Source organism: Silene latifolia, chromosome 1 (genome assembly GCF_048544455.1).
Source record: "Silene latifolia isolate original U9 population chromosome 1, ASM4854445v1, whole genome shotgun sequence".
Classification (NCBI taxonomy): domain Eukaryota; kingdom Viridiplantae; phylum Streptophyta; class Magnoliopsida; order Caryophyllales; family Caryophyllaceae; genus Silene; species Silene latifolia.
Window position 1 is genome coordinate 1,004,896 of NC_133526.1, and position 129,953 is coordinate 1,134,848.

Here is a 129,953-nt window from a genome sequence, read left to right on the forward strand (position 1 = left end):
GGGTGCAGTTGGGCCACGGCGACGTTCATGGCTTTAATTATGGCCATAATGTATTCTTTCAGAGGAAACCGGAGCCCATACTCCAGGTGTCTGATGTATACGCCGATGCAGCCCTTGGGAGGGCAACAGACCGCCTGACCTTCCCCAGGAATAACAATACTATACTCCCTGCCGAAGGAGAAGTGACGTTCGAAGAAGTCGGGACCCAAAAACCGCAAACTTGTTGGTCCAAGCACGGTCAGGGCAGGCCTTACAGGCGTCGCCGTGGTCCATGATATACGGCCTCTCCTCATTAGGAAGAGTCCTTTCAACATCGTCACCGTCATCATCAACATCATCATCCTCATCCTCCCATTCCTCCAAAACTTTTGGATCAACGTCAGGAGAAGGAGACCTAGGACCCCCGGACCTCAGCGGGATGGCGGCTAGTGCTTCCTCTTCACCAAAACGCGACGGGGATCCCCCCGGCGCAGGGTTACTAGGTCCGGCATCAGCAGAAGACATGTTCACAACAAAAACTTAATAATATAAAGTTGGAAAATTTGTTTGTTTACCTTGAAGAAAAAGTGCTACGCCGAAGTAACGATTCTGAAAACTAGAGAGAAGTTTCGTCAAAGAGGGCTAGAAAGAAGAAATTTTTTGAGAAAATGAATTTGGAAGGCCAAATTCAGGGGCTAACTCTCCTATTTATAGGGCAAAGCCCACTCAATCCGACCAATCAGGGCAAAGCCCATGAAGCGTCAACCAATCAGCAACGAGACACATGTCAAGCATGCAGCCATGGAATGTCAATCGACAAATAGTTACAAAGCTTCTTCAACACGCTCCTTGACAGAATGCCAAACGACGTATCTTCTTCAAACACGCCCCTTGGTATCTACTTGCCAAAACGACCCGCTGATTCAACCAAGCTTGGCAGCACCGGCTGGGGGCAATTAAAAGCACACGGCACTCACAACCTCGGTCTCGGCCAGCGCCACTTTCTTTTCCACATCTGATGTCCAGTACACATCCATGTGGAGGGGGGATATGATACGGTACGGCCTAAGCAGAACCAAGCCGAGGAAGAAGAAGCCGAGACAGAAATTTGATCAAAACTTGCGCAGAATACGCTCAACACTCATCGAAGGTCCATACCACGGCATAGACTACGCTGGGGGCAAATTGATGGGGCATATTCTGCACCCGCTGACCGAGTCAACATATTGAGCAAGGTCAAAGATATCCACAACAAGTCAACGACTTAGACAGCCCAACCGACGCGGCCGTCGGCTGTCTCTTGGGTCTCGGGCCGGGACAACTAGCCAGCCGGGGCACATATCCGCGTACTCATATCCAAGACCCCTCGGCGGCGAGTCAACAGGGCCCGCCGGCCTGCCATGGGTCCCTCGGCCGAGGGTAGATCAGTCTTTCCACCTGCTAGCCACTTGGCCACTTGGCCACTACGTGACAAAAGGTGAAAGTCTATAAATACTCCTCAACCCTCATTGAGGAAAGGATCCACAATCTAACCTAAAATTTACTATTCATCTGGTAATATCTTCCTTATCTCTCTACAACCTATACTTCGCCAAGTAACATACGACTTAATCCCTTTAAGTTCACTGACTTGAGCGTCGGAGTGAGTACGCTCGGTGCAAAGCCGAGCCCTCAGTTTGTTCATCGTTTCAGGAGAGACCGAGAGGAAGAGTCAAAGCAAGGAAAGACATCCATTCACCAAGCTTGCGTGGTAAACAACACTGCTCTGGAATTACACCCGGAACAATTATAAATACAGTCTTATGTATTCATATCATATAACAAGATTATCAATAACAAAGTACGTTTATGAAATACTCTCCCTTATAAAATCTATCATATATCATGTTGTTTACTGAAAATACATATAACACACATTTTATAAGAGCGAATCACAATTGGTAAGGACGAATTCATAGCTTCATAGCGAATTCGGTAACCATGATTAGAATGCTTATTTGGAGGCTGGTGAGGTCCTGGCTGATGCAGTAGGAGGAAAGGTGCGTAGTGATTGAAAGTGACTAGGAAAAAAAAAGTAACTTAATGAAAATTGATCTGAAGAGGAAGAAGAAAAAGCGAGGTACACCACTCTATATATAGGACTAGGAAAAAAGTAACTTAAAAGACAAATTGCTAAAAAAATGACAAATTGATAAAAAAAAATGAAAAACTGTGATAAATTGATCGAAAAACTAAAACCTTATTTAATTTACTATTTTTACATTTAAATTTGATCAAAATACCCTTGCGTAAATTAAATTAATGATCCAATTAAAACACAAATCGAAAACTTGGTAATAAGGTAATACGAGTAGTCTCAGTAGTCAGTCCCTCCGTACCGGTCAATCGAAAACGGGTAAATAAGGTTTACATAATATGCAAGTGTATCGTGTATGTATGTAAACCTAGTTAGATCAATAACTAAGGCCATCGTATACACTAATAGTCCTATGTCCGGTTAATTGTTTATTAATTACCTATTTCATTTTAAATTATCTTAGTTAATTATTTACCTTTTTATTCTAGGATTGCACACTCGATTTGATTCACTTGTCATCTAATAACTGGTCGATTATTCTTCTTTTTTTAATTTTGTGTCAAAAACAAAAATAAATAAATGACCGGGACATGAGGAGTCCTCAAGAAATCCTTATACATAAAAATCCAAAAAATAATTTCAAAAATCTATACGGTTAATTTTGAACATTAATAATACAAATTCGAACTGCATGTGACTTTATTTTCGAGCCGAGGAGCCAATGTTAACTCGGCTTGACAGGGTTAAGTTCTCGAGTTGAGCTCGGTCGCACGAGCTATCTCGTTTCGTTCACTGTCTATTTCACAAATGCGTAAAAACTCGCCTATAAAAACGAGAATTTGTTTCAATTATTACCAAATTAGTGTAGATCCCGCGCAAATGCGCGGTAAATATAAGTCTTTTAATTTTTAGTGTATTAGTTATAGATTTTAGATTTATATCTCATAAATTTTTATAAAAAATAACTAATAATAAAATTAATCAAAATAATTGAATAATTTCATGAATTGTGTTTTTTTTATGAAAATATTTTAGTTACATCAAATTATTTTAAAAAAAATCTTTTTTCGTCACGAAATTAATAATAAGAGATACGGTTTTTATGTATAGGTTATTTTAAATGGAAAATTAGTTTAATAAATGAAAATATAATTTGTTTCCATACATAAGTTTGAGCACTTTGTAAGGAAAATTTTAAAGAAGTTGTATTATCTTAGTATATAGGAGGATTTATATACTTTTTAAATTTGCACCTCATTAATATTTATAAGTTCACTCAATTGTGAATTGTAAATTTTTATTTAAATCGTGAACTTAAATTGTGAATTTTTAAATTTGCACCTCATGAAACAAAAAAATGAAACGGAAAACTAATAAAAAAAATTATTTAAATTGTGAATTTTTTTTTTAGTGAATGTTTTTTGTTACGAAGTTAATAGTAAGTATGTGTCAAGTTATTCTTTACAGTAATAATTATTGCATTACTGAAAAATTTAGCAACTTATACTTTATAGTTTAATATTAATTTTATTTTATTTTAATGAAAAAATCTTAATTATGAATTTATTTAAAAAATTAGAGTTTATTTACAAGAATGTATTCATTGAAAAGATAATAGTTTAATGGAAGAAAATTTTATTTATTACCTTATTTAGCTAGATGCTTTTTAAAGGGAAGACTAAGAAAATTTTTATTCTCTTAGTAATAAGAGGGATTGAATAAATTTCATTGTAAATTAATTAAATAATAATACGACTCTATTATGCGAATAAAACAAGCCAACTACCCCGCCTATCTCACTTATCTTATCTCCCTTTTATAACTAAGCTCAATACACTACCCTACCCGATCTACCTAACTTCTCATATCTTCTTCTCATTTAATTTCTGTTAATTATCGAGTTAAACTCAACCAAATTATCTATCTCCAATGTGTTGGATGGATAGCAATGGGTTGTTTTATTAAGAAATACTTACCCCTCTGTCCTAGTGAATACATTTGACCATTTTGGATTTCATTATTTTTCCGGGTCAAATCATTAAGATTTAACAATTATTCGGTTTTGATCGAGTTTGGGTAAGGTGTTATTATTTAGAAATCGGGATCATAGTTCAGTTGCTCAGGACAAGTACGTCGCAGATGAAGTTTTTCAAATCGGATTCCTTGCAAAGGATAGTTTTGTCAAATTTATTTAGAATAATGGAAAATTAAGCTATATGTAACATTTTTGGCCTATTTGTCATAATTCTTCACTTTTTTTTTTTACCAATTTATTAGTACACTCTATAATTTTTAATCAATTTGGCAAACCACCTCCACTTTTTTACCAATTTAATAGTTTGGCCCATTATTATGTAAAGACGTCTAAATCGTCTAAGTCATGCCTTATCGATTCATAAGATATACTCTGCATATATACAAGTAGTATACAACAAGTGTACATATATGTAAACCTAGTTAGATCAATAACTAAGGCCATCTTACACACGTACTAATAATCTCTCTATTCGAGTCAATTGTTTACTTATATCATTTTAAATTCTCTCAATCAATTATTTATCTTTTTTATTTTAGGAATATCTTTGATTGATAACTTGATACTCCATATTACACACTCCATTTGATCAACTTGTCACCTAATAATTGGTCAATTGTTCTTCTTTTCTTGGTCGTTGTGCCAAAAATAAAGATAAACAAATGGAACATAGAAAATTGTATTTAAGAAACCTATATACATAAAAATCTAAAAATAATTTCAAAAATTTATACTATCTAATTTCAAACATTAATTTAAACATTTTAAGAGGACTACCTAAATCCCTAAAAAGTAATAATTATGAAAGATAATTTGGTTAAACTGATTAACCAAATTATCTATCTTCAACTTGTTGGATGCAGCAATTGGTTGATTATTGAAGAAATACTTACCCCCTCTGTCCCAGTGAATAGTTGACGGAGGGAGTACATACAAGATTGCCCGTCAAAGCTGAACAAGTAGTGCTCCAAATGTGTATGTACGTATCTAGAGCGTATGTTTTCAATTAGCCGCTGCCTATTACAAAGCTTATGGATTTGGGTATATATGTATCCTCTGTTGACGACTACAAATTAGTGATAAAATACTTATTAGTTTTTGATTTAGCGGTTGAGAGGTTTGATGTGATTAAAGTCGATTGCAAAATTATGTACTAGACCTACGTAACACATAATGCATGGTTTTAACGTTCAATGATGTGTTCACGATTGCAAAATATGTTGGTTCCAAGCTAATTAGTTTCTTCTCCGTTTCTTATTGAGGACTCAGAGGTCAGAGCCATTGTTGTTTGCTCCTTGCCTTCTAGTTCAAGACCATCCATCAAGATCGGAAACGCCTTAATTTAATTTAATATAATGCTTAGAATATCAATTGCCTTAATGTTCATCCTAAATTACAAGTTAGTTATACTAGGCAAATAAATAAGCTGGTTGATAATATGGAGTAACAACTGAAACGCCTTAATTTAATGCTTAGAATATCAATTGCCTTAATGTTCAACATTTCAGAATGCTGCAAACTCTTTCTCATTTCGTACATGATGTTCAACATTTCCTAACATACCTTATAGTCTTATACCTACTACCTAAAGTTTGAAAGTGCGGTATGTAGTTAGATTCAGCAAGTTAGTTTTCTTACCGAGTTCGATCTGTTTGCTCAATATTTTCAAGGGCGTCTAACACCCCGTGCAACCACGGACAGAGGAACCGGGCCTTCGCTTTTGAACACCTAATTTATAAGCCTTATTGATTAAATTCAATACAAAAATTGAAGTATAATACCCTTGTGCATTCATATTTAGGACCTCATTTTTTCTCGGTGCACCGGGCCTCCATTTGTACTTTCAAAATAAAATAATAAAGTTAATCTATACTTTCAAAATTTTGAAATATAGAAGGCTCATATAATTTTAGAAACTTAAATAAGTATACTTTTAATATGAAATTGTTTAACTAGAAGAGAGGAGAGTTTATTACTTTGATTCAAAACTTCATTTTTAAAGATAATTAAATTTAAAACTAGATAATTAATTAACATGAAAATAGTCTTTTTTTTAAAAAAAAAACCATAAAGGTTATATCATATCATGCAAATAAGAAGAAATAACGCCCACAAATTCATACGGAAAATTTCCCGTCCAGACACGCCTACCAATGCTCCATGGAGTAGCATGAGCCACCACATGCGCAAGCTTATTAAAGTTCTACTAGAAGTCTAGAATACGTAAATAAAACCAAATCGAATAAATTACAAAAATTCCAAATATCGTCATAGAGTAGGAAAAGCTCGCTTCTCCCTTTCTTTCGCTTCTTCATATCATTAACTACCCCGAGACAATCGCTTAACATGAAAATAGTCTTAATTGTCAATAATAACAAATTTAAAAGAACATACCCGTGTAATTTGCACGAGTTTAAGACTAGTAACTAATTATAATAAAAACCGACAAGAAAAGAGAAGAAGAAGAACGGAATTTTTGCACCCTCAACATGTAATTTGGGACATCTCCCGAGTAGTTAGATGTAGATTTGAACAAGAGTATGTTATCAACGGTTTTCGCAATTTGAAAAAGTTTCCATCTTTAAAAAACAAACACGTTTTTTATCGCTTCGCGAAGGGTAGTTTTGAAAACAAGATTGTGACTTTGTTTCTTAACGAAATTTTGGTTTAAAAGATGTTCTGGATTTTTGGGAGTGTGAGTTTGTGACTTAAAGCAAAGAATTGGTACAAAAATGATGATTTATGGATTAAAATGGAGGGAAAACAGTTCTGGTTCAAAACTGGAGCGAACTTGTGCTCGAATTCTCACCTAAGCTCGTGTATGAACAAAGGAAGGGAGGTCTCGAGGGAGAGGCGAGAGTTCGGGTTCGCAAAACAGGGGAGAGAAACTCGGGTTTAAAACGCATCAAGAATCGAGTCCAAACAAGCTAGAAACAAGCTTGAAATCGGATTTAATCAAATTGAATATCAAGTCGAAATTTTGAGGTAAAAATCAAGTCTTTGAATTTTGAACTTAAAATCGAGTTAAAATATTATATTTAAAACAATAATTAAAATAATTTAAAATCAACTAAGAATCTCAAAATGAAATTTATTTTGAAACACACTACCCAATTATACAATTAAATTTGGAACACACAAATAACTATCAGAAATAAAAATAGGGAATGTTTAAGCAGCAAATTATCCAACCTTTACAAAATCTTTAAAATTTGATGTAATGTAAAAAATGTGTAATCAAAATCCAATTTGTTTTTATTTTTGTATATCTTTTAAAAGAAAGAGAAAAAAGGGGCTCACTCTGGTTCATTTTGTTAATGTGATCTTTACATGGTACCGTCCATGTGGATGAACAACCATTCCTTTTTTTTTTCAATAGGTCTTGGTATAGACGGGTGGGGCGAACAGACGGGTAAAGACCTCTAATAAAATGGGTAGGGGGGTAAGGTGGGACACCCCCCATGTGCTTCCCACTTTATGATAAATGAATATTTTGTGAGGGAAAATAGTATCCGTCTATACGTATAGACGGATAGTGTCCGTCTATAATGAGAATTTGTGTTTTTTTTTAGAGTTGAGTTAATTAAAATTATTATTAAAATTTTGATTTTGATTAAATTTTTCTTTTACATAATAAATTTTAACGATTTGCGAAAACATTTTGCAGATGATCATTCCTTAAACTCCTAAAATGCAATTTAGTTGATTAATGAGATATTTTTATGACGAAAATGCAAAGTTCGTACTATTAATGTCTAAGTTGAAAAATTGGATTATTTTTAGAAGACTTAACAAAGATCGAGTTATTTTCGTTAATTTGCCTATTTTGTATTAAAGGTCTTAGATTAACTCCGAGTCATAAAATAACACGTCTATCAAAATTAACCGTAACTCAATCCAAAATCTTTTCCGAAACCCCGAAATAAAAATAAACAAGGGCCGTCAAAAATCAAAATGGAATGAGCAGTCATTATCAAATTCGAAATACATTTGAACCTTGATTTTCCCAAATTCGAAATGATGGAACCCGTCGAAGATGTTTAACATGCATATATGGAGATTCTTTTTAACTTCAACGAGGACCATTCTTTTAAAGAAAGGACAAAATTCATTGTTCCAAATCATATTCTTTTTCTAACTTAAATTACTTTATTGTTTTTGTTCTCTCGCTAGTATCCAATTCTCATCGAATGTCGTCATCATCCAAAATCTTTTCCGAAACCCCCAAATAAAAATCAAAATGGAATCAGCAGTCATTATCAATCTTCTTTATCATCATCTTATCAACGTTGTTATCGTCTTCATCAATCCATCATCCTCATTTTCTCAACCTTAGATTCTGATAAAAAGAAGAATAATAAAAGCAAAAGGCATGTTCATTAGATGAGGATGAGGATGAGGATCCGTGGAAATAGTTAGGTGATTGATTTTAGTTTGTTAGATGAGGATCACGTGGAAATAGGTAGGTGATCATGTGGGATTGTATGTAGTTAGATGCCTATTATTCAACACAAAATCTCATTGAACACGGCACGTATCCGTCACTTTGGAGTGACGGATACCATTTTCTCTCACAAATGACCCAAATAGAGGAGAGAGGGAAACACATGGGGGTGACCCCACCTTGTCCCCCCCTATTCGTTTTGTGAGTGGCATTACCCTGCTCATTTGCTTCGAGTTCGAGGTTTGGTCTCATTCCCAACCAATAACCCGACTTTACGGTGTAGTCCCCATTCCTGCTAGGCCACCAATAGAGTTGGTCTTCGGGTAAATCTCTGCTTAACGGGATTTCATGTATCCTCCTGACCTCCTCTTCCAAAAACAGAGCACTCAAAATATCTTCTCGCCAAGAACCCCTATTCGCATCAATGAGCTCGGCCACATACATAGACGGGTTCCCTTATCATATACACATCTTTGTTCGAGTTATTAGTTCCGTGGTTTGTGCAAAAAACGACCCGCAATATCGCCGTTCGCTAAGAATTTCGGTTTCACAAAAATCCATTTATATTGATAGTGACTGATATACAGCAGGAATTATGGTAATAGTGTAATACAATACGGTAGGAATTATGGTAATAGTGTAAGCAAAAAGTTCATTAATTCCATCTAGCATCAATATGAGCGGCAACGGCTTAAAGAAGAAAAAGAAGAACAGTTACAACACGTCTTCGTTATTATCCTCACCTTCCAATTATTCTCTCAACACTTAAGTTACATCGCAGGATATAGTAGAACGAATCGTTGGTTTGATTGTTAGATGAGGCGTGGAAATAGGTGGTAGGTGATCATGTGTGTATAAATACCCCCACAGATTCTTCAAAATTTTCATAACCAAAACATCTCCAACATCAACTGCATCCACTGCATATATAACAGTTGACTGTTAGTTGACTAATATAACAGAATCTCTATATATACACTTGTACTCCTTACAATTGTAAACATAAGTTTCATAATACAATTTACTCAGATTACTCATTATCATATTCTCTCATCTATATTCTCTCTACAATACAATTCATACATTTCTATACATCTTCATTACAATCATAAATCTTCATCTTCAACCTATGTTACTAGATTAATACTAATCTTCTTCACCTACTTTCTTTCTTCCTAAGTTGCAGGAAATCAAAAAAAAAAACAAAAAAATGAGACTATTAGCGGAATTCCTAAGTGAAGGTAACCAATTCCCATTAGATTATAAATTGCTCGACCGTGAATTACCTATTCCTTTATATGAGGAACCAATCCACGACCTGCGAGTAGCTGACCTGGTGTGTTTGAGTTGGGGTACGAATCCTCGGCCACCAATAGTCCTCGACTCCGTCTATCAAGCAGCCATATCTGATGGCATATTTCAAGTATGCTCAAATATTCTCATTTCCCTTCTCTTATCTTATCTTCAAAATTTGAACTAGTTAATAACAAATTAATTTCGATCCATTTACTAATCACGGTAATTTTTATTGGATTTTTTTTTTTGTTGATAAATGCAATCATTTTGTCGTAGGAAAGACTAAAGAGGACAGAGGCCGTTTGTTAATGGAGTATATATTTTTATATATGAACTTATTAAGGCCATGTAGAGTTTGTTACGTGTGGTTTATGAGGCCACTCTAATTTATAAGTTCGCTTTTTTTATCGACTTTATTTAAACGACTTGCTTAATATTAATTTTGATCCATTTACTAATCATTGGTAATTTTTATTTTGATGGGTTAAATTATTTTAAAAACGTAAAGATATGATTGTGATTTGAGACGGAGGGAGTATAAATTTGGGTTGGATATATTAATTTATTAATTATTTTAATTGCGTGTTAATTAAAAATGTAGAGTGAATTAACTGGATATGAGTGATTGTTTATATAATCTTTTAAGCACATAATGTTGTTCTTGATAATTTAACACTTAGTTTTACGTAATTACAAGGTCACCAATCATGGAATCACCCCAAGAGTGATGGAAAGGGCCATGCAGGGTGCAACAAACTTTTTTGAATTACCCATTTATCAACTCAAGAGCAAGGCTGCAGAATTAAAAAGTGAATATTCCGACAGTTATTCCAGCAGTTATGTCCATTTTTCAGGAATTCATGATAGAGCAAAATATTGGAGGGACACTGTGTTCTTCTACTGGCCCTCACAAACCTCACAAACCGTAAATATCCCTGATCATGCATCCAAATTCAAGTAAGTTTTGTTAATAATTTAACAATTACTTTTACTTTGGACGGGTATATCTGTCTAAAGTGTAGACGGATCAAATATATGACCACTTTACATAATAAGACAAGGTGGTAACATCCAACTTATTATTTGTCTTATTATAAAATTAGTGTAATATTTGACCACAACGACTTTTGCACGGATAGAAGTGAGAATTCGTGATAATTTAAACGAGTCTTACTTAACTTATTTAAGTGGGCTTGGTCATAAAAGTGTAGTAATATGGATAATAGATGACAAATTAGATGCCCATAGGCCGACCGGCTATGAGCCTATGACCACAAACAAAAATATTTTCCCTGTGAGCTTGGCGAAAGCTATTATACACTAATTATTTCTCAGCAAATTTTAAGAGAAAATTTAACTAATATACACCAATTGTTTTCCATATGTAGCTCTTCTGTTGGATACTATGCTTCAAAAGTCAGACCACTTGCTGAAAAATTAATAAGTTTCATCAGTGAACGTCTTGAACTTGGCGAAAGCTATTTTGATGAGCAAGGACTCACGTCGGTGAGAAGGCTAAATATAAACTCGTATCCGCGCTGTCCACAACCTGCATTAACTTGCGGAATACCTCAGCATATAAATCCCGATCTGCTAACGATCACATTTGAAAGTAGTGGTGCGCACGGGATACAAGTGTTTAAAAACAATCAATGGCAGAGCGTAAAGGCTCAACCAAATGCATTGATTGTGACACTAGGAAGTCAAATGCAGGTTGTGAGTAACAATGTGCTCAAAGCACCCGTTCATAGAGTGCTTGTGAACGCTGAAAGGGGACGTACATCAATCAGTTATGCCATAGCCCCAAGTAATGACACCGACGTGAAACCTGCTGCCATTGGCCGCCCAGGAGCAGAACCCCAGCGCTACAGTAGCTACAAATATTCTGATTATCTTGTGGATCACATGACGAATTATAGAGACGCAACCTCAGTTGTATCGCATTTTGAAGTGTAATTTGTTGAAAGTTGATTTCGGAAAGTAAAAGAACTTGGATTTTAGACATTTAGTGATGGTTATTGTCTTATTCGTTTTAGTTGAATGTGGATTCATATTGTGGGACCTAAAGGCTTTTAGTTTGAGACTTTTAAGTACAAGCAGGGTCAAATACTTGGGTGCACTTTCATTGGAAAAAGATCATTATATGACAGTTTGAAATTCATCTCAAAACTTGTTTTGTGCTTTTTAAAATTAAGATTTTCAACATATTGAAACGAACAAGTATAAGCTTTGTTTCTCTTGTTCATGATTGAGACTAACGCAGAAAAAGTAGGCTTACGAAGACAAAGATGAAGAAGAGAGTAAATTTAGAGGGAATGATTGAATTGCAGAGAAATGTTAAAGCTGATTTTATAACTTGGAGATGAGATTGAGAAATTAGGAAATTAGGGATTTGTAGTTTGGATTTTGGAAAGTGTTCGAGTTATGGCGGTGTTTTGTGTGTTCGTCTAACGGCAAACTCCTACTGCTTTACTTTTGTGCGCGTTTTAGCTGCAATAGTAAACGCATCTTCTTTTAATTGTTTCTTAGTTCGGAAAAAAATGGAATTTCCATTACCATTGTATAGACCTCTCAAACGGGTCGGGTCCTGGGTCGGGTCAGAATACGGGTCATGGGTGGTCGAGGGTCGAAATACGGGTCAAGAAATAATTTTTAACGTCTTTTTAAAACGATTTTTTTAATTTACAAAATTATTTTTTAAAAAGTAAAATATATTTAAAATTATTATTTTAATCATATTCATCATATACAATAATTATATTGATATAATTATTAAAATAAAGTTTTTTAATAATTATTTTATTATTAAATATTATAAAAGTTATATAAAATTGACTTTTTGGTTGAATTTTTAATTTTAAGTAATAAAAAATAATTTTTTAACTATATTTTCAAATATTAATATTTTTACTAAAATTCATGATTTACCCTTGACCCAACGGGTCGGGTCTCGATCCTAAAATAACGGGTCATTTCGGGTACGGATCAAACGAGCCGCGGGTCTAAAAAACCGGGTATGTAACCCAAAAAACGGGTCGGGCAGGTCGGGTTTTCGAGTCGGGTCGAATTTTGACAGGTCACAGATCAATGCAGTTAGTGTAACCGATATAGCAGCACTACTTTCTGGCTGTTCAGAAGGTCATCAATGCTGTGATTATGTGATTGATGAGGGTCTCATCCCCGAAGGCAATTGAATTTTTTTTTCCCGATTTTTTGCGTAACCCAGGTTCCAGACTAACACGACATCCTTTAGGATGAAAATGTTGTCTTTTAGGACATCACAATGCAAGACTAACACATTGTTACTACGCAAGACTAACACAACATCACAACGCACTTTGCAGGTTATCTCATTTAATTGAAGATTTCTTCTTTGGCTATTTTACATATTTTAAAGGGCGGGAACGACTATAAACATGTTTCTGCTGTTATGAGCTTTTTTAAAAATTAAAGAGGAACTTACTATGCTCATAATCACTTCTATTTGTGTGGAAACATTAATTCATCGTGCTGAAATTGAGAATATGCCGAGAGTTTGAGCCATTTCGTATGCAGTAGTGAGTAGTCTTCTTGAGCCATTTCACAAGCTTGTGACGGAATAGTGTCGTCACAAATGAGAATTTGTGAAATATCAGATCACATGGCATATTTGTAATTACCGGGGTATAAGTTGTCTCGTAATGTACTTGCAATTTGGTCGAGAATAAGAAAGGTCAATTTCGAGTTGTGTTTGCAAGATAGAAAAAAGATAAATGTATTAAACCTTTTAACTTTTTTTGGACCACACAAACCACTCTACCCACGTGTAAATGAAATTGGAGCACACAAAACCTTCCAAAAAAAGAATGAGAGAAGAAAATCCGACTATCATAAAACAAAAAAAAAGATGAAAAAAATAAACGACTAAAAAGAAGTCTGTAGAAAAAAATATTTATCTTACTCGTATTTTGAGCATAACCCGATTCGTCAATGATAAATTGGGCTTCACATAAAGCCACAAGTTAAATAAATTAAATCGGGCTGCTTCACATGAGTCCATCATCTCTACTTGCATCCATACACTTCTCGTTCTACGAGTTGAGCATCGGGTTAATCCAAAATCCGTAGCTCTTAAACTCATTGTTTTCAGTTTGCAGGAGAAGTGGATGGAGGAGCATCTTATGCTCTTACAAGAGGTTATTGACCTATTTTTATTCTTTCTTGTGTTAAATGAACCTCAAGAACAATACCGAGTACACAATCTCTGGGAAGGGGTATACGATACCTTATTTATGGAGTATAACTCCAGTAACTTGGTCACATCACATGAAAAAGAATCATGAACTAATAATCCATGACATCTGTGGCCAACATTGTATGGAAAATCAGATGCACTATTTAATTCTGACAGTTTTATTCTGTTTGGCAAAAGACTGTAAACAATCAGAACAATATATGCATCACTACAAAAATGCAAGTAAACGGAGGACAAAAAACACCATAGCTTTTAATAAACACGAGATGGGTCTGGCCTTACCCGCGGTGGAGGAGAGAAGTCTAACTCACAAGCCCAAGAATGCTCTTATCTCCCAAAACCAATTGGCAATGGGAGAAACACCCCTAGGCCTTATAAGATAGACAATCTCTCTCTTTTTCACCGATGTGGGACTCACAAGTGGATTTATACTCCAACAGCTTTGCTGGTACCTTTCCTTCCGAACTGAGATCGTCCCATTTTTGTGTCCCATCTCTTATCCCACTAATTTTATTTTATGACACATCGTCCCTTGAACAATTAGTAAATATGGTAATAATTTATGTCATAGTAGATACGACGTAAATGTAGAATGATTATAATTGTATTGATTGATAGATGAACCATCTCAACCAAAACCTTAAGGTGATGGTTGAGGCCCAACTATTATAAATATTCCTATTACGCTCCCTCACTCAAATGCCCGTTGGGCTTGAAGAGTGGTTAGTTGTGGGCTTGAAGAGTGGTTAGTTGTGCATCGGCTCCCCCGTACCGTGTGCTGGGTTTCCACTTCGAGTTTTTGAGGAGTTTTGAGGTTGCCAGGATTCGAACCCGTGACATATGGTCACACTGGCTCTGATACCATGATAGATGAACGAGAGGAAAGTAGCATGAGTGTCGGATTTTTTCTTTAGCGGGAAAAGCCACGTAAATTTGGTGTAATGATCAACAAAGATTACATAATATTTAAAGTTATTAATGGAGTGAATCGGAGAGGACCATAAATCGCTAAATATAATATCGAGGGGTGCATTGGATTTAATTGACGATGAAGTAAAGGGCAATTTGTGACTTTTGTAAATATGGCAGGAAGAACAAGCATTATTATTAATAATAGTCTTAGAATCAAAACAAGAGACAATATTTTTTAAAATGGAAAAATGAGGATGGCCAAAACGATGGTGCAAGTCGGCTGTGGTGAGGGTAGCGGAACAGGCTTGCGGCGTAGACGACATTGGCCAGTAGTAGACTCCGTCCTTGGCTGGTCCCGTGTATAAGGTGGCTCCACTTTTAGTGTCCTTCACAATAAAACAAGTAGAACAAAAATCAATATTCACATTGTTGTCAAGACAGAATTTGGATACTGAAATTATGTTCTTATGCATATTAGGAACATGAAAGACATTGTGAAGCATAAAGGATGAAAGAGAGGTTGAACCAGTATGAAGGATTGGGAGGCCGGTACCATCGCCTATCACTATTTCATCAGTGCCATCATATGGTTGGTGGAGAGCAAGGTTATCAAGGTCCGCGGTTACATGATGCGAAGCACCGCTATCAAGTAACCAGGGAGAGGGGGTGTGGTTGGCAAGAGCCGTGGGATTGGCTTGCGCCTGGGTTTGGGTTGGTGTGGCGGTGGTGCGAACATATGGTGGCACCTGGATATTTGGGTAAAGGTTTTTGAAGATGGTGCAATAAGCAAGAGTGTGACCTTGAGTATGACACCATTGACATTTGCCTTTAAAGGGGTTACGAGGGTTTTGATTCGAGGTGGGAGGTGGTTGGGACGGGGTAGGGGACTGGTTGGGACGGTGGTAGGTTGTGGTGTGGCGAGTGTATGTGGGGTGAGCGATGGCAGGGAAGTCAGTGGAGGGAGTAGGACGAGTGGTGGATTGAGCGAGAGTTAACTCGCGGTTGATGAGTTTTTCAAGGAGGTCAGTGAAGGGTATGGGATCGTCACGAGCGTTAATAGCATCGATAACGGGTTGATAGGTAGCATCTAGGCCTTCAAGAACTTGGTCCGTGACATCTTCAGCGGGTATGATGGTTCCTAAAAGGGCTAAGTCATCAACGGTGGATTTGATTTGGGTCATATAGTCGGATATGGAAAGGGAGCCTTTGGTGATGTGTTTCAATTTGTGGCGAAGTTGTTTGATATGACCACGAGACGGGCGAGCGTAGGCAGCAGCAAGAGCATTCCACACTTCGCACGTCGTGGTCAGACGGTTAAGGAGGGGAGATATGGGAGATGTTATCGTACTCGAAACAGCGGAGAAAAGAAGCTTGTCTTGCCTATACCAAGAGTCGAATGCGGGGTTAGGGGCTGACGATTTGTCAGACGAAGCAGGGAGCATTTGCGAGGGTGGTGCAGTTCCATCGATGTATGACTTTAAACCATAACCGTCAAATAGCGATTCAAGTTGAATACGCCATTGACGATAGTTGGTGCCATCGAGTTTGACGATGGAGTGCACATTCAGTAGAATTAGGGGATTTTTGGGATCATTGGGGTTGGGTATTGTGGCGCCCGACATTGACGATCGAGGCGAGGAGGAGATTGGAAAAAAAAATAGGGTTTTAGGTGAGAGAGGATAGAACCTTTTCTGATACCATGTAGAATGATTATAATTGTATTGATTGATTTCAATAGGGTGAAATACAAGAGTTTATATAATACAGTACAAGGAGAAAGGGTAAGCTAGGGTTAGATAATTAAGGAGATAATAACTAAAATATATACAGTATAATTTGTTAGCAAAAATAAGGGAGAATAATTAGGTAACTAATTATTCTCTACAGTAAATAAGACTGATGATCGCTCCATTTCTTTCCTACTAGTCTACACCCTAAAGCAAAACCCACCTCTCATTATATTTCGTATACCCTCCACCTCCATCCAATTTGATTCGCAACATAATTCATTATATATATAGAAAACACCCTTGTCTTTTTTTTCCTTACACGAAATATTATCTTAAATATTTGGGTATTTTGTTAAACACAACCTTTAAAAAACTTTTTTTTCCAAACACCACCTTCAAAAAAAAAGTTTGTAAAACACAACCTTTAATAATCTTTTTTTTTTGTAAAACACGACATTTTGGCAAGAGTTTAACCACTTTGCAATAGAGTGACTTTAAGTCGATATTTGAGTTAGCAAACGAGATCGATTTGAGGTGTTCTTAGACTTTTTGGAAAGGTGGTAGTACAAGCTTTCCAGGAGTTACCAATACGGTGGTGATAGGTGGCCTTATGTGGGTTTATTGGTGTGTAAAGTAAGGCTGATCAATGAGTGAATTGGAGATAAAAACAAATCAGAAAAACACCAATTCATGTTACGCAAAACATATGTTTTTATAATTTCTTTTGATAGCTATTCCGAAACGTAGAAAGGATATACATAAAATTACTGAATAGTTTTAACATAATTCAATGGCAAACTATTCTACATGAAACTTATAGAACTTCATATACCCTCTTGATACACATTTTAGTCCAACTGATTCCCAAATGAACAACACTTCAGTCACTCAAACTCACACCTTTCTTCGATCCTTACCGGAAACCCACCATGCATCTTAGCCGTAAGATAGGGTACATAAACCGGCTCAAACCCTTCCTCAGCCACAGGAACAACCTTAAACCTACTCAAAACACCTGCAACCACCCTCTTCATTTGCAAAAACGCCATTTCCTTTCCAAGACAAACCCTTGGCCCACCATGAAACACCGGGTATGAATATGGGTCACGGGGCATGAACCTCCATTTCTTCTCCACTACATTTTCCGTTTTCTGGAGCCACCGCTCTGGCCTGTACTTTGCCCAATCTGGACCCCACAACTTCTCTAGTCTTCCCATTGCATAAGGGTGGTACGTCACCCATGTACCTAGTGGCAGAGCCAGAATTTAAAGTCAAATATTAAAACATAATGTATATCGAAAAATTTTAGGGAGCCGGTTTAGAAATACAATAGAGTAACTAACAAGTTAGCAAAAAAATTCAGATTTTTCATTGCATAGCGGCCATGTTAGGCCCCCTTGTCGGCCATTGTACGTACCTTTTTTGACCCGCATCCCGTCTGGCAAGACATCGTCAGAGGTCGCTTCCTTAATGTCCACCGGCACCGGAGGAAATAGACGCATGCTCTCACATAACGCCGCATGGGTATAAACCATATCTTTTACTTCTTCATATGCAGTGGAATTTAAATGCTCTGTTTTATTCCCCTGTTTTCCTCTGTTTTGTAATACCTCTTCTAGTATCTGCTGTTCAGCTTGTTTGTTCTTATGTACAAGCCAAAAAAACCATGTTAATGCAGCCGATGTCGTATCTCGGCCGGCAAGGAGGAAGCTTATAACGATATCAGTCACGAATTTCTCGTCCGAGTGTCCTGATTTGAGAAACCTTGATAGTAAATCCTCCGAATTTTCCGAGTTTTTCAAAATAGTTTCTTTCTTTTCCTTGACAATTGCCATGGCAAATTGCCTTACTTTAGAAACAGCTTCTTTCAGTCTTTTCTCAGACCCAATATTAAGAAACTTTGAAGTTTTCCAAACAATCGGAAAAAAGGAACGAAATCTCGCTGTGCTGATCATTGTAGCTTCTTCATATGCTACAGCAAATTCCTGATTTGGTAAGGATGGATCCAAGTATTCTGGGTCATACCCAAAAGAAATCTTGCAAATATTATCGAAAGTAAACCTTTGTAATATGTCTTGAAGATCGAGGACTCTCCGATTCTTGGCTGCTTCTAATAGAAGCGGTACAAGTCGATTAGAGAGCTCGAAATCAACGACATTCTCGACAAATTTTCGCAACGACTTATTCGTAAATTCGTGGCTAGCAACTTGCCTTTGGAATTTCCAAGCCTCTCCCTCAACATTGAAGATCCCATCCCCTAGGAAGTCCCTAAGGACACTCCTATGGTAAAGGCCCTTTTGGTAAATATGGAACTTGGTCTTAAGGATGTGTTCTACGACAATGGGATCAGCGGTTTGGATGCTCTTGAAACCGAATGGACGGTGGAGAACGAATGTGGAAGACGGGGAAGATATGAGGAGATTTGTAAGCCATTAGAATTTATCCTGTTAGAACACACTTGGTTGATGATGCCAAGTTTCATTGTTATTTAATTGTTTGCTTCTTAGTTAAAATGTTTAGCATTTGAAGCACTCAATGAATTTCCAAAGATGATTCAAGAATGATCAAGATAAAGTTATGATAAGAAATCCCTTAGCCTTAGTCAAATGTTGTAAACGACTACAAATGCTTAGTGATTGAAGCAATCAAATTGACTCTCAAAGACGGCTTAACATGATCAAGATGAAGTCAACAAGAAGTCAAGACAATGATATGATCCTAGCATTAAGTTGAAAAATGTAAGAGTAAGTGTAACATTCTCATTTACGTCAAGTGGCTGCAAAACCATGCAACAAAGTGATTAATCGTGATGCTGTGGTTTACGATACTACCGTATGGAGGGACTTTTATTCGAAATGTTTAAGTGTCAAAATCTTTACAAATTTCATATTCTCAAAGATTTTACATTTGAATTTTCCCATTTGAAAACAAATCTGAAAAAATCAATTTGCAAAACTCACATGTGACTCCTCTAAAGTTGTGCATCTACTTTTACATAAATGGAAAGTTGATTTAGTCAAGTACTAAAGCACTCTTCCATTTGTGGTAAGTTGTCACTTGTCAAATGTGTTGAAGTTTTAAATCTGAAATTTTAAGTCATAAATCCACATTGATTAATCCTCTAGATTTGTGCATTTACCTTTTACTAAAATGGTAAGTTGAACTTGTCAAAGTTTTAAAGCTAGAAATGCTTTTTGCCATTTTGGTAAAATGTCACATGTTGAGTGTTTTGGGAAGAGTTTTCTGATTTTGATCAATGACTTGTGCTCCAAGCCTATAGCCTAACATTTACAATCACTCAAAGGCTATCTATTTAATATTGGATTTAATTAACCTAAGTTGTACTACTTAGATGATCAAATCCACTATAAATAGGGTGCCTTTGCATCATTTATTACCTAAGACTTTTATGAGCATTAATTGTTAAAACACTTTGCAAAACATCAGCTCTTGTTCTTCAACTTATTTGCAAAATTGTTTTCTATTTTAAAAGTCTTCAAACGTTTTTCAAAAAGGGTCAGAAATCTCCATGTATCGATTCACCAGTTGACTTGGCATATGAGTTTGTTCCATGATTCTCGTGTTTAGGTCTTAATTGTGATCTCCATGTTCATTAAGTGAACGATTGAGATTCAAAGACTCGTAAACTGTGAGATAGAACTTAAGTCTTGAAGCGGAGTAGCTTTGAGCGAGTGAAAGTCTTGAAGCGGAGTAGCTTCAAGCAAATGCAACCGGAGTAGGTTGGCGAGTTATTTTCATTGTAAGGGGTTTAGTTGTTTGAGTAAATTTCTAAACAAGCAATAAAATAACGGTTGGACGTAGGCCTCGGAGTAGAGGCTGAACCAATTTTTAAACATCGTCTTGTTTGTTCATTTACTTTTACGTTTGTTCTCCTTATTTATATATTGTTTATCTCGCAATCTGCCTCGTGTCACGTTGTTCAATCTGTGTCTCGGACTTCTTGATTGATTCAATCTTGTGAACTTAAAACGACTAAGTATTTCAAGTTTTCAACTTAAAAGAGATTCACTTAAGATTTTCATTGCTAAGAGTATTCAACTTAAAAAGTATTCACTTAATATCTTCATTGTTAAGTTGAAGAAAAAAATACTCTTTCATTCATACTTTTCTCAATTCGTCAGGCAACATCGACTTTCTTGTGACATATCTTGAAATTTGAATTCGTGTGTATATACTTCTAACTCAAATAGTTCTAAGTATAAACACCTCTATCATTTAAAGTATTGTCCATATCAGTTTAGTCTATTGTCCTAGATTTCAAAGAAGCTTAATTCAAGCTTAAAAATTTTAAATTGGACACCTAATTCACCCCCTCCCCCTCTTAGGTGTTCTCGTCCTTGACTCTTCAATTGGTATCAGAGCCTTGTGCTCTTGATATTGGTTAATTACCAAAGAGTTGATCCTATAGTTATGGACGGGAAACATACTAAGCATCCTATCTTCATTGGGGATAACTATTCATGGTGGAAAAATCGCATGGAACACTATGTTAAGAGTACGGATTATGAGTGTTGGTTGATAATCCAAAAGGGGCCCCTTGCTATCACGGTTACTAGTGCTAATGGTACTAGTGCCCCAAAAAGTGAGGATAAGTATGTCGAGGCTGATTATAGAAAGGTCGAGAAAAACTCAAAAGCCATGTCCATTCTTCAATATGGCATTGGTGAGCAAGAAGTAAACCGGATTTCCGGATGTACCTCGGCCAAAGAAATTTGGGACACCTTAAGCCTTGCTTATGAGGGGACGTCTCAAGTGAAAAATCATCGTATTGACCTTCTCATGCAACAATATGAGATGTTCAATATGATGAAAGATGAGTCAATTAATAGTCTTTCCTCTCGCTTTTCTAGTATTGTTAATGACCTTAAGAGTCTTGGTAGAAATTTTGAATCCGAGGATATGGTCCGTAAAATCCTTCGAAGTTTAACAGAAATATGGCAACCGAAGGTTACGGCTATTGAGGAGGCCAAAGACTTATCCACTTTAACCCTCAATGAACTAATGGGCTCACTTATGGCTCATGAGTTAACTCTCATGAAGCGTTTTGGTGAAAGCTCTAAAGTAAGAGGGCTTGCTTTCAAATCAACCTCAATTAATGAGGAAGATGATGGAAACGATGAGTTTGCAATGTTCACTAGAAATATTGTGGATATTGTTAATGGTCATAACCCTAAGAGGTTTAACAACAATTCTAGTAAGAAACATTTTTCAAAGAAGAGATCTACTTCCATTGTTGGTTGCATTAAATGTGACGAAAAAGGTCACCAAATGAATGAATGTCCAAAGTGGGGTAACATCAAATCTAAAGAAAAATGTGACTTGGCTAAGAAGGAATACAAGAATAAAGTAATGTGTGTTGTTTGGGGAATGTCCGATTCCGATGAGGACGAGATCCTTGAGGAAGAATTGGATGCCAAGTTGTGTCTTACTACTCGTCTTAATAATGATGCCCTTAGGTCTCCAAAAAGAGAAACATTCAAATGTCTTATGGCTCATCCCGATGATTCTGATTCTAACTTCGAAGATGAGGTAAATAATCTCAAGACAAAGGTTCGATCCTTCTCCAAAAGCAAAGTATGTTTACTCTTAGATAAATTCATTGATAAATGTCGTGTCCAAAACAATAAACTTGAAGCTATGCAAATTGAAATTGAAAACATAGCCGAGGAAAATGTTGGTCTAAGAGAGTGTCTAAATGAGCTTGATAACATTTCACCTTGTCTTGAGAAAGAAGTAAAGAAACTGAAAAGGCAAAATCTGATTCTTGTAAATAAGGTCAAACTGCTGAATGTCACAGAGACACCCACTGTGACATATGATGCTGAAAAGGAAAATGAGTCTTTAACCAAACATGTTTCTATGTTAACACAAGAACGAGACTCACTTTTAATTGACCTAACCTCTTGTAAAAGTCATCTTAAAGAACTTGAAAAATTAACAGAAATGCTACACAATGAAACAAGTCATGCTAAGAGCGCCTTTGAAAATGTGCAAACATTAAATCTTGACTATCTTGCCAAAATTGAGATTTTAAACAAAGAGTTAAATGATGCAAAAGAGTTTTACAAGAAAAAGGAAGGAAGTCAAACTGTTTTAAAGTTTTCTACGAGTCAGTCACAACAAAGTGAAAAGAATGCTGGACTCGTTTTCAAATGCAACAGTAACATGCACTGTTGCATTCGAAACCAAGAACCAAGCAAAACATATTTCCGAAGAAGAAAACATGTTGGATTTCCTGAATATGTTATTTGCAATTATTGTGGCAAGACTGGTCATGTATTTAATGGTTGTACAAAGAGAATGTATGGCATTAAAAGAAACATTAAGGTTGTTAAGCAAGTGTGGATCCGAAAAGTCTTGGTAAAGGACATGATTCAGAAGAAGGGACCCAAATTAATTTGGGTTCCTAAACTAAATGTTTGATTTGTTAAAGGCATTAGTGAGAGGCAGCAACAATTGGTACTTTGATTGTGGACAGAAGTGAAAGCCAATCTCTCCCACTAGAAGCCTACAAAGGTGGCACCATGACGTTTGACCATAACAAAAAGAGGTGAAATTGTTGGTATTGAAAAGTTGGTAAGTCATCGTCACAACGTGTCGACAAAGTGTTGCTTGTCAAAGGTTTGAAGCACAATCTTCTTAGTGTCTCTTTTTTTGTGTGATCATGATAATGCTGTTGAATTTCTTGTTAGTGAATGTAGAATTCTTGATGCAAAAACAAGGGAACTTGTTCTTGAAGGAAAACATGCTAATGATGTTTACTTGACTAATTTTTGTTCATTGTCCGATCCAATCATGTTTTGTATGTGTGTCTTAAAGAATGACTCGTGGCTTTGGCATAAACAATTAGATCATGTAAATGTTACAACATTGAACACCCTTAGAAAGCTTGACCTTATTGATGACATTCCTAACATTAAAATTCAATTTTAAAGAGATGTATGATGATTGTGCTAGAGTAAAACAAGTAAGATGCTCCTTAAATCCAAAAATTATTTTCTTGTACTTCTAAAACCTCTAAAACTCTTTTGTATAGACTTGTGTGGAGCAATGTATATTAAAAGTAGAGGTAGAAGTCGGTTCTTGTGCATGTGTGTTGATGAAATTTTATGATATGTTTGGCTACTTACTTGATCTTTAAAGATGAAACATTTGATGAATTTCTTATTTGGTTGAAAAGTGTGTAAAATAAATTTGATTTTTTTTTACCCGACCATGGAACGAAATTTAAGAATTCATCATTTGAAACCCATTGTGATGAACATGGTGTTAGTCATAACTTTTCCAACGTAAAACACCTCAACAAAATGAGTTTGTTAAACGTATGAACCGTATCTTGAGAATATGGTTAGGACCATGCTTCTAAGTAGTAAGTTGCCAAAGAAGTTATTTTTTAGCCATCAACACTTTTATGCTTAATTTATAACCATGTTATGATACGTAAAATTCTTAATAAAACTCCCTACGATTTGTTGAAAAGAAGAAATCCCAATATTCCCTCTTAAGATGTTTTGGCTGCAAATACTTTGTTCAAAAATTGGGAAAGACAACTTGGATAAGTTCGATGTTCATAGTGACGAGGTTGTCTTTATTGGATATTCGGATCATAACATGGCCTATAAAGTGCACAATAAAAGAACCATTAAAATGGAAGAAAGCATTCATTTCATATTTGATGAAGCTAGTCCTTTTTGTGTCTAATGAACAGGTTGAAGAAGATTAGGATGTTGATTTCGAGATTGGGATGATTTGTTAAGATATGGATCAAGTGGTGGAAGAGGTGAGCAACAACAGTGGAGCTACTCTTGTTGCTGAGGATGATATCCAAAATTCAGGGGGAACTAATCGTCCTCCAACACAAGAAGATGCTAGCTCATCCAGGGGGAATTTGAATGGTGAAGAACAGCCCAACCAAATAATGAACGAATCACAATCATCCCCTTCAAATAATCCCCATGCAACAGTCCCCTCGACTGTTACACAAGAACAAACCGATTCCTCAAACCCACTTATTCCAAAAAGGAAAAATGAAAACACCAAAGCTCACCCTCTCTCAAATCTAACCAGTAATCTAAATTTTGGAATGAAAACCAAATCCTCACTCCAAAACTTTTGTGCCTTCAATGCATTCCTCTCTCAAAATGAACTTGTCAATGTCACAAAGAGCACTCACTTTGTTACATCTTTGGGTGACAACCATAAAAGAGGAATTAAATCAATTCGAAATGAATGAGGTATGACATCTTACCCTAGGCCAATGTACTGTAATTGGTACAACATTGGTCTTTCGCAATAAGCTTGATGATTTTAGCGAAATCGTAAGGAACAAAGCTAAACTAGTGGTGCAAAGTTTTAACCAATAAGAGGGATTCGATTATGATAAGACCTTTGCACCGGTAGCTTGGCTTGAAGCCATACGTATGCTTATAGCTTTTGCATCTCATGTTGACAAAAACTTTTTCAAATGAATGTAAAAACTGCTTTCCTAAATGGATATCTTGAAGAAGAGGTTTTTGTCGAACAATCACTGGGCTTTATAAATAATGAGTTCCCTAACCACGTTTTAAAACTTAATAAAACACTTTATGGTTTAAAACAGGCTCATGAGCCTGATATGATAAGCTTTCAAAGTTTCTATTGGGAAAATGTTGTTTACGTGGTTTGGTTGATAAGACATTATTTATCAAGTCACGGTGCGAGGAACTGTTGCTTGTGCAAGGATATGTCAATGACATTATTTTTAGTGCAACAAATGGCGTCCTTTTTAAATACTTTTTTGGATCTAATAACTTCTGATTTTGATGACCATGATGAGAGAACTTGGATTTTTCCTTGGTCTTCAAATCAAACAAAGTGAGAAAGGTACAATGATTCATCAACAAAAGTGTTTGAAGGAAATGCTAAGTATGTTTGGGTTGACTAATGTTAAACCTCTTGCTACACCAATGATTTCTAACATCAATCCTGACAAAGATGAAAATGGTAAGAGTGTTAGTGAAATCATGTATAGAGGTATGATTGGTTCATTACTTTATTTAACCGCTAGTCGACCCGACATACAATTTAGTGTATGCTTGTGTGCCCGCTTCCAATCAAGTTCTACGGAATCACATTTCAAAGCCGTCAAAAGGATTTTTGAGTACTTGATTGGAACATAAACCTATATATTTGATATCCATCTCATTACGATCTTGATCTTGTAGGTTTTTGCGGGTAGCACGGTGAATACAAAGAACACATTGAGTATTGACACTTTCTTGGGTCCTTGCCTCATTTCATGGGCCTTCAAGAAGCAAGAAGTTGTTGCACTATACACGGCTGAAAATGAATACAACAGTGCAGTACTCTGTGGCGCACAGATTCTTTGGGTATGACAACAACTGCATAACTATGGTATTATCTTCGACACAACTTCTATCTTTTGTGATAATACTAGTGCAATTAACACCTCAAAGAATCCAATACAACATTCTAACACTTAACATATCGACATAAGACATGATGTTTACGTGATCAAGTTGTAAAAAAGGAATATTTGTCTTAGTTTTTTGTAGAACGGAAAATCAATTAGCGGACATTTTTACAAAACCGTTTGAAAGAGAACAATTCGTAAAACTTCGGTTGGAAATTGGTTTACTGGGTGATATGTGATTCATATTATTTTATTTTCCTTAATGATTGACTAAAGATGAGGACATACATGTGATGACTCTAATTGTTAATAAGTTTACTTCATGCAAAAATATGGTTCGAAAAATATGAATAATTATGCTTGTACTTGAATTGTTGTTGCATTGAGCCACTCAACCCACATTCAAAAATCAAACCTTTCCACCCTCCGCATGTCACTAAAACCATCCGAATCAACACTTTAAAAAAATGCCTCCAAAACCCTCATACGACCGAGACTTCAAAATCTTCAAGATTCTTATGACCCAAAGAAAAGAGAAAATTCAAAGAAACAAATGACTTCTCCCATTAAATCCGCTGCCACAAATGAAATGTTGAGAAGCTCATATGTCGAATTACTCATTTCCTCTAAGAAACCCAAGGATATTTCTCCTCCCAAAGCTGATGCCACAGCATGTGTCACTGTGACACGAAAGAAAACCACAACTCTAATGGAGGAAAATGACCAGAATATTTGGGATGAAAATGAAGATGAAATTTATGAAGATGTCGGTAATTTGAATGACAATGGTATGTTTAATAATAGTCTTGCCCCATTGCCCTCACCACATGCTACAAATGAGAAAATCATTGAAATCCTTAATGATGACTTGGAAGAAAACTAACATGATAAGCTCATTGTCACCAAGCTTTTTCCAAACAAAAGAAAAAGGGGTTCAAGTTCAAAGATTCAAAAAAAAAAAATAAAAAAAAAAAAAATAAAATAAAATAAAATAAAATAAAATTGGAAGAAGAAGATTTATGCCACTGTCAAGGTGAATGTTGCATCTGGTACCCAATCCGTAATCATTAATCACCAACTCTTTTCCTAATTCTTGAAACTTGGGTAAGATTCTTGTAGCCATTACTCAATTGGTTAGTGAGAAAATTCGAACTTGAAATGAAGAATTTTTGGAACTTATGCAAACTTTGAGGGGGAAAGCTTCAAGAAAATTGATGATGCCTTGATTAACCCCATTTCTAGCCTGTTATCCATTACCATAACCCATTTTGGCTTAATGTTTTTCAAATTCTTTTGCAAACAGTACTTATTTTATTTGTTGAACCTTGTCGTGTTTGTTGTTAAACTATGTCAAACTGTGTTCGTCACTATGTTTTGTCCTCCCTTGATGATGTCAAGAGGGGGAAGTAGTTTAATTATGTCTTATGTGTGACCCCTTAACTCTTAGACTTGCGTTCACCGTAATATGTCTTGCGACCTTGGTTAGATGTTCTCCTTAGACTAAGTATATTGACTCTTTCATGCCTTGATCATGTCTTGTATGTTTTATGTTGAATGCTTAAAGACCGGCTAACCATAGGTTAAGGGGGAACTTCACACATTATTAAAACTTGCCATCATCAAAGGGGGAATTTGTTAGAACACACTTGGTTGATGATGCCAAGTTTCATTGTTATTTAATTGTTTGCTTCTTAGTTAAAATGTTTAGCATTTGAAGCACTCAATGAATTTCCAAAGATGATTCAAGAATGATCAAGATAAAGTTATGATAAGAAATCCCTTAGCCTTAGTCAAATGTTGTAAACGACTACAAATGCTTAGTGATTGAAGCAATCAAATTGACTCTCAAAGACGGCTTAACATGATCAAGATGAAGTCAACAAGAAGTCAAGACAATGATATGATCCTAGCATTAAGTTGAAAAATGTAAGAGTAAGTGTAACATTCTCATTTACGTCAAGTGGCTGCAAAACCATGCAACAGTGCACTGCACTGTGGTTTCTGATACTACCGTATGGAGGGACTTTTATTCGAAATGTTTAAGTGTCAAAATCTTTACAAATTTCATATTCTCAAAGATTTTACATTTGAATTTTCCCAGTTTGAAAACAAATCTGAAAAAATCAATTTGCAAAACTCACATGTGACTCCTCTAAAGTTGTGCATCTACTTTTACATAAATGGAAAGTTGATTTAGTCAAGTACTAAAGCACTCTTCCATTTGTGGTAAGTTGTCACTTGTCAAATGTGTTGAAGTTTTAAATCTGAAATTTTAAGTCATAAATCCACATTGATTAATCCTCTAGATTTGTGCATTTACCTTTTACTAAAATGGTAAGTTGAACTTGTCAAAGTTTTAAAGCTAGAAATGCTTTTTGCCATTTTGGTAAAATGTCACATGTTGAGTGTTTTGGGAAGAGTTTTCTGATTTTGATCAATGACTTGTGCTCCAAGCCTATAGCCTAACACTTACAATCACTCAAAGGCTATCTATTTAATATTGGATTTAATTAACCTAAGTTGTACTACTTAGATGATCAAATCCACTATAAATAGGGTGCCTTTGCATCATTTATTACCTAAGACTTTTATGAGCATTAATTGTTAAAACACTTTGCAAAACATCAGCTCTTGTTCTTCAACTTATTTGCAAAATTGTTTTCTATTTTAAAAGTCTTCAAACGTTTTTCAAAAAGGGCTGTAAATCTCCATGTATCAGTTCGTTGCACTGTGGCATATGAGTTTGTTCCATGATTCTCGTGTTTAGGTCTTAATTGTGATCTCCATGTTCATTAAGTGAACGATTGAGATTCAAAGACTCTGTAAACCTGTGAGATAGAACTTAAGTCTTGAAGCGGAGTAGCTTTGAGCGAGTGAAAGTCTTGAAGCGGAGTAGCTTCAAGCAAATGCAACCGGAGTAGGTTGGCGAGTTATTTTCATTGTAAGGGGTTTAGTTGTTTGAGTAAATTTCTAAACAAGCAATAAAATAACGGTTGGACGTAGGCCTCGGAGTAGAGGCTGAACCAATTTTTTAAACATCGTCTTGTTTGTTCATTTACTTTTACGTTTGTTCTCCTTATTTATATATTGTTTATCTCGCAATCTGTCTGTGTCACAGTGTTCAATACTGTGTCTCAGACCTGCTGATTGATTCAATCTTGTGAACTTAAAACGACTAAGTATTTCAAGTTTTCAACTTAAAAGAGATTCACTTAAGATTTTCATTGCTAAGAGTATTCAACTTAAAAAGTATTCACTTAATATCTTCATTGTTAAGTTGAAGAAAAAAATACTCTTTCATTCATACTTTTCTGGTCTGTGCAACAATCGACTTTCTTGTGACATATCTTTTGAGTTTGAATTCGTGTGTATATACTTCTAACTCAAATAGTTCTAAGTATAAACACCTCTATCATTTAAAGTATTGTCCATATCAGTTTAGTCTATTGTCCTAGATTTCAAAGAAGCTTAATTCAAGCTTAAAAATTTTAAATTGGACACCTAATTCACCCCCTCCCCCTCTTAGGTGTTCTCGTCCTTGACTCTTCATATCCTTTTGTTGGTTGGCCGCGATCAAATGACCAATAATTGGGTATGATTTGGGAAGATCTCCTTGGGTTGGAGTAGGGTTTTGTGTCGATTTGGACGACTTGTTTTTTGTGATGATAAATAGGAGAAGAAATGAAGGGCAGACGAGTAGTAATGGCAGCAAGAACTGGCCAAGTTCAACCATGGCTTCTGCAAAAGTTTTCCAACATGATTAGTAGTATAGGTGGTGTTTGGCCTTGCTTATTGAAAATGACTTTTCCTTTCTAAAAGGAGTTTATTCACAAGTTACTTTTCGGAAAAATTTTAGCTGTTTGGCCATACTTTTGTAAAAGCGGTTTCTCACAAAACTTATATGTTTGGCATAACTACTTTAATACAACTTTCGTTTGCTTATTTGGTTCTTTATGTAAAAAGTAGAAGTAGAAGTAGTAAATATCTACTTCTCCTTTTGGGGATGAATAATCAGTTTTTGACTTCTCAAAAGCACTTTTAAAACTCTCTAATTTACCATGTTTGGCTAAGCTACTACTTTTTCAATTACAAAAGCACTTTTTAAGCTTGGCCAAACAGCACCATAATTAATTAACTTTATATTAGAACAATATTGTAATTTAGGTTTCTTTGTATCACAAATCATCCTTGATCCAAAGAACCATCCATATCTGACTTTCTCTCTCTAAATTTCCTCTCTAAATAAACACCCCCCCCCCCCCCCAAAAAAAAACCATCTTTCCGCTCTTGCTCCACCACTAGCTACCTACCCCTCTACTTTCCCCTATATTTATACTGCCTCTCCGGAGATGTGGCCTTTCTTTGGCCCATCTCCGGAGGTCAGACCATCGCCTCTTGGTTAAACCAATTACTTTTTGATTTCCGATCGTCTTTCTTTGGATGGGGTTTTTCCTCTGTCGCCGTCAACGATTCAATCAGTTTTTCCGGTCTTTTTCGTCTTCCCTTGTCCGATCATTCGACGTTTTGGCTTTTGTCGTTGCACGGTCTTCCTCTTAGCCAGTTTCGGTCCTCTTCTCGGGTCTTTTTTATCTTTTTGTCCTTCCCCGGTTTTTGGTGGTCTTGCATGCCCCCTCCCCCGTCTCCTTGTCCTGTCTCCGTTTCTTTGGTCTTCCTCCCAGGGGTGATCCCCCCATTCCCCCCACCTCTGGGTTGGTTTTTTGGTCTTGTTTTGCTTGTGTCGATGAGTACGACTCATCTTTCTGTTGCATTGTTGTCTTATGTCGTTGCGATTTGGGTCAGATATGGTGATCCCCCCATTCCCCCCACCTATCGGTCCCATTTCCTTTTCCGTTGTGTCCGTCAGTGTCTCTTCGATCTTTGTTTGGTCGGTTTGCATGGTGTGGCGGTGGTCGTGGGAGGAGTCGGTTGGTGTAAAGGGTGGCTTTGTAGTGTGTTTCCCATCTTTCGGGTTTTGCATGTCCTTTTGTGTCGGTCTTTTTAAGGTTCGTTTGGGGCTTTGCGGTTTTCCGGGCTTGTGTTAGGTTTTGACTGTCGGCTTGGGTCTGTTGTGGGAGTTATTGATCTGAATTTGTTGACTTTGAGGAGACTCTTTCTTCTGTTTTGACACGGGTTCATCTGTGTTTTTGGTCTTAACCATTCTTTTTGCTTTGGTTTGACTGGGCAGTCTTAATATGGGGCGTTTTGTAGTGTTGGGTCTGGTGGTTGTGGTGGTTTTTTCCTCTTATTTTCCATGTTTTTGGTTATAAGTGTCATGTTTGTTTTTATCTGTTTATTTTCTTTATCTTGTTCCTCAATAAAGATCTCCTTGAGAATGCCTCACTTTCAATGGTCTTGGGTGTCCTGTCCCGCTACCATTTGGGGTTTGCTGCAGTCTTGGAATCAATGTCGGTGCCTTTTGGACCCTGTGGAGTGGAGTGTGGCTGCGGGGTTGTCCTTGTTCTCATCTACCATGCTGGTTTTCTTGGTTTGTTGGTGTTATGATCACTGGGTTCGATTTCTCAGGTGTAGGAGAGTTATCTCCACTGATGGCAGACTTCGTCGTCTTGCTTTTCACCTTTTTTATCTACGTTCTTTTCGCAAGAGCGTAAGTACACCTTGTTATTGTCACCCGGCGGCTCGTATTTATCAGCGGACTCTGAAAGTTAGTTGTGACGGTGAAGCTTGTGCAATCGCTCATTATCAATATTCCGTTTTACTCCATTCTATCTTAGGTTTATTAGTTTGTATTCCTCATACTGTTTTAGCTACTAGTAATGGATGTATTAAGGGCTCCGAGAGTCCGAACCTTATGTAATACATCTTTTCACTTCTGACAAAAAAAAAATATTGTAATTTAGTATACAGGCAACTTCAATTTTTGGGAGAGTATGCAAATATGAACTTAGTGAGTTGCGGGAATTTGCTTTTGTCTTTAGCTTCCTCGAGCCTGTATTTTATCCCGGTTTAGTTCAGAAGTTAAATCTCTCCATATCCTCGGCTAGATTCAATCCTTCGCGTGGTTGGGGCGAGGAAGAATAATTGAAGTGATATAAAGAGTCTTAGCAAAGCTCTTTAAATACTAAGGGCTCGATCGATGTCATTATGTTAATAAAAGATGGCTTGGGGGTTATGTTTTAGATAAAATAAAAGGGTATAACAAAGACCCAGGAATATGTACATAGAAAATAATTATGACATCTGAATAATAATTTGAGGCTCTAGGTAAGTTTGAAAGGATGCTAGGTTAATTTGGTTGTCAAATGAAAAGATGACATATTGATCGAAGATGAAGAAGGGGAGGGAAGGAGAGGGTGTGAGGGGAGGTTAGTGCATGGTTTTAAATCTTGGTATCGGTCGTAGTCGCAGTATCGGTATAATCGGTCCTTAATCGGTCGTCACGGACGGATCGCGGAGAATTATTATGCCACAATTTTGATGTAATTTGATTCAAATAAAAACTTACCCCGATCCCAACCGACCTAAAGTCAAACAATTTTGAACCACTTTGACCCAAATTAGAATTATACCCGAACCCTAGTTGCTTGTTTACTTTGTTCAGAGGCTCAGTCTTATTGGTGTCATTAATTGGTGTCATTAATCGTATGCCTACTCCCGATGAAAATTTGTTTTTAAAACCTCTCAACAATTCATTCACGCGTGTTTTTTATTATTTATTTATGGTGTTTACGATTGCATGTATTCATGCAGCTACGAGCGAGCTTCCGACATTTGCGCATTACGATAAGAATCGAAAATATTATGGAAGTTACGAATACAATTTATTTATCCGAGTAAATTACTAGATGATCGATTGATCTTCATTATATTAATAATTAATAATTTGGTTTACAAGAAAAAGAGATTGTTCACTAGGAAATGATATGAAATTAGTCTAGAGGTGATCAAATGGCCCAAGCCCATTGGCCTGACCCGGTCCAGCCCACTTTTTTGAAGGGCTTGGGCCTGTTATTTTGGCCCAAAAAAGCCCGTGGGTCGGCCCAAAAAAGCCCAATGTACTTTTGGGCCGGGTTTGGGCCAAGCATTTGGCCCAAATTTTGGCCCGACCCGACCCATATTTATTAATTAAGGAATATTTTTCTTATAAAATTTGTTTAAGTAGCGTAAATTTTATATATAATTCCTTATAAACTCATGTATATAGTTATTGAGATTTAAAAGCGATGTTCACGTAACATAAATCATATCTACTAGATATGATTAAACATTATAATGTGTCGATGATTGTCTTTTATTCTATTTTTGGAGATTAATTCATTTGTATTTCATCATACTTTGTACGATTTTTTATACTAAGTGCACATTTAAAGTACAAGCTGAAGGTATTATACTACTTATCTCGTTCGGTAAGTCGTATATTTTAGGGCCCGAAAAGCCCATTTAGGCCCAAAAGCCCGATTTAGCCCATAAGGGCCAGGCTTGGGCTCGCTAAATAGGCCCTCTCATTTGGCCCGGTCCGGCCCAACCCGCACATGTGGGCCATTTTTATCATCCCGGCCCGGCCCAAGCCTGCATAGGCCCGGCCCATGATCAGCTCTAGAAATTACTAGCAGCCAGGTACAGGACAACCTGACGATAAACTATACTACTGTTTTATTCCAATATAGATCGACAATGAGCCTCGCCTTGCCTCATTGATCGTCGTCCTGCAACATTAATAAATAAATTAATATTAATTTATTAAGGTGGAGAAATCATGATTAAGAGAAGTAGAGCTTATTTTATTAAATTGGGAAGAGATGATTAGTAATAATAATATTAAGGGGGAGAATTATTCATATTATGCCACATGCAAGTGATACCGTAAAATCCTCTTTAAAATAACTTTTAATTTGGTTAAATTAATTGTAATACTTGAATTGCCTTAATTACCCTTTTTATCATTTTACTTTTAAAATTTCAAAATACTTGAGTAATTTCTTTTCACCAAATTAAATATGTACGTACAATATCTCAACATGCATGCATGGGAATGGGAGTAGTACGTAATAATTAATTTCCTAAATACGAGTAACTTTTAATTTGGTTAAATTAATTGTAATACTTGAATTGCCTTAATTACCCTTTATCATTTCACTTTTAAAATTTGAAAATACTTTGAGTAATTTCTTTTCACCAAATTAAACACGTACAATATCTCAACATGCATGCATGGGAATGGGAGTAGTACGTATTAATTAATTTCCTAAATTATTGAATTACTCCGTATAATAATAAGGCCAGTTCGAGAGCCTCGTTTTCTCGTTTGTGAAGAGAGCAGTTAACATTGTTGCGCATCTTATGACACACTTCATGCCTTTAGATTTTTCGACCCACTCGATTAATGATTTATTAAAAAAAAAAAAAAAAAAATTGTGTGAACCTTATATTTTGGCAATAGCACAAAAAAAAAAAAAAAAAAAAAAAACCTTATATTTTGGCAATGGAATTTTACCACTGTCAATGTCTTGAACATCCTGAACGAGGATTTCATAATGCCGCTTCACTTGTTCAACGGCCTTGGCAATGTTAGACCAGCGATCAGGGGTATCGCGGTCATAAATTGCCAAGGCCATTTCAAAGGCCTTGTTTTCCTTTGCTGTCCAGTGTGTACCACCGTTAGACGACGACATTATTGGGCACTGCAAAATGTAACTACGGGGGATCAGAATAGCAATGAGAAAAAACAAGTTTATTATATACATTGACAATAAAGATGTTTATATACGAGTAGTTGATTACTTTCCAGAGTACTTGTTGATAGATGAACCATCTCAACCAAAACCTTAAGGTGATGGTTGAGGCCCAACTATTATAAATATTCCTATTACGCTCCCTCACTCAAATGCCCATTGGGCTTGAAGAGTGGTTAGTTGTGCACCGGCTCCCTCGTACCGTGTACTGGGTTTCCACTTCGAGTTTTTGAGGAGTTTTGAGGTTGCCAGGATTTGAGCCCGTGACCTTCGGTCACACTAGCTCTGATACCATGATAGATGAACCAACTCAACCAAAACCTTAAGGTGATGTTTGAGGCCCAACTATTATAAATATTCCTATTACTTGTTACACTTTGTGTATAATTAGAATCATGGTTACCGAATTCGCTCGGTGCCCTACGAATCGTGAATTGTTAAAAGCGAATTATATCATGTTGTTTACTGAAAATACATATAACACACATTTTATAAGAGCGAATCGCAATTGGTAAGGACGAATTCATAGCGAATTCGGTAACCATGATTAGAATGCTTATTTGGAGGCTGGTGAGGTCCTGGCTGAGTGTGACGATCCGCACACTTGAACCCTTAGATTTATTTTGCTTATGTAATTTCATTTCCTTTGTACATTTGTAGTAAGTATTTTCTTAGTAGTTTTAGAATAGGTTTCCATAAATAGGTATATCGTTATTCTGAACTAAACTTGTAAATTCAATGTTTCCTGCTACCAGGATGTAATAATCAAATTTCCCTCTTTAGGGAGTACTAGTGAATGAAAATCTACTTCCTACCTTGTGCCTTCGTATTGCTTGTTGTTGCTTTGTTGTGAACGACTTTTAGCCTTCACTTTTCTAACAAGCCGTGTTTGTGGGATCGACACTAGGATCCCGACTCACACCCCCGAGACCGATTACGAATGCCTAGTGCTTGACAAACACTAGTGCTTGACGCTCTCGTTGCAATCCTGTCGAGTGTTGCCGAGACCCGAGTATCGTGCTAGTGAGTGATCCTTCATTAGTTCGAAGATCCTTGTCGCTTGCATCTTGCCTTGAGACGGGCAAGGGTGCGCGCCACGGTCCGGCAAAAGTAGCGGACCGTGACATTTGGTATCAGAGCCCGGTCTTCGGACGGGCGTCTGCAAGCCGCATTTGTTCATCGAGATCGAGAAAATGGGCGAAACAATCGAGGACCGAGTGGATGCCTTAGAGGACGCAATCGACGTCAAGCTTCCCAAACTCGAGGGCATCGTTATGCGGATGGCTGCGAGCCTCGAGGAGTTGCAAAAGACGGTTTGGGAACTCGAGACGAAGGTGGACGGGTTGGACACCCGCATCCAAGCGATCAGTGGTGCGATCCCCGATGATCGGGAGGAAGAGATCAATCATCTGCATCGAAAGGTCGAGATGTTAGAGAACACTTGCGCCACGCTCGTGAAAGCGGTGGCCAATGACGGGAAATCTGTGGGGAGCCATAAGGTGAAGGCACCTCCACCTCGTGCCTACGATGGGGCGAGGGATTCGAAAGCGGTCGATAACTTTATCTTCGATATGGAGCAATACTTCCGAGTAAGTGGGCTCGACGAAGACGCGGAAGTTGTCACGACAAGCATGTATCTAGTCGACGATGCCAAGATGTGGTGGAGGGCTAGGTACAAGGAAATCGATGCGGGCACGATTACGGTGACATCGTGGGCCGACTTCAAGAAGATCTTGAAGGATCACTTCTACCCCGAGAACACGGAGTTTGTTGCTCGGAAGAAGTTGAAGGAAATCAAGCACACCAAATCAATCCGGGAATATGTGAGGGAATTCTCAGCGTGCATGCTCGAGATTACCGAAATGTACGAGACCGATAGGACATTCGAATTCATTGATGGGTTGAAGAGGTGGGCACAACAGGAGGTCATGAGGCAGAATCCCAAAACTCTGTCTTCGGCCATATCTGCCGCGGAGCGCCTGCTCGACTTTCACGGGGAGCGAGAGGCACCAAGAGTTGTGACACCAACGGGGAATAATGGTGCGTCACAGAATGGGTACAATGGACAAAGGCCACAAAACAGCGCCATTTCAGTTGGGAACAGTCGGTTCCGCTCACAAGGAAGTCAAGCCCAATCGGCGAGCACTACAAACTCGCCCTCAAGCTCGTCTTCGAAAGCGGGAAACTCTACTGCTTCCACAACGAAGAGACCGTTCGCGTGTTTTGTGTGCAAGGGTCCTCACAAGATGGCCGATTGTCCGAACAAAGCGGAGTTCAATGCCATGTTCAAGAAGATGCCGAAAGGGGCTCAAGAACGTCTTGATGGAGCGTTGGCCGACTATCACCAAGAGTGTAACGAAGACTCGAGTGATGGTGAAGACCAACCACGGATGGGCTCACTTCAAAGGATCAGCGCGATGGGGAAGTACGAAGATTCCTCCGCCAAGAAATACAACGGGCTCATGTACGTGGACTTGATGGCGAATGGGAAGCAAGCACGAGCCTTGATCGACTCGGGCGCCTCCCACAACTTTGTTACGAAAGAGGAAGCTGATCGGTTGGGGCTAGTTCTGCGGATGCTAACAGCTGCCTAAAGCCGGTCAATGGGAAGTTGAGACGCGTCCAAGGAGTGGCTAAGAAGGTCGCAGTCCAAGTGGGTGAGTGGGCAGGGGAGCTCGACTTCACCACCGTTCCTCTGGATGACTTCAAGTTAGTACTCGGGATGCAGTTCTTTCAGAAAGCATTGGTAGTATTGAAACCGAGTGACAGATCGATGCTACTAATGGGGTCTATCGTAGTGAAGACGGTAGACAGCGACGAAGACAAGGGGCAGCATCGAATTTCGGCTATGAGGGTGATACCGACGCCGAAACAAGGGATGCGACCTTGGAGAATGCCTAAAGGTTCGGTGGAGCCGAGGGCGAACAAGACCCAGGCTAACTACAATGCTAAGTGGCCTGGGGGACGAAAGAAGAGTCTACCCCCTCACCGAGGAGTAGACAATGAGGGCAGAGATGCCCAAAGAAGTAGGCCTCGTACCATCAGGGGGTCGCGTCGATGTGCTGAATCGACGTCCTGGTTTGCGGGTCAGTCGACCCAAGAGATAAGGCCTCGTACCATCAGGGGGCCGCGCCGAAATGCTGATTCGGCGTCCTGGAGATCTCACATTCCCTTGAATGCAGGTGCTGAAGTGACGAGAGACAAGATAAAGGTCCGATGGGACCAGTACTTGAAGGAATCCCGAGAGAGGCCTTTTCAAGCAGCGGCAAAGTGGACTTTCCCGAGAGACAAGGAGCACTTGGTGGACTTGGAGAACATGATGTTCGGCAGCTTCTATGTCAAGGACCTCCAACCTATCCTTGAAGGGACGAAGAGGCCAGTCATTGTTTGGGACGAAGCGCAGATTCAAGCCGAGTTGTACAAGACAATCCCCAACACTGCATGGTGTAGACACCTCGTTTCTGCACCCCTCGCAAACCACCCAGTGATGATTGGGCCGCATGTTTGATTCGCGGAACGATTAGTGACAGTTCGTAAGATTATCGTCAAGTGATTGCTCAAATATAAATGTCAACCTCTTAGTTGTCATCTACGTGCCGATACGGTCGTTTTGGCGATAATTAGAGTACATTCGAGTCCGGGTCAAAAACCGTCTCCATTTTCTCGATAGTTTAAAATCCCGAGTCGGAATGTTCCGGAATGTTCCGGATATTTCTATTCCATATTCATCAAATTTTATCTTTTGGCAAATAATATCCCGTAATATTTAAAAGATAATCGAATAAATCCGTCCTACCATAACTTAAACGCGGAGATTCTTTCTTAGCGGGAGGAAACCTCACGGGAACAGACGCGGCCCAGTGCTGCGCCTCTTCCAAGAGACGCAGTGGCTGCTGCGCCTCTTCCCAGGCCCTTCTTTGCATGATTTACGTATCTTTTTTATATCTTTCCGAGATTCACTTCCAAAGAGTCTCCGAAACCCTATTCCTTCACGTGATTAGTATAAATAGGAGCCTTCGTTCCTCATATTTCTCACGCGAGTGTCCGCCCTTCTCTTCTCCCTTTGCATTCTAGACTTCGTTCTTACTAATTGGCGCCTACGTGCTTGGACTTCCGACCACGTAAGCTCGGATCTTTCCGGGTACCAGCCTCTCCGTTGCATGACCGACCAATTTGACCAACTACACTTAATCAACTTTAATTAATCAATCGTTTTCCTCTTACGAGGGCACTCTTTCCTTGCATTCGCGTCGAGCATTCACTAATCGATCTTCTTAGTTCTTCTCGTTCCGTCAACATGTAAGTCTGAGGGTGTATAATTCCTTTTGTTTATTGCATTTAATTACTGTATAACAATTGTAAGGTTTATGTCGAAAGCACCTCATTAAAACCGATTTCTAAAAACCGTCTTTAAAACCTGTTTTGCGGATTTCCAGTAGACAGACAGTCGAGAAAAGACGCAGCAACTGCTGCGCCTCTTCAAAGGAGCGCAGCACCTGCTGCGCCTCTTTGTGAGGCTGCCGCAGTTCCTGCTTCTTTTCTTCTTCCTCCGTCCTCTGCAATTCGTATCAAATTTATTTGTTTTGTTTGTTCGTCTGTTAATTCTCCGTCATAAAATCATAATAATTAGCATGTATATTGTATCATATATTTCATCATTCATTCACATGTTTAATTCATCTAATCCGACTTAAATCCCAAGTAATTCATATTTGCGGGTTTTCGTCACTAATATTCAATTCGAGTTCTAGGGATTCAATTCGTTCATGTTGAGTTTCTGGGATTCATTGTTGATATATTTTTCATCATGTTCATTGTTAATCCGCCATCAATTCATCATGTTTAGTTAATTATTCGCTTGTTTGGTTCGTTCATTAACATCGACCCTTCACATGTTTAATCTGTCTTTGTCTCCGTTTCATCCATGTTTATTGTTTTTATGACTCAATCATATGTTAAATAATCTGTAAATCACTTTCATCCGAATAAATAATTAAATCAATCCATTAAATTCACCAATTAACGTTAACAATTGCAGTTCCGGCTTCACAGTCAGAGTTCGTCCTTGGAACAGACGCAGAATCGGCTAACGCGCCTCTTCCAAAGGGCGCGATTGCTCTCTTCTTTGTTCGGGGCGACTTCGTCCCTGAACTCCTTTTCTGCCTTGACCTAGATTAATTAGTTTACGTATCAATTAACTAATATTCGTAATATCGCTAATTCCTGTTCGTTAATTTGTTATTTTATTCTTTTGTTCCTTTTTATCAAATTATCCGTTTTAAAGGTATTTTCGACATAAACCGCCTAATCCAATGTAATTAATGTAACTTCCATTATTGTAATTTATTTATTTCATTGTTTTGTATGCTTCCACATGTAATTCAATATTAAATCCTATTTCGACCCTAATTGTTTGCTAATTAATTGTTAACCGACTTAGCTAATTTCACATGTTAGGGTTAATCTATTGGATGTTGCATTGCATGCATATAGCCGACGATATATCGAGTACGAATAAACTCCCTAATCATTAGTAGAGGCCGCTATCGAGGCGGGCGGGATTAGGTGTTCGATCAAAAGAGCTTCCTAATACGTACCCTCACCCCTTACTCCAGATCTCCGTGAGCACCCGTGTTCATTGGCATCCGCGAGAGTCATTCTAGACATAGAATGCTAAGGGTAACGATTGCTTAGTGTTCATGTCACTACTTTGTGTCTTGACATGACACGAGGTATTCGAACGGTTCCAATTTCCCACAAAAATTGGTGGCGACTCCATACAAAATGCAAACGCTTGTTTTCGAGCCCCTTCACTCCCAAGCGCCCCGTGGGGCGGCCCGCTCCACGGTTTGGCGACTCCGCTGGGGATATACACTTACGTGTAGCTAGGGTGAAACTTGAACAAGGTTAGGGAATAAATTTGTGCAAGACAATTGTCGGTTCTCATAACTCGGTCTTCCTAGACCGTTTAATTCGGCCTTCCTAGGCCCAACCCAACCTATTCGACCAATCGTCCCGTCTAAACGGTCCTAATTCTTATTTGGGCCTAAGGATGGATAGCGGTTGACGTCATCCATACCATGGTGCTTACTCTTGTTTGTATCAAGGGCCTTCACTACTTGAGGAAATGGACTAGGAATCGGCCTTACTCTTGTTTGGCACGAGCCTCTCCACAGACTTCGGGTTTGATGGTTCGGTATGGCAACCCACCCTTTAAACCAAAACCCTTCTAAAAGCACTCAGCATCCCGTTATAATGCTTGTATAAATGTGTAAAACTCTACATGATCACCATCTCTAAACAAAACTATGACAAATTTTCAAAAATCAAAACCCAATTTCAAATCAAGAATTTCGAAATAAAGGCCTTCAATTAGCGCAAAATCCGGTCAAAACTCTGTCCGTTTGTCGTGTCAAAATTCGGGCCACAAGCCCATTTCAAAACCTCACTTCGAGTCCACTCCTACAACTACACTACAGTTGGCTAGGACACACATTTTCAAAGACCTTGTCTTTCTTCAAAACTCACTCAACACAAGTGGCACACACCCACTTCACGAGTCAAAACTTTTCCTCTTTTAGCAAGTGTGATAGAATGGTCGATTGTGTTTTGATTCGTCGCCGATCTCTTACTCAGTTTTCAAGATGCCTGGGTCAAGTGATGATACGAACCTCCAGCAAATTCAAGAAAGTAATGATCGAATCCTAGCCGCGCTAGCCCAAATGCAAGTTACCCAAAACCAAACCTATGACCGCCTCGAGCTCATCGAAGGCCGTATCTTTGACGTAGAGGGAAGGTTGCCTCCCATTAAAGGTGAAGTACTACAATTTTCCGATGACGAGTCTAAGGATGAGAATCCTCTCATGGGGACGACCGCAGCTGAGAAAAGGCTCCAATACCTAGAGGAGCAATTGATGTACCTTAAAGGAGATGACATTTACAGGGAGAACAATCGTAAGTATGAAGCCGTCAATTCCAAATTGCCCACTAACTTTAGCATGACGGATATCCCTAAATTCAAGGGACATGAGAACCCTTTGAACCATATCCGTGCCTTCAAGGATTACATGTCTATCAAAGGCATCAAACCCGAGATGTTCTTAAGGATCTTTCCTTCATCTCTCGACACCATCCCAAAGCAATGGTTCTACACTTTAGATCACAAAAAGGTCGCTACTTGGGAGGACGCCGCGATCGAATTCTCAAAACAATACGCGGATAATGCCGAGATCCAAGTCAATATGCGCACTCTAGAGGTTCTTACCCAGAATGACAAAGAAGGATTCACCGACTTTCTAAGTAGGTGGAGGAAGACTAGTACTCAACTAGTAGAACGCCCGGATGAGGCCACTCTTGTGGAGAAATTCGTGGACAATCTCAAGCCCATATATGCCAACCATTTGAGATATCAAAACATCAAGACTTTCAAAGACTTAACCGTGTTAGGGACACGAATTGAAGATGACATCCGCAAAGGACTCTTGTCCAAAACGGTAGGTCGAGGATATCAAGGGTCCACAAGTCGTTCATACGGCTCTACTAGCAAGACCGACGAAGTTAACCTTCTCGAACCATCCAAGAAAACTAGCCCACCAAGGAAGTTCACAAACCTTGGGGATACATACTCCAATGCTCTAAAAAGGCTAGTGAAGCAAGGCAAACTCCAACCCATTGGACCTACTCCCGAGCCCGAAAGGAAGTCCAAATTCTGGGACGAAAATTCCTACTGTGAATACCATAGGGGTAAGGGGCACGACACCGAAAAATGCTACAAGTTGAAACACGTGCTTCAAGATATGATCGAAGATGGTCGACTTCCAATTCCACCAGGAGGTAAGCCTAATAACACTCGAGAATCCTCTTGGAGTTCTAGTAATTACAAGTGATGAATCTACCTTAGATTGCTCACATCTCATTTCTCCCGCCGAGGATGAAATCCATGCAATTGAGAAAGAAAGACCCTACTCTACCATCTCCCCTACCATTTCCGACTTCATCGCCTGGGCAAGGAGTGTAGATAGACAAGTGTGGGAATTAGAAAGCATGGTAATGATCTTGCGCGATCCCAATGCAACACCTAAAGAACGCGTACCATTGATCTTCTCTCAAAATGCTACTATGCAAGAAGTCATCACCGTGGTCGATAAACTAGTCGATCAAATCATACAACTAGAAAGTGACATTATGAGGATGAAGGAACTAGCCGCGATCAATGGAGTTTGGGCCGATGACGATGAAGACGAATATCTCATTGAAAACTCTTTAGTCAAAGAAATAGTCCAAAATGGCGAAGACCAAGATGTGTATCACCTAACTCGCTCGGGTCGTCCATACCAAAGCACTACTCAAAACGGTCCCACCAATGTCATCACACCAAATGACAACGAAGATGACCCCACTGATCATTTGCTCAAGCAATTACAAAAAACCAAGGCTGATCTTTCGGTCTGGCAACTAGTGGCAAGCTCATTTCCACACCGCCAAGCTTTACTGCAAGCTTTGGCCAAATTGAATGTGGCACATAACTCTACTCCTGAAGATGTAGTCAACTTGGTCTTCCAAGAATCCCCGAAACTAAGTAATCCCATTACTTTTTCGGATGAAGACTTGCCACCTTTTGGCGCCAGTCACAACCTTGCTCTATACATCACCGTCATCTGTCTAAAGAAGAATGTGCCAATGACCTTGGTAGATGATGGCTCATGGTCAACGTCATACCCCTCAAAACGGCACACAAACTAGGCATGAGAGAGTCGGACTGGACTCCTACAAATCAAGGTGTACGTGCATATGACGGTACACGACGAAAAGTGGTAGGACTTGCTAACCTGACCATAGCAACAGGACCAATCGAACGAAAGGTTAACTTCCAAATAGTGGACATCGAAGCTTCATTCAACATACTTCTGGGAAGGCCTTGGATTCATGCTTCTAAAGCGAAGAACATCCACCCTTCATCAAAAGATCAAGATCCCACTAAATGGCAAAGTTGTGACAATCACTTCGTCACCCATTAAGGCCATAATCGAGAAGCAATCAAATAATCAAGTCCTTGCGGATCCCATATACGAACTTGGGGGCTTCCAAAGTGTAAATGTCATAGAAAGTGAGTTGGCACCCTTATACTATAATCCCTACTCCAACTTGGTGGTCAACCACATTCTCAAAAACCAGGGATACTTCCCTGGAATACCTTTGAACCCAGTTCGGAAAAACACCTTCGCGCCATACAAGAAAGGCAACTCATCGAGAATACCACTTGGACTAGGATACAAACCCACAACAGAAGAAGTTCTCGAAATGCTCGCCCAAGTCCAAAACCGCAAGTATGTAGGAGTCCAAATGAGGCCATATCTCCCTACCTTGAATGGATACTTCGTTCAAGAAGGAAGTTCGGAACTCTTTCATGGATTTCCCGAACCTTGGCATTACCTCGAGAAGAAGTTAGCCGAATCGAGATCTTTCACGATTGCTACTTCATCCCTCCGAAACGGTTCCTACCGTCAAAACCCGTCAAGCACCTTGCTTAGACGAACAAGCTGTTAGCCTCCTGTTTGGAGAGGACCGATTTGTTAGGGCCGCGCAGGATGAGATCATTACTACGATACTTCAAGACGATCGCTTCAACCCCACCGCATTGATCACGAAATCGACACCAAGCGGCGAAAAAGGGTGGAGAAAATCAATCAAATGGACCAACAGTCAAGGAAGACTCTTCAAGCTCACCACTGGAGAAGGAGAGATGTTCAAAGAAGAACCAGAAGACGACGAATTCGAATCAGAGTCGGAGTCGGAGTCAGAGTCTAGAGGAGTCATTAGAGAGTCTACTCCTGTCGTCATCCCCACTCCCCTCGTTTCTCCTAGCTTATTTTCGAGTAGTCACGGTAGTTCGGGAAATGCCCCAATTATCGTCCTTTGCCGCCACTATCCTTGGATCAGTTGGCTTCTTTGTTTCAACTTTACTCAAATCTTAATATGAATAAATCAGGTTCTGCTTACTCTTTGCGTTATCTTGAGTGCAATTCTGTTTATGATGATACTGAGGATGACCAAGACCCAGACTTGACCGAAATACCTCCCTACAAAGAAATACTACAGGAAGGGGAAGGGGGACCTGTAATTGAGGACACCGAACCCATCAACGTGGGAACTGAACTAGAACCCAAAGAACTTAGGATAGGGACTACCTTGAGCTCAACCGAAAGAACCGATTTCATAGACCTCCTAAATGAATTCAAAGACGTTTTCGCTTGGTCCTACAAAGACATGCCAGGGATCGACAGGGATATCGCCGAACATAGAATTCCGATTAAGCCAGGTTTCAAACCCGTGAAATGGAAAGCTTCGACGAATGAGAACAGAGTGGGCTCTAAAGATTAAGGAAGAAGTTGACAAACAATTCAAAGCCGGGTTCATCAAAGTTTCCGAGTATTCTGACTGGGTAGCTAACATAGTACCCGTGCCCAAAAAGGATGGGAGAATCCGAGTTTGTGTTGACTTTAGGGATTTGAACAAAGCAAGCCCAAAAGACGACTTCCCTCTACCTCACATCGACATATTGGTAGACAATACTGCAGACCATGCATTACTATCCTTCATGGATGGATATGCGGGTTACAACCAAATCAAAATGGCCATGGAAGACATGCATAAAACCGCGTTCGTCACCCAATGGGGAACCTATTGCTATACAGTAATGCCGTTCGGATTGATCAACGCCGGAGCTACATACCAACGCACCGCGACTACGCTTCTACATGACATGATGCATAAAGAAGTCGAGGTATATGTAGACGACATGATTGTCAAATCCAAGGAAAGAGAGGGACATATTGCGAACCTTCGCAAGTTTTTCGCAAGGCTACGGAAGTACAATATGAGACTCAACCCTCAAAAGTGCACATTCGGGGTGACATCTGGCAAACTCCTAGGGTACGTCGTTAGCCAACGAGGCATAGAAATAGATCCTTCCAAAATCAAAGCTTTGATCGAAATGCCACAACCTCAAACAGAAAAAAAAGAAGTCGAGGGATTCCTGGGAAAAGTGCAATACATAAGTCGATTCATATCGAAACTTACGATGATTTGCGAGCCTATCTTCAAGAAGCTCAAGAAAACAGATCACACCATGTGGGACGACGACTGTCAAAAGGCATTCGACAGAATCAAGGAGATATTGGCTAAACCACCAGTGCTCATGCCACCACAACGAGATCAACCTCTTGGTTTATATCTCACAGTAACTGAAACTGCCATGGGTGCTATGCTAGCTCAAACTGTAGGAAGTGAAGAAAGAGCTATTTACTATCTAAGTAAGAAGTTCTTGGAATATGAGTGCAAATATTCACAACTCGAAAAGACATGCCTCGCTCTTGTGTGGGCAACAAAGAAGCTACGTCATTACATGCTTAGCTACTCTGTCAAGATATTCTCCAAAATGGATCCAGTCAAATACCTCTTCGAGAAACCCGTTCTCAACGGACGTCTGGCAAGATGGACCATGATGCTCTCCGAATTTGACCTCAAATACGTGCCACTGAAAGTAATAAAGGGTCGCGCCGTCGCCGAATTCTTCGCAGAAAATCCCATCAACGACGCACAAACCATAGATACTTGGTCATTTCCCGACGAGGATATACTTCAAACTGATGTAGACTCTTGGGATCTATACTTTGATGGAGCATCAAACCTAAGAGGATTTGGGATAGGAGTGTTGCTCATTTCTCCCGAAGGTGAGCATACACCAATCTTTGTCAAACTCGACTTCGAGGTGACAAACAACGCTGCAGAGTATGAAGCTTGTCTCATTGGACTACAAGCGGCAGTTAGCTTAGGTATCAAAAACCTACGAGTGCATGGGGATTCGTCACTGATCATCAACCAAATTACGGGATCCTGGAAAATCCGAAGTGAAAGCCTTGCACCCTATCAGGCCAGGATAGACCAAGTGGCTCAATTCTTTGATCATGTAACCTACTTACACCTACCTCGAGAGGAAAATCAATTTGCAGACGCTCTTGCGAAACTTGCATCTTTGATAAACATGCCAGATTACATGATGGAAATGCCTTTGTGTATTGAACGACGGTCGGAGCCGGCATATGTCCATCGAGTTACCGATGAAGAAGAAATCGCACAAGAACCCTGGTTCCAAGCAATCCTAAACTTCAAGCTTAACGGTACCTATCCGCCAGAAATGGACAAAAGGGGACAACGACCTATACGCCTACTAGCTTCCCAATACATCCTAATGCAAGGAGAATTGTACAAAAGAACACCTCTTGGTGTAGTCCTACGTTGCCTTGATCATTCACAGGCACGAAAAGTAATGGAAGAAGTCCACGACGGAGAATGCGGTCCTCACATGAGTGGACCTATGATGGCAAAGAAAATCACACGTCTAGGGTACTATTGGACCACAATGGAATCCGATTGCATCAAATATGTGAGGCATTGCCACAACTGTCAAATCTTCGGGAACGTACAACACGTCCCTCCTTCGTTGCTCTATACAATGACATCTCCTTGGCCATTCTCCGCATGGGGAATTGATATAATTGGGAAAATAACCCCAGCCGGAACAGGAGGTCACTGTTTTATCCTAGTAGCGATTGACTACTTCACCAAGTGGGTAGAAGCGGCTTCTTACACCGCTCTTACAGCTAAAAATGTGGCAAAGTTCATACAAAACAACATCATCTGTCGGTATGGTTGCCCGCATGAGATCATCAGCGATAATGGGTCCCACTTCCAAGCCGAAACCGAACAATTGCTAGCCAAATACAAGATCAAGCATCATCACTCCTCGCCCTATCGACCGCAGACTAACGGCGCGGTAGAGGCGGCTAACAAAAATGTCGTCACGATCCTCAAGAAAATGACTGACAATTATAGAGATTGGCCAAGCAAAATACCCTTCGCTTTGTGGGGGTATCGTACATCAGTCAGGACGCCCACCGGGCTACTCCTTTCTATTTGACCTACGGCATGGAAGCCGTACAACCAGTTGAGCTAGAAATACCATCCTTGCGTATTCTACTAGAAAGTCAAATCCCGGAAGCCGATTGGAAAAGGGATAGATACGAAGAACTCATCCTCTTGGATGAACGTAGGCTACGTGCCTTACATAATGTCCAAACATATCAAGCACGTATCAAACGAGCTTTCAACAAAAGAGTTAGGCCAAGAAACATCAAAGAAGGAGATTTAGTTCTCAAATCGGTTAGAGCTCTTTTACCTGTCGACCCGAGAGGGAAATTCAAACCTAATTGGGCCGGACCATATCTAGTCAAATCCATACTCCCAGGGGGTGCGGTTAGAATCACAGACCTGGATGGAAATGAGTTTTCAAACCCCACAAATCTCGACCAACTGAAACGGTACTATGCCTAGATAGAACAAAACGCGCCTCGCGTAAACCCACGTGTCGCTCTTGTGGCACTAAATAAACGGCCCCTGGCCTATTTGAATGTCACTACGCTCTTGCATCTTGGCAAACTTGTCATCCTCATATCATCAAACAAACTGAATTCGCACCTCCAGAGTAAGCAAAGCTCATGCTTGTTTTCTATGTTCATTACAAGCTCTTGCTTCGAACAATTATTCTTTTACATTTACTCGAACTACGCGCAAGGGTTTGATTTCGCTTTCTTTAAGTGAATACGTAGGCAATCCTTCACCGGATTCAACCCGCCATTATATATAAAATAAATGTAAATAGAAGGACATTTGCATCGCATCTGAAATTCGACAAGAATAATTAAAGAAAATGCCAACGGTTTCATAACCATTTAACCTCTTTTATTTCATTCAATTTCTAATAATAATAGTACGACAAATAATAAAAATAGATAGGCTAGGATTCTAAAAATCCCTCCTTTTTATTACAACAATAATAATAATAATCAAATAATAATAACTAAGACTTGGGCTATTCCTCCATCTTTCCCTTGCCCTTGTCGTTCTTGTCATATTTCTTGTCACGACCTCGAGCCGGGCGCTCTTGCACCACTTCAGACCTAATCACCAACGGTCTTTCTCGAGGCCTGACTCTCCCGTTCTTGTCAACCACCATCTCTGCGGCAGGAGTAGTCTTTGATTTCTTCGAAGGATGAATGACTTGAAAGCGCTTCTTCTTCTTCTCCTTCGGTCAGATGTTTCTCTTTCTCTTTCTCTCCCTCGCGCACCTTGTAATCAACGGGCTCGCGCTTCCTCGCCTTTCGCTCTTCCGGGTTGCAGCCTTCCTCCACCTCAGATAAGAGTCCGACACCCACAAAGCATTGGAGGAGAAGCTCAAGAACCACATGTTTCTCTGGGCCCATTTCATAGCCCACTCTCTTCGGCTCTCGGTAGTCAACGCCATAGCAGATCTGCATGGGACGGTGTCAAGCCTAGGGATCATCTCGCTTCAACCCAACTTGCCTCATCAATCTCTCGGGAAGATGCACACCATAAACTCCAATCCGGGGATGCGCACGGACCTAGTGGGATCTAAAGAAGACACCCCGTGTGATGACTTGAGGTGCCACCACGGTACAACCCACCGATCAAAGGGCCGTCATCGATCTTTAGCTTGTTCTTCCAATAGTCGCAGACCGGTGAAGTCCACCATGTACAAAGTGTCCTCATCGAAATCATACGGGCATGATAGGAAAGTGCATGAACTGGGGGCTCAAGCAATCGGAGCCGTTCCATGAGCCAAACCTACCAAGACAGGTATTAGACACCAAAAAAAAAAAAAAAAAAAAAAAAAAACAAAAACAAAAAAAAAAAAAAAAAAAAAAAAAAAAAAAAAAAAAAAAAAAAAAAAAAAAAAAAAAAAAAAAAGGTGTCTTTTACCTGTAGGATAACGGGACTTCCCAAGAGCGGCAAATCGCGGTTGGATTTCCTATTATCCAAACCCAAAATGATCTCCCTAAGCACGATAAGCCGGGCTCCCGCGCGCCTCCATTTGCTCAATAAGGCTCAAAAGGCGAGGATCACCTCTCAAGTCCTCATCAACATGTCCCCGAAAGACATACACATGCAACAAACGAAGCCAAATGCTCTCCTCCTAGCAACATAAGAGACAGTAGGGTCGGCCCCGTTGATGAATCGGTCTATAAAATCCAACATCCGCACGCCTTTCGGGGTAACAAGACGATCTACCTCGAGTCTAGTCAGTCCAAGCAAATCTCTGAACTTACTCTTATACCCTTGAGCAGTAGAAGGGATGGCAGGTAAGTGTTCGGGGTCCCACCCGCCAATAGCGACAATTTCCTCCCGGAAAAGGACAAATATCACCTCCTGGAAAGGCGAATACATGATAATTTGGATCCCAATAATCAAGGCAAGCATCTAAGAACGGTTTCACTACCTTGATGAGTTTCAAACTCAATAAAGACCCAAGATTATAAGCACCCATGTCGTGCTTTTCCGTGTTCGAAAACTCATTAGTCCATTCCTTCAAGCGAACCTCCAAAGTATTCATGATGATAATTTTCTCTTGAAAATTTATTTTAGGAGTTTTAGGAGAAGCGACGAAGAAAAGACGGAAGAATTATATGATTCAAAGCTTCGGCGACGCTTCTATTTATACTAATTTGTCGTTTCCAAAATCCGTCGAAACAAACCCATCGGGAACAGCAGGCGCGGCGCTGCTGCGCCTCTTCAAAGGGACGCAGCTCATGCCGCGCTCTTCCCCATGCTCACTAATGTGATTTCCGCGTTTGGATCTTTCCTAATTCTATAACACGCGTGATTTCCTATTCCTATGGGATTTTATTTTGGTAAACTACGGAAGTTTACCATGTTTTGGAATTTCCTAATTTCGCGGGCACGCATTTCGAGGCGACATTGACATTTTCGCCATTTTATCACATTTGTGTATTTAATTGTCCATTTAATTCTTTTTATTATTCAAACATTTATATATTTATTTCATTTTCTTAATTTCTTTTCCTACATTTTCTAACTTATAAATTTCTTTTTTCTTTTTTTTTTTTTTTTTTTTTTCGGGGTAACCCTCCCTACCGTCCGGTCATTTCCGGTCATTTCCAAAAAATTTTTGCATTTTTGCGTTTCTTTTGAGTCTCATTGTGCGCTAATTAAAGGCCTTATGTGTATATAAAATGTATGAATCGCGTGATTTTCCATGTAAATTTCGGCAACGTAACGGCATAAACCGTTATCCACCAAAACCTGTTCAAAGAACTAACCCGCAGTACAAACAAACAACCCAACAAAGAAAGGCACTCGGGCCATCATATGTACAACAAAAAGCAAATATACAAGAAAGCGGGGGCTCGCGCCCGAACAAGTCCAGATGCACAAGCAAACTGGGGGCTTGCGCCCCGACCAAATCAAAAATCCAAGAAAGCTGGGGGCTCGCGCCCCGAACCAAGTCCGAAAATGTTTCAAAATCAAAATGTACAAATCTACAAAACTACACAAGCTACTGCTGGACACCCTCCAACTCAAAGAACTCTCGCCATCGAGCGGCGATCTCGGCATCCCGAAACTCGAGCTCCCTCGACAAGCGAGCCGTCTCCTCCCGAGCCCGGGCCAACTCTCGTCCGACTCATTGTCACCACCTGCAAACAAGAACGAATTGTCTCATGTCAATCAACTCAATTGGAAAACCAAAAAAATCAAAAGAAGAAGATCGAAAAATGGGTATAAAGGTTCATACCTGACGACCTCGACCGCCGACGAGTGCCTCAATGGCCGTAGCTCGTAGCCGGTTGGCCACCCTCCATAGTGCCACGAACCGAGATGGCGCGACTCGCATTTCAAAAAAGAAACTCTCAAAGAAATTAAACAAATTCAGTCAAACGTGTTCTTACACGAAAACCATGCAAAATGGGAGCTCACCCTCCGAATCGATCTTGCCATCATCTAGGCCAAGATCCGTCACAGCTACGTCAAAGTCACGCAGCTCGGAGATCGTCGTCCTCCCAGTAGCGTCAGTGTACTCGAGGGTCTCGGGGTACTCTGGGGGCTCGATGCCCGCCGCCTCAACCTCCTGAAAAGACAAATAGCTCTCATCAATCGACGATCTTTCGTCGCAAGTCTCGAAAATCAAATCAACAAGAAAATAAACGATACTCACCACTACCGGCCAATAGGCCAACCTCCCGTAAAGGAACGCTGAGTAATCCTCCTCAGGGAGAAGAAGGTCGTCGCCACCGACACCGGCCAAGTCCGCCTCCTCTCGGCCTCGGAGGGCTCCCCGAACATCGTCCTAGGAGGATCGACGGAACCGTCAACGCACCCCGAAAGCACCGACGAGCTAACCGCTCGCCCGGATACCATACAGACCCATCGACGTCCACAACAAAGAGCCGACTCGAGCTCCTAGGACGAAGGGTCTCGGAACAAAGGGAGGCGCTCCAGCGTACTCCGCCCAAGGTCGGGGCACCCACTGTGACAATATGAAGGCAAAGGTCATTCCTATGATCAATTGAAAACAAAATATGAGAAGATGTGAATGAATACAAATGGGATACTCACGCTGCTCAGCTGAAGGGCGTTCACGTCCCGCCGGTAGACGTTGTGAGAAGAACGCTTGCTCTTCGTCCGGCACATGACCCAATCCCTCACCACGGGATAGGCCCTCTCCAACGGCTCCGTCCTCTTGGGCGCGAGGCCCGGAAAGTAGGAGTACACCCACGCCTGTAAAGCAAAATGGTCAATGACGATCTTTGATAAAAGAAAGGAATTTACGTTGATCCAAAGGAAGGTTCATACCTCCAACAGTAGCCCAGGTCCGACAGCGCCAGGAGAAGTCCCCTTCTCCATCAACTCCGGACGAACCATGGCCCTCATAAAGCGGAGGAGGACCGCAAAACCAACCCGGGACCCCCCCAACGCCCTAAGGAACTCGGGTCGAAAAAGAAAGGGGAGAAGCTTCGTCGACAGCCTCTCACCCTTGTCTCCGAGGTAAATCGAAGACAAGAACCACCAAAGCCACGTACGGCCCTCTCTCGGCTACCCAGACAAGGAGGAGGGGCCGTCTCCCTCCCATCGATCACCACCGATCTGGGGTCTTCCCCGCAAAGTAATCTCGAACATAGGTACTGGGTACCAAACCCGCACACGCAACAGCCTTCGGCGACAAGTTCCGGCCGATCAACCTCCTCGCCTCGGCCGAGTCCGCCCTCGTGCCGCCTCTCGGCCACACCATCTCCTCGATCCCGCACGGCAGACCAGAAATCATGCCGTAGTCCTCCAAGGTGACTCCCACCTCACCAAAAGGCAGGTGAAATGTGGAAGTCGTATCCCAGAATCGATCCAAGAAAGCGCGGACCAGGCTAAGGTTGGCCCGCAACTTCCTCTCACGATATCCCTCCAAACTCGAACCGAGGGACCAAACGCTCCACGCTCGATCATGGCCCTCTCCTCCTCCGACAGCCGCTCGTAATGCTCCATCGCCGTCGTATACCCCGAGAACGACCGGATGTTCCCGGCCTCCTATTAAAATTTGAAACAAAGCTATCTTTAGTTTTGGAATAAGTTTGGAAGAGATTTGAACAAAAATGGAAAAGGATAGGTAATGAGTTAGGGAATTCCTATTTACCAAGCTCTTCACCGTCCTGTAGGACAAGTGACCCTCTGCAGCCCACACAAGGTGCCTACTCTCCCAGGTCTCAGCCCACGCAGGAGCACCTCTCAGCTGGCGACCCCCTCGTCCGAGGTGGGCCCGTCTCGGAATCTCCTCCTCGTCAGCAGCCTCCTCCTCGGGGACCTCCTCTGCAGCAGCCATCACCGCGGCGGTGAAGGCCTGCTCTAAAGCCTCCTCAACAACAGCGGCGTCTACGTCCATAGGATCTCTCCCAGAAGTAGAAGCATCGTCACCTGCAACGAGTAAGGCAAATCCAGGCCGCGTCACATGACGACAAGCCCTTGTTAAGTAGTTTTCGAGCCTTCAAGGCCCAGAAATCGCCCCTTTCCGGCCATCCTTGGCCATATTCCCACCAAATCAATCACTCATGTGATGGATAGGGTCAAGTCAAGTCAAAGTCAAAACCTAGTTCCAAGTTCGGGTCGAAAATTCGGCAGCATTTCGCTATAATGGCGATTATGCCCTAAAAGGTGTCCTGCAAAAGTTGTCACAAACCAAACTTCCGAGATGACAGGAAGTTTACCCATCATCCAAGGGTCCCTACTATCAAATTTCATCACAAATGGGCAATCCTAAGGCCATTTTCGAAGCAATTTTCGATCTAGTCATGAAACCGTCTCAAAATTCGCTCAAGGGCTCAAAACTTGATGAAAATTCGAAGTAAATACATGGTTATGTTCCTAACATTGCCTACTACTCGTTTCTAGTATCAATTTGGCATGAAAAATTCATTTGGGGGAAAAGCCCCAAATTTTCGATCAAAAGGGTCGAAAACCCTAATGTTCGCGGCTCAAAATTCGACAAATATGGAAGATTAATGCAAGATTAAAGCACATACCTCGATTAGTCATATTTTAAGCAAGCTTTTGAATCCAACCTTGATAGAAATGGTGAAGATTTGAGAGAGAAATTGAAGAATTTGTGTTTCGAAATAATGAAATAAAACCTTTCTGATTTCGCGTTTTTTACGCGGAATTGCTGAATTGGGGAACAGACGCAGCAGGCGCTGCGCCTCTCCCAAGAGACGCAGCTCTTGCTGCGCCTCTTCCTTTTGTTCCCTCCTTGCGGGTTTTCAAAAATCCGTTATGAGTTCGTTAGTCGTGGGCCCATCTTTGGTGCGCCTCTTCTTCAATGCTATTATGTTCTTTTGGTCCGTTTCGACGATTTTCTTTCGTTCCGGCCCACGTTTTATCCAGCGCGACAATATTTCGCAGTATTGTCCGAGTTCATTTTATCCCGCACAGCAGTATTTCGCAGTATTGCTCAACCATTTTGGCGCAGTAGTATTTTGCAGTACTGCTCACCCGAGACTTTCTTTCATGACGATTCAGATGTTCCTAGTCGTCAAATCATTTTATCCGGCGCAGTAGTATTTTGCAGTACTGCTCATTCGAAGTTTCCCCTACGACGATCAAGATGTTCCTCGTCGTCGATATGTCCCCAACATGAGTTCGCTTGAGACCGACGCAAGCAGATTCAACTTCCAAATTTCGCCGGACCCGCTCGAGACCGACGCAGCGGATCCCCAGCGGCTTCTACCGACGTCCCTGCTTGTTTTCAATATCTCTTATTCCCCGCGAAGTTCGATTAAGTCTCAGGTATGGTCTCTTCTTATGGCTGGCGAGCCTCCTTACGTAGTCTAATGGACTTTAAACGACCCTCCCCGATAGTCGACAGACTCTAAAATGTTCCCGACGACAGGTCCTTGGCTCAGACCCCTTGAGCCGCCTCGCGTCGCCATAGTCGTCAGGTTGTAATCTTCGATTGACCTGATGGCTATACTTTGACTTTCGCCTTGTCCAAGCCTCGGTCAAAGTGGGGCTCAGAGACACCTCGTTTCTGCACCCCTCGCAAACCACCCAGTGATGATTGGGCCGCATGTTTGATTCGCGGAACGATTAGTGACAGTTCGTAAGATTATCGTCAAGTGATTGCTCAAATATAAATGTCAACCTCTTAGTTGTCATCTACGTGCCGATACGGTCGTTTTGGCGATAATTAGAGTACATTCGAGTCCGGTCAAAAACCGTCTCCATTTTCTCGATAGCCGTTAAATCCCGAGTCAGAATGTTCTGGAATGTTCCGGATATTTCTATTCCATATTCATCAAATTTTATCTTTTGGCAAATAATATCCCGTAATATTTAAAAGATAATCGAATAAATCCGTCCTACCATAACTTAAACGCGGAGATTCTTTCTTAGCGGAGGAAACCTCCTCGGGGAACGACGCAAGGCAGTCTGCGCCTCTTCCAAGAGACGCAGTGGTCGTCGCGCGCCTTTCCCGAGCCCTTCTTTGCATGATTTACGTATCTTTTTTATATCTTTCCGAGATTCACTTCCAAAGAGTCTCCGAAACCCTATTCCTTCACGTGATTAGTATAAATAGGAGCCTTCGTTCCTCATATTTCTCACGCGAGTGTCCGCCCTTCTCTTCTCCCTTTGCATTCTAGACTTCGTTCTTACTAATTGGCGCCTACGTGCTTGGACTTCCGACCACGTAAGCTCGGATCTTTCCGGGTACCAGCCTCTCCGTTGCATGACCGACCAATTTGACCAACTACACTTAATCAACTTTAATTAATCAATCGTTTTCCTCTTACGAGGGCACTCTTTCCTTGCATTCGCGTCGAGCATTCACTAATCGATCTTCTTAGTTCTTCTCGTTCCGTCAACATGTAAGTCTGAGGGTGTATAATTCCTTTTGTTTATTGCATTTAATTACTGTATAACAATTGTAAGGTTTATGTCGAAAGCACCTCATTAAAACCGATTTCTAAAAACCGTCTTTAAAACTCGTTTTGCGGATTTCCGAGAAAGATGACAATCGAGAAAAGACGCGCAAAGAATCGCTGCGCCTCTTCAAAGGAGCGCACACTGCTGCGCCTCTTTGTGAGGCTGCCGCAGTTCCTGCTTCTTTTCTTCTTCCTCCGTCCTCTGCAATTCGTATCAAATTTATTTGTTTTGTTTGTTCGTCTGTTAATTCTCCGTCATAAAATCATAATAATTAGCATGTATATTGTATCATATATTTCATCATTCATTCACATGTTTAATTCATCTAATCTGACTTAAATCCCAAGTAATTCATATTTGCGGGTTTTCGTCACTAATATTCAATTCGAGTTCTAGGGATTCAATTCGTTCATGTTGAGTTTAAGGATTCATTGTTGATATATTTTTCATCATGTTCATTGTTAATCCGCCATCAATTCATCATGTTTAGTTAATTATTCGCTTGTTTGGTTCGTTCGTTAACATCGACCCTTCACATGTTTAATCTGTCTTTGTCTCCGTTTCATCCATGTTTATTGTTTTTATGACTCAATCATATGTTAAATAATCTGTAAATCACTTTCATCCGAATAAATAATTAAATCAATCCATTAAATTCACCAATTAACGTTAACAATTGCGCTTCCGCTTCACGATCGAGTTCGTCCTTGGAACAGACGCAAAGAATCGCTGCGCCTCTTCAAAAGGGCGCGATTACTCGCCGCGCTGTTCCAGGGACGACTTACGTCCGAACTCCTTTTCGCCTTGACCTAGATTAATTAGTTTACGTATCAATTAACTAATATTCGTAATATCGCTAATTCCTGTTCGTTAATTTGTTATTTTATTCTTTTGTTCCTTTTTATCAAATTATCCGTTTTAAAGGTATTTTCGACATAAACCGCCTAATCCAATGTAATTAATGTAACTTCCATTATTGTAATTTATTTATTTCATTGTTTTGTATGCTTCCACATGTAATTCAATATTAAATCCTATTTCGACCCTAATTGTTTGCTAATTAATTGTTAACCGACTTAGCTAATTTCACATGTTAGGGTTAATCTATTGGATGTTGCATTGCATGCATATAGCCGACGATATATCGAGTACGAATAAACTCCCTAATCATTAGTAGAGGCCGCTATCGAGGCGGGCGGGATTAGGTGTTCGATCAAAAGAGCTTCCTAATACGTACCCTCACCCCTTACTCCAGATCTCCGTGAGCACCCGTGTTCATTGGCATCCGCGAGAGTCATTCTAGACATAGAATGCTAAGGGTAACGATTGCTTAGTGTTCATGTCACTACTTTGTGTCTTGACATGACACGAGGTATTCGAACGGTTCCAATTTCCCACAAAAATTGGTGGCGACTCCATACAAAATGCAAACGCTTGTTTTCGAGCCCCTTCACTCCCAAGCGCCCCCGTGGGCGGCCCGCTGTCCACACATGGACAGTCAGAGCTCACCGAGGATGTCTCACTGAAGCACCGTTCAAGATTTTTGTGTTGCCGAGGGCGGCAACAGATTAGGTGGGGGAGAGTGTGACGATCCGCACACTTGAACCCTTAGATTTATTTTGCTTATGTAATTTCATTTCCTTTGTACATTTGTAGTAAGTATTTTCTTAGTAGTTTTAGAATAGGTTTCCATAAATAGGTATATCGCTATTCTGAACTAAACTTGTAAATTCAATGTTTCCTGCTACCAGGATGTAATAATCAAATTTCCCTCTTTAGGGAGTACTAGTGAATGAAAATCTACTTCCTACCTTGTGCCTTCGTATTGCTTGTTGTTGCTTTGTTGTGAACGACTTTTAGCCTTCACTTTTCTAACAAGCCGTGTTTGTGGGATCGACACTAGGATCCCGACTCACACCCCCGAGACCGATTACGAATGCCTAGTGCTTGACAAACACTAGTGCTTGACGCTCTCGTTGCAATCCTGTCGAGTGTTGCCGAGACCCGAGTATCGTGCTAGTGAGTGATCCTTCACTAGTTCGAAGATCCTTGTCGCTTGCATCTTGCCTTGAGACGGGCAAGGGTGCGCGCCACGGTCCGGCAAAAGTAGCGGACCGTGACACTGAGGCAGTAGGAGGAAAGGTGCGTAGTGATTGAAAGTGACTAGGATAAAAAAAGTAACTTAATGAAAATTGATCTGAAGAGGAAGAAGAAAAAGCGAGGTACACCACTCTATATATAGGACTAGGAAAAAAGTAACTTAAAAGACAAATTGCTAAAAAAATGACAAATTGATAAAAAAAAATGAAAAACTGTGATAAATTGATCGAAAAACTAAAACCTTATTTAATTTACTATTTTTACATTTAAATTTGATCAAAGTACCCTTGCGTAAATTAAATTAATGATCCAATTAAAACACAAATCGAAAACTTGGTAAATAAGGTAATATGAGTAGTCTCAGTAGTCAGTCCCTCCGTACCGGTCAATCGAAAACGGGTAAATAAGGTTTACATAATATGCAAGTGTATCGTGTATGTATGTAAACCTAGTTAGATCAATAATTAAGGCCATCGTATACACTAATAGTCCTAGGGAAGTGCTAGGGCGACACCCGGTGTTACTGAAACTCAGTAACACCCTAATAAAGTAAAGGGAAAATTAAAAAATAATAATTAAATTTTTGGTTTTGCGCCAAATTGCTAAAGGATAGAAATGTAATTTGTTATCAATTTTTTTTGAAGGCCATATCCAATCACAAAAACAAAGTCTACGTATCTCTTATGCTTTTATCACCTATACAAAATTCACATTCATCAATCCATCATTATTTGTGATCATTCACAGCAAGCTTGCTAAAGAATATGCTACTGTAAATCGTTCGATAAAGGATTAAAGGTAATTAGGCAATTATATGTGTATTGGACACAAACCGAGTAAAAAAAATGAATGTGCGGTTAAGGGTCGCCCGAATCGCAACTTCTCAAGTAACGACTCAATTTATGGTATTTGGATCCAAATTGACTCTTATATTTACTATAACTCCAGAAATCATTATTCAACTTTTTAAATCATTAGTTTTCGAGCTAGGAAATGTTAACAAACACATTAAAATGGTAAATTAGGGTTTCAAAATTACAAATATGACATGAACATTCTACCAGGATTCCCCTAATGACCATATCTACTTGCTCAAGGCAAATTGATTTTTAATGCAATTTTCCAGGATGAACTCGTAATCGTGAAGCTCGTTAGAAATTTTAGGAGGTGGCAAACCAAATTGATATGGATATGAGATACTGCACTTTTGTTTATCACTTCGTATATTATAATTATCTTTATCAACTAATTGTTCTATATAGCTATAGTGACTAAAATACCCCTTAACAAACATTAGTTTGAAATTTTAAATAGTTAGGAGGGGAATGAAAATATCAAACGAATACCCCGATTAATCCTCTATTTACTAAAATAATAGGTGAAACTCTCATTTTCCCGCCTAAATCATATTTCCTAAAATAAAGCGTAGTATTTTTAGAATATAATAAATTTAATATTTAAAACATTCTATACTATTATTTCACATTCTACATAAATTTATCTCCATTATTATATGATATAAAAACTGTATACTTTTTTTTTTTAAATAATTGTACGATGAAATTTCATTGACTTTTAATGATAGAAGTTGCACAAAAAATGTTAATAGTAAAAATATTATAAAAATAACATCATTAATTTTCCGTAAAAATAACTTTCATTAAAATACTCATTTTATGACTTTTTACAATTTTAATTTTTATTGCTCAAATCAAATTAAAGTGATGAGAAACATAAAAAATAACTGAATTGTCAATTTAAAATTAATAAATAATACGGAGTACACTAAAAAGTAAAATTTTATAAATAACGTGCATATATTGCACGGGATCTAAACTAGTTGTTTATTAATTACCTATTTCATTTTAAATTATCTTAGTTAATTATTTACCTTTTTATTCTAGGATTGCACACTCGATTTGATTCACTTGTCATCTAATAACTGGTCGATTATTCTTCTTTTTTTAGTTTTGTGTCAAAAACAAAAATAAATAAATGACCGGGACATGAGGAGTCCTCAAGAAATCCATATACATAAAAATCCAAAAAATAATTTCAAAAATCTATACGGTTAATTTCAAACATTAATAATACAAATTCGAACTGCATGTGACTTTATTTTCGAGCCGAGTTGCCAATGTTAACTCGGCTTGACAGGGTTAAGTTCTCGAGTTGAGCTCGGTCGCACGAGCTATCTCGTTTCGTTCACTCTCTATTTCACAAATGCGTAAAACCTCGCCTATAAAAACGAGAATTTGTTTCAATTATTACCAAACTAGTGTAGATCCCGCGCAAATGCGCGGTAAATATAAGTCTTTTAATTTTTAGTGTATTAGTTATAGATTTTAGATTTATATCTCATAAATTTTTATAAAAAATAACTAATAATAAAATTAATCGAAATAATTGAATAATTCCATGAATTGTGTTTTTTTATGAAAATATTTTAGTTACATCAAATTATGTTAAAAAAAATCTTTTTTCGTCACGAAATTAATAATAGGAGATACTGTTTTTATGTATAGGTTATTTTAAATGGAAAATTAGTTTAATAAACGAAAATATAATTTGTTGCCATACATAAGTTTGAGCACTTTGTAAGGAAAATTTTAAAGAAGTTGTATTATCTTAGTATATAGGAGGATTTATATACTTTTTAAATTTGCACCTCATTAATATTTATAAGTTCACTCAATTGTGAATTGTAAATTTTTATTTAAATTGTGAACTTAAATTGTGAATTTTTAAATTTGCACCTCATGAAACAAAAAAATGAAACGGAAAACTAATAAAAGAAAATATTTAAATTGTGAATTTTTTTTAGTGAATGTTTTTTGTTACGAAGTTAATAGTAAGTATGTGTCAAGTTATTCTTTACGGTAATAATTATTGCATTACTGAAAAATTTAGCAACTTATACTTTATAGTTTAATATTAATTTTATTTTATTTTAATGAAAAAATCATAATTATGAATTTATTTACAAAATTAGAGTTTATTTATAAGAATGTATTCATTGAAAAGATAATAATTTAATGGAAGAAAATTTTATTTATTACCTTATTTAGCTATATGCTTTTTAAAAGGAAAACTAAGAAAATTTTTATTCTCTTAGTAATAGGAGGGATTGAATAAATTTCATTGTAAATTAATTAAATAATAATACGACTCTATTATGCGAATAAAACAAGCCAACTACCCCGCCTATCTCACTTATCTTATCTCCCTTTTATAACTAAGCTCAATACACTACCCTACCCGATCTACCTAACTTCTCATATCTTCTTCTCATTTAATTTCTGTTAATTATCGAGTTAAACTCAACCAAATTATCTATCTCCAATGTGTTGGATGGATAGCAATGGGTTGTTTTATTAAGAAATACTTACCCCTCTGTCCTAGTGAATACATTTGACCATTTTGGATTTCATTAGTTTTCCGGGTCAAATCATTAAGATTTAACAATTATTCGGTTTTGATCGAGTTTGGGTAAGTGTTATTATTTAGAAATCGGGATCATAGTTCAGTTGCTCAGGACAAGTACGTCGCAGATGAAGTTTTTCAAATCGGATTCCTTGCAAAGGATAGTTTTGTCAAATTTATTTAGAATAATGGAAAATTAAGCTATATGTAACATTTTTGGCCTATTTGTCATAATTCTTCACTTTTTTTTTTTTACCAATTTATCAGTACACTCCAGTGGCGTATCCAGGATTTGAGTAAAGGGGGGGCACAGTAAGAAAAAAAAAATTTGCGGACAACATTAATACTTAAAATTCAAATATCGTCTTTTTTTTAAAAAAAATTTTTTTTTTTTTTTTTTTTCTTTTTTTTTTTGTCACGTGAGGGCACGTGCCCTCACTTCCCCCCCCGCCCCTGGTACACTCTATAATTTTTAATCAATTTGGCAAACCACTCCACTTTTTTACCAATTTAATAGTTTGGCCCATTATTATATAAAGACGTCTAAATCGTCTACGTCATGCCTTATCGATTCATAAGATATACTCTGCATATATACAAGTAGTATACAACAAGTGTATATATCATATATGTAAACCTAGTTAGATCAATAACTAAGGCCATCTTACACACGTACTAATAATGTCTCTATTCGAGTCAATTGTTTACCTGTATCATTTTAAATTATCTCAATCAATTATTTATCTTTTTTATTTTAGGAATATCTTTGATTGATAACTTGATACTCCGTATTTTTGATCAACTTGTCACCTAATAATTGGTCAATTGTTCTTCTTTTCTTGGTCGTTGTGCCAAAAATAAAGATAAACAAATGGAACATAGAAAATTGTATTTAAGAAACCTATATACATAAAATTCTAAAAATAATTTCAAAAATTTATACTATCTAATTTCAAACATTAATTTAAACATTTTAAGAGGACTACCTAAATCCCTAAAAAGTAATAATTATGAAAGATAATTTGGTTAAACTGATTAACCAAATTATCTATCTTCAACTTGTTGGATGCAGCAATTGGTTGATTATTGAAGAAATACTTACCCCCTCTGTCCCAGTGAATAGTTGACGGAGGGAGTACATACAAGATTGCCCGTCAAAGCTGAACAAGTAGTGCTCCAAATGTGTATGTACGTATCTAGAGCGTATGTTTTCAATTAGCCGCTGCCTATTACAAAGCTTATGGATTTGGGTATATATGTATCCTCTGTTGACGACTACAAATTAGTGATAAAATACTTATTAGTTTTTGATTTAATATAATGCTTAGAATATCAATTGCCTTAATGTTCATCCTAAATTACAAGTTAGTTATACTAGGCAAATAAATAAGCTGGTTGATAATCTACATAGTATAAAAGTCAGGTCTTTTCTTGGCTTCTGATTGGCTGCAAAATTTTAGGGAGTGAATTGAATGTAGGGCCCCCCATGATTGTTAAGTTAATTAATTAGTCTCTCTCCTCCTTTCTCATCCTAATTATTAATTAATTTTGCTTTTGTCTCTCACAAATAATTTACAAATATTAAGCTAATAAAGATTCATTCAATGTTAAAAAGTTGCAAATAATTTTTACAAATTATATTAATGATAAGTGCACATCAATTATGTGCTCATAAAATTAAATTGAATAAAATCTAAATTTACCATGATATAATCTCATTTAAGAATTTATGGCAGTACAATAAGTAATAATAACATTAAAATTACTGTAAAAATTATTGTGTTTGTTGTGAAAAAAAGCGTAAACTTTAATTGACAGGATAATTAATGTAGAAATCTTTAAATCTAACATTAGATTTAGTGAGAAAATCTTATCAATTAATCGTGAATCATAAATAAAAAAATATAAAGTTCCAATTTTTCTTTAAAATGACTAAACAAATATTGACAAAAAGATTGCATCTAGCAATTATTTAGCTAGATTTAACAACCTTTTTTCGAAAAAAAAAGAATTCTTGAATAAAAAAAATATGAATCAAACAACGCATAAATATAATGATAAAAAGGACAGATCAAGCTAAAATTAATGTAAACAATACTTTAAATCATCCAACAAAATTAAAAAGAATCATGCTTAAAACATACTTACAAATTAAAGCACTATTACTTACAAAAGAATCACTAGATTGACATGCTTGGACACATTTTTTTCGTTACAAAAACAACAATTTTGATACTTGAGAACTGAGTTTGAAGCCAAATATGTAAAGACGCTGAGACGGTAGACGAGTTAGAGAGAAGACGTAGTGGTAAGGATGAAATGAAGGTTGAGAAAATTTAATGAGAGATGTGAGGAATGACACAATTTTTTTTTGGGTTCACTGACTCACTCTCCATAATGCAAATGAAAGATTTCAGTGTATTAATTAGACTTATTGGAGGCTTTATGGTTTTAATAAGGAGAGTAATAAATTGGAGAGGGTAAATTAGCTTCATGAAGTTATGCAACAAGTTGAGTGTATAGGCTTGGGTTTATGCAACGAGTTGGTGCAAATAAGGATTTTTTTTTTTTTTTTTTTATCATTTTAAAATTTGAAAACAAATATTTTGAAAATTAATTTATATATAACATTCATATTTAATCAATATTCATTTTTGTGTGTTTATCCAGAAACACCCATAAAATTTAATTTATCATTAAATGATAGTATAAACGCGTAAATTCTCATTTAATACGACATTATCCGTCTACGGGTCAAGTACAATACCACTTGAGTATATATATAAGTCAAATATGTTTTTTTTTTATCCTATGCATTCTTATATACACTGTGAGTGATATGTATTAAACCTCGTCTTAAGTTTAAGGCGTATGATCTTGCGTCTTAAGAAAGATTTATTGTAAAAGTCATATACTCTTTTCATATTACCTTTAACGTTAATTAAATTACATGTACGTTGAATCTCTAATTAAAGACTTATTTACATTGTCACGCACATTCACATTTAATAACGCACATTTATATAGTCCTATATCCAATGATAGCACATGTTATTACACCGTGCATTTTTTGCACGGGTTTAAAACTAGTATGGAGTAACAACTGAAACGCCTTAATTTAATGCTTAGAATATCAATTGCCTTAATGTTCAACATTTCCGAATGCTGCAAACTCTTTCTCATTTCGTACATGATGATGTTTTTATTCTTGATAAAGAAATCAATAATCACGCATTCACGCTGTCACACAAGTGGTCCACTTTCATAGCGGTCCTGGGTAGGGGCGTAGCCCGTAGGGCTAGCTAATATAGGCATTAGTAAAAGGTAACACTCGTAACTCCAAATTTTTAATAAATTTTTTGGGTTGCTTATTTCAATATCATAATTCATATAAGTATAGAAACGTTTTGGTTATAATTAATTAAGTACGTCATTTTAAATTATATTGTTTGAGGATTACGTTTGGTTTAGGGTGTTATGGTTTTAAATTAAAGGAAGTAGTGTTATCGTATCTAGCCACCTAACATACCTTATAGTCTTATACCTACTACCTAAAGTTTGAAACTGCGGTATGTAGTTTTGGCGTGTATCTCACAAATAAACCGGAATGTGTCTGTAATGTACAGAGTTAGATTCAGCAAGTTAGTTTTCTTACCGAGTTCGATCTGTTTGCTCAATATTTTCAAGGGCGTCTAACACCCCGTGCAACCACGGACGGAGGAACCGGGCCTCCGCTTTTGAACACCTAATTTATAAGCCTTATTGATTAAATTCAATACAAAAATTGAAGTATAATACCCTTGTGCATTCATATTTAGGACCTCATTTTTTCTCGGTGCAACGGGCCTCCATTTGTACTTTCAAAATAAAATAATAAAGTTAATCTATACTTTCAAAATTTTGAAATATAGAAGGCTCATATAATTTTAGAAACTTAAATAAGTATACTTTTAATATGAAATTGTTTAACTAGAAGAGAGGAGAGTTTATTACTTTGATTCAAAACTTCATTTTTAAAGATAATTAAATTTAAAAATAGATAATTAATTAACATGAAAATAGTCTTTTTTTTAAAAAAAAAACATAAAGGTTATATCATATCATGCAAATAAGAAGAAATAACGCCGACAAATTCATACGGAAAATTTCCCGTCCAGACACGCCTACCAATGCTGCATGGAGTAGCATGAGCCACCACATGCGCAAGCCTATTAAAGTTCTACTAGAATACGTAAATAAAACCAAATCGAATAAATTACAAAAATTCCAAATATCGTCATAGAGTAGGAAAAGCTCGCTTCTCCCTTTCTTGCGCTTCTTCATATCATTAACTACCCCGAGACAATCGCTTAACATGAAAATAGTCTTAATTGTCAATAATAACAAATTTAAAAGAACATACCCGTGTAATTTGCACGAGTTTAAGACTAGTAACTAATTATAATAAAAACCGACAAGAAAAGAGAAGAAGAAGAACGGAATTTGTGCACCCTCAACATGTAATTTGGGACATCTCCCGAGTAGTTAGATGTAGATTTGAACAAGAGTATGTTATCAACGGTTTTCGCAATTTGAAAAAGTTTCCATCTTTAAAAAACAAACACGTTTTTTATCGCTTCGCGAAGGGTAGTTTTGAAAACAAGATTGTGACTTTGTTTCTTAACGAAATTTTGGTTTAAAAGATGTTCTGGATTTTTGGGAGTGTGAGTTTGTGACTTAAAGCAAAGAATTGGTACAAAAATGATGATTTATGGATTAAAATGGAGGGAAAACAGTTCTGGTTCAAAACTGGAGCGAACTTGTGCTCGAATTCTCACCTAAGCTCGTGTATGAACAAAGGAAGGGAGGTCTCGAGGGAGAGGCGAGAGTTCGGGTTCGCAAAACAGGGGAGAGAAACTCGGGTTTAAAACGCATCAAGAATCGAGTCCAAACAAGCTAGAAACAAGCTTGAAATCGGATTTAAACAAATTGAATATCAAGTCGAAATTTTGAGGTAAAAATCAAGTCTTTGAATTTTGAACTTAAAATCGACTTAAAATATTATATTTAAAACAATAATTAAAATAATTTAAAATCGACTAAGAATCTCAAAATGAAATTTATTTTGAAACACACTACCCAATTATACAATTAAATTTGGAACACACAAATAACTATCAGAAATAAAAATAGGGAATGTTTAAGCAGCAAATTATCCAACCTTTACAAAATCTTTAAAATTTGATGTAATGTAAAAAACGTGTAATCAAAATCCAATTTGTTTTTATTTTTGTATATCTTTTAAAAGAAAGAGAAAAAAGGGGCTCACTCTGGTTCATTTTGTTAATGTGATCTTTACATGGTACCGTCCATGTGGATGAACAACCATTCCTTTTTTTTTTTTCAATAGGTCTTGGTATAGACGGGTGGGGCGAACAGACGGGTAAAGGCCTCTAATAAAATGGGTATGGGGTAAGGTGGGACACCCATATGTGCTTCCCACTTTATGATAAATGAATATTTTGTGAGGGAAAATATTATCCGTCTATACGTATAGACGGATAGTGTCCGTCTATAATGAGAATTTGTGCTTTTTTTTAAGAGTTGAGTTAATTAAAATTATTATTAAAATTTTGATTTTGATTAAATTTTTCTTTTACATAATAAATTTTAACGATTTGCGAAAACATTTTGCAGATGATCATTCCTTAAACTCCTAAAATGCAATTTAGTTGATTAATGAGATATTTTTATGACGAAAATGCAAAGTTCGTACTATTAATGTCTAAGTTGAAAAATTGGATTATTTTTAGAAGACTTAACAAAGATCGAGTTATTTTCGTTAATTTGCCTATTTTGTATTAAAGGATAGACCGTAACTCAATCCAAAATCTTTTCCGAAACCCCGAAATAAAAATAAACTAAGGGCCGTCAAAAATCAAAATGGAATGAGCAGTCATTATCAAATTCGAAATACATTTGAACCTTGATTTTCCCAAATTCGAAATGATTGAACCCGTCGAAGATGTTTAACATGCATATATGGAGATTCTTTTTAACTTCAACGAGGACCATTCTTTTAAAGAAAGGACAAAATTCATTGTTCCAAATCATATTCTTTTTCTAACTTAAATTACTTTATTGTTTTTGTTCTCTCGCTAGTATCCAATTCTCATCGAATGTCGTCATCATCCAAAATCTTTTCCGAAACCCCCAAATAAAAATCAAAATGGAATCAGCAGTCATTATCAATCTTCTTTATCATCATCTTATCAACGTTGTTATCATCTTCATCAATCCATCATCCTCATTTTCTCAACCTTAGATTCTGATAAAAAGAAGAATAATAAAAGCAAAAGGCATGTTCATTAGATGAGGATGAGGATCCGTGGAAATAGTTAGGTGATTGATTTTAGTTTGTTAGATGAGGATCACGTGGAAATAGGTAGGTGATCATGTGGGATTGTATGTAGTTAGATGCCTATTATTCAACACAAAATCTCATTGAAGACGGCACGTATCCGTCACTTTGGAGTGACGGATACCATTTTCTCTCACAAATGACTCAAATAGAGGAGAGAGGGAAGCACATGGGGGTGCCCCCACCTTGTCCCCCCCTATTCGTTTTGTGAGTGGCATTACCCTGCTCATTTGCTTCGAGTTCGAGGTTTGGTCTCATTCCCAACCAATAACCCGACTTTACGGTGTAGTCCCCATTCCTGCTAGGCCACCAATAGAGTTGGTCTTCGGGTAAATCTCTGCTTAACGGGATTTCATGTATCCTCCTGACCTCCTCTTCCAAAAACAGAGCACTCAAAATATCTTCTCGCCAAGAACCCGTATTCGCATCAATGAGCTCGGCCACATACATAGACGGGTTCGCTTCAATATTTGGATGTGGTATATTTAACAAAATAGGGCGGATTTCAAACTATTTACCAAAAATGAGTCCACGTCACCATTTCCGGGATTTTTTTTTTTTTTAAGAAATTCGACATATCTCGCTGTCCCGGACAGCGAGAATCTATAGAGGGCAAAAGGCAAAAACAAGCATAATGCACAAAAGTTGGACCTGTACATACTCGCTGTCCAGGACAGCGAGAAAGCTTGTATATTAACATACTTGACAAGCTACTTTCGTTGTCTCCGTTCTCCTTGCTCCGACCACCAAATGACGAAATACAACCCACATTCTCTTCTACTCACTTCCCTTATCATATACACATCTTTGTTCGAGTTATTAGTTCCGTGGTTTGTGCAAAAAACGACCCGCAATATCGCCGTTCGCTAAGAATTTCGGTTTCACAAAAATCCATTTATATTGATAGTGACTGATATACAGCAGGAATTATGGTAATAGTGTAATACAATACGGTAGGAATTATGGTAATAGTGTAAGCAAAAAGTTCATTAATTCCATCTAGCATCAATATGAGCGGCAACGGCTTAAAGAAGAAAAAGAAGAACAGTTACAACACGTCTTCGTTATTATCCTCACCTTCCAATTATTCTCTCAACACTTAAGTTACATCGCAGGATATAGTAGAACGAATCGTTGGTTTGATTGTTAGATGAGGCGTGGAAATAGGTGGTAGGTGATCATGTGTGTATAAATACCCCCACAGATTGTTCAAAATTTTCATAACCAAAACATCTCCAACATCAACTGCATCCACTGCATATATAACAGTTGACTGTTAGTTAATAGTTGACTGTTAGTTGACTAATATAACAGAATCTCTATATATACACTTGTACTCCTTACAATTGTAAACATAAGTTTCATAATACAATTTACTCAGATTACTCATTATCATATTCTCTCATCTATATTCTCTCTACAATACAATTCATACATTTCTATACATCTTCATTACAATCATAAATCTTCATCTTCAACCTATGTTACTAGATTAATACTAATCTTCTTCACCTACTTTCTTTCTTCCTAAGTTGCAGGAAATCAAAAAAAAAAAACAAAAAAATGAAACTATTAGCGGAATTCCTAAGTGAAGGTAACCAATTCCCATTAGATTATAAATTGCTCGACCGTGAATTACCTATTCCTTTATATGAGGAACCAATCCACGACCTACGAGTAGCTGACCTGGTGTGTTTGAGTTGGGGTATGAATCCTCGGCCACCAATAGTCCTCGACTCCGTCTATCAAGCAGCCATAACTGATGGCATATTTCAAGTATGCTCAAATATTCTCATTTCCCTTCTCTTATCTTATCTTCAAAATTTGAACTAGTTAATAACAAATTAATTTCGATCCATTTACTAATCACGGTAATTTTTATTGGATTTTTTTTTTTTTTTGATAAATGCAATCATTTTGTCGTAGGAAAGACTAAAGAGGACAGAGGCCGTTTGTTAATGGAGTATATATTTTTATATATGAACTTATTAAGGCCATGTAGAGTTTGTTACGTGTGGTTTATGAGGCCACTCTAATTTATAAGTTCGCTTTTTTTATCGACTTTATTTAAACGACTTGCTTAATATTAATTTTGATCCATTTACTAATCATTGGTAATTTTTATTTTGATGGGTTAATTATTTTAAAAACGTAAATCTATGATTGTGATTTGAGACGGAGGGAGTATAAATTTGGGTTGGATATTTTAATTTATTAATTATTTTAATTGTGTGTTAATTAAAAATGTAGAGTGAATTAACTGGATATGAGTGATTGTTTATATAATCTTTTAAGCACATAATGTTGTTCTTGATAATTTAACACTTAGTTTTACGTAATTACAAGGTCACCAATCATGGAATCGCCCCAAGAGTGATGGAAAGGGCCATGCAGGCTGCAACAAACTTTTTTGAATTACCCATTTATCAACTCAAGAGCAAGGCTGCAGAATTAAAAAGTGAATATTCCGGCAGTTATTCCAGCAGTTATGTCCATTTTTCAGGACTTCATCCTACAGCAAAATATTGGAGGGACACTTTGTTCTTCTACTCGCCCTCACAAACCTCACAAACCGTAAATATCCCTGATCATGCATCCAAATTCAAGTAAGTTTTGTTAATAATTTAACAATTACTTTCACTTTGGACGGGTATATCTGTCTAAAGTGTAGACGGATCAAATATCACCACTTTACATAATAAGACAAGGTGGTAACATCCAACTTATTATTTGTCTTATTATAAAATTAGTGTAATATTTGACCCGTCAACGACTTTAGACGGATAGAAGTGAGAATTCGTGATAATTTAAACGAGTCTTACTTAACTTATTCACAAATTCTCATTGAAGACATGACATATCCGTCACAAGCTGAAGACGGATACCATTTTACCTCACAATGTACCCACTTTTTCTCTCTCTGCAACACTATTCATGTGGTCCCCTTTCTCCACTAACCCATTTTGTTACCATTTTATCTCACAAAATATCCGTCACAAATGGTAACCCGTCATAAAAGTATAGTAATATGGATAATAGATGACAAATTAGATGCCCATAGGCCGACCGGCTATGAGCCTATGACCACAAACAAAAATATTTTCCCTGCGAGCTTGGCGAAAGCTATTATACACTAATTATTTCTCAGCAAATTTTACGAGAAAATTTAACTAATATACACCAATTGTTTTCCATATGTAGCTCTTCTGTTGGATACTATGCTTCAAAAGTCAGACCACTTGCTGAAAAATTAATAAGTTTCATCAGTGAACGTCTTGAGCTTGGCGAAAGCTATTTTGATGAGCAAGGACTCACGTCGGTGAGAAGGCTAAATATAAACTCGTATCCGCGCTGTCCACAACCTACATTAACTTGCGGAATACCTCGGCATAGAAATCCCGATCTGCTAACGATCACATTTGAAAGTGGTCACGGGATACAAGTGTTTAAAAACAATCAATGGCAGAGCGTAAAGGCTCAACGAAATGCATTGATTGTAACACTAGGAAATCAAATGCAGGTTGTGAGTAACAATGTGCTCAAAGCACCCGTTCATAGAGTGCTTGTGAACGCTGAAAGGGGACGTACATCAATCTCTTATGCCATAGCCCCAAGTAATGACACCGACGTGAAACCTGCTGCCATTGGCCGCCCAGGAGCAGAACCCCAGCGCTACAGAAGCTACAAATATTGTGATTATCTTGTGGATCACATGACGAATTATAGAGACGCAACCTCAGTTGTATCGCATTTTGAAGTGTAATTTGTTGAAAGTTGATTTCGGAAAGTAAATGAACTTGGATTTTAGACATTTAGTGATGGTTATTGTCTTATTCGTTTTAGTTGAATGTGGATTCATATTGTGGGACCTAAAGGCTTTTAGTTTGAGACTTTTAAGTACAAGCAGGGCCAAATACTTGGGTGCACTTTCATTGGAAAAAGATCATTATATGACGGTTTGAAATTCATCTCAAAACTTGTTTTGTGCTTTTTAAAATTAAGATTTTCAACATATTGAAACGAACAAGTATCAGCTTTGTTTCTCTTGTTCATGATTGTGACTAACAGAGAAAACAGAGAAAAAGTAGGATTACGAAGACAGATGAAGAAGAGAGTAAATTTAGAGGGAATGATTGAATTGCAGAGAGGAGAAGCTGATTTTATAACTTGGAGATGAGATTGAGAAATTAGGAAATTAGGGATTTGTAGTTTGGATTTTGGAAAGTGTTCGAGTTATGGCTGTGTTTTGTGTGTTCGTCTAACGGCAAACTCCTACTGCTTCACCTTTGTGCGTCTTTTAGCTGCAATAGTAGACGCATCTTCTTTTAATTGTTTCTTAGTTCGGAAAAAAAAAATGGAATTTCCACCACTGTATAGACCTGTCAAACGGGTCGGGTCCCGGGTTGGGTCATATGGGCCAGGTCAGAATACGGGTCGGGTCATACGGGTCACTGGTCGGGTCAGGGTAAGAATACGGGTCAAAAAAAATAACGTCTTTTTAAAACGATTTTTTTAAAAAGTAAAATATATTTAAAATTATTATTTTAATCATATTCATCATATACAATAATTATATTGATATAATTATTAAAATAAAGTTTTTTAATAATTATTTTATTATTAAATATTATAAAAGTTATATAAAATTGACTTTTTGGTTGAATTTTTAATTTTAAGTAATAAAAAATAATTTTTTAACTATATTTTCAAATATTAATATTTTTACTAAAATTCATGATTTACCCTTGACCCAACGGGTCGTCCCGTTCGGGTCGGGTCTCGATCCTAAAATAACGGGTCATTTCGGGTTCGGATCAAACGAGTCGCGGGTCGAAAAAACCGGGTATGTAACCCAAAAAAACAGGTCGGGCAGGTCGGGTTTTCGAGTCGGGTCGAATTTTGACAGGTCACACCCTCATCTGATCAATGCAGTTAGTGTAACCGATATAGCAGCACTTTCTGGCTGTTCAGAAGGTCATCAATGCTGTGATTATGTGATTGATGAGGGTCTCATCCCGAAGGCAATTGAATTTTTTTTTTCCCGATTTTTTGCGTAACCCAGGTCCCAGACTAACACGACATCCTTTAGGATGAAAATGTTGTCTTTTAGGACATCACAAATTCACAACGCAAGACTAACACATTGTTACTACGCAAGACTAACACAACATCACAACGCACTTTGCTGGTTATCTCATTTAAATGAAATTGGAGCACACAAAACCTTCCAAAAAAAGAATGAGAGAAGAAAATCCGACTATCATAAAACAAAAAAAGATGAAAAAAATAAACAACTAGAAAGAAGTTTGTAGAAAAAAATAGGGTAAATTAATTATTACACTCTTATAAATTACACTTTTCAAAACTTACTACCTTATAAAAAAAACTAGTTGCTTGTTTACTTTGTTCAGAGGCTCAGTCTTATTGGTGTCATTAATCGTATGCCTACTCCCGACGAAAATTTGTTTTTAAAACCTCTCAACAATTCATTCACGCGTGTTTTTTGTTCTGCTTCTGCACCTTTTATTATTTATGGTGTTTACGATTGCATGTATTCATGCAGCTACGAGCGAGCTTCCGACATTTGCGCATTACGATAAGAATCGAAAATATTATGGAAGTTACGAATACAATTTATTTATCCGAGTAAATTACTAGATGATCGATTGATCTTCATTATATTAATAATTAATAATTTGGTTTACAAGAAAAAGAGATTGTTCACTAGGAAATGACATGAAATTACTAGCAGCCAGGTACAGGACAACCTGACGATAAACTATACTACTGTTTTATTCCAATATAGATCGACAATGAGCCTCGCCTTGCCTCATTGATCGTCGTCCTGCAACATTAAAAAAAGAAGAAGAAGCAGAAGAAGAGTACAACACTTATATAGGGAGTAAAGCACGATAAAAGGACCTTAAATATGCAAAAGATTGTTATAAGGACCTGAAATTTAATTACGAGGCTGGACCTCTGTTGGTTTATGTCATTAACTTCTATTCTTTCCGTTTAAGAGTTTAACTTTACTAGCTTACTGATCTCCATCCTCTCCTATTTCCATGCAAAGTTGATTTTTTTTCAAATTAAGGATGAAAACGTCAATAGTTAGTAAAATGAATTTTGTTAAGAATCAAACATTTTTTCATGATTTTAAAATCAATAATGATAGTAAAGATAATCCAATATTTTTTAAGTTCCGTTCAGATCGATTCAGTTTATATTAGATAATATAAATTATTTCTTTCTTACAAATTCAATTTAGTTAGTTCATTTAGTTTAGTCTAGTTGATTAAGTTAAGTCAAGTCCATTCAATACAGTTCATTAAACTCAATTAAGTCAGATCCATTCAATTCTCATGGGTCCATTCAATTAACTCAGGTCCATTCACTTCATTCAATTCTCATGGATGGGTCCATTCAATTCAATTTAAATAAGTTTAGTTCAGTTCAAACAATTTCAATTAAAGAAAGGGTCTAAGTCTCTTTAAAATTGTTTTACGAGAAAATCCCAAAACCCATACAAACTCAACCTATATAAGGTTAAAAACAAGTATTTTTCAAACCCAAAATATGTTCGACTGCTTTTTTACTCGAATCGAAGTTACCAAACTCGTAACTGGCTCAACCGACTCGTTTGACAGGTTTGGAGGGAGGGAGTATAAATTTGATTTTGAATGGATCAACTAGGGTTCGTGTGATTTCACGTTTGGTTAGCGTTGAGGGCCATATACTGAGTACGTTATTTTGGTAAATTTTTGCATCGAGCCAAGCAACATTAATTGAGCTCGATCGCACGAGGTGTCTCGTCTCGTTCACTCTATTTCACAAATGCGTAAAAACTCGCCTACAAAAACGAGAATTTGTTTCAACTATTACCAGATTGAAGTAAATTTTTTTGTGAAATAACTAAATAATAATAATAATTCGACTCTATATATGCTAATAAAACCACAAATTCTCATTGAAGACATGACATATCCGTCACAAGCTTGTGACGGATACCACTTTACCTCACAATGTACCCACTTTTTCTCTCTCTGCAACACTATTCATGTGGTCCCCTTTCTCCACTAACCCATTTTGTTACCATTTTATCTCACAAAATATCCGCCACAAATGGTAACCCGTCACAAGGGAGACCAATTATAAAACAAACTAACTAACTTGAGATGCTTCCTTTCTTTAAATCTCCAGCAATCACTACCCTATCCCTATCTACCTCACTTTATCTGGTCCACTTCATCTCCCTTTTATAGCTAAGTTTTAAAGATAATTTTATTTGTTTATATATATATTTTCCATTATACCTTATATATACTTTGGCAATGGAATTTTACCAGTGTCAATGTTTACATAATAATGCCTCTTAACTTGTTCAATAGTCTTGTCACCAACGGCCTTGGCAATATTATACCAGCGAGCAGGAGTGTCGCGGTCATAAACCGCCAAGGCCATTTCAAAGGCTTGTTTCTGATAATTATGAAGATAATTTGGTTAAACTGATCAACCAAATTGTCTATCTTCAATTTGTTGGATCCAGCAATTGGTTGATTATTGAAAAAAATACTTACCCCCTCTGTCCCAGTGAATAGTTGACGGAGGGAGTACATACAAGATTGGGAAGAGATGACTAGTGATCATATTAAGGGGAAGAATTGTTCATATTATGCAATATACAAAAGTGGTTTGATAACAACCGTAAAATTCTTTTAGTTATCCTCTTTAAAATACGAGTAACTTTTAATTTGGTTAAATTAATTGTAATACTTGAATTGCCTTAATTACCCTTTATCATTTCACTTTTAAAATTTGAAAATACTTTGAGTAATTTCTTTTCACCAAATTAAACACGTACAATATCTCAACATGCATGCATGGGAATGGGAGTAGTACACTAGTACGTATTAATTAATTTCCTAAATTATTTAATTGAATTACTCCGTATAATAATAAGGCCAGTTCGAGAGCCTCGTTTTCTCGTTTGTCAAGAGAGCAGTTAACATTGTTGCGCATCTTATGACACACTTCATGCCTTTAGATTTTTCGACCCACTCGATTAATGATTTATTAAAAAAAAAAAAAAAAAAAAAAATTGTGTGAACCTTATATTTTGGCTATAGCACCAAAAAAAAAACCTTATATTTTGGCAATGGAATTTTACCACTGTCAATGTCTTGAACATCCTGAACGACGATTTCATAATGCCGCTTCACTTGTTCAACGGCCTTGGCAATGTTAGACCAGCGATCAGGGGTATCGCGGTTATAAATTGCCAAGGCCATTTCAAAGGCCTTGTTTTCCTTTGCTGTCAAGTGTGTACCACCGTTAGACGACGGGGGATCAGAATAGCAATGAGAAAAAACAAGTTTATTATATTGACTGGTGTGAGTGGTAAGGGCTCTCATCTCTTAAACAAGTGGTCAGGGTTCGATTCCGATTCCTGACTCTTGTGAATGAAAAAGGTCAAACTTGGGAGGGGTCAACCCATTAAATTGCCTTCAGTACCCCGGAGGAGATTACCCCAGCTGTTGGTAGGGGATACTCCTGGTCAACACCAAAAAAAAAATAAAGATGTTTATATACGAGTAGTTGATTACTTTCCAGAGTACTTGTTACACTTTGTGTATAATTAGAATCATGGTTACCGAATTCGCTCGGTGCCCTACGAATCGTGAATTGTTAAAAGCGAATTATATCATGTTGTTTACTGAAAATACATATAACACACATTTTATAAGAGCGAATCGCAATTGGTAAGGACGAATTCATAGCGAATTTGGTAACCATGATTAGAATGCTTATTTGGAGGCTGGTGAGGTCCTGGCTGATGCAGTAGGAGGAAAGGTGCGTAGTGATTGAAAGTGACTAGGAAAAAAAAAGTAACTTAATGAAAATTGATCTGAAGAGGAAGAAGAAAAAGCGAGGTACACCACTCTATATATAGGACTAGGAAAAAAGTAACTTAAAAAGACAAACTGCTAAAAAAATGATAAATTGGTAAAAAAAAATGAAAAACTGTGATAAATTGATCGAAAAACAAAAACCTTATTTAATTTACTATTTTTACATTTAAATTTGATCAAAATACCCTTGCGTAAATTAAATTAATGATCCAATTAAAACACAAATCGAAAACTTGGTAAATAAGGTAATACGAGTAGTCTCAGTAGTCAGTCCCTCCCTCCGTACCGGTCAATCGAAAACGGGTAAATAAGGTTTACATAATATGCAAGTGTATCGTGTATGTATGTAAACCTAGTTAGATCAATAACTAAGGCCATTGTATACACTAATAGTCCTATGTCCCGGTTAATTGTTTATTAATTACCTATTTCATTTTAAATTATCTTAGTTAATTATTTACCTTTTTATTCTAGGATTGCACACTCGATTTGATTCACTTGTCATCTAATAACTGATCGATTATTCTTCTTTTTTTAATTTTGTGTCAAAAACAAAAATAAATAAATGACCGGGACATGAGGAGTCCTCAAGAAATCCATATACATAAAAATCCAAAAAATAATTTCAAAAATCTATACGGTTAATTTCGAACATTAATAATACAAATTCGAACTGCATGTGACTTTATTTTCGAGCCGAGGAGCCAATGTTAACTCGGCTTGACATGGTTAAGTTCTCGAGTTGAGCTCGGTCGCACGAGCTATCTCGTTTCGTTCACTCTCTATTTCACAAATGCGTAAAAACTCGCCTATAAAAACGAGAATTTGTTTCAATTATTACCAAATTAGTGTAGATCCCGCGCAAATGCGCGGTAAATATAAGTCTTTTAATTTTTAGTGTATTAGTTATAGATTTTAGATTTATATCTCATAAATTTTTATAAAAAATAACTAATAATAAAATTAATCAAAATAATTGAATAATTCCATGAATTGTGTTTTTTTTTATGAAAATATTTTAGTTACATCGAATTATTTTAAAAAAAATCTTTTTTCGTCACGAAATTAATAATAGGAGATACGGTTTTTATGTATAGGTTATTTTAAATGGAAAATTAGTTTAATAAATGAAAATATAATTTTTTTCCATACATAAGTTTGAGCATTTTGTAAGAAATTTTTTAAAGAAGTTGTATTATCTTAGTATATAGGAGGATTTATATACTTTTTAAATTTGCACCTCATTAATATTTATAAGTTCACTCAATTGTGAATTGTAAATTTTTATTTAAATTGTGAACTTAAATTGTGAATTTTTAAATTTGCACCTCATGAAACAAAAAAATGAAACGGAAAACAAATAAAAAAAATTATTTAAATTGTGAATTTTTTTTAGTGAATGTTTTTTGTTACGAAGTTAATAGTAAGCATGTGTCAAGTTATTCTTTATAGTAATAATTATTGCATTACTGGAAAATTTAGCAACTTATACTTTATAGTTTAATATTAATTTTATTTTATTTTAATGAAAAAAATCACAATTATGAATTTATTTAAAAAATTAGCGTTTATTTACAAGAATGTATTCATTGAAAAGATAATAATTTAATGGAAGAAAATTTTATTTATTACCTTATTTAGCTAGATGTTTTTTAAAGGAAAAATTTTAATAATAGGAGGGATTGAATAAATTTCATTGTAAATTAATTAAATAATAATACGACTCTATTATGCGAATAAAACAAGCCAACCACCCCGCCTATCTCACTTATCTTATCTCCCTTTTATAACTAAGCTCAATACACTACTGACTACCCTACCCGATCTACCTAACTTATCATATCTTCTTCCCATTTAATTTCTGTTAATTATCGAGTTAAACTCAACCAAATTATCTATCTCCAATGTGTTGGATGGATAGCAATGGGTTGTTTTATTAAGAAATACTTACCCCTCTGTCCTAGTGAATACATTTGACCATTTTAGATTTCATTATTTTTCCGGGTCAAATCATTAAGATTTAACAATTATTCGGTTTTGATCGAGTTTGGGTAAGGTGTTATTATTTGGAAATCGGGATCATAGTTCAGTTGCTCAGGACAAGTACGTCGCAGATGAAGTTTTTTCAAATCGGATTCCTTGCAAAGGATAGTTTTGTCAAATTTATTTAGAATAATGGAAAATTAAGCTATATGTAACATTTTTGGCCTATTTGTCATAATTCTTCACTTTTCTTTTTTACCAATTTATTAGTACACTCTATAATTTTTAATCAATTTGGCAAACCACCTCCACTTTTTTACCAATTTAATAGTTTGGCCCATTATTATGTAAAGACGTCTAAATCGTCTAAGTCATGCCTTATCGATTCATAAGATATACTCTGCATATATACAAGTAGTATACAACAAGTGTATATATCATATATGTAAACCTAGTTAGATCAATAACTAAGGCCATCTTACACACGTACTAATAATGTCTCTATTCGAGTCAATTGTTTACCTGTATCATTTTAAATTATCTCAATCAATTATTTATCTTTTTTATTTTAGGAATATCTTTGATTGATAACTTGATACTCCGTATTACACACTCTATTTGATCAACTTGTCACCTAATAATTGGTCAATTGTTCTTCTTTTCTTGGTCGTTGTGCCAAAAATAAAGATAAACAAATGGAACATAGAAAATTGTATTTAAGAAATCTATATACATAAAAATCTAAAAATAATTTCAAAAATTTATACTATCTAATTTCAAACATTAATTTAAACATTTTAAGAGGACTACCTAAATCCCTAAAAAGTAATAATTATGAAAGATAATTTGGTTAAACTGATTAACCAAATTATCTATCTTCAACTTGTTGGATGCAGCAATTGGTTGATTATTGAAGAAATACTTACCCCCTCTGTACCAGTGAATAGTTGACGGAGGGAGTACATACAAGATTGCCCGTCAAAGCTGAACAAGTAGTGCTCCAAATGTGTATGTACGTATCTAGAGCGTATGTTTTCAATTAGCCGCTGCCTATTACAAAGCTTATGGATTTGGGTATGTATCCTCTGTTGACGACTACAAATTAGTGATAAAATACTTATTAGTTTTTGATTTAGCGGTTGAGAGGTTTGATGTGATTAAAGTCGATTGCAAAATTATGTACTAGACCTACGTAACACAGAATGCATGGTTTTAACGTTCAATGATGTGTTTACGATTGCAAAATATGTTGGTTCCAAGCTAATTAGTTTCTTCTCCGTTTCTTATTGAGGATTCAGAGGTCAGAGCCATTGTTGTTTGCTCCTTGCCTTCTAGTTCAAGACCATCCATCAAGATCGGAAACGCCTTAATTTAATTTAATATAATGCTTAGAATATCAATTGCCTTAATGTTCATCCTAAATTACAAGTTAGTTATACTAGGCAAATAAATAAGCTGGTTGATAATATGGAGTAACAACTGAAACGCCTTAATTTAATGCTTAGAATATCAATTGCCTTAATGTTCAACATTTCCGAATGCTGCAAACTCTTTCTCATTTCGTACATGATGTTCAACATTTCCTAACATACCTTATAGTCTTATACCTACTACCTAAAGTTTGAAAGTGCGGTATGTAGTTAGATTCAGCAAGTTAGTTTTCTTACCGAGTTCGATCTGTTTGCTCAATATTTTCAAGGGCGTCTAACACCCCGTGCAACCACGGACGGAGGAACCGGGCCTCCGCTTTTGAACACCTAATTTATAAGCCTTATTGATTAAATTCAATACAAAAATTGAAGTATAATACCCTTGTGCATTCATATTTAGGACCTCATTTTTTCTCGGTTTGGGCCCTCCATTTGTACTTTCAAAATAAAATAATAAAGTTAATCTATACTTTCAAAATTTTGAAATATAGAAGGCTCATATAATTTTAGAAACTTAAATAAGTATACTTTTAATATGAAACTAGTTTAACTAGAAGAGAGGAGAGTTTATTACTTTGATTCAAAACTTCATTTTTAAAGATAATTAAATTTAAAAATAGATAATTAATTAACATGAAAATAGTCTTTTTTTTTTAAAAAAAAAAAACATAAAGGTTATATCATATCATGCAAATAAGAAGAAATAACGCCCACAAATTCATACGGAAAATTTCCCGTCCAGACACGCCTACCAATGCTCCATGGAGTAGCATGAGCCACCACATGCGCAAGCCTATTAAAGTTCTACTAGAATACGTAAATAAAACCAAATCGAATAAATTACAAAAATTCCAAATATCGTCATAGAGTAGGAAAAGCTCGCTTCTCCCTTTCTTGCGCTTCTTCATATCATTAACTACCCCGAGACAATCGCTTAACATGAAAATAGTCTTAATTGTCAATAATAACAAATTTAAAAGAACATACCCGTGTAATTTGCACGAGTTTAAGACTAGTAACTAATTATAATAAAAACCGACAAGAAAAGAGAAGAAGAAGAACGGAATTTTTGCACCCTCAACATGTAATTTGGGACATCTCCCAAGTAGTTAGATGTAGATTTGAACAAGAGTATGTTATCAACGGTTTTCGCAATTTGAAAAAGTTTCCATCTTTAAAAAACAAACACGTTTTTTATCGCTTCGCTAAGGGTAGTTTTGAAAACAAGATTGTGACTTTGTTTCTTAACGAAATTTTGGTTTAAAAGATGTTCTGGATTTTTGGGAGTGTGAGTTTGTGACTTAAAGCAAAGAATTGGTACAAAAATGATGATTTATGGATTAAAATGGAGGGAAAACAGTTCTGGTTCAAAACTGGAGCGAACTTGTGCTCGAATTCTCACCTAAGCTCGTGTATGAACAAAGGAAGGGAGGTCTCGAGGGAGAGGCGAGAGTTCGGGTTCGCAAAACAGGGGAGAGAAACTCGGGTTTAAAACGCATCAAGAATCGAGTCCAAACAAGCTAGAAACAAGCTTGAAATCGGATTTAAACAAATTGAATATCAAGTCGAAATTTTGAGGTAAAAATCAAGTCTTTGAATTTTGAACTTAAAATCGAGTTAAAATATTATATTTAAAACAATAATTAAAATAATTTAAAATCGACTAAGAATCTCAAAATGAAATTTATTTTGAAACACACTACCCAATTATACAATTAAATTTGGAACACACAAATAACTATCAGAAATAAAAATAGGGAATGTTTAAGCAGCAAATTATCCAACCTTTACAAAATCTTTAAAATTTGATGTAATGTAAAAAATGTGTAATCAAAATCCAATTTGTTTTTATTTTTGTATATCTTTTAAAAGAAAGAGAAAAAAGGGGCTCACTCTGGTTCATTTTGTTAATGTGATCATTACATGGTACCGTCCATGTGGATGAACAACCATTCCTTTTTTTTTTAAATAGGTCTTGGTATAGACGGGTGGGGCGAATAGACGGGTAAATACCTCTAATAAAATGGGTAGGGGGGCAAGGTGGGACACCCCCATGTGCTTCCCACTTTATGATAAATGAATATTTTGTGAGGGAAAATAGTATCCGTCTATACGTATAGACGGATAGTGTCCGTCTATAATGAGAATTTGTGTTTTTTTTTAGAGTTGAGTTAATTAAAATTATTATTAAAATTTTGATTTTGATTAAATTTTTCTTTTACATAATAAATTTTAACGATTTGCGAAAACATTTTGCAGATGATCATTCCTTAAACTCCTAAAATGCAATTTAGTTGATTAATGAGATATTTTTATGACGAAAATGCAAAGTTCGTACTATTAATGTCTAAGTTGAAAAATTGGATTATTTTTAGAAGACTTAACAAAGATCGAGTTATTTTCGTTAATTTGCCTATTTTGTATTAAAGGTCTTAGATTAACTCCGAGTCATAAAATAACACGTCTATCAAAATTAACCGTAACTCAATCCAAAATCTTTTCCGAAACCCCGAAATAAAAATAAACAAGGGCCGTCAAAAATCAAAATGGAATGAGCAGTCATTATCAAATTCGAAATACATTTGAACCTTGATTTTCCCAAATTCGAAATGATGGAACCCGTCGAAGATGTTTAACATGCATATATGGAGATTCTTTTTAACTTCAACGAGGACCATTCTTTTAAAAAAAAGGACAAAATTCATTGTTCCAAATCATATTCTTTTTCTAACTTAAATTACTTTATTGTTTTTGTTCTCTCGCTAGTATCCAATTCTCATCGAATGTCGTCATCATCCAAAATCTTTTCCGAAACCCCCAAATAAAAATCAAAATGGAATCAGCAGTCATTATCAATCTTCTTTATCATCATCTTATCAACGTTGTTATCGTCTTCATCAATCCATCATCCTCATTTTCTCAACCTTAGATTCTGATAAAAAGAAGAATAATAAAAGCAAAAGGCATGTTCATTAGATGAGGATGAGGATCCGTGGAAATAGTTAGGTGATTGATTTTAGTTTGTTAGATGAGGATCACGTGGAAATAGGTAGGTGATCATGTGGGATTGTATATAGTTAGATGCCTATTATTCAACACAAAATTTTATTAAAGGCGGCACTATCCGTCACTTTGGAGTGACGAATACCATTTTCTCTCACAAATGACCCAAATAGAGGAGAGAGGGAAGCACATGGGGGTGCCCCCACCTTGTCCCCCCCTATTCGTTTTGTGAGTGACATTACCCTGCTCATTTGCTTCGAGTTCGAGGTTTGGTCTCATTCCCAACCAATAACCCGAATTTACGGTGTAGTCCCCATTCCTGCTAGGCCACCAATAGAGTTGGTCTTCGGGTAAATCTCTGCTTAACGGGATTTCATGTATCCTCCTGACCTCCTCTTCCAAAAACAGAGCACTCAAAATATCTTCTCGCCAAGAACCCGTATTCGCATCAATGAGCTCGGCCACATACATAGACGGGTTCGCTTCAATATTTGGATGTGGTATATTGATAGTGACTGATATACAGCAGGAATTATGGTAATAGTGTAATACAATACGGTAGGAATTATGGTAATAGTGTAAGCAAAAAGTTCATTAATTCCATCTAGCATCAATATGAGCGGCAACGGCTTAAAGAAGAAAAAGAAGAACAGTTACAACACGTCTTCGTTATTATCCTCACCTTCCAATTATTCTCTCAACACTTAAGTTACATCGCAGGATATAGTAGAACGAATCGTTGGTTTGATTGTTAGATGAGGCGTGGAAATAGGTGGTAGGTGATCATGTGTGTATAAATACCCCCACAGATTCTTCAAAATTTTCATAACCAAAACATCTCCAACATCAACTGCATCCACTGCATATATAACAGTTGACTGTTAGTTGACTAATATAACAGAATCTCTATATATACACTTGTACTCCTTACAATTGTAAACATAAGTTTCATAATACAATTTACTCAGATTACTCATTATCATATTCTCTCATCTATATTCTCTCTACAATACAATTCATACATTTCTATACATCTTCATTACAATCATAAATCTTCATCTTCAACCTATGTTACTAGATTAATACTAATCTTCTTCACCTACTTTCTTTCTTCCTAAGTTGCAGGAAATCAAAAAAAAAAAAACAAAAAAATGAAACTATTAGCGGAATTCCTAAGTGAAAGTAACCAATTCCCATTAGATTATAAATTGCTCGACCGTGAATTACCTATTCCTTTATATGAGGAACCAATCCACGACCTACGAGTAGCTGACCTGGTGTGTTTGACGGGGCCTACGAATCGTCGGCCACCAATAGTCCTCGACTCCGTCTATCAAGCAGCCATATCTGATGGCATATTTCAAGTATGCTCAAATATTCTCATTTCCCTTCTCTTATCTTATCTTCAAAATTTGAACTAGTTAATAACAAATTAGTTTCGATCCATTTACTAATCACGGTAATTTTTATTGGATTTTTTTTTATTGTTGATAAATGCAATCATTTTGTCCTAGGAAAGACTAAAGAGGACAAGGCCGTTTGTTAATGGAGTATATATTTTTATATATGAACTTATGAAGGCCATGTAGAGTTTGTTACGTGTGATTTATGAGGCCACTCTAATTTATAAGTTCGCTTTTTTTATCGACTTTATTTAAACGACTTGCTTAATATTAATTTTGATCCATTTACTAATCATTGGTAATTTTTATTTTGATGGGTTAAATTATTTTAAAAACGTAAAGATATGATTGTGATTTGAGACGGAGGGAGTATAAATTTGGGTTGGATATATTAATTTATTAATTATTTTAATTGTGTGTTAATTAAAAATGTAGAGTTAATTAACTGGATATGAGTGATTGTTTATATAATCTTTTAAGCACATAATGTTGTTCTTGATAATTTAACACTTAGTTTTACGTAATTACAAGGTCACCAATCATGGAATCGCCCCAAGAGTGATGGAAAGGGCCATGCAGGGTGCAACAAACTTTTTTGAATTACCCATTTATCGACTCAAGAGCAAGGCTGCAGAATTAAAAAGTGAATATTCCGACATTTATTCCGGCAGTTATGTCCATTTTTCAGGAATTTATGATAGAGCAAAATATTGGAGGGACACTGTGTTCTTCTACTGGCCCTCACAAACCTCACAAACCGTAAATATCCCTGATCATGCATCCAAATTCAAGTAAGTTTTGTTAATAATTTAACAATTACTTTTACTTTGGACGGGTATATCTGTCTAAAGTGTAGACGGATCAAATATATGACCACTTTACATAATAAGACAAGGTGGTAACATCCAACTTATTATTTGTCTTATTATAAAATTAGTGTAATATTTGGCCCACAACGACTTTTTGCATTTAGACGGATAAGAAGTGAGAATTCGTGATAATTTAAACGAGTCTTACTTAACTTATTTAAGTGGACTTGGTCATAAAAGTGTAGTAATATGGATAATAGATGACAAATTAGATGCCCATAGGCCGACCGGCTATGAGCCTATGACCACAAACAAAAATATTTTCCCTGTGAGCTTGGCGAAAGCTATTATACACTAATTATTTCTCAGCAAATTTTACGAGAAAATTTAACTAATATACACCAAATGTTTTCCATATGTAGCTCTTCTGTTGGATACTATGCTTCAAAAGTCAGACCACTTGCTGAAAAATTATTAAGTTTCATCAGTGAACGTCTTGAGCTTGGCGAAAGCTATTTTGATGAGCAAGGACTCACGTCGGTGAGAAGGCTAAATATAAACTCGTATCCGCGTTGTCCACAACCTGCATTAACTTGCGGAATACCTCAGCATAGAAATCCCGATCTGCTAACGATCACATTTGAAAGTGGTGCGAACGGGATACAAGTGTTTAAAAACAATCAATGGCAGAGCGTAAAGGCTCAACAGAATGCATTGATTGTGACACTAGGAAGTCAAATGCAGGTTGTGAGTAACAATGTACTCAAAGCACCCGTTCATAGGGTGCTTGTGAACGCTGAAAGGGGACGTACATCAATCTGTTATGCCATAGCCCCAAGTAATAAAACCGACGTGAAACCTGCTGCCATTGGCCGCCCAGGAGCAGAACCCGCGCGCTACAGAAGCTACAAATATTCTAAATATCTTGAGAATCACATGACGAATTATAGAGACGCAACCTCAGTTGTATCGCATTTTGAAGTGTAATTTGTTGAAAGTTGATTTCGGAAAGTAAATGAACTTGGATTTTAGACATTTAGTGATGGTTATTGTCTTATTCGTTTTAGTTGAATATGGATTCATATTGTGGGACCTAAAGGCTTTTAGTTTGAGACTTTTAAGTACAAGCAGGGCCAAATACTTGGGTGCACTTTCATTGGAAAAAGATCATTATATGACAGTTTGAAATTCATCTCAAAACTTGTTTTGTGCTTTTTAAAATTAAGATTTTCAACATATTGAAACGAACAAGTATCAGCTTTGTTTCTCTTGTTCATGATTGAGACTAACACAGAAAAAGTAGGCTTACGAAGACAAAGATGAAGAAGAGAGTAAATTTAGAGGGAATGATTGAATTGCAGAGAAATGTTAAAGCTGATTTTATAACTTGGAGATGAGATTGAGAAATTAGGAAATTAGGGATTTGTAGTTTGGATTTTGGAAAGTGTTCGAGTTATGGCGGTGTTTTGTGTGTTCGTCTAACGGCAAACTCCTACTGCTTTACCTTTGTGCGTGTTTTAGCTGCAATAGTAAACGCATCTTCTTTTAATTGTTTCTTAGTTCGGAAAAAAATGGAATTTCCATTACCATTGTATAGACCTCTCAAACGGGTCGGGTCCTGGGTCGGGTCAGAATACGGGTCATGGGTCGGGACAGGGTCAGAATACGTGTCAAGAAATAATTTTTAACGTCTTTTTAAAACGATTTTTTTAATTTACAAAATTATTTTTTAAAAAGTAAAATATATTTAAAATTATTATTTTAATCATATTCATCATATACAATAATTATATTGATATAATTATTAAAATAAAGTTTTTTAATAATTATTTTATTATTAAATATTATAAAAGTTATATAAAATTGACTTTTTGGTTGAATTTTTAATTTTAAGTAATAAAAAATAATTTTTTAACTATATTTTCAAATATATTAATATTTTTACTAAAATTCATGATTTACCCTTGACCCAACGGGTCGGGTCTCGATCCTAAAATAACGGGTCATTTCGAGTACGGATCAAACGAGCCGCGGGTCGAAAAAACCGGGTATGTAACCCAAAAAAACGGGTCGGGCAGGTCGGGTTTTCGAGTCGGGTCGAATTTTGACAGGTCACAGATCAATGCGATTAGTGTAACCGATATAGCAAACTACTTTCCGCGTTGAGAAGGTCATCAATGCTGTGATTATGTGATTGATGAGGGTCTCATCCCGGAAGGCAATTGAATTTTTTTTTCCCGATTTTTTGCGTAACCCAGGTTCCAGACTAACACGACATCCTTTAGGATGAAAATGTTGTCTTTTAGGACATCACAATGCATGACTAACACATTGTTACTACGCAAGACTAACACAACATCACAACGCACTTTGCAGGTTATCTCATTTAATTGAAGATTTCTTCTTTGGCTATTTTACATATTTTAAAGGGCGGGAACGACTATAAACATGTTTCTGTTGTTATGGGCTTTTTTAAAAATTAAAGAGGAACTTACTATGCTCATAATCACTTCTATTTGTGTGGAAACATTAATTCATCGTGCTGAAATTGAGAATATGCCGAGAGTTTGAGCCATTTCGTATGCAGTAGTGAGTAGTCTTCTTGAGCCATTTCACAAGCTTGTGACGGAATAGTGTCGTCACAAATGAGAATTTGTGAAATATCAGATCACATGGCATATTTGTAATTACCGGGGTATAAGTTGTCCCGTAATGTACTTGCAATTTGGTCGAGAATAAGAAAGGTCAATTTCGAGTTGTGTTTGCAAGATAGAAAAAAGATAAATGTATTAAACCTTTTAACTTTTTTTGGACCACACAAACCACTCTACCCACGTGTAAATGAAATTGGAGCACACAAAACCTTCCAAAAAAAGAATGAAAGAAGAAAATCCGACTATCATAAAACAAAAAAAGATGAAAAAAATAAACGACTAGAAAGAAGTCTGTAGAAAAAAATATTTATCTTACTCGTATTTTGAGCATAACCCAATTCGTCAATGATAAATTGGGCTTCACATAAAGCCACAAGTTAAATAAATTAAATCGGGCTGCTTCACATGAGTCCAAAATCCGTAGCTCTTAAACTCATTGTTTTCACTTTGCAGTTAGACCATACCCAAGCAAAAGGTTGACTTAATCGGGTCAATCGGAATTTTTCTCTTAATCACAACTTATTAATCTTGACCCACTTTCACCCTCCCAAGCAGAAGGTCACGACCTAGGTCAATAACCCAATCATTTTTCCACTTTCCAACATTTTCAATCATTTACCATATTCACTACCCCACCAAAACATTTCTCTTACTTCCACTTTATTTAGTTTTCTCTCTCTTTTTTTTGTTTTAAATGTTATAACCAATAAAATTGTGACACATGGAGGGTCAATTGGTGGGTCAATTTAGTCTACCTTAGGTCACAAATTGACCTTCTCTACCTTGGGTCATCCTAATCCTCCACTTAATTTGTAATTAACTTGACCCAAGCAAGGTCATGACCTACCAATTGACCTTGCTTGGGGATGGTCTTACAAGAGGTTATTGACCTATTTTTATTCTTTCTTGTGTTAAATGAACCTCAAGAACAATACCGAGTACACAATCTATGGGAAGGGGTATACGATACCTTATTTATGGAGTATAACTCCAGTAACTTGGTCACATCACAAGAAAAAGAATCATGAACTAATAATCCATGACATCTGTGGCGAACATTGTATGGAAAATGAGATGCACTATTTAGTTCTGACAGTTTTATTCTGTTTGGCAAAAGACTGTAAACAATCAGAACAATATATGCATCACTACAAAAATGCAAGTAAACACCAAAACTGAATATACCCAGTTTGGGAGGACAAAAAACACCTTTCCTTCCGAACTGAGAGGACAAAAAACACCTTAGCTTTGCTGGTACCTTTCCTTCCGAACTGAGATCGTCCCATTTTTGTGTCCCATCTCTTATCCCACTAGTTTTATTTTATGACACTCGTCCCTTGAACAATTAGTAAATATGGTAATAATTTATGTCATAGTAGATACGACGTAAATAAGACTGATGATCGCTCCATTTTTTTCCTACTAGTCTACACCCTAAAGCAAAACCCACCTCTCATTATATTTCGTATACCCTCCATCCAATTTGATTCGCAACATAATTCATTATATATATAGAAAACACCCTTGTCTTTTTTTTCCTTACACGATGTATTATCTTAAATATTTTCAAGTATTACCTTAAATTTATGTCGTATGTTCATGTAGTGATTCCAACCGAATAATGGAACGAGTATAATTTTGTCAAAGTTGAACATGAAAATTCAATAAGTCTCCCTTGTGACGGTCACAAATAAGAGACGGCCAAATGTGACCACTTTTTGATAAAATGTAACCACTCATAAACTGTTCATAAAATGTTACCTATGAAAAAATGGTCACATTTTCTCATAAAATGGTCACATTTAGCCCGTCTCTTATTTGAGACGAATAGTACCCGTCGCAAATAAGAATTTGCGATGAAAATTAGAGGAGAGGAGAGTTGGCACTCAAAATCATTGTCAGGTTCCATTATAGAGTAGAGAATAAGCATATCATTGTGCATGATCAGTAGCAAGCATAAAGTGTAAAAAGCTGATTCTTCAAATATTAGTAATCTGCTCAAAATAAGAATAAAGGTCATCCTGCTGTTTGGCCTAGTTTATGTGAAATAGCTTTTACTTTGTAGAATGAGTTTTTTCATAAACTACTTTTTGAAAAAGTTGTGGTTGTTTGGCCTAACTTTTGTAAAAGTAGTTTCTTAACAAATTGATGTGTTTGGCCTACAAAACCGTCTAACTACTTCAAAGTTAAAATTATAGCTTTCCGATTTTTTATACAAAACCGTCTTACATGTTACGCAAAACATATGTTTTTATAATTTCTTTTGATAGCTATTCCAAAACGTAGAAAGGATATACATAAAATTACTGAATAGTTTTAACATAATTCAATGGCAAACTAGTCTACATGAAACTTATAGAACTTCATATACCCTCTTGATACACATTTTTCAGTCACTCAAACTCACACCTTTCTTCGATCCTTACCCGAAACCCACCATGCATCTTAGCCGTAAGATAGGGTACATAAACCGGCTCAAACCCTTCCTCAGCCACAGGAACAACCTTAAACCTACTCAAAACACCTGCAACCACCCTCTTCATTTGCAAAAACGCCATCTCCTTTCCCAGACAAACCCTTGGCCCACCATGAAACACCGGGTATGAATATGGGTCACGAGGCACGAACCTCCACTTCTTCTCCACTCCATTTTCCGTTTTCTGGAGCCACCGCTCTGGCCTGTACTTTGCCCAATCTGGACCCCACAACTTCTCTAGTCTTCCCATTGCATACGGGTGGTACGTCACCCATGTACCTAGTGGCAGAGCCAGAATTTAAAGTCAAATATTAAAACATACTGTATATCGAAAAAATATAGGGAGCCGGTTTAGAAATACAATAGAGAAACTAACATGTTAGCAAAAAAATTCAGATTTTTCATTGCATAGCGGCCATGTTAGGCCCCCTTGTCGGCCATTGTACGTACCTTTTTTGACCCGCATCCCGTCTGGCAAGACATCATCAGAGGTCGCTTCCTTGATATCCACCGGCACCGGAGGAAATAGACGCATAACGCCGCATGGGTATAAACCATGTCTTTTACTTCTTCATATGCAGTGGAATTTAAATGCTCTGTTTTATTCCCCTGTTTTCCTCTGTTTTGTAATACCTCTTCTAGTATCTGCTGTTCAGCTTGTTTGTTCTTATGTACAAGCCAAAAAAACCATGTTAATGCAGCCGATGTCGTATCTCGGCCGGCAAGGAGGAAGCTTATAACGATATCAGTCACGAATTTCTCGTCTGAGTGTCCTGATTTGAGAAACCTTGATAGTAAATCCTCCGAATTTTCTGAGCTTTTCAAAATATTTTCTTTCTTTTCCTTGACAATTGCCAAGGCAAATTGCCTTACTTTAGAAACAGCTTCTTTGAGTCTTTTCTCAGACCCAATATTAAGTAACTTAGAAGTTTTCCAAACAATCGGAAAAAAGGAACGAAATCTCGCTGTGCTGATCATTGTAGCTTCTTCATATGCTACAGCAAATTCCTGATTTGCTAAGGAAGGATCCAAGTATTCAGGATCATACCCAAAAGAAATCTTGCAAATATTGTCGAAAGTAAACCTTTGTAATATGTCTTGAAGATCGAGGACTCTCCGATTCTTGGCTGCTTCTAATAGAAGCGGTACAAGTCGATTAGAGAGCTCGAAATCAACGACATTCTCGACAAATTTTCGCAACGACTTGTTCGTAAATTCGTGGCTAGCAACTTGCCTTTGGAATTTCCAAGTCTCACCCTCAACATTGAAGATCCCATCCCCTAGGAAGTCCCTAAGGACACTCCTATGGTAAAGGCCCTTTTGGTAAATATGGAACTTGGTCTTAAGGATGTGTTCTACGACAATGGGATCAGCGGTTTGGATGCTCTTGAAACCGAATGGACGGTGGAGAACGAATGTGGAAGACGGGGAAGATATGAGGAGATTTGTAAGCCATTGGAATTTATCCTTTTGTTGGTTGGCCGCGATCAAATGACCGATAATTGGGTATGATTTGGGAAGATCTCCTTGGGTTGGAGTAGGGTTTTGTGTCGATCTGGACGACTTGTTTTTTGTGATGATAAATAGAAGAAGAAATGAAGGGAAGACGAGTAGTAATGGCAGCAAGAACTGGCCAAGTTCAACCATGGCTTCTGCAAAAAGTTTTCCAACATGATTAGTAGTATAATTAATTAACTTTATATTAGAACAATATTGTAATTTAGTATACAGGCAACTTCTATGAAGTTTACTAGTTTGAAATCGGGCTGACGTTTCTTACAATGTTTCATCTTGTTTGACAAGTATTCCCAGGAAGACAATTTCTAAAGACTTGAACATGGAAAAGTCAGAAAACAAGCATGTAATCCTTTAAAAAAAAATGTAAGAATCAAATTTTGCATCATCAACGAAGTTTCCTAGTTGTTCGCGTCTCTAAAAAAAAAAGGAGAAAATTAATTCGAGTGGTTGAAGCATATTTTGAAGTCCTAAAAACACCTCCCATCCAGAAAATAAACCAGCAAAAAATGTAATAGAAAAAAAAAATCTCATCGTGAACATGAGTTTGTTGAATGTCTATGAAGGGATATGACCGAAAATGTTCACGACATCTGATGTAAATGGCTAACTTTAAAACGAACCTACGCTTGCAGGTTAACTCCTAATCAGGTATTCCTATGCAGATAAAAACCATACCTTATTCCTCGTTCAACAAATAGCTAACTTTCAGTTTTCAAAAAAACGAGTCACACATATGACTACAACAACAACAACAACAACATCAGAGCCTTAATCCCAAAAGGATTTGGAGTCACACATATGACTACAAAAGAAACAAATCTGAAACACAAATCCCCTTCCACTTCCCCACCATTTACTGCATAGCACGTTGGCATACTAAAACACATTCGTACTCCGTAACATGTAAACAATTAGCTTAACAATTTTTTGGTGAGATAATGAAGCTAAGGTTGGGGCCTGGGGTTGCACCTGCAATCCATGTGTAGATTAAGGCCTCAAATCCAATCAACTACCATTAAGTTTTGGTTCAAAATACGCCTCTCTGACAGTCCAATTTCTTAATTACTGGGTGAACCATTCCAGGCTAGAATAGACGAATACTAGAGATACATTAGACAGAACGTACCAGTTAACCAAAAGTTCTTCATCCATCCAGGTTGTTTCTTACATCAATAGCGACATTGTCATTGGTCGTAACTTCGAGTAAAGGCCATAGATCATTAACCAGTATCACCTGCAGAAAATAGGAAAATCACATATCTTTTAAGTCTATCTGAACCTGAGTTCAAAAAACACATCTTTGAGATGTCCCCACTCCACAAAAAAAAAAAAAAAAAAAAAAAAAAAAAAATATCTTAATTCCAATAGAATTAAAGTGGTAACTAAGAAATAATTAATAGACTTCAAGCTTGTCACCCTTGGGTAGCGGCAAAAAGATATTTAGTGTAAAAAAAATAAAATTTATCACTGGACAATACAAAGAGTTCCAAGTTTATTCTCTTAAACTGATTACCATTCAATGTTTGAAAACGAAATTTTCTTTTGATATTAATCCATAGAACGGGTTAAATCACATCCACAAACCACAATGATGAAATAAATACTCCTACTTACTCGTTGAAGGGCTACCTATCTATGAAATTCATAAGAGGTCGTCTTTTCGAACTCCGGCTAGCTCAATACCTTATCATTAGCATGGAACAAAAGCATGATGCTAATTCACACCTCAATAATGCTACTAGTCTTTATTAATTGCTTATCTGCCGGCCATCTTTTTTGGCACAGAGTAGTTAATCACTGCATGTAAAATAAGCCTAGTATTATAAGCAGCAAATACCACTTGCTTAATTATATACTCCCTTCGTTCCGGTCATTAGTTTGCCTTTTGATTTTGGCACAAAAACCAAGGAAAGAGGAAGAGACCAGTTATTGGATGATAAGTGGATCAAAATTGAGTGTGGATGATCAAATTGTCCATCAAAGGCATTCCCAAAATAGAATCGTAAACAATTGACTAAGGGCACCCTAAAATGGAATAGGTAAACAAATGACGAGGATGGAGGGAATACCAAATATGCTATCTGTTAAGCTAAATGCCAAGCTAGTTTGCACCAGGAAAAAAAAAGTAAAGCTACATCACCAACTAATATTCCAATAAATTTGCAATGTAGTGTAAGATCCAACTACTCAAAACATATATGTTCAAAATTTATATACTAAACCCGTCAAAAAAAAAAAAAAATTATATACGAAAAATAGATTGAATATTAAGTCATTACGCGAAGTATCGTCACCACTAGAGCATTTTCAATTGGCCATGCCGAATGCCGATATATATTGTCGATATTAGGCAACTAATATTTAAACAACACAATAACTCGCCTAAAAATACATTATCTTACTTGCGACTGTAACAATATTATAATGTTAAGCCTAATCAAAGCCAATAATGTGCTAACCACTATAAAAAAAATATTGCAATTTGATTAATTAGAGTAGTATTATACTACAGATGATCATCTTATATATAGAATGTTAGTCTTTGAGTTTCTTAGTAACTACTTCAAATACTACTCTACAATATATCCCTCAGATTTGTCACTAAAATGTCTACCCTTACTTTGAATATGAACTCCGTGAGTCTAAATGACTCGAACTATAGTAAAGAAGAAGAGGTAAATAAGCTCAAAAATGCGAAAGCAACTGTGAAACACATGATGGATTCTGGTTTAACCCAAGTTCCGAAAATCTTCACAAACCAAACAGAGTTGTGGCAAGATGAATCAGTAGAGACATATAACCGGGACCTCAAAGTTCCGGTCATTGATCTTCGAGGTTTCGAAGGTGAAGGGAAAAGGAGGAAGCAGATTGTGGCTGAAATTCTTGACGCGTCAAAAACATGGGGAATATTTAAGGTGGTCGGTCATGGAGTGCCTAAGGAAAGCATCAATGATATGCTTGAAGGTGTAAAAAAGTTCAATGAGCAACCCATGGAGTTGAAGACTGAGTATTACTCCCATGATCCAACCAAGAAGGTGCGGTATCACCTCTCTATTAATCCAATCTCATTTGATCCGGTATGGAAGGACACGTTTTCGGCTCATTATGAGGATCAGCCTGTTGAGGATTCTGAGGCCTTTGTGCCGAGTATTTGCAGGTAACTTATAGTGATATATCATATTATAATACTCCGTATTAAATTCATAGGTTTGTGTTTATACATCTAAGTAAACTAATTTTGAGTCATCTAAGTTATCCGCCCTAGCTAGAAATCCTAGTTCCGTCACCAGATTTACCAGACCCAAACTGATTGGATCCAAAACAGCAAAACATGACACAAAATGAAAAACTTGAAACAAAAACCTTTAATGGATAGGAGAATAAACCGACTGATCAAACTAGTATACATTGACCGGAAGTGACCTGAACTAGCAAACTGAAATTACTCAACCCGTAAAGACGTTAGTCTTGCGAGCCGGCCACTATCCCAATTCGGTATGAGCCTAATAACAAACATTGAATATGAAGGTTTCACTTACAACAACATTACCCTATTATCTTAAAGACTCTCGTCTATAACGAGATAGGAGACCAGACATAAGCAAACTTCCCCAAATGATGTTACAGGAATTTTTTATGAGCAGCACATATAGTTTTTAGGTCATTTAGATTTATTCCATCATATAAGTAAAAAAAAAATACTAAAACTTTCAACATTATATAGCACTTGAGAATGTTTATAAAACACCTAAATGATTTTCTAATTTCCTGCCAAAATTGCAGAAAAGAAATGTCAGATTATGTGACATATGCGACTGAGCTGAAAGAGACGTTATCAGAGTTGATGTCTGAGGCATTGGGGCTAAGGAGTGATTACCTGAGAACAAGTGGATGCATAGAAGCTCGAAAGTTGGTGAGCCACTATTCTCCGCCATGTCCCGACCCTTCCTTGACCATGAGCACATCCAAGCATTCCGATCCTTTCTTCCTCACTTTTCTCGTCCAAAACAACGTTAATGGACTTCAGGCTCACCATGAAAATCAGTGGATAGATGTGACTTTTGAGGATGATGTTATCTTAGTTGTCATCGGTGACTTGCTCCAGGTACTACCCTGAAATTTACACCCTTGTAATCTTCATTTTACGTCATTTTGCAAAGTCTAAGACTGCTAAAACAACATACAGAATAACAATTAAACACAAAAAAACAAACATAGATATGTAGTTTTGTATGGAACTTAACAAATCAAAGCAAAGAGATCATATTTTGGAAGGACAAATGGGACATTTCAACATTTTCATCAGCCCGATGACTAAATAAAATGATGCTAATTACGGTTTTGTATGTGCAGCTTATTACCAATGATGTTTTCAAAAGTACAGTACACAGAGTAGTGCCCAGTACCGAAGGACCAAGGTTATCATCTGGGGCCTTTTTCCTCCCAAGCACCAAAAATCATTCTAGGATTTATGGACCGATCAAAGAGCTCTACGAACACAATAACGGTGCACCGGTTTACAAAGAGACGTGCTTCATCGAGTATATTAAAACATTTCCAAGAAAGGGGCCTTGTGGTTATAAAACCCTTTCTAAATTCTGGGTTTAGGTTTCATGTTCCTCTTAATCTTCACATACATCAGTCTCTCTGTGATGAGGCTGTGTTATTGTGAGCTTAATAAGTTGGAGTACCAAAAGAAGACGACATTTTACATCATAACCAGAGATTTGTACACATCAGTGCAGAAAAACAATTTCAAAACTCTCGATTAATAAAACTCGTGTTTCATCTGATGTTAACTAGCACAAACTTGTATGTATATGATAAGACCTTGCTACAATAGGGTAATGTAAGAGCTAATATCTCACGAGAACTCAACCAGTAGCGAAGCTGGGTATCAAAGTGAGGAGGATCAAACATGACTAAAAAGTTGTATAAGGTGAATCATAAATACAATACAGAACGATCCTATTCCTTTGGACTTAATTCCAGTTTAGTTCAGCTCACCGTTAGTTTCAGTCGAAAGGAATAGGGCCTAGGAAAACATAATCGAGAGTGTTACACCGTTAACTAACAGAATCATATTTTCCATTGCCAGAGGGCAGCAGCCAGCCCTTTAGTAGTCCGCCTCGCTCCACCAGTGGATTAAACGGTTCAGCCTATTGAAATAACGTAAACCCTAAGGGTGTGTTTGGATTGAGGGATTTGGAAAGAAAGGGAGGGGAGGGAATTGGAAGGTTGAGAAATCCATTATTTGATTAGCAAAATGAAGGTAGAAGGATTTGGAGGGGAGGGAAAATGAATGTCTCTATTTCCCTCCTATAAGGCAAATTGTTTCCCCACCAACATAGACAAGATTTGGAGGGAAAATCACCTCCTCCATTCTCCTTCCCCTCCCCTTCCTTTCCTTTCCCTTCCCTCCTCCCCCCTCCCTCCCTTTCCTTCCTTTTTTCCTATCCAAACACACCCTAACTTTTCCAGATCAAAAGTGATAATCCCATTTCAAATTCAGACTACATTTTTATCAAAGATGCCAACTTTTATAACCCAGATGCTAAATTATCATAATAAAAGTAGTATAACACAACCAACCAATTACCATTAAAGCTTAATCCTTGAAATTCAACAGATCCACAATAAACAATTCCCCTTTTGCGTCCCGATCATTTGTTTAACTTTGATTGAAATACCCATCACATAGAATATAAAACGTAAACAAATGATTGGAACGGAATGAGTATATTGTTTGTTGTAAATCCACAATGCTGCATTTAAGAGAAACCCAGCAAACCTAATTGAATACAATTAAGGAAGGTGTAATCGTATATACTTACCCCATTCCATTCATTAACAATTTAACACCTTCAATTAAAATACCTCTTACACGTAATTGAATACAATTAAGGAAGGTAAATAACAAATGCATGAGACGAAAGGAGTGTAAAAAAATGTCTATAATATGAGACCGTCTCATATAAGGATCGAGTACCTGGGTGGGGAGCTCGTAAATTGACCAGAATAGAGCGGGGACATGGTTTTCAGTTAGCCCCCGTTCATTTGATCCGTATTTTTTCATTTCCGCTCTTTTAACTTGTTTAAACTTAATTTATAGGGCTTCAAATAAGTTGGGTTGAACTAAAATCAAACCTAGACTAACTCGAATGGATATGTTCAAAACCATAAACCCGCTCTGACTTGTTTGATGAAGTTGAATATGACTTTATCACTCCTTGTGTCCTTGCTACGACTTGTTTAAATAAACCGTATTGACTTGTTTATATAAGCCTGAATTTGTCTTAAAAAATCATTTAATGGTTGGTCTAAAAATTAACTTGTACATGCAAATAATTACGGAGTAGATAATTAAATAACAAAATACACAAATCCATAAACGACTTAATCTATCTAAATTAGACTTCGAATATAAAAACAAACGCAAAATGAACAAGATTCTAATTATCCACTCACTTCTAACACGACACGACAAGATCTAGCCCACCTACAAATACATGCAACACAATTACTAAGCTCAAATTAATCATTTGCCAGGTCTATAAAATCAATCTTTATGGCTCAACACAAAAACCATAAAGTCAATATTGATACTCGAATCCAAACAATTTTGCTCCAATTTGACCCAATTCAGAACTTATACCTTAAATAAACGAGAAAAGGATTGTACATCAGATGTACTACCTCATACTTAATGAGTTTTTGAGCCTTTGTGTATTTTTTTGAGTTCTATAGAGTTTATATAAATTACATTTTAGTTTTTTGACGTCAAAAATCAAATATTTCTGAGCTTATATGTAATTTTTTTGAGTTATAATATAACTTTTGAGATTAATGTTTAAGTAATATAAACTCAAAAACTTTTTCTTAATGCTCAAAAACTATACCATAGGATGTACTACATCAAATGTATAATCCAGTTACTCAAAATAAACCTAAGTGCAAACAAATTTGATCCAATTTATCTGAAATCATAACTTATGCTTGAACTCGTTATAACTTGACCCAAATCATAACATATGCTTGAACTTTTTTTTTTTTTTTTTTGAAAACCCATTGGGGTTAATTCATATTAATTAAATCCTCATTCGCCTTACACAAAATCCAGTTCGGAAAATCAGAAACCCAACTACGCCTACCTACAGTCCACGGCACAGCATGAACCAAGCCGTGTGCAACCGTATTATAGTTTCGACTAACAAAAGAAAAAGAAAAAACATCAAAAAAATTACATAAAGAAAAAATGTCATCATAGATGAGAGCAAGCTCGCTTCTACCGCATCTCCTAGCCTTCAAGACCGCAATCACAACTCGACAATCACTCTCGACCTCTACTTTCGTGTATCCCGATCTCCTCGCTTCCTTAAGCCCTTCCAAAACTGCCCATGCTTCAGCTAGCTCCGGAGCCATCTCAACCTCCTTCTGGATTGTGACGCACCATTCAATACTACCTGAGGCATTACGACAAATAAGACCCAAACCCGTTCCTACCCCCTCCACCACACCCGCATCCACGTTAATCTTAACAACACCATCTCTCGGTCGTGCCCAACCCCTCTACATATGCTTGAACTTTGACCAACCTAAATCCAAACAATTTTACTAATTTTGCTCACTTACAAGTTAGTAAAACTTATACCCGAACCCAACCAACCCAGATCTAAACAAATTTTTTTCCAATTTGACCCAAATCAGAACTGGTGCTCATACTCGAACTAAATTCAAACAGTTTTGATCCAATTTAACCCAAATCATAACTTATGACCAAAAAATACACCAAAATCCAAACAAAGTTGCCGTTTGACCCAAATCAGAAATCATGCCCAAAATAAACCCATATCCAAATAAATTTGATGCGATATAACCTAAATCAGAACTTATGTTAAAACACGAATCCAAACAATTTTGAACCCAACCGACCTAAAGTCAAACAATTTTGAACAACTTTGACCAAAAGTAAGTTTAAATCCAACCCCAAACCCGAACCCGAACCCGAATCCGGACATAATAAACCGAACTTATAGAATGGTCCAAACGACTACTAATACAAGAAGCCCAAATGCTGTCATATTTGACTCCATTTCTGACCACCATCATCATTCATCACTACTGATCACCAATTCACCACCATCCTCAACACTATTTCATCTGATTTTTCCAAATTCATAAAAATTTCATGAAGGGTATGTTAAAGTTCAATGCTTTAAACAATTTGGTAAGTTAATTTTTCTGGTTTCTTGTTACTCAACTTTTGAAACAAATTGGTAGCTTTCTTTTATATTCCCTCCGTCCCGATGATTTGTTTACCTTTGATTTAAATACCCTCGTAGTCTCATAGAGAACATAAAAAGGTAAATAAATGATTGAGACGGAGGAGCAAGTAATTAGTACTATTTGTTGATTTGTTCTAAATTGAATGTTCTTGCAGAACTATTTAATGGGATATAAAAAGTAAATAAATGATTGAGACGGAACGAATAATTAGTACTATTTGTTGATTTGTTCTAAATTGAATGTTGTTACAGAAATATTTAATGGGTATGAGAGGATTTTCTGCATTAGCTGGGAAAAGTAAAGGGTTACAAATTCCTGGGGTTAAGGATATTATTGCTGTTGCTTCTGGTAAAGGAGGTGTTGGCAAGTCCACTACTGCTGGTATTTCCTTTCTTTTTCTTCGACTTTTCGACAATAACAACAACCACATTACCCGAATGCCTCAATGGTTCCCGCTAATTGTGGGGGTGTCGGATGTAGGCGGCCTTGCCCTTGTGTTAGCAGCACAAAGAGGCTGATATTCCTTTCTTTTTTTGTCAAGTTTTTTTTTTTGGGGGGGTTTGATCAAGGATTAATTTAGTGAATTGTGCTCATTTTGTTCATGTTTTATATGATGATTGATTGAAATGTTGGATAAAGATTCAATCTTTGTTGCTAATAGTGCTAATGATTAATTAGCTCATATGGTATAGAATTTGAATGGACATGCCTATATTGGCTTAAAGACCTGTATGTATTATTGGAGATATATGAACAGGCTCAATTTGCGAGAGGCATTGAGATTTGGGGCACTCGGGTAATGTTATTGTTGTATACACATGCTCAGTTTAGCGAATTTTGCTCATTTTGTACATGATTATTGATTAGAAAGTAATTTTAAAATGCAGTCGGTGTTGTTCATAATAATGAATATTGATGCTCGGATGGTATGGATTATAGAATTTGGGTGGACATATTTTTATAATAGGGCTTAATTTTTTCTTTGTTGAATGTGGATGCATAGTTGCTCATTTTGAGTGTTTCAACTTGGTTACTAGAATGATGAAGTATCGAGTGGTGATGGGGTAACTACTAACTAGGCATGTCATTGGTTAATTTGTATTACTCTTTCGCGAACATTTTGAATGCTTGATGAGATTTTTTAGTTGTGGAGATTTTCGATCGTGATATGTATTCACTAAGAATCCTTGTGGGTGTATGTATACTCAGTAGTGGCGTGTTATAGTTTTTTGTCGACATATGTCAATGTTTTGGGCCTTTCTTTTGTGTTTCTGAGGTCCATTAGTGTTATGAAATCAAGCAAGTAGATTTCAAATTCTTCTGTGTTGACATTTTCTGAATTATGTGATGTGTGAAGGCACTACTAAGAGGTTGTATTGTTGAAAAACAACCACTTTTGATGTATAAATGTATGTGATTATGGAGTACAAAGCAACCAGATTCTTGAACTTTCATGCCGTCTCACTAATGTATGTTTACGGAATCTTTGTATCTGCAGTTAATTTGGCTGCTGCCCTTGCCAGTAGGTATCAACTTGCTATTGGTTTACTTGATGCTGATGTATATGGACCTTCCATCCCGACAATGATGAAAATTAGTGGAAAGCCAGATGTAAATGAAGGTATGGTGATACTCAATTTTCTTATATACAATGGAAATTTGATTTTCAGAAATAAAAAGGAATAGACTAGTGCTATTGGTAGTTGTATTATTGTATATATTGATCCTTATATTGTACAATGTCTTTGATACGTTCCAGAAAATTTCATTTGAATTTGGATTTTTTTTACTGAGAAAACCCCGCTCCTGAAAAGGAAAATTCTTTTCGGGTGTGATTTTTTTTAATGCGACGCTAGTGTATTGTTAAAACTCCTTTTTAGACTTTCCGGTCGACACTTAACTGAGTGAAAGCATATGCTCTCCATCCTTTTTACTTCCCATTTGGATTTATACCTAAGATAGGCCGATTTTTCTTGACTCGTGTAGACATGAAGATGATCCCCAAGGAAAATTATGGAATCAAGTGCATGTCAATGGGATTGCTTGTCGAGAAGGATCAACCTATCGTCTGGAGAGGCCCCATGGTAAATCTAGTTAAATACTTTTGGTTGGAGAGTTGAGTAAATTTGCATTGCATATAATCATGAATTCATGACACACCAGTTTTCATCTCGGTTTAACTCTAGTTTTTCAGGTAATGAGTGCTCTTGAGAAAATGGCAAAAGGAGTCGAGTGGGGGAAGCTGGATATTCTTGTAGTGGACATGCCACCTGGAACCGGTGATGCTCAGTTGACTATTTCTCAGCGGCTGCAGTTATCAGGTACATTTGTTATCTCACATCATTTAGGATTGCTACTAAGTCTTTGAGATCTATTATTAACTTGTAAGGTACATTTATTTAATTATTTCTACATGGACCCTTCAGCGAACAAACTGGCACCTAATTTCCTTAATGCTCCTAGTCCTTCACGTCTCGCCCTTTTAAGTTTTGTTTGATTAATGCTCGAAGTTCCATACTATCATCTATCTGGTAGTATTTTGATCAATCTGAGATATCATTAAGGTATTGAAAGATGTATTAAATGATTCATTGCGGTGAAGCGAGAGAGCTTTAAGCCTTTTCTCTCAATTACTATACAAATGTTCGCATTTTGAGGTGTGCGATCATCCATGGACGGTTCTAAAGGATGATTCATGTCAGCCGACCCCAAATCATTTTGGGATGAAGGCTCTTGTTGTTGTTGTTGTACTATACAAATGTAACTATTGTTTAAGTGGACATGGTCTCTTCCTAATTGTTTTACCATATAGAGACAGATCTTATTTCTATTGGGCAGGGAATCGGTCCCTGATATCTTAAAAATGAAAAAAATTGTTTACCACATTAACCATCACTTGCCCGTGTTGACCTGTGGTTAGGTGTAATTTGTTTGAACATAGATCGATGGTTCAAATCTCAGACCCACTAATTTTCTCCAAGATCGGTACTGCCAGTCTGCCGGTAGACGGGTAGAGTGTGTCCGATTTCTATGCAGTGTTATTTGTTGTCTTTTGTCTACGAGAATAAACTTAATATTTGAAATTTATATTGGAAGGTGCTATAATTGTTTCTACTCCACAAGATATTGCATTACTAGATGCTCGAAGAGGGGCTCTCATGTTCTCTAAAGTCAATGTCCCGGTATGATTAATTTCTTATAAATTTGTTCAATTTCTTCAAGCAACATATTCATATCCATTTCAAGTGAGGAATATGATTTCAGTAGAGGCACTCAAAAACTTTCCTTACAGCCACCCGCTCAGGATACTTTCCTGTTAACATAATTTATAGAAATTTGTTATTCAGATACCTTTATACTCCGTATTGATTATAAGAGAGAAATACGGAATGTGAATGTGATTATACTAGAGATGCTGAAACGCTAAACATAAGGGGACCTTGAATTTCATGCATGAAAAAACTTAGCTTCTTGGACTGCCCGCTCATGATAAACTGTTGATATGCTCTGAGAAGATTACTCTTGTAGTTACCTTACCCGATTATGCATGTTTAGTACATCCTTTTTTATCTGTTCTTTGTTCCACAGATTGTAGGAATCATAGAAAACATGAGCTGCTTTAAATGTCCACATTGTGACAAGCCTTCGTATATTTTCGGGGAAGGAGGAGCAAGAAGAACTGCAGAAGAGCTGTCCCTTGATTATCTCGGTGATGTAAGTTTTTAATAGTATTTATCTTCTTCAAGGTGTTTATTATTTCGAAGGAGATAGTAACTGCTTAGTTCTGGTATTCTGGCTCTTAAACTTTTTTCCTGCATACTGAGTGACAGCTATGTTTCTTTGCCTTTTCACTTTTGGAGCCGTACCCCAGTTCGAAATGACTTTCAAGTAGTAGAGGAAGAGACCCTTCGTATTATTTATTTCTCGAGTGGCCGAGGCCGAGTAACATAAACTGGGAGGGCAACTGAATTCTGCTGCTTGTCATTTAAAAATCCGTCCTCTAGCTCTTACGGAGCATTTGAATATTATCATGATTTTAGAACAATTATTAACTCTCCCGGGTTCTGATGAAGCTAGATTGAACATTGTGTGTTGTATCACCATTTAACTCGTTCAATTACGTCTTACTTTGCAGATACCAATTGAAATGCAGAATAGGAGTTGCTGTGATGAAGGCATCCCAATAGTTATTTCATCACCGGAGTCAGCTAGTGCCATAGGATATACCAATGTCGCTAAAAAGGTCATCACTAAGCTTAAGGAACTCGCGGAAAAGCAATTCCATCCTGAGATTTCACTTTGACTATAACTCGATCTCCAGGAATCAAGAGTGTCATGAGCACCGACATTGACATTGATGGTAGAAATTTAGAATCCACTGTAGTCTCGGTTAAGTTCTGATGTATTACTCCATGTTTCTGAATTTTTGGAAGTAGAATTCCGAAATAACCAAGAATTTTGTTTTTTTTTCTCAATCTACTCCGTGAAAGAAGGCTCGAGTTTTTTTTTATGGAAAAGATCATCTTTTGTCTACTTGTTTGTCTCGAGACAAATAAAATGAACTAGTTTTCTGCAAAAATATGTTGGTTCTCTCAAATCGAAAGTCGGCTTTTATTGAACCACAAGTCCACGAGGTTATACAACCTAAACCCAATAAGACAGACAACCCAACTGTCTAATCTAGAAGGGATTCTTGTCCGAAACAAGTTACAACGAATACTATCATGAAGCTCAAACTCTTGATAATCACCGCGTCAAGGATTTAGCATGGCTTAGGATTCTGTGACGGATCTGCAATTAGGCATATGATTATTTACAAGGGCGGCGAATGTGAGGACAGTGAAATCAAACTGATAAATCATGCAATTATTGGTCATTTCTTTGTACTCTCTCCGTACTAATCATTTGTTTACTTTTTTTTTTTATTCTGAGGGGTATTTTATTCAAAGATAAACAAATAATTGAGAAGGAGAAAGTAATTAATAAACTAGCTGCGGCAAATACTGCCGAACAATAACAAACATTAGATTACGTCATTGTTCTACTGTTAAACATAGGGTCGAAGAACGGAATTAAAATCCTGCATGTTAACTCGGAAAAGTTCCATGCGTTCGGAAATGGTAAGAGACTTAAATGAAGAAGGGTAACAGCGGCATGCCAAGATCGCAAGATGGCACTATATGGAAAAACTGTCTCAAGATTGAATTTCAGCAGGAATATGAACAGAAGTATACAGTCAACTGATTTGAAGGACCAAAATGATAACAGGACACTTACCGCCTGCAACGGCTATGAGAGTGGTTTTTCAAGTCAGTGCAAGCTGAAAGTTGTCACTAGCTTGAGTCTCTTTTCTGTAACTCGGCCTTAAAAAATGGAACCTTGTAAGGATCTGCAGGTTTTGAAGACTCTAGCATTGCGATAAGAAGTATTACTCCTGTGGAACTGTTAGGCACTCCAAGCATTCTAGTAAAAATCGACAATTCTTAAATTTATAGATATATGATAACATCCTCATGAACGCCATTTACGCCAACAACCGATTACCTAAATTGCCTAGGCTTTAATGTAGTGACAGTTTGTTCCTCTTTCACCTCAACAAAAGTCAACATTCTCACTGAAACTTGATAGTTACAGTCTTACAGATAACAGACCAGAAGAAATAAATCATAGCGGAAAAGAACACAGAAGAAAATGTAGCCTAATCATCAAGTTCTGCTCTCGTCATAACAAGTTCACTAACAATACAGTATCTATCTGTCTCACATAAAACAACAGCAAATAACCTGAAGTTTAGCAGTATAAGAGGTATCTTCAATGTGTTCCAGACTAGAGACATAAACACGCCGATGAGGAAATTCTGAATGAAAAAAATACAGTGAACCCTGCAAAATTCTACTTGATCTATAACAAACAAGTATTCCTAAGCGAAAACAGCAAGAAACCGGATAATTTCTCAGAGAACAACTTTCGGTTATCAAAAACCACAACTTGTGGAACTAATAGTGGATTGGAGGATTGAACAGTCTGTGTTCTTACTGAGGGAAGGAGATACGACAGTGACGATAAATTTAACAAAGCAATGTAAATATGTAATACAACCAACACAGTCAATGTAGTAGTAGCCTGAAAGATTACTCCAATGTTACTGTCAATGAGCTTTTAACATTCATCCTGTTCATCTACCTCAAAGATTGCTACCTCAACACAGTCAATGTAGTAGATAGGTGATTGATTGTTAGATTGTTAGATGAGGATCACGTGGAAATAGGTAGGTGATCATGCGGGGGATTGTAGTTAGATGCTTTATTCAAAATGTGTGTATAAATACACTGCATGCATCCCTCCCTCCATCTCCAACATCCACTGCATCCCTCCCTAAAATATCTTACTAATCTTCTTCGATCACCTACTTTCTTTCTTCCTAAGTTGCAGGAAATCAAAAAAACAAAAACAAAAAAAATGAAACTATTAGCGCAATTCCTGAGTGAAGGTAACCAATTCCCATTAGATTATAAATTGCTCGACCGTGAATTACCTATGCCTTTATATGAGGAACCTATCCACGATTTACGAGTAGCTGACCTGACGTGTTTGAGGCGGAGTTCGAATCCTCAGCAATCAATAGTCCTCGACTCCGTCTATCAAGCAGCCATATCTGATGGCATATTTCAAGTATGCTCAAATATTCTCATTTCCCTTCTCTTATCTTATCTTCAAAATTTGAACTAGTTAATAACAAATTAATTTCGATCCATTTACTAATCACGGTCATTTTTACTGGATATGAGTGATTGTTTATATAATCTTTTAAGCACATAATGTTGTTCTTGATAATTTAACACTTAGTTTTACGTAATTACAAGGTCACCAATCATGGAATCACCCCAAGTGTGATGGAAAGGGCCATGCAGGGTGCAACAGACTTTTTTGAATTACCCATTAATGAACTCAAGAGCAAGGCTGTAGCTTTGAAAAGTGACTGTTCCGGCAGTTATTCCAGCAGTTATGTCCATTTTTCAGGAATTCATCCTACAGCAAAATATTGGAGGGACACTTTGTTCTTCTACTTGCCCTCACAAACCTCACATATCGTAAATATCCTTGATCCTGCATCCCAATTCAAGTAAGTTTTGTTAATAATTTAACAATTACTTTCACTTTAGACGGGTATAAAGTGTAGACAGATCAAATATCACCACTTTACATAATAAGACAAGGTGGTAACATCCAACTTATTATTTGTCTTATTATAAAATTAGTGTAATACTCCCTCCCATTCAGAATAAACCTCCCTATTTCCTTTTTCGGTTATTCACAATAACCTCCCTATTTCCTTTTTTGGTAAGTGTTTGTGTGGTCCAAATTTAATTGTATGGTGGGGTAGTGTATTTGTGTGGTCCAAATTTAATTATATGGTGGGGTAGTGTGTTTCCTTAATTTTTGTGCCAAAATAAAATGGGAGGTTTATTGTGAATGGGAGGGAGTATTTGACCCGTCAACGACTTTAGACGGATAGAAGTGAGAATTCGAGATAATTTAAACGAGTCTTACTTAACTTATTTAAGTGGGCTTGGTCATAAAAGTATAGTAATATGGATAATAGATGACAAATTAGATGCCCATAGGCCGACCGGCTATGAGCCTAAGACCACAAACAAAAATATTTTCCCTGTGAGCTTGGCGAAAGCTATTATACACTAATTATTTCTCAGCAAATTTTACGAGAAAATTTAACTAATATACACCAATTGTTTTCCATATGTAGCTCTTCTGTTGGATACTATGCTTCAAAAGTCAGACCACTTGCTGAAAAATTAATAAGTTTCATCAGTGAACGTCTTGAGCTTGGCGAAAGCTATTTTGATGAGCAAGGACTCACGTCGGTGAGAAGGCTAAACATAAACTCTTATCCGCGCTGTCCACAACCTGCATTAACTTGCGGAATGCCTCAGCATATAAATCCCGATCTGCTAACGATCACATTTGAAAGTGGTCACGGGATACAAGTGTTTAAAAACAATCAATGGCAGAGCGTAAAGGCTCAACCAAATGCATTGATTGTGACACTAGGAAGTCAAATGCAGGTTGTGAGTAACAATGTGCTCAAAGCACCCGTTCATAGAGTGCTTGTGAACGCTGAAAGGGGACGTACATCAATCTGTTATGCCATAGCCCCAAGTAATGAAACCGACGTGAAACCTGCTGCCATTGGCCGCCCAGGAGCAGAACCCGCGCGCTACAGAAGCTACAAATATGTTGATTATCTTGAGAATCACATGATGAATTATAGAGACGCAACCCCAGTTGTATCGCATTTTGAAGTGTAATTTGTTGAAAGTTGATTTCGGAAAGTAAATGAACTTGGATTTTAGACATTTAGTGATGGTTATTGTCTTATTCGTTTTAGTTGAATGTGGATTCATATTGTGGGACCTAAAGGCTTTGAAGACTCCAGCATTGCGAGGAGGTTAACCTGCTGAGATTGAGACTTGACAGCTGCAACATAAGCATTCAAACTAAAGACTTTCAGGGGATGAAAAAAAAAAAAAAAAAATTGTGCCGAAGTTTTTACAGAATTGTCTTTTCAGTTCAGTGTACAGTCCCACATAAGCATTCAAACTAAAGATCTCATAGAACATAACCTGCTTGCTATACACACGTTCACTTAAAAACTGAAAGGAACTCTGGACATAATAGTTGCACAGCTATGGCAGGGCAGGACATACAGAACCTGTAGTAAACTGAACAAATAATGAAGCATTGGAAGCTGAAACGCTTCACGGATGGCTATAAAGAGGCATAGTGGCATACGGCTAATTTAGTTAAATGGTGAATTTGGTGTTAATATGTAATAATGGATGTCTGTCTGCTCACAGATTCAAATAGCATTGACGGAAAACTAGGTTATGAAGACTTGAGGGGATGAAATCAAAAACTGTAACTAGTTGATTTCATTTGCTGCAGAGAACAAAAAAACCAAAAACATCATCCTCGAGTCTCAATACTCCCTCTAAAGGCTTCAGAGTTTTCCTGCAGAATTTTCGCTGAATGCAACAAAGCTCTGGATGTATTCCATCATATTCCAGGGTCAAATATTACAGAGTATTTGGCTTCGCTGTTAATGAAAAATAAATAAAATCTCTCAGGAAGGAAATTAACTGATTACCTGAAAATGCATGGCTTCAATGCTTTGGATGGAAACTTCCACAACGACAGAAAAACAAACTCCGTAAAATATTTCTTCCTTTATCACTTGGATATCAACCGAGAACTTTGTGAAGCCTAAATCTTGACAGCTAAAGGACAAAACCTGCACACGCGGAAGAGGAAAATCGTTAAGAGAAAACAAATAAAGCCAAATACAGAGCTTCCCTCACTCCTTGCTTCTTCCAAAACTGAAGTGAACCTTCATCAGCAGATTTCATACTTTGAGCGATAATGATCGAGTTGTATTCTCTTCTTGGTGAGTTAACAGGCAGCAACGTCAACTTGGACAAATGAATGCAACTGACATTGTGAAACTTAGGAAGGTACGAGTTGCCTTCTACTTGTTCCACAGTTGTACAAAAAACCAATGAGAAAATACAAACACTGACCACACGGTAAGAAGTATTACTCCTGTGGAACTGTTAGGCACTCCAAGCATTCTAGTAAAAATCGACAATTCTACAATTTATAGATATATGATAACATCCTCATGAACGCCATTTACGCCAACAACCGATTACCTAAATTGCCTAGGCTTTAATGTAGTGACAGTTTGTTCCTCTTTCACCTCAACAAAAGTCAACATTCTCACTGAAACTTGATAGTTACAGTCTTACAGATAACAGACCAGAAGAAATAAATCATAGCGGAAAAGAACACAGAAGAAAATGTAGCCTAATCATCAAGTTCTGCTCTCGTCATAACAAGTTCACTAACAATCACAGTTGTACCCTAAGACTGCCAAGGAATGCCAGTCTGTGTTCTTACTGAGGGAAGGAGATACGACAGTGACGATAAATTTAACAAAGCAATGTAAATATGTAATACAACCAACACAGTCAATGGCAGAGCGTAAAGGCTCAACAAAATGCATTGATTGTGACACTAGGAAGTCAAATGCAGGTTGTGAGTAACAATGTGCTCAAAGCACCCGTTCATAGAGTGCTTGTGAACGCTGAAAGGGGACGTACATCAATCTCTTATGCCATAGCCCCAAGTAATGACACCGACGTGAAACCTGCTGCCATTGGCCGCCCAGGAGCAGAACCCCAGCGCTACAGAAGCTACAAATATTGTGATTATCTTGTGGATCACATGACGAATTATAGAGACGCAACCTCAGTTGTATCGCATTTTGAAGTGTAATTTGTTGAAAGTTGATTTCGGAAAGTAAAAGAACTTGGATTTTAGACATTTAGTGATGGTTATTGTCTTATTCGTTTTAGTTGAATGTGGATTCATATTGTGGGACCTAAAGGCTTTTAGTTTGAGACTTTTAAGTACAAGCAGGGCCAAATACTTGGGTGCACTTTCATTGGAAAAAGATCATTGTATGACGGTTTGAAATTCATCTCAAAACTTGTTTTGTGCTTTTTAAAATTAAGATTTTCAACATATTGAAACGAACAAGTATCAGCTTTGTTTCTCTTGTTCATGATTGAGACTAACACAGAAAAAGTAGGCTTACGAAGACAGAGATGAAGAAGAGAGTAAATTTAGAGGGAATGATTGAATTGCAGAGAAATGTTAAAGCTGATTTTATAACTTGGAGATGAGATTGAGAAATTAGGAAATTAGGGATTTGTAGTTTGGATTTTGGAAAGTGTTCGAGTTATGGCGGTGTTTTGTGTGTTCGTCTAACGGCAAACTCCTACTGCTTTACCTTTGTGTGTGTTTTAGCTGCAATAGTAAACGCATCTTCTTTTAATTGTTTCTTAGTTCGGAAAAAAATGGAATTTCCATTACCATTGTATAGACCTCTCAAACGGGTCGGGTCCTGGGTCGGGTCAGAATACGGGCCATGGGTCGGGTCAGGGTCAGAATACGGGTCAAGAAATAATTTTTAACGTCTTTTTAAAACGATTTTTTTAATTTACAAAATTATTTTTTAAAAAGTAAAATATATTTAAAATTATTATTTTAATCATATTCATCATATACAATAATTATATTGATATAATTATTAAAATAAAGTTTTTTAATAATTATTTTATTATTAAATATTATAAAAGTTATATAAAATTGACTTTTTGGTTGAATTTTTAATTTTAAGTAATAAAAAATAATTTTTTAACTATATTTTCAAATATTAATATTTTTACTAAAATTCATGATTTACCCTTGACCCAACGGGTCGGGTCTCGATCCTAAAATAACGGGTCATTTCGGGTACGGATCAAACGAGCCGCGGGTCGAAAAAACCGGGTATGTAACCCAAAAAAACGGGTCGGGCAGGTCGGGTTTTCGAGTCGGGTCGAATTTTGACAGGTCACAGATCAATGCAGTTAGTGTAACCGATATAGCAGCACTACTTTCTGGCTGTTCAGAAGGTCATCAATGCTGTGATTATGTGATTGATGAGGGTCTCATCCCCGAAGGCAATTGAATTTTTTTTTCCCGATTTTTTGCGTAACCCAGGTTCCAGACTAACACGACATCCTTTAGGATGAAAATGTTGTTTTTTAGGACATCACAACGCAAGACTAACACATTGTTACTACGCAAGACTAACACAACATCACAACGCACTTTGCAGGTTATCTCATTTAATTGAAGATTTCTTCTTTGGCTATTTTACATATTTTAAAGGGCGGGAACGACTATAAACATGTTTATGCTGTTATGAGCTTTTTAAAAAATTAAAGAGGAACTTACTATGCTCATAATCACTTCTATTTGTGTGTCAGGCCCTGGAGAAGCAAAGAGGCTTGTCAAGGAGGAAACATTAATTCATCGTGCTGAAATTGAGAATTTTTATTTTTTGAAATATTAGATCTAAACTAATCCTACTCCTACTACTGCATCTCTGCCTGTTTTCGTTCATCTGCTACCCTTTTTCGCCCACTTGCCTTCCCCTTAAAGAATGAATAGAGGTTGGGTTTTGTTGTCTGCCATCTTGAATAAACAAAGCCGGCCCAATTAATTGCTGAAATGCACAACGGACAAAGGAGCTTCACCTGACATCAGTGACATGTCACAGCCCAAATGCAACTATCCATGTACGGAGTATTATTTGTTGGTGATTGGTCTTGAGATTAAAGGTTGACCTTGATTTCATCTTTTCATGGTTCATATTTGATTTTGTTGGTTCTTGATTCGCTTAGTTTATTCGGTTGCTAATCCGGTCGGTGGCTATAAAATAATGTAATGAAAGCAGTACTAAATCCCGACATATAATATAGATCGACGCAACTTAACATAACATCAATAAATATTATATTTTATTCCAAAATGAGTGAATAATTGCAAGTCGGGTAATGAATTAGACTAAATAAGAGACGAAATATGGGATAAAAACAAGTAAAATATTGTCGTATCATTGGCCCTTTGTTGAGTTTTGATAGTTTGGTAGCCGTCTTAGTGACGGGTTTATTGGTACTCCTTAAGTGTTTCGTGAGCCCATATACGCTATTATAGATTGCTCTTTTCAGAATTGGATAGACCTGATCCTCGCCGTGTCAACTGTCAAGGGTTCTGAAATTATAGGTGTGGCGAGATCAGCTGTTTTTTCGTGTACGATGTTGTTTAATTGGTTTGCTTCTTTAACCGTGTTTTCCAGTGTTGTTGGTGGTTTGCGTTGGCCTCTTTTGGTTCGGCAGTCGAGGGTGAGTCCACCGGCATGGTTAGAGTTCCACTTTAATGGGTTTAGTTAGTCTTGGTTACACGCCAGAAGTGAACAGCAAGCATCTGGCTACTCATATGTGTATGCTCCAGATCTCCTTGCTGTGAGCAGTACTGTGTGATTATTCGGGGATCCATCATTTGGGCTGATGAGCTTACCTGATGAGCTTACTTGATATTACACACCCCATTTGATCAACTTGTCACCTAATAATTGGTCAATTGTTCTTCTTTTCTTGAATTCTTTTTATTTGTGCTAAAAATAAAGATAAACAGGTGACTGGAACATAGAAAATTGTATTTAAGAAACCTATATACATAAAAATCTAAAAATAATTTCAAAATTTTATACTGTCTAATTTCGAACATTAATTTAAACATCTTAAGAGGACTACCTAAATCCCTAAAAGGTTTTAATAACATCTAATCTATAATAGCAAAGGTTTTAATGGACACCGAGTAGTCAATATTAACTCGGCTTGACAGGTTAAGTTCTCAATCGAGCCAAGCAACATTAACACAGCTAGCATGACAAGTTAATAAGTTCTCGAGTTGAACTCGATCGCAAGAGGTGTCTCGTCTCGTTCACTCTATTTCACAAATGCGTAAAAACTCAATCTACAATCTGTTGTCAAATATATTATCCGCCTTAGTTCTCAATTCTTTTTTAATTTTTATGTTATATGTCCTAGAACATTTACCTTTTATCTCCTCTAATAATTTTACCAACTAAACAAGTTAACGAATATACCAATTTTTGTGACTTTGATCAAGAAATTTACCATGGGGATGTCAATAAAACACAAATAAATATAACCTAGATGCTGGGCTAGCACACTTAAATATGGGCAACTGGCAGGGTAATTGATGGATTTGAACTAGACCTGGCAAACAGATCGGGTCGTATCGGGTTCGGGTTCGTGTCGCATGTAAACGGGTCACAATCCCTCCAACCCAAACCCGACCCAATTAAATCTCGTGTCGTGTTCGTGTCGACCCACTTACATAAATGGGTCATAAGGCCTCAACCCTAACCCGTTAATTTCGTGTCGTGTTTTCGTGTCACGTCCATAATTTGAAAGTTTAAGTATATTTATATAATGGATCATCCGATTCAAGAAGTAGGCACTTCAAAGTTAAAATTATAGCTTTTCGATTTTTTATACAAAACCGTCTTACATGTTACGCAAAACATATGTTTTTATAATTTCTTTTGATAGCTATTCCGAAACGTAGAAAGGATATACGTAAAATTACGGAATAGTTTTAACATAAATTCAAAGGCAAACTATTCTACATGAAACTTATAGAACTTCATATACCCTCTTGATACACATTTTAGTCCAACTGATTCCCAAATGAACAACACTTCAGTCACTCAAACTCACACCTTTCTTCGATCCTTACCCGAAACCCACCATGCATCTTAGCCGTAAGATAGGGTACGTAAACCGGCTCAAACCCTTCCTCAGCCACAGGAACAACCTTAAACCTACTCAAAACACCTGCAACCACCCTCTTCATTTGCAAAAACGCCATCTCCTTTCCCAGACAAACCCTTGGCCCACCATGAAACACCGGGTATGAATATGGGTCACGAGGCACAAACCTCCACTTCTTCTCCACTCCATTTTCCGTTTTCTGGAGCCACCGCTCTGGTCTGTACTTTGCCCAATCTGGACCCCACAACTTCTCTAGTCTTCCCATTGCATAAGGGTGGTACGTCACCCATGTACCTAGTGGCAGAGCCAGAATTTAAAGTCAAATATTAAAACATACTGTATATCCAAAAAATATACGGAGCCGATTTAGAAATACAATAGAATAACTAACAAGTTCGAAAAAAAATTCAGATTTTTCATTGCATAGCGGCCATGTTAAGCCCCCTCGCCAGCCATTGTACGTACCTTTTTTGACCCGCATCCCGTCTGGCAAGACATCGTCAGAGGTCGCTTCCTTAATGTCCACCGGCACCGGAGGAAATAGACGCATGCTCTCACATAACGCCGCATGGGTATAAACCATGTCTTTTACTTCTTCATATGCAGTGGAATTTAAATGCTCTGTTTTATTCCCCTGTTTTCCTCTGTTTTGTAATACCTCTTCTAGTATCTGCTGTTCAGCTTGTTTGTTCTTATGTACAAGCCAAAAAAACCATGTTAATGCAGCCGATGTCGTATCTCGGCCGGCAAGGAGGAAGCTTATAACGATATCAGTCACGAACTTCTCGTCCGAGTGTCCTGATTTGAGAAACCTTGATAGTAAATCCTCCGAATTTTCCGAGCTTTTCAAAATAGTTTCTTTCTTTTCCTTGACAATTGCCAAGGCAAATTGCCTTACTTTAGAAACAGCTTCTTTGAGTCTTTTCTCAGACCCAATATTAAGAAACTTAGAAGTTTTCCAAACAATCGGAAAAAAGGAACGAAATCTCGCTGTGCTGATCATTGTAGCTTCTTCATATGCTACAGCAAATTCCTGATTTGCTAAGGAAGGATCCAAGTATTCAGGATCATACCCAAAAGAAATCTTGCAAATATTATCGAAAGTAAACCTTTGTAATATGTCTTGAAGATCGAGGACTCTCCGATTCTTGGCTGCTTCTAATAGAAGCGGTACAAGTCGATTAGAGAGCTCGAAATCAACGACATTCTCGACAAATTTTCGCAACGACTTGTTCGTAAATTCGTGGCTAGCAACTTGCCTTTGGAATTTCCAAGCCTCACCCTCAACATTGAAGATCCCATCCCCTAGGAAGTCCCTAAGGACACTCCTATGGTAAAGGCCCTTTTGGTAAATATGGAACTTGGTCTTAAGGATGTGTTCTACGACAATGGGATCAGCGGTTTGGATGCTCTTGAAACCGAATGGACGGTGGAGAACGAATGTGGAAGATGGGGAAGATATGAGGAGATTTGTAAGCCATTGGAATTTATCCTTTTGTTGGTTGGCCGCGATCAAATGACCGATAATTGGGTATGATTTGGGAAGATCTCCTTGGGTTGGAGTAGGGTTTTGTGTCGATCTGGACGACTTGTTTTTTGTGATGATAAATAGGAGAAGAAATGAAGGGAAGACGAGTAGAAATGGCAGCAAGAACTGGCCAAGTTCAACCATGGCTTCTGCAAAAAGTTTTCCAACATGATTAGTAGTATAATTAATTAACTTTTATATTAGAACAATATTGTAATTTAGTATACAGGCAACTTCTATGAAGTTTACTAGTTTGAAATCTGGCTGACGTTTCTTACAATGTTTCATCTTGTTTGACAAGTATTCTCAGGAAGACAATTCTAAAGACTTGAACATGGAAAAGTCAGAAAACAAGCATGTAATCCTTTATAAAAAATGTAAGAATCAAATTTTGCATCATCAACGAAGTTTCCTAGTTGTTCGCGTCTCTTAAAAAAGGAGAAAATTAATTCGAGTGCTTGTCGTTTTCAAGATATTTCCTCACAAAAAGAGTGGTTGAAGCATATTTTGAAGTCCTAAAAACACCTCCCATACAGAAAATAAACCAGCAAAAAAAGTAATAGAAAAAAAAAATCTCATCGTGAACATGAGTTTGTTGAATGTCTATGAAGGGATATGACCGAAAATGTTCAGGACATCTGATGTAAATGGCTTAACTTTAAAACGAACCTACGCTTGCAGGTTAACTCCCTAATCAGGTATTCCTATGCAGATAAAAACCATACCTTATTCCTCGTTCAACAAATAGCTAACTTTCAGTTTTCAAAAAACAAGTCACACAGATGACTACAAAAGAAACAAATCTGAAACACAAATCCCCTTCCACTTCCCCACCATTTATTGCATAGCACGTTGGCATACTAAAACACAATCGTACTCCGTAACATGTAAACAATTAGCTTAACAATTTTTTGATGAGATAATGAAGCTAAGGTTGGGGCCTGGGGTTGCACCTGCAATCCATGTGTAGATTAAGGCCTCAAATCCAATCAACTACCATTAAGTTTTGGTTCAAAATACGCCTCTCTGACAGTCCAATTTCTTAATTACTGGGTGAACCATTCCAGGCTAGATAGACGAATACTAGAGATACATTAGACAGAACGTACCAGTTAACCAAAAGTTCTTCATCCATCCAGGTTGTTTCTTAAATCAATAGCGACATTGTCATTGGTCGTAACTTCGAGTAAAGGCCATAGATCATTAACCAGTATCACCTGCAGAAAATAGGAAAATCACACATCTTTTAAGTCTATCTGAACCTGAGTTCAAAAAACACATCCTTGAGATGTCCCCACTCCACAAAAAAAAAAATCTTAATTCCAATAGAATTAAAGTGGTAACTAAGAAATAATTAATAGACTTCGAGCTTGTCACTCTCGGGTAGCGGCAAAAAGATATTTACAGTAAAAAAAATAAAAATAAAAATTTATCACTGGACAATACAAAGAGTTCCAAGTTTATTCTCTTAAACTGATTACTATTCAATGTTTGAAGACGAAATTTTCATTTGATATTAATCCATAGAACGGGTTAAATCACATCCACAAACCACAATGATGAAATAAATACTCCTACTTACTCGTTGAAGGGCTACCTATCTATGAAATTCATAAGAGGTCGTCTTTTCGAACTCCGGCTAGCTCAATACCTTATAATTAGCATGGAACAAAAGCATGATGCTAATTCACACCTCAATAATGCTACTAGTCTTTATTAATTGCTTATCTGCCGGCCATCTTTTTTGGCACAGAGTAGTTAATCACTGCATGTAAAATAAGCCTAGTATTATAAGCAGCAAATACCACTTGCTTAATTATATACTCCCTTCGTCCCGGTCATTAGTTTACCTTTTGATTTTGGCACAAAAACCAAGGAAAGAGAAAGAGACCAGTTATTGGATGATAAGCGGATCAAAATTGAGTGTGGATGATCAAATTGTCCATCAAAGGCATTCCCAAAATAGAATCGTAAACAATTGACTAAGGACACCCTAAAATGGAATAGGTAAACAAATGACGAAGATGGAGGGAATACCAAATTTTGTGATATGCAAAGCGTCTTAAGCTAAATGCCAAGCTAGTTTGCACCAGGAAAAAAAAGTAAAGCTACATCACCAACTAATATTCCAATAAATTTGCAATGTAGTGTAAGATCCAACTACTCAAAACATATACTATGTTCAAAACTTATATATTAAAAATAGATTGAATATTAACCATTACGCGAAGTATCGTCAGTCGTCACCACTAGAGCCTTTTCAATTGGCCATGCCGAATGCCGATATATATTGATAAGGCTATTTAACAAATATTGTCGATATTAGGCAACTACACCGTAATATTTAAACCACACAATGAACCACCTAAACATACATTATCTTACTTGCGACTGTAACAATATTATAATCTTAAGCCTAATCAAAGCCAATAATGTGCTAACCACTATAAGAAAAATATTGCAATTTGATTAATTATAGTATTATACTACAGATGACCATCTTATATATAGCATGTTAGTCTTTGAGTTTCTTAGCAACTACTTCAAATACTACTCTACAATATATCCCTTAGGGTTGTTGCTAAAATGTCTACCCTTACTTTGAATATGAACTCCATGAGTCTAAATGACTCGAACTATAGTAAAGAAGAAGAGGTAACTAAGCTCAAAAATGCGAAAGCAACTGTGAAACATATGATGGATTCTGGTTTAACCCAAGTTCCGAAAATCTTCACAAACCAAACAGAGTTGTGGCAAGATGAATCAGTAGAGACATATAACCGGGACCTCAAAGTTCCGGTCATTGATCTTCGAGGTTTTGAAGGTGAAGGGAAAAGGAGGAAGCAGATTGTGGCTGAAATTCTTGACGCGTCAAAAACATGGGGAATATTTAAGGTGGTCGGTCATGGAGTGCCTAAGGAAAGCATCAATGATATGCTTGAAGGTGTAAAAAAGTTCAATGAGCAACCCATGGAGTTGAAGACTGAGTATTACTCCCATGATCCGACCAAGAAGGTGCGGTATCACCTCTCTATTAATCCAATCTCATTTGATCCGGTATGGAAGGACACGTTTTCGGCTCATTATGAGGATCAGCCTGTTGAGGATTCTGAGGCCTTTGTGCCGAGTATTTGCAGGTAACTTATAGTGATATATATTACTCCGTATTATATTGCTCCGTATTACATTAATAAGTTTGTGTTTATACATCTAAGTAAACTAACTTTGAGTCATCTAAGTTATCCCTAGCTAGAAATCCTAGTTCCGTCACTAGATTTACCAGACCCAAACTGATTGGATCCAAAACAGCACAGCATGACACAAAATGAAAAAGTTGAAACAAAAACCTTTTATGGATAGGAGAATCAACTGACTGATCAAACTAGTAAACATTGACCGGAAGTGACCTGAACTAGCAAACTGAAATTACTCAAAAGTCAAACCCGTAAAGACCTGAGGCTTGCGAACCGGCCACTATCCCAATTCAGTATGAGCCTAATAACAAACATTGAATATGAAGGTTTCACTTACAACAACATTACCCTATTATCTTAAAGACTCTCGTCTATAACGAGATAGGAGACCAGACATAAGCAAACTTCTCCAAATGATGTTACAGGAAATTGCTAGGAGCAGCACATATTGTTTTTAACTTTCAACAATATATAGCACTTGAGAATGTATATAAAACACCTAAATGATTTTTTACTTTCCTGCCAAAATTGCAGAAAAGAAATGTCAGATTATGTGACATATGCGACTGAGCTGAAAGAGACGTTATCAGAGTTGATGTCTGAGGCATTGGGGCTAAGGAGTGATTACCTGAGAACAAGTGGATGCATAGAAGCTCGAAAGTTGGTGAGCCACTATTCTCCGCCATGTCCCGACCCTTCCTTGACCATGAGCACATCCAAGCATTCCGATCCTTTCTTCCTCACTTTTCTCGTCCAAAACAACATTAATGGACTTCAGGCTCACCATGAAAATCAGTGGATAGATGTGACTTTTGAGGATGATGCTATTTTAGTTGTCATCGGTGACTTGCTCCAGGTACTACCCTGAAATTTACACCCTTGTAATCTTCATTTTACGTTGTTTTGCAAAGTCTAAGGCTGCTAAAACGACATACAGAATAACAATTAAACAAAAAATCAAACATAGATATGTAGTTTTGTATGGAACTTAACAAATCAAAGCAAAGAGATGATATTTTGGAAGGACAAATGGGACATTTCAACATTTTCATCAGCCCAATGACTAATTAAAATGATGCTAATTACGGCTTTGTATGTGCAGCTTATTACCAATGATGTTTTCAAAAGTACAGTACACAGAGTAGTGCCCAGTACCGAAGGACCAAGGTTATCATCTGGGGCCTTTTTCCTCCCAAGCACCAAAAATCATTCTAGGATTTATGGACCGATCAAGGAGCTCTATGAACACAATAACGGTGCACCTGTTTACAGAGAGACGAGCTTTATCGAGTACATCAAAACATTTCCAAGAAGGGGTCCTTGTGGTTATAAAACCCTTTCTAAATTCTGGGTTTAAGTTTTATGTCTCTCTTTATGTTCACATACATCAGTCTCTCGGTGATGAGGTCTGTGTTATTGTAAGCCTATAATAAGTTGGAAAACCGTGTATTTTACTTCAATATGCAACGTTGTACTAAAAGAAGACGACACCTTACATCATAATCAAAGATTTGTACAAATTAATGCAGAAAACAATGTCGAAACTCTCGATTAATAAAAACTCATGTTTCATTTGATGTTATTCAACACGAACCTGTCTATGCATGGTAAGACCTTGCTAATGTAAGAGCTAACTTGTGTATGCATGGTAAGATCTTGCTACCATAGGGTAATGTAGAACTAAAAAATCACGATAACTCAACCAGTGGCGGAGCTAGGATTCAAAGTGCAGAGGATAGAACATGGCTAAAGTCTTGAAAGTTCTATAGGGTGAATCATTAATACAATAGAGGACGACAATAATCCTTTGAACTTGATTTCAGTTTAATTTAGCTCACTGTTAGTTTCAGACTTTCAGTCGAATGGAATAGGGCCTACCTTTGAAAAATTAATCAGAAATGTTAAACCGTTAACTAATAAATACAACAACATTATCCTAGTGTCTCAATGGCTCCCGCAAATTGCAGGGTAAGGAGGGGTCAGATGTACGTAGCCTTACCCTTGTGTTAGCAACACAAAGAGACTGTTTCCGAATGACCTATGATGAAAATTGCGTCGAGAACCACATCGAAGGACCGCTACTTCACAAAAGAAAGAAGCGCAACCACTTTAGTGAGGCATTTTGATTTATTCCATTATAATCCATAACCAAACCGTTAACTAATAAATCATATCATATTTTTCATTGTTAAGAGGGCGGTGGCCCTTAGTAGCCCCCTCGCTCCACCACTAGATTAAACGGTTCAGCCTATTTGAAACAACACAAACCCTAACTCTTCTGTATCAAAGTGATAATCCCATTCCAAATTCAGACTCTATATTTATCAAAAGATGCCAACTTTTATAACCCAAATGCTAAATAATCATAACAATAGTAGTATAAGTGTATAACACAACCAACCAATTACCAACAAGTATCAAATAATGCATATTCAACGCAATACATCATCCCAGATCAATACTTGCAATTCAACAGATCCACAATAAACAATTTCCCTTTCCGTCATAATTATTTGTTTAACTTTGATTAAAATACCCATCACAACGAATATAAAAGTAAACAAATGATCGGGATAGAAGAAATATACTGTTTGTTGTAATTCCACAATGCTGCATTTAAAAGAAACCCAGCAAACCTAATTGAATACAATTAAAGAAGGAGTAATCATATACTCACCCAGTCACCCCATTCCTTTCATTAACACCTTCGATTAAAATACTTCTTACACGTAATAAAAAAAGGTAAACAACAAATGCATAAGACGGAAGCAGTGTACAAAAATGTCTATAATGTCGAATGTGAGACCGTCTCGTATAAGAATCGAGTACCTGGGTGGGGAGCTCGTAGATTGACCAGAATACGCCGACTACATGGAGAAAGAAAGTGTAGAGTCTTAGAACGGGGACATGGTCTTCCACTTACGCCCCGTTCATTTGATCCGTAATTTTGCATTTCCGCTCTTTTGACTTATTTAAACTTATAATTTATACGGTGTTAAACCTGGACTAACTTGAATGGATATGTTAAAAACCATAAACCCGCTCTGACTTGTTTGATGAAGTTGAATATGACTTTATCGCTCCTTGGTTCCTTGCTACAACTTGTTTAAATAAACGGTATTGACTTGTTTTATCAGTTAGTCTTGCTTGTGACGGGCTAATCCCGTCACAAGCTTGTGACCTCTCACAAAAAGGGAGGGGGGACAAGGTGGGGCACCCCATGTGCTTCCCCACTCACCTTTCTATGGGTCATTTGTGAGAGGAAACGATATCCGTCACAAGTTTGTGACGGATATCGCCGTCACAAATGAGAATTTGTGTTGTTTTATATAAGTTTGATTTTGACTCAAAATATAATTTCATGGTGGTTGGTCTAAAACTAACTTGTACATGCAAATAATTAGATAATCAAATAACAAAATACACAAATCCATAAACGACTCTAAATTAGACTCCGAATATAAAAACAAACGCAAAATGAACAAGATTCTAATTATTCACTCACTTCTAAGACGACAAGATTTAGCCCACCTACAAATATATGCAACACAATTATTAAGCTCAAATTAATCATTTGCCAGGTCTATAAAATCAATCTTTATTGCTCAACACAAAAACCATAAAGTCAATGTTGATACTCGAATCCAAACAATTTGGCTCCAATTTGACCCAATTCAGAACTTATACCTTACATAAACCTAAGTGCAAACAAATTTGATCCAATTTATCTGAAATCATGACTTATGCTTGAACTCGTTCTAACTTGACCCAAATCATAACTTATGCATAAACTTTGACCCACCTAAATCCAAACAATTTTGCTAATTTTGCTCACTTACAAGTTAGCAGAACTTATACCCGAACCCAACCAACCCAGATCTAAACATTTTTTATCCAATTTGACCCAAATTAGAACTAGTGCTCATACTCGAACTAAATTCAAACAATTTTGATCCAATTTAACCCAAATCATAACTTATGAAAAAAAAATTGACCAAAATCCAAACAAAGTTGCAGTTTGATCCAAATCAGAAATCATACCCAAAATAAACCCAAATCCTAATGATGGGGCATATTCTGCACCGCTGACCAAGTCAACATATTGAGCAAGGTCAAAGATGTCCACAGCAAGTCAACGACTTAGACAGCCTAGCCGATGCCGCCCATCGGCCTGTCAACCTAGGTCCCGACGACAACCCGCCAAAGGGACACATATCCGCGTACTCATATCCAAGACCCCTCGGCGGTGGGTCAACGAGCGCCGGCCAGCCATAGGTCCCTCGGCCGAGGGGTAGATCAGTCTTTCCACCTGCTAGCCACTTGGCCACTACGTGACAAAAGGTGAAGTCTATAAATACTCCTCAACCTTCATTGAGGAAAGGATCATCCAATCCAGAAATATACAACTTGACCTAAATACACTATTCATCTGGTATAATCTTCCTTATCTCTCTACAATATATTCCTAGCCAATTAGCATACAACTTATACCTCTAAGTTTACTGACTTGGGCGTCGGAGTGGGTACGCTTGGCACAAAGCCAAGCCCTCAGTTCGTTCATTGTTGCAGGAGAGGCCGAGAGGAACGATTAAGACCAAAGGAGAATCCAACTCAAGACATCATTCAACAAGCCACGGGTGGTAACTATACTTGCTCTGGAATTACACCCGGAACAATTGGCGCCGTCTGTGGGGAAAGACACTAGAAGCTAGTCACATTCATTCCCAAACAAAAAAAAAAACAACAAAAACCCACCCAAAAAGCTAAGAAGATGTCAAAAGAGCAAGAGGTGTTCGTAACCGACGAGCCCCTCCACCCAGATGATACCTTCAACAATGCGAGTCATGCGGCCCTCCGCCGGCGGAGTAATCCAACCGGAGTTCGGGATGCCAATAACACCGGATGCGACGCCCGCCAACCAAGTCACCCTCATGGGACATGTGGTCGACGTGGCATTGCTAAAGCAAATCCTGGACCTCATCGGTAGGACGTCGGCTCACACCGTCACACCGACAAGAGCGGCGGGACCCGTCCGGGAGACCAGGGCCCGAACGTGACTCCAAGAGACTTGAACGAGCACCTTTGGAAGAGGTTGGCCCTGTTGAAACACCGGAGGAGCCCAGAATGCTAGTGATGGACATAAGTCCCGACCGCACTCGCGGGGGGACAGCGTCACCGCAGCAGCCACGAGGCCCACTCCGGAGGAATGAAAGAAGTCCGACCCATCGTAGTCGGAGAAGAAGAAGCCCGACTCGCCGTCGGGAAGAAGTCCCTCCCGCTACGAGGAGAGGAGTCGGGCTAGGAATGCGAGGAGTCGATCGCCACGTGCCGTCCCGCATGTGATCGAGGCGACCCCTCGGCGCCTACGTCCTAGAAGTCCAGGTGCCAACTAAGCTCAAGTTGCCGCCCATATCATACAAAGGGGAGGGTGATCCAGCCGACCACGCCGAGGCTTTCGAGTCTCACATGTCGGTATGGGAGCAGCCCGATGAAGTATGGTGCCGAGTTTTCCCAACAACATTGCATGGGATGGCTCAAAGTTGGTACAAGGGGCTCCCAGACGGCTCGGTGTACTACTACGCCGACCTAAGGGACGCCTTTCTAGCCCAGTACTCTTGCAACAAGAGAAGGGCCGTGGAGACATCGGACCTCCTAACTATCAAACAGGGGGGGGCGAGTCTCTACGGAGCTACATGAAGAGGTTCGACGGAAAGGTCCAACAGATTCGGAGATTAATCCCGAATCGGCGGCCTTCTTGCGATGAAAGGCCTCCCAAGGGGAGATTTGAAAAATGAGCTCATCAAGTGCGGAGGCCTGGGCTTGGAGGCCGCCAGGAAGAAGGCTGACCAAGCCATCAAAGTAGAAGACTATCACAAGACGTGGTTAGGCCCCAACGAGGCCGAGCACTCAGAAAAGAAGAACCGCCGGGAGGGCAACCCCGATGAAAGACGCCGTGACAATAATAGGCCACGGTCGACAAATCGCCGGGAGACGGGACTCGACGGGCGCCGGGGAGTTCGGGAGCGTACTACAAAAACGGTGCGGCGACCACACCCCCTAGTCGTGTCGGCCGCCGAGGTATTCGCTACGAGCAAGAGCGAAGGCCAGAAGTGGGAAAGGCCCCCTAGGCCGAGGAGTGACGGTGACACGAGCCAATCTTGTGAGTACCACGGCCACACGGACATTTAACCAACGATCGCCGACATCGAAGGACGCCATTGAAGAGCTGATCCGGAAGGGGAGCCTCGGCAAGTATGTCGCCAAAGGCCATAAATCGAATGCGGCGGGTCAAACAAAGAAATCCGTCTTTGAACGGATAGGGGTAATCCATGTTGTCATCGGAGGCAACGGGGCGATGGGTCCGCTCATGGACACAAACGGCAAGAATCGAATGAGCCATGTCAGGCCGTCAACTTTGTGCCCAACACAGCCACCCCCGCTCCCAAAATCCCCGATATGACTATCGGACAGGCGGACTACGAGGGAGTCATTGCTCCTCACAGCGAACCACTCACAGTCCACCTGAACATAGCCAACCATTTGGTGAAGAGGTGCCTAATCGACACAGGCGCCTACACGAACATTATGTACGAGAGAATGCTTTCTCGGCCTCGGTGCCGAGAGTCGAAGATTTGAACCCCGCACCAACCCGGCTGTACGACTTTTAAGGGTCGGCCTGGTACCCACAGGGTCGGTCGACCTGCCGTAAGGTTCGGCGAGGGAACTGCACCGGAACGTTATGTCGATTTTATAGTCATCAACGGCACATCTCGCCACAACGTCCTCATAGGCCGGGTCACTTTGAGTGAAACCCAAGCCGTAATATCCGTCCGGGCCTTGACATTAATATACGTCTCGGACCGGGGGGAGGCTCATAAACTCACCTCGAAGAACGAGAAGGATCCCGGCGTATGGGAGATACACACTAACGGCCCTTCCACGACGGATAGCTCGAAAGCCAGCGTCGTTATCATTAGCCCGAACGGAGATGTGTTTGAGCACGCCTTGGAGCTCACCTCCTCGACCTCAGACAACGAATGCAAGTACGAGGCAATAATAACCGGAGTCAGGCTAGCCAGAACCGCCGGGGCAGAACACGTCGTGGTAAAAACGGATTCGCTCTCATTGACCAACCAGATCAAAGGAGAATACAAGGCTCGGGACCATAAGACGACGAGGTATCTAGAGAGGGTGAGAACCGGCGCTTCAAAATTAAAATCCTTCCGGATCAAACACACTCCCGGGCCCGAGCACGACCGAACCATTAGCATGGTCGAAGGAGCGAGAGACCGAAGAGGTGGAGATTGACCCGGGCCGCACCGTAACCGCTTGGTCGGTACCAACCTGGAGCCGAAATTGAGCCAAACTCCTGGACTGCTAAGGGAAAACAAAGACGTCTTCGCCTACTCGGCCGGCCGAGATGCCGGGTGTGAGCCGGGAGGTGATTATTCACAAGCTGAACGTACTCCCCACCGCTCGCCAAGTCAAAGAAAGAATGAGGAACTCCTCAGCCGAGAAAGACGAGGCCATCAAAGCCGAGGTAGACAAACTACTTACGGCGGGCTTTATTATGCCTTGCACCTACCCGGAGTGGTTAGCCAATGTTGTGATGGTAAAGAAATCATCGGGGGCATGGAGAATGTGTGTAGACTTTACCCAACTTAACAAAGCATGCCCCAAAGATTGTTACCCTCTGCACGGATAGACGGCTTAATCGATGCCACGGCAGCTACACCATGCTGAGCCTGCTAGACGCCTTCTCGGGATATCACCAGGTTTTCATGGCTGAGGAAGACATGCCCAAATGCGCATTCATCACCGCTAACGGCACATACATGTACAAAATGATGCCGTTCGGTTTGAAAAACGCCGGCGCAACGTATACAAGGCTTGTGGACAAAGTGTTCCAAAATCAAAAAGGGCGAAACATTGAGGCCTACGTCGACGATGCTATTGTAAAAGCAAGTCCGACAAAACACTGGCGATTTACACGAAACATTTTGTTCACTAAGTACAAGATGAAGCCCAACCCAATGAAATGCAACCGGTTGTCCGGGCGGGTAAATTTCTCGGTGTACTTGTCGGTGCGAGGCATCGATGCAAATCCAGACAAAGTCCAAGCAATCTTAGACCTACCGGAGCCAAGGAATCGAAAAGAGGTTATGATGCTGATCGGAAGAATGGCGGCTCTCGCCCGTTTCATCTCTCGGTCAGCCGACAAGAGCACCCCATTCTTTAAAGTTTTGAAAGGGAATAAAGACTTGGTGGGGAGGAGCGAGCACGGCCTTGGCGGTTGAAAGCTCATCTTCGGACTCTCCCAACTCTGTCCCGGTGCCGATCTTTGGGGAGACGCTATACCTATACATAGCAAGATTACCTCGGCCACGGTCGGTGCGGTGATCATCGAGGAAGAAGACAAACAAAGAACACCCAATCTACTTTGTCACCATACACTTTGTTGCCGCCGAGAAAATTACCCACTAATCGAAAAAGCGACCTTCGCCGTCGTCGTTGCCACGAGGAAGTTAAAACCCTACTTCGACGCGCACCCGTGACGGTCCTAACCGATCGGTAGTTAGAAAGCTTTGGAAAAATTCGAGCAATCCGGCGGGCTCATCAAGTGGGCGGTGGAACTCTCGGCTTCGGCATTCAATACAAACCAAGACCTTCGATAAAGGGGCAAGCACTTGCAGATTTCCTGGCCGAATTCACGTATCAAGAAGAGCCAAACCCAGGCGTATGGGAGGTCTACACCGACGGCTCCTCCACGACGAACGGCTCGGAGCGGCATCCTCATCATCAGCCCAAACGGGGATGAGTTCGAGTACGCCTTGAAATTCACCTTCTCGGCCTCGAACAACGAATCCGAATACGAGGCGGTGATAACCGGGTCGAGCTAGCTAGGGCTGCGGAGCGAGCACATTGTGTTGAAGACAGGACTCACCGTTGGTTACTAACCAAATCAGGGGGAGTTTGAGGCTCGGGACGACGGAATGGTAAGGTACCTAGAAAGGGTAAAGGCCGACATAGCGAAATTGAAGTCTTTCCGAATCCAATGCGTTCCCAGATCCGAGAACAACCGGGCCGACGCTCTCTCCAAACTTGCCACTCAACCATCAAGAACGTCACCAAACCGTCTTTGGTAGATATCCGGAATGCGAAGAGCATCACCGAGACCGACGGCATGGTGGGCAACGTAGAGGCCGAGACAACATGGATGACTCCGATAATGAAATACAAACTTACGGGTGAATTGACCGAGGGCCGCAATCCCTCGGCCAAAATGAAACGGATCGCGCCCGGTACTTAGTGTTCGAAGGAGAACGTACGGAAGGTCCGTAATAAGACCACTTTTGAAGTGTGTCGGTCCAGCCGACGCAGCTAATCTTGACAGAGATTCACGAAGGCATCTGTGGACACCACATGGGGGCAAGAACGCTAGCCCACAAAGCTCTACGAGCCGGCTACTTCGGCCCACCATGCTTCAAGATTCCGAACAAAGACCGGAAGTGCACGAACGCGGATGCATGCCCGTAATACACGCTCCCTCCGGGGACCTACAACCGGTGCTCGGCCCTCTTCCCTTCGCACGATGGGGGATGGACATGCTAGGACCATTCCCAACAGACCTCGGAGGAAGGAAGTTCTTGATCGTCGGCTGTTGATTACTTCACCAAATGGGTTGAAGGCGTAGCGATGATGCGGCGAAGACCACGGCGGCCGTCGAAAGGTAATGCTGGGAAAATGTTATAACTCGTTTCGGATTACCCCAAGTTATAGTATTTGACCACGGCCGAGAGTTCGGGTGACACGATAATGAATTGGTTAGAAGAGCTTGGTATCAAGTTTGCATACTCCTCCGTCTGCCACCCACGAGCAACGACGGGCGGAGGCGGCCAACAAAACGATCCTCAGCGGTTTGAAGAAGACGGTCGAAGACCTTAAGGAAAGATGGGCGATGAACTACCCGGCGTCCTATGGTCCCTTCGAACCACGGAGAAAGAAGCAACGGGGTACACCTCTTTCCACCTAGTCTACGGTTCCGGCGGTCTTTACCGATTGAAGCAACGGTGCCAACATTCGAACGGCTACCTTGACCCGGTTGAAAACGAGGATGGCACAAAGCTTCCTTAGACCTGGTCGAAGAAAGCCGAGATACAAAGACGCCTCAACTTGGCGGTATATCAAAGCCGGATGAAAAGAGCCTACAATGAAGAGTCCACAAGAGGGATTTAAAAGTGGGAGACCTAGTCCTAAGGAAGTCGGTTTGCCACCAACAAAGGAAATATTCATGGTAAACGGCGGCCAATCGGGAGGGCCCCTACAAGGTGGTTGAAGAGATGAGGCCGGGTACATACCGGCTGACGGACATGGGAGGTGTGCCTTTGATGAGCCATTGGA

General features: G+C 37.9%; 10 protein-coding genes and 1 pseudogene across 11 annotated transcripts; 7 read left to right on the top strand and 4 right to left on the bottom strand.

The window, feature by feature from the left end:
• The first annotated feature begins 9,225 nt into the window (after positions 1-9,225).
• On the top strand, positions 9,226-11,955 carry LOC141641818 (flavanone 3-dioxygenase 2-like). Its single transcript, XM_074450480.1, has 3 exons — positions 9,226-9,958; positions 10,529-10,788; positions 11,220-11,955. The coding sequence occupies exons 1-3, from the start codon at positions 9,746-9,748 to the stop codon at positions 11,785-11,787; spliced, it is 1,041 nt and encodes a 346-aa protein (XP_074306581.1). The 5' UTR covers positions 9,226-9,745; the 3' UTR covers positions 11,788-11,955.
• Positions 11,956-17,447: 5,492 nt separating this feature from the next.
• On the bottom strand, positions 17,448-18,961 carry LOC141601493 (cytochrome P450 94A1-like). The gene is made up of 3 exons (XM_074421976.1): positions 18,919-18,961; positions 18,125-18,817; positions 17,448-17,953 (listed from the first exon to the last, which is right to left on the bottom strand). The coding sequence occupies exons 1-3, from the start codon at positions 18,959-18,961 to the stop codon at positions 17,592-17,594; spliced, it is 1,098 nt and encodes a 365-aa protein (XP_074278077.1). The 3' UTR covers positions 17,448-17,591.
• Positions 18,962-33,789: 14,828 nt separating this feature from the next.
• LOC141602049 (transcription factor RADIALIS-like) lies at positions 33,790-34,770 on the bottom strand. The gene is made up of 2 exons (XM_074422531.1): positions 34,567-34,770; positions 33,790-33,804 (listed from the first exon to the last, which is right to left on the bottom strand). Exons 1-2 carry the CDS (start codon positions 34,768-34,770, stop codon positions 33,790-33,792), a joined length of 219 nt encoding a protein of 72 aa, XP_074278632.1.
• Positions 34,771-69,327: 34,557 nt separating this feature from the next.
• Positions 69,328-71,896, top strand: LOC141641867 (flavanone 3-dioxygenase 2-like). Its single transcript, XM_074450533.1, has 3 exons — positions 69,328-69,865; positions 70,436-70,695; positions 71,291-71,896. Exons 1-3 carry the CDS (start codon positions 69,653-69,655, stop codon positions 71,850-71,852), a joined length of 1,035 nt encoding a protein of 344 aa, XP_074306634.1. The 5' UTR covers positions 69,328-69,652; the 3' UTR covers positions 71,853-71,896.
• A 12,142-nt stretch (positions 71,897-84,038) lies between these two features.
• LOC141591806 (protein DMR6-LIKE OXYGENASE 2-like) lies at positions 84,039-86,661 on the top strand. Its single transcript, XM_074412288.1, has 3 exons — positions 84,039-84,778; positions 85,349-85,608; positions 86,049-86,661. Exons 1-3 carry the CDS (start codon positions 84,566-84,568, stop codon positions 86,611-86,613), a joined length of 1,038 nt encoding a protein of 345 aa, XP_074268389.1. The 5' UTR covers positions 84,039-84,565; the 3' UTR covers positions 86,614-86,661.
• A 3,803-nt stretch (positions 86,662-90,464) lies between these two features.
• On the bottom strand, positions 90,465-96,257 carry LOC141591832 (cytochrome P450 94A2-like; annotated as a pseudogene).
• On the top strand, positions 93,942-96,391 carry LOC141602913 (deacetoxyvindoline 4-hydroxylase-like). The gene is made up of 2 exons (XM_074422901.1): positions 93,942-95,431; positions 96,058-96,391. Exons 1-2 carry the CDS (start codon positions 94,881-94,883, stop codon positions 96,389-96,391), a joined length of 885 nt encoding a protein of 294 aa, XP_074279002.1. The 5' UTR covers positions 93,942-94,880.
• A 3,735-nt stretch (positions 96,392-100,126) lies between these two features.
• On the top strand, positions 100,127-105,093 carry LOC141591870 (iron-sulfur protein required for NADH dehydrogenase, mitochondrial-like). The gene is made up of 8 exons (XM_074412362.1): positions 100,127-100,501; positions 100,812-100,941; positions 102,059-102,181; positions 102,547-102,644; positions 102,755-102,881; positions 103,657-103,742; positions 104,149-104,274; positions 104,696-105,093. The coding sequence occupies exons 1-8, from the start codon at positions 100,463-100,465 to the stop codon at positions 104,861-104,863; spliced, it is 897 nt and encodes a 298-aa protein (XP_074268463.1). The 5' UTR covers positions 100,127-100,462; the 3' UTR covers positions 104,864-105,093.
• A 1,818-nt stretch (positions 105,094-106,911) lies between these two features.
• On the top strand, positions 106,912-108,935 carry LOC141591843 (flavanone 3-dioxygenase 2-like). Its single transcript, XM_074412330.1, has 3 exons — positions 106,912-107,232; positions 107,424-107,683; positions 108,326-108,935. Exons 1-3 carry the CDS (start codon positions 107,020-107,022, stop codon positions 108,885-108,887), a joined length of 1,035 nt encoding a protein of 344 aa, XP_074268431.1. The 5' UTR covers positions 106,912-107,019; the 3' UTR covers positions 108,888-108,935.
• Positions 108,936-114,510: 5,575 nt separating this feature from the next.
• Positions 114,511-120,282, bottom strand: LOC141591815 (cytochrome P450 94A2-like). Of its 2 annotated transcripts, none has more exons than XM_074412300.1 (4): positions 120,181-120,282; positions 117,468-117,575; positions 115,296-116,507; positions 114,511-115,124 (listed from the first exon to the last, which is right to left on the bottom strand). In XM_074412300.1, the coding sequence occupies exons 2-4, from the start codon at positions 117,487-117,489 to the stop codon at positions 114,763-114,765; spliced, it is 1,596 nt and encodes a 531-aa protein (XP_074268401.1). In that variant the 5' UTR covers positions 117,490-117,575; positions 120,181-120,282; the 3' UTR covers positions 114,511-114,762. The 2 variants fall into 2 exon arrangements, with proteins under 2 accessions (XP_074268401.1, XP_074268409.1); XM_074412308.1 differs by lacking the exon at positions 120,181-120,282 and adding an exon at positions 118,010-118,135.
• On the top strand, positions 118,729-121,133 carry LOC141591852 (1-aminocyclopropane-1-carboxylate oxidase homolog 11-like). Its single transcript, XM_074412341.1, has 3 exons — positions 118,729-119,495; positions 120,087-120,408; positions 120,655-121,133. The coding sequence occupies exons 1-3, from the start codon at positions 118,945-118,947 to the stop codon at positions 120,907-120,909; spliced, it is 1,128 nt and encodes a 375-aa protein (XP_074268442.1). The 5' UTR covers positions 118,729-118,944; the 3' UTR covers positions 120,910-121,133.
• The last annotated feature ends 8,820 nt before the right edge of the window (positions 121,134-129,953 follow it).

What these genes read in the sequence shown, in the direction of transcription:
- LOC141601493 (XM_074421976.1), bottom strand. Translation starts at nt 18,961, where the DNA reads ATGGGATCTTCAATGTTGAGGGAGAGGCTTGGAAATTCCAAAG. An exon ending in GAGGCTTGGAAATTCCAAAG is followed by an intron (nt 18,818 to 18,918) that starts GCAAGTTGCTAG and finishes CGCTTCTATTAG; the next exon opens with AAGCAGCCAAGAATCGGAGA. An exon ending in CGGGATGCGGGTCAAAAAAG is followed by an intron (nt 17,954 to 18,124) that starts GTACGTACAATG and finishes CTCTGCCACTAG; the next exon opens with GTACATGGGTGACGTACCAC.
- LOC141602049 (XM_074422531.1), bottom strand. Translation starts at nt 34,770, where the DNA reads ATGTCGTCGTCTAACGGTGGTACACACTGGACAGCAAAGGAAAACAAG.
- LOC141591870 (XM_074412362.1), top strand. Translation starts at nt 100,463, where the DNA reads ATGAAGGGTATGTTAAAGTTCAATGCTTTAAACAATTTG. An exon ending in TCGTCTGGAGAGGCCCCATG is followed by an intron (nt 102,645 to 102,754) that starts GTAAATCTAGTT and finishes CTAGTTTTTCAG; the next exon opens with GTAATGAGTGCTCTTGAGAA. An exon ending in CCCTTGATTATCTCGGTGAT is followed by an intron (nt 104,275 to 104,695) that starts GTAAGTTTTTAA and finishes CTTACTTTGCAG; the next exon opens with ATACCAATTGAAATGCAGAA.
- LOC141602913 (XM_074422901.1), top strand. Translation starts at nt 94,881, where the DNA reads ATGTCTACCCTTACTTTGAATATGAACTCCGTGAGTCTAAATGACTCG. An exon ending in TTTGTGCCGAGTATTTGCAG is followed by an intron (nt 95,432 to 96,057) that starts GTAACTTATAGT and finishes CCAAAATTGCAG; the next exon opens with AAAAGAAATGTCAGATTATG.
- LOC141591843 (XM_074412330.1), top strand. Translation starts at nt 107,020, where the DNA reads ATGAAACTATTAGCGCAATTCCTGAGTGAAGGTAACCAATTCCCATTA. An exon ending in TATCTGATGGCATATTTCAA is followed by an intron (nt 107,233 to 107,423) that starts GTATGCTCAAAT and finishes CGTAATTACAAG; the next exon opens with GTCACCAATCATGGAATCAC. An exon ending in GATCCTGCATCCCAATTCAA is followed by an intron (nt 107,684 to 108,325) that starts GTAAGTTTTGTT and finishes TTCCATATGTAG; the next exon opens with CTCTTCTGTTGGATACTATG.
- LOC141591852 (XM_074412341.1), top strand. Translation starts at nt 118,945, where the DNA reads ATGTCTACCCTTACTTTGAATATGAACTCCATGAGTCTAAATGACTCG. An exon ending in TTTGTGCCGAGTATTTGCAG is followed by an intron (nt 119,496 to 120,086) that starts GTAACTTATAGT and finishes CCAAAATTGCAG; the next exon opens with AAAAGAAATGTCAGATTATG. An exon ending in TCATCGGTGACTTGCTCCAG is followed by an intron (nt 120,409 to 120,654) that starts GTACTACCCTGA and finishes TTGTATGTGCAG; the next exon opens with CTTATTACCAATGATGTTTT.
- LOC141641818 (XM_074450480.1), top strand. Translation starts at nt 9,746, where the DNA reads ATGAGACTATTAGCGGAATTCCTAAGTGAAGGTAACCAATTCCCATTA. An exon ending in TATCTGATGGCATATTTCAA is followed by an intron (nt 9,959 to 10,528) that starts GTATGCTCAAAT and finishes CGTAATTACAAG; the next exon opens with GTCACCAATCATGGAATCAC. An exon ending in GATCATGCATCCAAATTCAA is followed by an intron (nt 10,789 to 11,219) that starts GTAAGTTTTGTT and finishes TTCCATATGTAG; the next exon opens with CTCTTCTGTTGGATACTATG.
- LOC141591815 (XM_074412300.1), bottom strand. Translation starts at nt 117,489, where the DNA reads ATGAAGAACTTTTGGTTAACTG. An exon ending in GAAGAACTTTTGGTTAACTG is followed by an intron (nt 116,508 to 117,467) that starts GTACGTTCTGTC and finishes AACTTTTTGCAG; the next exon opens with AAGCCATGGTTGAACTTGGC. An exon ending in CGGGATGCGGGTCAAAAAAG is followed by an intron (nt 115,125 to 115,295) that starts GTACGTACAATG and finishes CTCTGCCACTAG; the next exon opens with GTACATGGGTGACGTACCAC.
- LOC141591806 (XM_074412288.1), top strand. Translation starts at nt 84,566, where the DNA reads ATGAAACTATTAGCGGAATTCCTAAGTGAAAGTAACCAATTCCCATTA. An exon ending in TATCTGATGGCATATTTCAA is followed by an intron (nt 84,779 to 85,348) that starts GTATGCTCAAAT and finishes CGTAATTACAAG; the next exon opens with GTCACCAATCATGGAATCGC. An exon ending in GATCATGCATCCAAATTCAA is followed by an intron (nt 85,609 to 86,048) that starts GTAAGTTTTGTT and finishes TTCCATATGTAG; the next exon opens with CTCTTCTGTTGGATACTATG.
- LOC141641867 (XM_074450533.1), top strand. Translation starts at nt 69,653, where the DNA reads ATGAAACTATTAGCGGAATTCCTAAGTGAAGGTAACCAATTCCCATTA. An exon ending in TAACTGATGGCATATTTCAA is followed by an intron (nt 69,866 to 70,435) that starts GTATGCTCAAAT and finishes CGTAATTACAAG; the next exon opens with GTCACCAATCATGGAATCGC. An exon ending in GATCATGCATCCAAATTCAA is followed by an intron (nt 70,696 to 71,290) that starts GTAAGTTTTGTT and finishes TTCCATATGTAG; the next exon opens with CTCTTCTGTTGGATACTATG.